The sequence below is a fragment of the Perca flavescens genome, chromosome 7 (genome assembly GCF_004354835.1).
Source record: "Perca flavescens isolate YP-PL-M2 chromosome 7, PFLA_1.0, whole genome shotgun sequence".
Lineage (NCBI taxonomy): Eukaryota > Metazoa > Chordata > Actinopteri > Perciformes > Percidae > Perca > Perca flavescens.
The window spans coordinates 21,003,017-21,143,922 of NC_041337.1; the positions used below are offsets into that span (position 1 = coordinate 21,003,017).

Consider the following 140,906-nt stretch of genomic DNA (forward strand, 5'->3'; position numbering starts at 1 on the left):
GAGTAATAACATACTAATAATGATAAAGTCCTGCACTGTTAATTTTAACAAGTTGACTTTACTTAAAAAATGTATGGAAACTCACTGCCTTGAAAAAAGTAAGTTCAATGAACTTAGTAATAGTAAATTAGTGCAACTTTATTGTTCTGCGTAAACAATACTTAATAAACTTATATTTTCTAAGTGAACACAGCTTGTTTATTCTGAGTAAGTAACACTCAATAAGCTTAAACTTATTAAGTGAAGACAACTTGTTTATTTTAAGTAAATGACGCTTAATTAGCTCATGGTTTTTAAGTTAATCAAGCTTGCTTTTTTTAAGTAAATACTTAATTAGCTCACATTTTTTAAGTGAGCACTACTTAATGTTACTGACTTGTTTTCTGGTTCAGTTTACCAGAAAACAAGTCAGTAGTATTAAGTAGTGCTCACTTAAAAAATGTGAGCTAATTAATTATTTACTCAGAAAAAGCAAGCTGCATTAACGTAAAAACTATGAGCTAATTAAGTGTAATTTACTTAAAATAAACAAGTTGTCTTCACTTAACAAGTATAAGCTTATTGAGTGTTACTTACTCAGAAAAAGCAAGCTTGATTAACTTAAAAACCATGAGCTAATTAAGTGTCATTTACTTAAAATAAACAAGTTGTCTTCACTTAATGAGTTTAAGCTTATTGATTGTTACTTACTCAGAATAAACAAGCTGTGTTCACTTAGAAAATATAAGTTTATTAAGTATTGTTTACTCAGAACAATAAAGTTGCACTAATTTACTATTACTAAGTTCATTGAACTTACTTTTTTCAAGGCAATGAGTTTCCATAAATTCTTTAAGTAAAGTCAACTTGTTAAAATTAACAGTGCAGGACTTTATCATTATTAGTATGTGATTACTCAATTATATTAAGTTGTCTTAAGTTATGTTTTTAAGTTAATGAAGAACATGTTACACCAACTTGAAAAAATTAAGTTAGTAGAAATTTTTCTAAAACTTTGAGTATACACTACTAATCTATTTAAGTACTTTGAACGTTCGGATTTACAGTGTGTAAACTGAACCAGAAAACAAGTCAGTAACATTAAGTAGTGCTCACTTAAAAAATGTGAGCTAATTAAGTATTTACTTCAAAATAGCAAGCTTGATTAACTTAAAAACCATGAGCTAATTAAGTGTCATTTACTTAAAATAAACAAGTTGTCTTCACTTAACAAGTATAAGCTTATTGAGTGTTACTTACTCAGAATAAACAAGCTGTGTTCACTTAGAAAATATAAGTTTATTAAGTATTGTTTACTCAGAACAATAAAGTTGCAATAATTTACTATTACTAAGTTCATTGAACTTACTTTTTTCAAGGCAGTGAGTTTCCATACATTTTTTAAGTAAAGTCAACTTGTTAAAATCAACAGTGCAGGACTTTATCATTATTAGTATGTTATTACTCAATTCTATTAAGTTGTACTTAAGTTATGTTTTTAAGTTAAGGAAGAACACGTTACACCAACTAGAAAAAATTAAGTTAGTAGAAATTTTTCTAAAACTTTGAGTATACACTACTTAATCTATTTAAGTACTTTGAACGTTCGGATTTACAGTGTATTTTCATATAGTTTCAGTTGTTATTTCACCAGAAAAATCCAAACAAAGATTCCACCATCCACCCTGCAGCTCATACTCTATTTTCTTATTATCCTAATCTTCTAAACCTCTCCTGTGATGTTCCCCATCGGACAGAGTGACTCATAGCTTTCATGTTGAGCCATGAAGGGCAGCTCCCGCAGCGCAGAGAAACAGTTCAAACAGCCTGACCTTTGTGATGGGATTCGACACGCCCAGTGAGAGTGCTCAAGGACAGATGCCACCATCATGTCACTCTGGGGGGCCACTGGGTGCAGAGCATAGTCATTCAGTGCATAGGCGTAATTTACAATTCACTAAATATTGCATTAAAACACATGTGATGATTTGAATCTGCAGAAAGTTTTGAACAACACAGGAGAATGTTTCCCTTTACATAATTAAAGGCACACTATGCAAGATTTGTACTTTAATATAACAGCTTTGAATTAATTTCGATGGTAAACAAACTCGTAGTAGGGCGAATCATCCCGATAGCAAAGCAGGGGAGGTACTTTGCTGAGAAAACCAGCAATGCAAGTTTAGGAGGTGGCGCCCCGCTAAATCTCGCGAGAATCACAAATTGCTTTACTACTGTCGGTTCTGCGAACATCCGCTACACAATGTGCACTATAACCTGATGCAGAAAAGGAACAAATTGTTGCAGAAAGATTCACCACAATGCAGGAAAATAAGTGCTCAAAATTTCCTGGGGGGGTAGGACCCCAAGAACCCCCGTTAAGAATTTGTTCAATGATGAAGCAAATGGCCTCGCAAGAAGTGGACCCAAAGTTACTCCCTTGATTCAGTGGATGAGTTGGGTGTGTTTCTAAAAAAACGCCTAAAAATAGAGCTGGGATCATCTAAGCGGCCACAAATGGGTTTTAAGCTCCCAGACCAAGACTATCTGTGAGTAATGAGTATAGAGGCAATGAAAGGTCTCCCTCACAAGATCAGAGAACTCAATCACATTAATTTCACTTACTTTTAAAATCCTGATTTCTCTGAAATCAGCTGTTGCCTCTGTAACCTGCTAATGACAGCGCTGATGGGTTTGTTTGGCAGGAGGAGCAGGAGACTGGAGAAAAAGGAGCAAAGATAGAAATCATTGTTACAGACATAAAGTAATAAATAAAGACATAGGGCTACTATATAGTGGTTCAAAAAGTGAGGTGTGGGGACCTTTGATTTGTCTATTAATTAATGAGCTGTTCACTATTAGCAAGTGCAAATTCAATTTTGAAATGACTTTACTGGTCTTGGAATTAAATTTCTAAATCTACATAATAACTTCTTTACTTATCTACATTTAAAGTGCACCTTATTAGGAAGTGGTACTAGTATGATTCACAGCTGCATTATCAACCAGAAAGCTGTAGGCCTATCAACTGTACAAAGAAGACTATTATGTCAACATGACTGACAGGTGTAGAAGGTGGATAAAACATATTGTGAAAAGGATGACATTAAAGCCAATGTGGAGAGAAAAAACAGAATTACCTGTTATGAAAGGTTTCTTGTCATAGTAACATGATGCCAAATAAAACGTGCGCTATCCATTTGTTCACAGTCGGACATAAATACTGGTGAGGTTCATTCAGAGTAGGCTACTCATAGTGTGCGATGATGTCACATGAAATCCAATTAGCTGGTCTTCTGTTCATATCTACATGTTTGATGGACTCAAAGTTGCCACTAGATCCAATAGAACTTCTATAGTAAGGTGACCAGGGACAAAAAAAAAACTTTAAAATTAAGACAAAAGATTGAAACTGAACCTGACATTTTGTACCGAAGAAGTACTTCGTTTGTTGTCATTAGCAATGAAGGGCAGATTGGATAGAGCTATAAAATATACACCTGCAGGTCAGCTATAGATCCACTGGAGGCGCTCTAACTCCACATAAAGCTCCTGCTGCACTCTGCTGACTGTAAATGAATGTAAACTGCAGAGAAAACCTGCACGTGTGTGTTCAGCTTGTTTGAAACTACACGACATCATAGTTCCCGAAGGCTTGTAAGGAACATATTGATTTGTGTCCGAGTCTTAGCAATATGTAAGCTACATAGGCAGAATGAGCATATCTAGTAGTTTAGAGGCGACTACATTTCCCATCAGCCTCGGGGGCCGCATCAATTTTCCTTTTTCAGTGCCGTTTTCTTGGTTTGCAGCTGGATCAGCTGGATGAACGCGCGACTGCGCAGCAGCAATAGTCTTGAGGGAAAAAATCTGCAGATTTTTATTGAGAGTTTTTCTTTAAAAAGACAACATCATACATAGAAGTACAAATTTCTACTTAGTAATTAAATAAGTAATTAGATTTTTTGTATGTTCTTCTGTGAGTCTAAACTTCGGACGATTTGGATAAAAATATTTTAAAGCATCTGTTCGGGGAGTATTTTCGCTTAACACCCCGTATTTGATCACCTGTAGCCTACAGGCAGCAGTGTGTGGACTGAATCAGTGTCAGCATCAGACTTCAGTTGGACAGACGAGCCTCCCGTGCCAACGCCTTTTCTGCCTCTCTCTCGGCTGGGAAACTTCACACCGACCCAAGGGCTCGTTTTGACGGCGTTTCCCTTCGACCCATGAGCTGCTGAAACTATAATCCGACACTAAAGAAGTAGTTTGAGAGTGAAAATGGGCTGCACGATCAGCGCCGAGGACAAAGCTGCGGTGGAGAGGAGTAAAATGATTGATAAAAACCTACGGGAAGACAGAGAGAAATCCTCCAGAGAAGTGAAACTGCTTCTGCTCGGTATGAACTATGTTACTGTCTCTCTTTTATTTTATTTGTATGCATGCAATCAGTTTAATCACCATGAATGTTTGGCTACTTTTCACTATTACACTACAGTCTTTAGTTTATGACTCTATACACTCCTCCTCCTTCTGTTGGTTTAATGCAGCTGTGGCTCATCATGTCTCCACTGACAGAACTTGTAGAAGTAAACCGGATGCTGGTGGTGAGAGGGAAACTACTGTACTTTTAGCTTTTCTAGAGTTGTTGAAAAGTGCTCAGAGGATACTACGGTATGTGTGACTTGTCACAAAGCACGTTGTATGGAGGCCTGTTTTACTTCATTGCCTACAAACAAAACGTTACAGCTGCAGGGAATGCTGAAAATGCTCATAGTTTAAGGAGCTAAGCACTAAGAAATTAGAATGCTTAACTATTGGAGCTGGACATTCTAGTAGTTTTAATTTCTTTAGTTGTTCCACATCATTTTGATGTCTAAGATAATTAAACAAAACAATTTCTGAGTCAGATTTGTCCCATAATGACTTCTGTAATAGTTTTGCGCTTTACATTATCACAAGTTCAATGTGATAATTAGCAATAACCTAACTTGTGCTTTTTTCTTGCTGTATCTCTACACACTGTACATTTCGTATAGAGATTAGATAGATTATTAGATATAGATTTTGTATTAACCTTACAATAACTTGAATAGCCTATTAAACATTTGGTCCATAAAAGATTGCTTAATTTGTCCAACAACCGTTCAAAACTTCAAAAAATATTCAGTTTACCATACCATCACATAAGAAAAGCATCAAATCCTCACAATAAAGAAGCTGGAAGTGGCTAATGTTTTTGCTAGAAAAATCACTCACATGATGAATTGATATATCAAAATCATTGCCAATTAATTTTCTATTGATCAACTAATGGATTTATCAACTCAGCTCTATCTGTAGTAATTTAACTTTTTTAGAAATAGTTAGACATTAGATAAAATATTGGGCTGTTACAGTTAACTTCAGGTCGTCTCAATGGAGCAAAACTTCAGCTGCGTGATATTGGTGAATTACAGGTTCAGTGTCATGACTTTTTCAACACTGTGTACGGATCACACTGTGTATGGATTTACGTCACAATATCACACCTGGTCAGAGGAACTGCTGTTTGACAGACAGCTGTGTATTCTTTGTTCGTAAGGCGACTATTCATTTACACTATTTATGCCATCACAGCAGCGTAATTTAAAAAAGAGTCATAAAATAATGACAAATTGTCCCTATTTTGCTTTAAAACAATCAGTGAAAGGCCCCATTTGTAGGATTTAAAATTGTGGCATGCTGACACACTGACACCACAGCTATGTACACGATAAATTGTTACCAACGAAGGATAGGCTACAGTGACAAAAGTCTGATACGCGTCCTGTAGTGTTGAGAGGCCACTATCTTCAGTCAGTGACATTATGCTGGTCGACAAAAAAGTCGACATTCCATGAGATTATACTTCCTTTCCAGCCTTTTTTTGTTGTAGGGAACGTGTTAGCGAACCCTATTTTCACATTCAGCAGATCTTTGCAGTTGTGTTTATGGCTAACTGTTGTTAGTCCAATATTCACTCTCTTGTAGCTCTGTTTTGTTCTCCAACATCTCCAGGTAGAGGTAATTGGCTCTTAAGGTGCTAAATGCTCCCCTAAGTTCACCAGCTAGTCGCTAACTTTGTCTGCTGGTGTACAGTGGTTGTTGTTTTTTTTAGCTGGAAAAGATGCTGATGTGGCCGGGTTGGTTCAGTGGTAGAGCAGGCGTACAAATTACTGCAAGGTTTATGCCTCAACGCAGAGGTCCAGGGTTCAAATCCGACCTGTGACAATTTCCTATGTCTTCCCCCTCTCTCTCCCCTTTCTCACCTAGATGTCCAATCAAAATAAAGGCAGAAAAAGCCCCCCAAAAAAGAAAAGAAAAGATGCTGATAAGAGCGGTGAGAGGTGACCAAACAGTACATTTGTGGGCTGTAAAACCAAAACAAAGCTGAAATACACTAAAATGCTCAGTAGAGCTTAGGGGAAATGCAGAGTTTGGTGATACTTCTCTGTGGGTCCATCACATCACTTCAAGTGAGCCCTTTCATATACACATAGTCATTTTATTCATTGTTTATATACAGATATTGATTAGATCAGCTTTAACCAAAGCTACTCTCTGAGCACCTTTGTGGAATGTTTTGATGTCAAATTAAAAAACAAATGGTAAATTCTTACCCACTCGTCAAATGAAACTACACTGAAGTACAAAAAGTATAAAAAGGTTGAACATACAGCATCAGCCAGGTGTTGCCTCCAAAATGTTTTGCACTGTAAATAAGTGTGCACTACACAAGCTGATTGCACTGATGCAATTCTTGTGCAACACTCTTAACCTTGTTTGTGAGACTTTTTTATACCTCATGAAATGTTGTGCAAGACATGGAACAATTTGTGTCAAATGAATGATATGATGTGAAAAAATCTGTGCTGTTGAAACGCTGTAGTTTGGTGACGAGATGGGTGACTGACCAGAGTCCTCACTTGTTACCAGAATAAATGTAGAAAGTATTTAATGAAATGGATGATTCATTGTTCAAAAAGATGAGTGCAGATGCAGTTATTAAATTAGTCATTGAAATTAAATAATCACTACATTAATGTATGCAGCAGGACTTCCTGAAGACATACATAATGCACTGATTACACATGATGCCCACGGAGTGCTGTGTCTCAACAAGATATGTCATTTTATTGACTGTGAAAAATCTCCTGATGACAAATCTGAATGGCTTGTTGAATCCCATGTTTCCTGATCTAGGCAGCCCACAAACAAATTACTTGGTTGTCTTATTTCTCAGTTTGTGGGTTGCTAGGCACTCCAGATACCGAAATGTATGTACACAAGCTCTGAAAAGTAAGTGTTTCATGATATATCACCTTCAAACATTGTAAGGATAGTATCTGTGATTTGTTCTGGAGGGCCAAGAACTAAGTGTTAGGTAAGTCCCTGAACTTTTTTAGATCAGACTAGGGGCAGTGGTGGCAGTGGTGGCCAAGGTGCTAAGCTTGGGACTGGGAGGTTGCCGGTTCAATCCCCTGGATAAAATCTGGGTGGGGAAAGTGAAAGAGCAGTGCTTGTCATTACAACCACTGAGGTGCCCCCTGAGCAAGCTCAGGCATATCAGACTGTGGTTGTACTGGGCATGCTTCCAGGTTTGAATGTTTAACTGTGTGAATGTGACAGGTCATTGTTGCAAATGAGAATTTGTTCTCAATTGTCTTAAGCTTATTGAGAGAGGGACCCCTATTAACTGTTAATCGGCAAAAAGCATTCTCTCCATCACTCGCTACGGTACATTCAAGAACAGATGAAGACAGAGAGACTGGAGAAAAGTCACATTTCACACTCACATTTCAAGCATCAGCGATGTATCTTTCAGAATTAACACTTTTGTTACTGGAAACAGCCTGTTCCTAAATTGCTAGCTGTTAGCAAATGACACGTATACTTTAGCATTGCTAGTGAACTATGTCATGGCAGATGTGTATTGCACAGGACCCAAGGAAGCGCATTGTCAAGTTTGAAGTTGTTTGGATGAGTGGTTCTCAAGAAAGCTGCAAGCAACAATACCAGAGGCCAAGCAATTGGACCGTTCCAATCGTTTTGAATGGGCACTGCACTAGTTTTTACTAAGAAAGGCAGTTGTCCTTTTATGTTTGTAGTGAATTTTCTTGCACCTTGATCTAAAAGATATGGCAGAACAAAACCATACTGGTAAATCTGCTTCCTACCATTTCAGAGTAACTTATACCCACAACTGTGAGGCGATTTTTATCAAACTGTTTCCACTGTTTTGTTGATAGATTACAGCCTGATTGCGTCGTTTTGTTGCATGGAAGACAAGCTATTTTAGGTAGTCGAGCCCTGAGTGGTAATGACTAGTTTAATGTTGGATCACTTTGTCGAGGATACAGACGAATCCCACCAGCCAGCAGCTAACTGAGCTGTGAGGATTAACTTCAAACCAATATGTGTGGTGTTGCCAATGCAGGCTAAAATCTTATTGTATGGACACATTCATTTTAAAGTTCTGACCACGGAGTTGAGGGGAAGCGATTTTTCCAGGCAGTGCCCTCCACTCCCTGTCTGTGCTGGAACAAGAGAGTTATAGGGGAAAAACAAAGATGAGTTTGGCTGCTGCTCTTTGTACAAAACCACAAAGCTGGAGAGCCAACTCAGCCGTCCAATGAGAATGGTCTCCTGTTTGACCACGAACAGTAATTCATATAACAATCTGCATTTCAGATTCTTGTTAAATGAGGCTTGGTTTGGAGCCTGACTCCTGCATGGGTTTGGACGACTCAGTGATCTGTGAAAAGTTGGTTTGTGAACTGGCTGGAAGCCATGGCTGATGATCAGCCAAAAAATGCCATGAATAGGAGAATCGGTGACGGAGGGAAGGGATCAACACAAATTGTCCTCCCTGTCTGTGTGAGCGGGAGTAAATCTTTTTTGCTGGTGACAGCTTTACTAAAGAATTTGTGGATTTAATTCTTGTTGGAAGGCCATCTGAACATGAATCTACTAGAAGACAGACAAAATTAATCTGCTAAGGATTCCTAACTAGCAGTAGGTGTTTCGCCACCTTATAGGGAAAAAAACAATATTAAGACAATGTAAATCCTTATTTAAAAAAAATCACAGGTTCAGACTTGTTCCTGGCTGCTTTAAAAAAGAAGCAGGTATCCATATTTCAAATTCCAGTGCCAGAAAACTCCTTCATCCTGCAGTTGCTGATAATTATTGTGGTTATATTAAGCAAAAGGGGCTTCACTACCAGTGTAAACTCACCCCAGATGTTTATGGAAATAAATTCTCACTGGTTGTGTGAGTTTGACATCTAATGTTTCATGTGCACACATGTTTTCATGCCTCTTTCATTAAATTCAGCTATGAAAATTGCTGATTCTACTGTAGAGTTAGCCAATGTATGGCACAGATCCTAGCAGTGACTTGGTCGTGTAATATAACCATCGATCTGTTAGGGGGGCTATATTTGGCACAGCCAATGAATTATGCTGCCAATTTGCCCCAGAGGCCATCTTTGGTACTGCAGCAGTATACATGAAACAAATCAGAAGATGGTTAGCTTAGCTTAGCATAAAGACTGAAAACATGGTGAAACTGCTAGCCTGGCTCTGTCCAAAGTTAACTGGTGTGCCTGCCTGTCCCAGCGGAAGTCTAACTGCACCGCGACTGCTTTTGGCTCGCCATTAATATTATATTGCAGTGAATGCTGTCTGCGTGGAGTTTTGAAAAGTTTAACGACACTTGCAACTGCTTAACCAGCATTGCCGTGACTTACTGTGACGTTATCAAACTGCAGAGTCAATGTAGTTTTGATCCGTCTGCACCGCAGCTCTGCGTGTGTCGGAGCCCTGCTCTCTGTCAACATGCAGAGAGGACAGATAAGCTCGCCCCTACAGGCTCTCAGGTCCCAAAATTTTGCACCATTTGATATTTCTTGAATCGGTAGTACTGACTACGGTCGGTACCCAAAAAAGTATCAATTTTGGTACCCAACCCTACCGGTTAGACTATATGCTCGGCTATTTCTTGGTCAAACTTCCTGGTGGCTTTTATGTGCTTTTCTATTTTTTAGGGTTTTGGACTGCTGGGCTGAAAAAAAAAAAATGTCATCACCTTTAGCTTTAGGAAATACAGACATTTTTCACATTTGATGAACCAGGATTAATTGAGAAAATAATATCAGATTGTTGATAATGAAAATAATTGTTAGTTGCAGCCATAGGCGGACTGGCAATCTGGCAGTTCTGGCAAATGCCAGAAGGCCGATGCATTCTTGGGCCGATTTGGGCCGCTGGAAAAAAGAAGAAAAAATGCGGCAACACAGGTGTTTCACACAAGTTTGACAAAAATATGCAAGACGGCTGCAGCCTGGAGCCTCCCGTCTGGTCGTCGGGTTTCTACTTTTTAAAATAAAAGCTTGCGTCTGGTCCACTATGTCTTCGTACTCTGGTGTTTTGGGTGTTTAAGTATGTAATAATATGTTTTAAATATGCAAGCATTTCCATTCTATTCTAAGATGGTGGCATGGTAGTTTATTTGAAGGTTTTATGAATTGCTCCAGTGTGTGGGTTGCTTTGCTTCTGGTAAAGGGGAATACGAGATCATGAAAATAATTTTCCTATTCAATAAAGAAACCTTCTGTGCTGGTTGACAACACTGCATGTTGTGATGATGCTGTTATGCAAATATACTGCACAGTGGGTCAGAGAACAAGTTGCTGTTTGTTTTGTTTATATTGCAGACAGACTTTTTAATCATATGTGATGTTTTTATGGCCCCTCTGTTCTCTAATGCCCAGATAAGCATAATATCTGGGATTGTCTTTCCAGTGGAAAAACACTGGCTCAGCCAGGAGTGTGACAACTGTTTCCTGTTTGGCTGATTGTTGTAGAAATACTGTAAAGGTTCCTCATGTGTACATTATTGTCCCAGTCATCATTATCACAATGGCCTTTATTGCAATTGAGGCTTTGATATCAAGCTAGTCATCAGTTCAACATTTGTCACAGATGGACAATATTGTGAAAGCTCTCACTTCCTTATGAGGCGCCCCAGCTCATCACACTATTCATTATTTCCCATGATGCTCTCTGTGTTTCTACACCTCTTCAGCGCCAGCCTGTGGTATACACATTTCATGATAAGCAGATAGCATCTGATTCCTCGATGTGACACTGGCATCTGTGTCTTTCTATGGCTGATGACAAATAGCAAAGCAGAATTAATGCACCCACACACCAAAACCGCTGACTGGTGCATCAGATCACTGCAGCATGCAAAGGAGAACTTCATGATCGTATACATTCCCTCAGACCCCAGTTATTAAAATTGATCTCAAGCGTGCTTTTTCTTTTTTTTTTTTTTTTACACAAACATACTGTACACTGCATTATTAAATGAGATCAGATTAAGTTCATCCGCTATGAAAAGCTGGTTGGATCCATTGTCTATATGAGAGGTGTTTTTGTTGCTGCTCTCGTATAACTACTGTCCCTTTTTTTCAGGTGCTGGGGAATCTGGGAAAAGCACAATAGTAAAGCAGATGAAGTAAGTTACAGCTTGTAACACAGTCCTGATAACCCTGCACATGATATTATATCAAACTCCTACATCCTGTTAGAAACCTTGATGCTATTTTTGTATTACGTTGACAAAAGACAGTCCCTCACTCCCACTTTTAGCTGCAGCCTTGTTGTCAGAGGTTAATAAGGTGGGGAGAGCTGTGGCTAGAAACAGGGTTAATCTTTGTGGAAATACTGTGGAGGCAAAGTGGGACCCTCATTTCACTCTGCTTAGGCAGTGTAGGAAGCTTCCTTTTGCATAACATGTTAAACAATGGCCACAGAGGCCAGCCGTAGCCTGGCAGGACCTGAATAGGCTCCCCCAGTTCCCACATTAGGCATGCTGCATGCTCACCAAAGCTCAAATTCCAGCACTAATGACAGTGTTGCATGAAATGTTTGAAATCTGTAATATGTTAACATTTGTTAAAGCCATTGTTCACACTGTCAAATATTTATATGGACTCTAAGAAATTCTAACAGTTTGGATTTTGTTTCTTTGTCAGAATTATTCATGAAGATGGCTACTCAGAAGAGGAGTGCAAGCAGTACAAAGTGGTGGTGTACAGCAACACCATCCAGTCCATCATGGCCATCATCAGGGCGATGGGCCGGTTAAAGATAGATTTTGGGGAACCTGCACGGGCAGTAAGTTAACTACATTCAATAAACATGACTTTTAAAGAGCCATATCCTCATTTGTGATATAATACTTAAATTACAAAATTAAAAATAAAGTTTACAATGAAATTATTGTCTTCATTGCCAGGACGATGCCCGCCAGCTGTTTGTACTGGCGAGCTCGGCGGAGGAAGGGGTAATGTCGGCAGAGCTGACCAGCGTGATTCAGAGACTGTGGAGGGATGGTGGAGTTCAGACCTGCTTTGATCGATCACGAGAGTATCAGCTCAACGACTCTGCTGCATAGTGAGGACTCTGTTCACTTCTCTACATACAGACTCACCAAGGGCCAGCTACAAGCGTATTACATATGTCAAATTACAGATGCCTGCACTGTGGTTCAGGGAAAATAATCTGCCAAACAAATGGTTTCTCAAATAATTTAGTCTTGCAGTCAGTCTTTATAGAAGAATAGAATAAAATTCCTATTGTCATTGCACACACATAAAGACAGCACATCGTATCACGCTCTGAAAGCCACGCCCACCGGAGGGGAAAACAATCGGCGCCACAATGTGCAACTAAGGGCTGAAATGCTGAAACAAAGTGCCTGTAGCTAGCTAAAAACATCAGATTTAAGCATTTCAAAGGATTTTTTTTTTTAGCAACATACAGTATGTCTACCTGAGAGGACAAGTTAGCTGTTAATAAGCTAATGTTAGCTATGTACTAGCAAGCTAATGCTAAATAGTTTTCTGATTTATCCACATACCACTATAACAAGAGCTGCATACTGTCAAAATGCTTTAGCTTAACCTACAGTATTATATATATATATATATATATATATATATATATATATATATATATATATATATATATATATATATATATATAATATATTTTAACTGACTTGGATATTTGATTTTAACTGACTTGGATATTTGACTTAGTAACAAAATCCTTCCTACACATGTAACGTTGGGAATAATGTTAGGTTAGTGTCAGGATCCCACAGTCTGCAGCAGCTTATAAAAACTTAGTTATGGGTTCTTTACCATGTTTGTGCATCCCACCACACGGCAGCTTTTTGTTGTTTGCTGGCAGATGGAATTGACGAGGAGGCAACTTTGGAGAATTGTTTTCCCCTCCGGTGGGGTCGGGACTTACATGCACTCTGTCTCTATAGCAATCCTGATGGTGCTTTCACACACATCAAACATTAATAACAAATAGAGAAAAATACAAATATATATTATAGAAAAAAATATGAATTTGCTGTGACTTCTTAAAAACAGTAAAATAGCTGAGATATTGCACATTTGCCTTACAAGTAATATGGTTGGGAATAAATAGGTACAAAGAAATATACAAAGGTGCAGTTGGAATGTAAACATCTGTGCAGTGTTCTATACAATGCAGCTGTAACTGTAAGTATAGTATTGCTGATGGTCAATGTAGACAGTCGGTGTCAGTGTTTGTCAGTGTTCAGTTCTTTATGGCTGTGGGAAAAAAGCTGTTTTTAGTCTGTCTGTGATTTAATGGACCTGAAGCGTCTAACAGAAGGCAGGAGGTCAAACAGATGGTGTCCATAGTGGGATGGGTCTTTTAGTATGTTGGTAGTCTATATCAACGGCGTTTCATGTACGAGGTAGTTCCGGTTTTGCTGGATGTCCCTCATTTTCGGCCGGATGTCTCTCACCTTCCGCTTTCTATGTGTTGGAATTCTAAACTCTGGTGGATTTATGAGGACTATGGTTAACTGCTCCTCAGATCTCTGCAGGATAAATCCAGACAGCTAGCTAGACTATCTGTCCAATCTGAGTCTTCTGTTGCACGACTAAAACAACTTTTGAACGAGCACATGTTCCACCAAAACAAGTTCCTTCCCAAGGCTATTTTGCTACGTCTGCCCAAGACGATTGTGATTGGTTTAAAGAAATGCCAGTAAACCAGAGCACGTTTTTCTTTTATCCAGTAATGTGTGGAGCGACCAGACCTTCCTCAGCGCTGTGGTGGAAGGTCTGGCAATGCAAGACTATTATGTTGGCTGTTCTACTGAGGCAGTTAAGGCTGAAAACTTGACTTAATCCTACAGCAGAAAGGATTAGTTGATTAATCAATCAGTCAATCGGCAGAAATATAATCAACATCTTCTCTGTTGTGATGATTGGCTCTTTTCTTTAATTTATGTGATAATAAACTGAATATATTTAGGTTTGCGACTTCGGACAAAACAAGAAATTTGATGACATCACATCGGCCTTAGGAAATTATAGTTTTTTTTCACATCATCTTACATTTTATAGACCAAACAATGAATCTAATAGTTGAGGAAAATAAATTAAAAAAATAATCTTCAATTTGCAGCCTTACCTGATTCCAAATCAATTTCCAATGAAACAAGTGTAATTTTCTTGATATTACTCAACTTATTGACACTTTACGAAAATTCCAGATGGAAGTGAAACTGCTTCAACAATTTATAGGGAAGTTAGAAATTGGTTCATCCCTCTCCTACTCTTAAACTGGCGAAGACATTTCTCGTAATCTTGTTTCTCTCTTCATAAGAAGGTGGACAAGTTTGACTCCGTAGTTTTCCTTCCTCATGTCTGTAACATTTCCACTGGAACAAAAAGGAAGGCAAGATGTGTCTTGTTCTCCATGGTCTTGTGTCAGCTTGTCGTACAGCTGATTGCATTCCTGAAAAAGGAGAAACTTGAAGGACAATATGATGGGAAAATGTTTCTGTCAACTTGCAGCTGTTATATATATATTACTTCACTTGACAAAATAGTTTCAGATTATGATAGTCAGCCACTGGATACAACTATCTGATGAAGAAAATAAAGTATGAGCTAAATATAGTCCAGTCTTGTATTATCTTGACATGGATAAAGGCCAATGTTTCCTGTTGCTGTAGCGTTTATATCACACTCTCCTTGAAAGAAAGTTGCTCAAGGACACTTTGTTTATTTTGAAAACAGCCTGTCATGGTGCACTTTGTCCACACTGCGAGTCAAGAGGAACCAGGGTAGTTAGTCTGTTTTTACTCAACCCACAAGGAGCCAGTGTTTATCAAGCACCAAAATATGAGCCCATATTTAGTATGGAGTCCTCAGACATCTGTCTGCAGAGCAAACCCTCCACTTCACCAGACATAAGTGTCCAAAAAACATTTTGTCACTTTGCATTGTGTCTTTTTTTGATAAAAAAAAAGCCCTGGATAAACTAATATTCCTATGTGGTGTCCGTTTTTATGAAGCACATATTGGGAGATGCCTGTACTGCAGATACCGCTACAGTAAATTTGTACTGTGATGTGTGTATTGTCTCAGGGATCATCTTCATATACCAGTGAAAAAATGTAATGTCTGCGACACTGCTTTAAACCCCATATTTAATGCAAAGGCAACGTTTCGACCCTGCTGGGTCGTCTTCAGGCAAAAACACCCAGCAGGGTCGAAACGTTGCCTTTGCATTAAATATGGGAGTTTAAAACATTACATTTTTTCACTGGAGTAGGTTTAATTTGTCCTGCACCTGCCAGAAGGTGGGATGTGCACACAACTACTTTTTTGAGAATCATCTTCATATACCCATGTCTTCTGTCTCTCAGCTACCTGAATGACCTGGACAGGATCTGTCAGCCAGACTACATCCCGTCTCAGCAGGATGTGCTACGCACACGTGTAAAGACCACTGGCATCGTTGAAACTCACTTCACCTTCAAAGATCTCTACTTCAAGTTAGTGTTGCTGTAATTTATGTGCTCATGATGGGCACTGGCCTCAGGTGGGCTGCTTGTGCCATAAAAATAACTTATTACGCTTAACAAGCAGTCAGGGCCTGAGCTGGTTTCAGTCATTAACTGTTCTTATTAACTAAACACAGGGATTCCCAACCTGGGGGCCTGGACCCTCCTAGACAGATTATTACCGGGGCAGGAAACATTGAATAGAACGATTTTTTGGACTGCAGTCTTTAAAATAATCTCTGAAATACTGAATAGTTTTACCTCTTCATATGCAAATTGTGATGATGGGTCACAAGAAAAAAAAGGCTGGGAGTCATTTTATTTTATGAGTGTGATGTTGTTTTTCTTTCTTTCCATTACCTAACAGCGGATGATCATCGCTGTCAGAAAAAATTAAAACACTTGCACATGCATTACATTTTGCAGTATCTCAACGTTATTTATACTTCATACTAGATCTATATACATGCTAGTTATACTCTAGCTGTCTGTGTTTATCATGTTGTCATAATGCTCCCTCATCATATTGATTCATTTTGTAGTTATTTTATGAGTGATGCATCCAGTCACAGATGATTTTTCTTTTTTAGAAACGGCATATTGAAGTGCCGATTTTCGAGCCTCTTTTATAACTCACAAATGCTGCTGACTGGCATTCAGCCTAATACGACCCACCTTTGTAGAAGTAAATGTGATTACATCTCTTCAGTCCTTTTACATTATTTCCTTATCTAGCTCATGTACTTATACATATTGGTGAAACATTTACTGTAATAGCCTCTCTGGCCTGCCTTTGTAACCCCATAAAAAACGCTCATGATCTGGAAATGTGCAATCACTGAAATGGTGTTGAAGCACACAGCGGTATTTCATTTCTGTGTCAGTTAAACAGCACTGTGCAGATTCAGTTTGCCTCTGAGGGCCTCAGGTGGAGGCAGCAGACACAGGCACGTGTGTGTATGTTTGCTCTTGCCCTGGATTTACGAGGACACTCATCTTCATAAAACACTGGAATTAAAATGGCATTACAATTCAAATAAGCACATATTCAATGTGTGTGTGTGTATGTATGTGTGTGTGTGTGTGTGTGTGTGTGTGTGTGTGTGTGTGTGTGTGTGTGTGTGTGTGTGTGTGTGTGTGTGTGTGTGCAGGATGTTTGATGTTGGGGGTCAGCGCTCGGAGAGGAAGAAGTGGATCCATTGTTTTGAAGGAGTCACATCTATCATTTTCTGCGTAGCACTCAGTGACTACGACCTCGTCTTGGCTGAGGATGAGGAGATGGTAAGTAATGGGTGCAAAATGATGTTCTATTAAAATTTCCTATTAAGTAATGACAGTGTGACAAGCCGGGTTTTATAGCTTGTAAGTGCTGGCAAAGACACAACAGTACTTCTTCCATTTAGATTCAGCCACTAAAAGTCATGTAAAATTTGTTTTTATTAGTCTGTATCTTTTACGATGCTTTTGGTACACATGCTATTTCATTTATGTGCCACACATAGCCTTTGGTTCAGGTCGGAGTAGACATCATAACCGGCACTGTAACAGTTGAAACCAAAATGGTCATCATTAATTTTTATTATTCACACCTGTGTTAAAATGTCTTCTGTGAAAACGGCCTATTATGGTATGGCTCTTTCCGCAGAACCGGATGCATGAGAGCATGAAGCTTTTCGACTCCATCTGCAACAACAAGTGGTTCACGCTCACCTCCATCATCCTCTTCCTCAACAAGAAGGACTTGTTTGAAGAGAAGATCAATAGGAGTCCGCTCACTATCTGCTACCCCGATTACCCTGGTGAGACAAACCTGTGTATTAGCAACTTATTGAAGTTTTAACGTGAAATTGTTATAGGGTGTGTCATCGCTCTTGTGTTTCTAGTGTGTGTCTAGTGTTTTGATGAATGGAAATCTTTATTTATCTATCTTATGTATCTGAGTATTAACTATCTGGAAATGCGTGATTGTGCTCTGGATTAATTTGACCTTACTAAGAGAATAAAGCACACTGGATCTCATACTGATTCTGCAGCAAAAGCCAGTTTTGAGGTTGCAGTGTGTGTTAAATAAGCTTTGAATATAAAAGATGTGCATGTTTGATCTAGTGACATTTTTACCAATCAGACAAAGGCTCTGTGTTTTACTGTTAAGCTGTTTTATCGCACGTGAACGTCCTCACTATACCAGCATATTAAGTTTAACTAAATCGTTCACTGTAGCCCATTTTACTTGTCAGTTTTGTTCACCCAGGTCATTCTAATGTCAATGATGGATTTTGACAGTTATATCTATTTATAGTTCTCGTAACACAAGAGTTTGTGTCACGGTTCATCATTTTTAACTTCTTAATTGTGAGCATCACTAAAGGCGTTTTCTACAGAGCAGTCACACAATTTAACAGCCGCTTGCAGAATAAATTTCCTGAATAATTATAAGGGCCCTTGTTTGCATTTCAAATGTTTAGCTGGTAATTTTTTTTCCACTTTTAAACAAAAAACAAGCTCAAAGCACCATGTAAAAGGTGACAACTGACAAGCAGCTCACTGGCAGTAAACCACAGCTGGTCACAGATTAATGGCATCTTTGTTTCGATTTGGTGTGTTTAACCCATATTGTTGAAAATAAGATGAGCTGTTTTCCAGAGATCATACAGGATTGTTCCATGTAAATTATAACCAACTTCTTTTTTATAAACAACTTTTTTATTGCAGGTGGGAACTCATACGACGAGACTGCAGCTTATATCCAGGGCCAGTTTGAAGACTTAAACAAACGAAAGGACACCAAGGAGATCTACACCCACTTCACCTGTGCCACAGACACCAAGAATGTGCAGTTTGTGTTTGACGCTGTCACCGACATCATCATCAAGATCAACCTGACGGAGATTGGGCTCTACTAAAGTTCAGGCCCTGTAGGTCAGCACAATGACTTTAACCTGCACTACTGATTATGCAGGAATGATGCAGACATGATGTTGTTGTCAAAGCCAACAGTTTTTAGATTCATAACTATAACTATAGTCACACTATACAGAATTGCAATGAAATTTGGCATCCATCTTAATTACTTTGGTCATCACCTGAGTTTTTATATAGTGCCGCTAACATGTATCAAATTCACAGAATATGTCAGCCTCAGCCTTCATACTGAATAAACTGGGCCCATAAAAAAAGTCAGACAAATACAACATGAACAGTAATGTGAACAAGGCTGGCCAAACTGTTGAAACACATGTGGGTCAGACTCCATCCAAAACATAAAGTATATGGACATCAAAGATCAGCATTGTTTTAACATTTTTAAACTCTACACATTACTAAATTAGGCTAAATAATAACTAAGGTTAAAGTTAAATATAACAAACGGTTTGGCATTTTACTGGTGAACATGACCTTAGTCAAATGAAGTTTGAGAAGGGTTAAGTTAAGAAAGAGATGTATGTGAATGTAAAAATGCTAACATGCTTAACACAATGCTAACAGAGCTAACAGAAAATTGATTTGAATTGTAAAATTGCAGTTATAAAGTATACATTATTATTATAAATAAGGCAGAGATATGTGTTTTATGTGTGGATGTAAAAATGCTGACAATGCTAAACGTTATGCTAACAAGCTAACATGCTAATCTTTAAAACACCAAACATGCATTGCTAAATGTAACCGTCAGAACATTGCCATGTTTCTCATCTGTTACCATGCTAACTTTGTGCATTTTAGCATAATAACATTAGCACTCAACTCAAAGTAGAGAGGCTGAAAAGTATAGCTTACACTGAAGTTGTTTTTTTTCTACCTATATTTGTATATATAGCTAGTATATTTTTTTCTGGTGTGTAAAGAGCCAAAAAACATCAAAAAATTAAATGTATTATTACCAAGCAGTTTATGAGTGAAGATGTAAATGACATGTTTAGGGGCATTATATTCATATTCAATATTAATTCATTAATGTTTTTTTCATTTACTTTGCAGGTGTCTTGAGCAGAATCAGGACTTCTGGGCAGGTATGTCTTGTCTACAGAGGGTGAATTGGAACGTAGGTGTTACTAAGGACTGAGCTGGTGGCCACACAGCATGTCGGACCTAAATTCCACAATTTGGGGACTTGATACTACAATTGCTTTTGTCTTAATATATGTTATGATGCAGAGCATACTGGGAGGAAGTGATAAGCGTGGGAGGCTTGTGAAATGATCACTGTGAGATCTGTGGAGTCCTGTCATATTTAAGACCTTTGCATCATTCGGGGGCTGGCAAGAAAAGCCCCTCTGATGTCTCTGACACATTTATACTTTGTCTGTAATATGTACAAGGACCAAAACAAATCCATCACTGCATTTCACAGATTCACATCTGATATGTAAATTCTGTTCACTTTTTTCTGTTGCATCTTCTCTTAGCCTCTCTTAGTCTGTATCACATCACTTTTATTGGAATAATTGTATTCTATTATAACTATTTTTTAGTTGCAATGGTATAGTATTTCCACTTCTGGATGTGTGAATGCAATAACTTATGTATGGAGAGAAGGGTTTTTTGTGAGCAGTTTTGATGTATATAACGTAACCTTTTGGGTCGGGGATTAGTTAGCAAGAGTGTACTCAGTAGCAACACGGCTGTCTACATAGTTAATTATTAACTAGACAACATTGTATTGAACAATATTTTTATACATGAGACACATCACTGCAAATCAATTTGTAAAGGGAGATCTTGATTTGCCTGTGGATCTTTTAATAGTTTTAGAGTTTGAATATGACTAATATTATTCAATCAGTGGAGGTCAATATAGAATATCCTTTTTTTTTCAAGGTACATTTTTTAATCCTATGGATATCAGTGAAGATATATAAACACATTAAACATAAAGTGGGATAGTTTGAAATAGTTTTTTTCTTTGGCTGAAGCCATCACATAATACTACTACTACGACTGCTAACAATAATAATAATAATAATAATAATAATAGGAAGTATGTTACTGATATACAGAGTACTGTAGTGGAGCACAGTTTGGGTTGCATCAGTTACTTCCTGCACAGAGAAAACATCCCTGAAGGTTCAAGTCTAGCTTTCTGTACATTGCTGAAGTTGTATTGTTTTTTTAACATTAAATGATGGCACAAAGTTGTCTTCCCTTCCTTACACCATAATCTTACCACAGGCAACACCAATTAGATGTTATCCACTCTGAAGATTTGTAGTCTTACTTAAACCATGCAGGGAAGGAGGTCATGCAAATTGGAAACACTATTTTGAGACTTTGACATATCTGTATCCTTAAGTTTGTTCCAACTGCTGCACAAACCACAACTCACCAATATGTCCTCATTGTCCTACCTTGTATGTTGTCTTTGTAGTATAACACTCAGGATATAGGAAATATATTAATGATGTGAGTTATTATCAGAACATAGATTCAAACTGTTATCAATCAAGTCAACATGAGAGCATGAATGGACAGATCCAGCACATTCATATTTTTAAGACAATAATCCCCAATTTGTGCATGTTCAGTTTAAAAGATGAGGCTAATGATATTCCATATTTCTCTTTTTCTCAACAAATCCCATTAAAAAAGACCAACCTCAGTGTGGTAGTCCTTCTCTCAAAACTTTCTGACTTTCTTTTCTGCCGCACTCGGCCCCCAATTCCATTTCAATCAGAAGAGACTTCATAATATGTTGATATGTTTGAGTATTGGGCGATTAGACTCCAGGGTAGAGAGGCTGTGGATATATAGGAATGTCCCCCCGATGGAGTCTAGACACTGGTGAGGGTGATGAAGGGATAAAGGAAGCCTGAATATCTGGATGGATGTGATGTGAAGCGATGTTTCTGATGGAGAAACCCTGGGCGCTGGGAATGATGAGAACTGGAGGTGAATGGGCTGGAGGAGGGTTGAAATGTGAAGTATAGTAGTCTTCCTGATTGAACTTCGATAGTTCCTATTAAAGACATAAATCTTCAAAACAAGTCACAAATGTATAGTAAAAATTTTTTTAAAGCCTGAGAAATTTACTAAACCAGTTAGGTACTTCTGAGCAAATGTTAACCAGAGACTATTTTCAGCTGTGGATTAGTACATGTTTGGTGTGCTAGTGAATGTTTACATCTGCAGGACAAATAATGTGAAATCAAAATCAAAAACTACAATAGCAATTGATGTGTATTTAATAGTTTTTAAACAATAATGGAGGTTTATGGCTCAGAGGAATAATCGTTGGATAAATTATTTATTGGTTTTGGTCTTTTCATGGGATTGTTAATAACATCAGACTCATCCTTTAGGGTCTGACATGTTTCTCCATCTGTTTTAGTAGACTCTGTGCTTGAGAGTTTCAAAATGTAATTTCTGGCTAAAATGCCTCAGCAGGGGCGGCCTCTAGCTCACCCAGTAAGAGCGTTGGCCCCATGTAGGCTGAGTCCTGCAGCGGCGCAGGTTTTGAATCTGACCTGCTGCGTATCATCCCCCATCCCCCTCCCCCTTTCATATCTATCCACTTTCAAAAAATAAAGGGAAAAGCCCCCAAAAAATTATCTTAAAAAATAAAATGCCTTAGCAGTACATGTCTTCCTGTCAGGGAAGTCTCGCTTTGCCAGACCTTCCTCCACAGACTTAGTCCACACAGCACTCTGGGATAGGAGAAACACACACCATCTGAAATTCAACCTTGACAAGACTGAGCTCCTTTTCCTTCTAGGGAAGGGCTCTCCTACCCAAGACCTGACTATAACAATTGACAACTCTGTGGTAGTCCCCACCCAGACTGCTAGAAACCTGGGTGTGACACTTAACAACCAACTCTCCTTCACTGCCAACATTGCTGCAACTACCCGATCATGTAGATACATGCTGCATAACATCAGAAGGATATATCATCTTCTAACGCAGAAGGCGGCTCAGGTTCTGGTTCAGGCTCTAGTCATCTCACGTCTTGACTACCGCAACTCCCTCCTGGCTGGCCTGCCTGCATGATCTGAGGAGCAGTTAACCATAGTCCTTATAAATCCACCGTAGCTTAGAACGTCAACACAAAGAAAGCGGAAGGTAATGGACCGGAGAAATCCCCTAAATGAATCGTCGTCGATATGGACTATAGTCAGGGTTATACTGCATCTTTTTTCGCAGTTAAAATTTTGATGCACAGATGGAAATACTAATGAACCACACTGGGAAGAAGCTTGACTTGAATTCTGCACTACTGGAGTTTGACTGCAAAACAAAGTACCAAATCTAAGAACATGCAACATTAAATATGGGACCAAAATAAGCTCTATTGTTCATTCAAATCTAGCGATGATAGATCCTCTTACCATCTCCAAACACTCATTACACTGTTTTGTTCTTTCTTGCTGTCAAACTTTATGAATCTGTCACTGCACAATCTTGTCACAGTGAATCTCAATGTGCAGATTAATTACCACTTTAATTTGTTTTGCTCTCTCAATAGGTTTTTTGTTAATGAACTTCCATATGCTGCCATCTCCACTCTGACTAGAACATGGTATAATAGCGGCATTGTCCCCCAAAAGTAACAGCCTGTTCCTTCAGTGTCGACAGCCCTGTTGTTCCTCTTAATTCGATATACATTATTCAGTGATTGACAGTGTGATTCTGCAGCAAAGAAACAGAGACACAGGTGAAGTTAATTCATCTTTATTTCATGCCTCTACATTTCATAAGAAAGGACAAACTCAGTAGATTTCATTCTCTTTTCATAATAAAGCATCATCTCTCTAGTATTTCACTCTCTCTCTCGTATAGATTTATCTTTCAAAATATAGTGAATTACTTACTCTTATGTACAAAGTTTCTCTACTGTGTTTGAACTGAAATTGATTTATTCAAGTGAATTGAATACAATAACACTATTTAAATTAGATACATGTACAATTTGGTTTGTAATCTGGATAAACTGCGAGCACTGGGAATATCTGAGATATTTGCTCAGCAACTTTTTACAGTTTAAATATCAAGACCACAGAGTCTACTGTACTCAAAAACAAAAACAAGGTTTCAATGTTGCTATTCAAAATATTTATATTTTCCCCGATTTTATTGTTTTATTTATTTTTACAGAGCTTGAATTTTTATAGTAAATATAACTCACAACACAGTAGTCAAAAGGAAGCAACGAGGATCGAATGAGCAACTATTTCATCTTCATACCTTCAAACCAGCAGCTTCTGGTGTGAGACAAATACTGTACTTTAGAAAACCTTGTAGAAAGCCGTATGTCAACAACAACAATATGGTGACTCGTTGGTTGTTTCAACCCAGCTGGGCGTGCATTGTGTTGCAGGGATGTACTGTTGGAGATGCTGATGTGCTAGGAGCAGTCAGAGACTGGGACTTGGCATGGAAGCAATGTCATGAACACAACAAACTTGAGGATCTTCTGTGCTCCAACAGTACACTTCTCAGTTAATGCCAATATGTGAGGGGTTAAGGTAGGAAAGGAAGTTCTGCAAAGAAGAGAAAAATTTAAAAAATCAATCTCAAACATGTTGAAATCACCGTAAATCATATGTAAGTATAAATAATATATTTTGCTACTGTCTTTTAAAGGTAAACATGTTGCCACATTTATAGCTACATAATCTTCAGGTTGCAAGGTTCAATATGTTTCTAAAATGAAAAGTTAACTTCCTCTGCAGCTTTTGGAGGAACTGGTTTTAATCACAAATCACTACAGGGATTGCTTTGTGCTTCTCATTATCTTGCTCATCCTCAGCGGTCCGAAAGGGTCTAAATTGTCTGTGTGGTTGGAGTTTGTGTTGGCTCATGTGATGGTCAGAAGTTGTTGCTTGGCAACACAGGACTGCCAGATACGATTTGCTGTATGAGGATTAAATTGAATTGCCAGGGGTCTGCCTCATCTGGACCCTATTACTCTGTATCAACAAAGTCCCCGGGAGTGATGTGGTCACCGCGCACCTCTTTTCATTCTGGAGCTGCTTAGAAAAGACCGCAATCTTTAAGGTTTTCTTTGATGATGATGTCTGTCACAGCGTTGAACACAATCTCGACGTTCCTTGTGTCTGTGGCACAGGTCAGGTGGGAGTAGATTTCTTTCACACCCTTCTTCATGTTCAGGTCCAAGAACTGCTGCTTGATGTAGTCGCTGGCGTCTTCGTACGTGTTGGAGCCTAAAAGAAATGAAGGTTGTGAAGACAGGAGCGGATTTATGAGAAGGTTCATGAGTTTTGTTGTAAAAGTACCCTAATCCTTCATCATACATTAATCCCTCTGCATCACGATGTCAGTCAGCTGACATGACGTAAGTTTAAAACATATTTTATTTGAGAGAGCAACGCTGAGAATCCTTACTTAATCAATTTAGTTTTCCTTATTTTTTTTTATCTGAGCAGTTTGCGTCACAAGTGAATCTTAATGTGTTGTGTTTGTCTGCATTCTAGTGCAATTTACCAATTGGTTTGCTCTTTATACATTCTCCTGGTATAGTCTCATATTAATCAAAGCTGAAACATGACTTGTTGGCAGCTGACAGTGATCCACTTTCACGGCATGCCTGACAGTTGTAATCTCACCATGTCCCTGTCCATCTAGCCTGATATTCCCACTGCTACAGCAAACTTAGTCCTGTCATTTAACTCACAAACCGTTAATGCAGCATCAGTCAGTCTTACCATCATAGTCTGGAAAGCAGATACTCAGATGGACTTTCTTGATCTTTTCTTCAAACAGATCCTTCTTGTTGAGGAAAAGCACGATGGAGGTCAGTGCAAAGAATCTGTGGTTGCAGATACTGTTGAATAGATGCAGGGACTCATGCATGCGGTTCTGAAAAGGTCAGAGAGAGATTGGTTGAGTTTACTAGCCGACATGTCATCTCATGTTTTACGATCAGGTAGTGGAGTGTCAACTCACCACTTCGTCATCCTCTACCAGCACCATGTCGTATGCACTGAGAGCTCCGCAAAAGATGATGCAGGTCACACCCTCAAAACAATGGATCCACTTCTTCCTCTCTGATCTCTGGCCACCCACATCGAACATCCTGTTCACCACACAGAAAGTCACAACAAAGTCAGTCCTTGACATCACTGGTGTGAGGTTTATTCAGTTTTGCTGGTGTCAGACTTTTGTTTAGGGCCCCCTTGGGAATTACCTGAAGTGCAACTCTTTGCAGGAGAACTGCTCTTCAATAATACCAGTTGTTTTGACTCGAGATCGCAGCACGTCCTGCTCAGTGGGGAGGTAGTCTGGCTTGGCAATTCTGTCCATTTCGTTTAGGTAGCTGAGAACAAACGGCACAGGAATCAGGCCTCAGATATGAAATCATCTTTATCAATAAACACTAAGCCAGCAGCCTCTTAGTTTTACATGTAACCCCTCTACTGCCCCAATCTCAGTAGTAGACATGGACTCACTAGCCAGCAGAGTCGTTCAGTTGGTACTCAGCAGCTCTATCAAAGCCGGCCTGCACACCAGAATCTTTCCACAGCTTTATGATGACATCAGACAGTTCAGAAGGCATTGTGCCTTCTTCAATGGAGTCTGACAAGTTCTGCAGCTTCTGTGCAAGCTCCTGTGGTATTAATGCACACAGAACAAAGATCCATCAACCCCGGCACAGTACTTCTATTTATAGTATAATGTTAGTCTGTGAAAATGAGCTACAATGAATAACAAGTTAATCATGTCTGGTGTACATCTTTGAAGTGTCATATGGGACCTGTGAGGTGGACGAGCCAAAATCAATGGCCAGCATCTCCATGCCTCTGATGATAGCCAAAGCAGACTGCAGGATGTTGCCATAGATGATCGCTCTGAACTCCAATTGTTCCTCTTTTGTGTAACCACCTTGATGCAGAATCCTGTGCAAAGGTAAAAGTGTTTTAGTTCAGGGAAAGGTTTTGCTACAATAATCCTCTGCTGAGCTGGTTGGAAATTGATATATCCCTAATATATAGAAAATTGTTATAAATAAGTATAACAAGTAATTTGTGGAAATAAGAAATACTAGGATCTTGAAAGATACTCAGTTTGGATGTAAAAAGTCAAGTTCATACGATAGAGAAACAACCTACAGCGCCACCCTGTGGTGTGTTTCTGACTACACTCAGCTCTTAATGGCCAGGGTGTAATTAACTGCACAAAACAAGTGCTGACAAATCAGAGTAAGCGGATGTTTGCCCTGTTGACCTCTTGTCAAAAGGCTTGACTGCAAGTGAAACAGACAGAGATGAGGGAGCTTTGGCCTGCTGGTTGTATGCCTGACCGATAAAAAAAGCGTTCATTGCTTCCCACTGACATGGTGTGGATGACACAAAAAAAACAAATATTATCACTTATTTTAATACTTACTTCATTTGTTTTACGATGGTGCTTTTCCCTGACTCACCAGCACCTGGAAGAGAATAAAAGGTTAGCAACAACACACATAACTGCTATGTCTCTCTTTGACATGCCACTAGAGTAGAAACACACTGTAAAGCCATGAACAGCCAAACAATGTGCTTGGATGATGCAATTCAATTTAAAGGAGCAGTCTGGCCAAAATAAAGTGCGGTCTACCTGTTACCTGTAGATAGTTTCGGGATGAGTTTTTTAAGTTTGCAGTTGTCTATCTTTATCACATCATTATCTAGAGTTATGCTAGAGTAACTTATAAGTAACATCTCTATGGAAATCATGATAATGCTATTCAAAAAAGTCCACTAATCACTGTTTTTGTATTCAAGTTTCCCTGTCTATCTCCATGCAAATAGATGTGTTAAAAACTCATTTTTCATATATTGTCCTAAAGCCAAATGTAAACAATATATGAAATATTAATGAATATAAAATTAATGTACAGAGGCACAGAAAAGATACTCTATAGCGGAGTAAGCAGAGCAAACTATATAAGTGACACATGTAACAAATCAGCTACAGGCAATAAGCAGCAGACTTTTGTACATTGAGCACCTTATCCTTTAACAAATGCCACTGAACTCCAGTGTGTTGGCAAACATCTCCCATCTTTAGCAAATCAAACTGAATAAGGCAATCCAGACAGGACGAGAAACACGTTTCATTGTTAGGGAACGCTTTCACTGAATGAAATGTACCTTGTGCATACATTGTACATTAATGCATCATGTGGAATGCTGTTATATGCAATTCAAATCATAGTTGGATGAGCTGGCTAAAGAAAAGCTTGCAGGCAGATCAGGCTCACTGCAGCACTGTAAGCTAACTCAGACCAGAAGGAATTTATCACAGCAACCAAAGCCGGCTGTCCTGGAGCCACATTAGCTCCATCCTCAGACTTTAATGCTTGAGCATTTAAAGACACTCGTGTGGCCTCATCCAACCCTCTCTGGGAGAAACTATTGGGTTTTCCTCCGCTAGCATGTCATTAGCAAGTCTTTGAGATGAGGTAGTAAAGGTGGCACTGTGACAGTATCCAGACTGGTTTTCATCAGCTGTGAATATTTAATGAAGACTGCCTTTATCTTCTCTGTGAGTCATTCTTTCACCTCATGCTCATTAGCAAATGTGACTTTAGGCTTTGCAGTGACATTAAATCTGGGCTTTAAAGGGGAGCTCTGTGTCCATTTTTATCCTGCTGAAGATACCATATATTTTATATATATATATATATATATATATATATATATATATGTTTTTACTTTTGCTAAATTAAATGGTGCATATATAACTGTAGGAAATTTCTCAGATTCCATAAAGACTTGTAGCTTAATAGTTTTGGAAGTTCCCAGTAACTAACTACATTTAGGTTTCTTTGGTATATCCTTTTGGTGGAAGTCTTTGCAAAAGCTATTTTTGCGTATCCTAAATATTCAAGGAGTTCTAAAGTTTATTAAGACATGTAAAATTTCACCAATGTTTATTACTGTTTCGCACACCTGCACACAAGGAGCTAACCACAAATATGTTTAGTTCAAATAAAAATGTCACCAAAGCCCACAAGATGGCACTCTTCTTATCTTTACCCACTTATTTCTGATCTCTGATACTATACTAAGAAGCTCCCCTGTGAATCTAATGGAAGTAGATATTAAGTCTTTGAATAGTCTTTAAGACACATAGATTACACTCTGAAAGAATAATGCAATGTTGTTAGACATAATATTTATGGTTTTAGTAAAATAATTTCTCAATTAAATACTTGATTTTAAACATCCATCACCGTCAATGCTCTGCAAAGATTGATTATTTAAAATAAAAAAAAATTTCACCTGACTTCTATTTGATAACATTATTGTATGCATTATTGCATGTGTTATGTCACAAAAAACAACTCTTTCATAGAATCAGCAATAATCTAAATTTTTTTTTTTACATTGTCTTCTAGATTTTCATCAAAATGTTTGCTGGTAATTTGACACCATGAATGTTGATGCTATAACGTTGGTGGGAATAAATACACATTTTATACTTTCTGTGCGAGTTGAGGGATCAACAAAGACCTCACCAAGTGGATCTGCACTAAACCAGTTAGCTAATCGGATTGACATATCACAGCATTTAGACCAAAGGCTATGATTGTTTTAAGCGCCAATGTCATGAAAAGTCATTTATTTTAAGACAGACCGAAGACAATCTAAGTACATTTTGCCACTACTTTTTAAAATTGAATGTCTTTGTCAATATATATATATATATATATATATATATATATATATATATATATATATATATATATATATATATATATATATATATATATATATATATTTCTGATGCTTTCATGGCTAAAGCCTTTGAGCCTCTGAGACATTTTAAGTTATGCAACTTCTTTAAAACAACTCACCATAATGGTAAAACCACAACTTTAAAACAGCTGCACAAACTCAAGTCTCTACAGTATTGTATGTGTAAGTATAAGAAGTTAATGTGAAAGGTTTATACTTATATTTTGTTTTTAGTATACTTTCAAATCTGTTCTCTAAATTCTTTAAAAATATTCTTTTTTGAACTTCTTCTCAGATCCTTGTGTTAGCTGTTCATGCTGCAAACTTATCTCACTTATCTCCCTCTACTTTACTCCCACTAATGCCCTCTCAGTTTGCACAAGCTAAAACAGTCCTCCCCTCTTTCTAATAAAACTAATGTAGGGCTTTATCCAGAAACAATTCATCTGCACAGCCTGTAAATCCTCTGAGCATACCATATCTTACATCTAACTAAGCAGAGAACAGCTGTGTTGGAGCAGTTTGATGGCTCAAGGTGGCTCATATCCAAGATTTGAAGACTATGCAAAAAAATGAGTTAATAAACTCAAAGTGAAGCATCCATTGTTAACTTATGAATACATTATTATGAAATAAATAACCATCTGCTACATAAACAAACTCTCATCCTAAAATTTAGAACCATTTGTGAACCTCTCAGGGTTCAATGTAAGCTGACTAAAATATTTTCAGCTACAATAACAGAATTATTTATCAGTTACACCTGTTGAGTGTTGGCTGACTGCATGACTCCTGTTCTTCTCTGCAGACCTGAATCTCCACTGAAAAGTAGTTCAATCAGAGATGGAAAGTTAAACGTCAGTTTGTCAAGTACTGAATCTTTTGACGTGAAAATCCCTCAGTCTGAGCACTTTGCATCACCTGCAATCTGGGAGGAAAAAGAAAACTTGTTGCAAAAAAACTATTCATTAGTTCACTTACCAAGCAGTAACAGCTTGACTGTTTTAGCATCCTTATCAGCATCTTGTTGGAGTTGTTTTTCCAACTCCTTGGACTTTTTGTCCTCGGCGCTTGCTCCCGCACCCATGCTTTCTTCCTCCGCAAACTCAAGATCCTCAAGATAAGAAATTTTGACGGTTCTCTGTGAGCTGAAGAGCAGAGAATCTGGATGCAACACTAATCGTGCTGAAAGGCGATTTCCGAGCGGAAGGGGATTGGAAGGGAGGTGCTTGAGATTGGCTCCTTTGGCCCTTTTCGATTAGGTGATCAGGAGAGACCCGAACCTCTCAAGGATGAAATCACTTTAGCAGCTCTGACCAGCAGAGATCCACCCTTTAATTCCTTTTGCCTAAACCCCTGACTTAGGAGGTGCCTCTTCCTGATTGGCCAGCCAATCCAATTAGTGTAATAAGGGCAGTAGTGAATGATGTAAAGCAAAGGAGAAAATAAACTCTCACATAGGCTACCTGGGCTCAGTGAGAGTCATTGATCTCATTGATTTGATTTGTCCATACAAACAAAATGTGTGTAACTATTATTGTGTGTGTGTGTGTGTGTGTGTGTGTGTGTGTGTGTGTGTGTGTGTGTGTGTGTGTGTGTGTGTGTGTGTGTGTGTGTGTGTGTGTGCGTGTATACGTGTGTACCGAGGAAATACACTATGAATTACTCTGTTTCTACAGCTACGTTAACAATACAAACTCTATGTATTTATACATATACACTTAATTAGGTACACTTGTACAATCTAATGTAACAATGTACAATCTAACCGCTCTGCAACAACACTGTCAGAAAGGTCATAATTCTACTTAGTTTATTATTGAGGTTATAGTGGGTGGTGGTGTTGTACTAGAGTGCATTATATTGAAAGGTGTTTCTAATATTCTGCCCCTCTCATGTATGTAAATAGAGTGGACAAAATGTTTATCTCTAATGTAGTCCAGTTCAATGTCACTGCAAACTACAACCTCATTGGTAAACATGTAGTTAAACGAACAACTCTCTGACAGTGGCAATCAAAATGAACATTATTACCTTTATAAAGGCAGAATTTATGGCAGAGCTGGGTGTATTGGACCACATTAGATTATACAAGTGGCCAGTGAGTGTATAGATAAAAATGTGGTGACTGTTTTTAAATATTTAGAAAGAAATCACTGGGATCAATACGTCCATTTAATTAAATGTCTTGTAAATGTGTTGCTCTTCTGATGCTCATGCTGTATTTCCTGCCTGTTAGACTTTTGACTTCAATGTCAGTCACATGGATGAAGCAGAGAGGCATTAACGTCTCATTAACTACTTATAGTTAAGACGTTTAAATCCCAGGTGGTGTGGTGCATGCTAAATAAAGTAACTGTCACAGCACTGTGCTGTTCAGTGGGGTCTAAGCGATAACGTGACCTAATTGTGTTTCCCAAGTTACATCCAACATAATTTAAACTTATCTCAAAAATATTAATGTTTTCTTTTAGCCAGAGGTTGTTGCAGGATTGGAGCAGTTGATCTGGGAGCAGGTCAGCCCTGTGGGATTGATGGGTGGAGGTCAGTGGGACTGGTCTTAAGGGCTGTGACAGCCCTGTGTGTTGTAAGAGGACTTACACTGAGGTTATAAATTCAGTCAGAAGTCGGGTTGCTTATATGTTTCCCAACAAAGCGCGTCAGAAACAAAGTATTTACAACGTGTTGTTTAGTTTTCTAACTTTAGAGTCCCAAGGTCTTTAGTTAAGCTTTTGAATGTATCTTTTACTTTACATACTTTAAAAGCCTTGTATTCGACACAAGAGCATCATATTTTACAGTCGACTATCAATTACTGATGTAATGACTGACACTGCTATGGAAACATTTGTTGTATGTATAAGGATAGGTTTACATTGTTCAAAACAATGCTCACATGCCCATATTACATTGAAAGTATTATTGGTAGCTGAAATCATCCCTTCCTGAAGTGCTTCCAATGTAGGCTAAGTGATTAAGAACAAATGTGTTTTAAAGTTCAGCTGAATGTGAATTTAAAAAAAATATAAATGAATGAATGTGAATATTAAGTTCAACTGAACTTTAGAAATGCTTTTCTGTGGTGACATCTGCACTAGATTCTTGTCAGTGTGTCGATCTTCTGCAACACACTGCTGCAAAAACTGGCATATCAATCAAGAACATGTGATTTTAATTTATGGCTTTAACATAAGGAGATATTTAATACAGTGTGTGTTGTGTGACTACAAGCATGTTGAGACAGAAATATCTGCTTATCATTCATTAGTTTAATTCTTGTATGTTTTTGTGTTTAATGTGTTAATTACCTATGGCTAAATATGGCTAAATCTAGGCAGATGTGTTTGTTGTGTTTAACTTCAGCAATACATCAGCAGTAGGACAGTGTCTTTTAATCAGGCTTCAGTTTTGGAGACGCACCCAGTAGCTGTTTAACTGCACAGTCATCTACATCACCCCATAAAGCTTTTTTTATTTTTTTTTTTTATTAAGTAGAATCTAATAAAAGCAGGCAGCAACGGCTCAACCTGAACACCATGGGAAATATTGTATTTTAAAAAGTCCTTTTGTAAAATTTGCTTGTATTGTTCGGCTGTGTTTCTGCAAGTTTATTGTAGGAGGAGCAGGTTTAAGAGAACTTGGGTCAGACAGTCCCAGGGCCAGCTCAGTGACGATCAAATAGGCTCAGCGGGAAGCTAAAGGATTGACAGACTGGGCTCTCTGAATAAGAAAAAGTGTGATACATGAACGGTGAAAGGTGAAAACTGTGCAAAAAAATGATTTCACAGTGTCCCAGTGCCTTTAAAAAATCTTTGTTTCCTGTTTTTTAAAGGTGAAAATATATATATATTATATTATATATACTTATATATATAAGTTCAACCTTACAGGCAATAAATACACTTGTATATCATTTCATTCCCGAGTCTTTTGTAAAACTTCAATAGCCCAACAAACATTAAAAAGGCGTACAATGAATGCATCAAAAAAACAATAACCCCACTTTCCCTTTCATACTGCTTCATTTGCACCATGTCAGAGTCCAGTTCTGTGCTGAAATACTGAACATTACACTCATGTCATCCTGCCTAAGCATGTAGTGCTAATTGCCTGGGGCAGGGTGTTTCAGGTCTAAATCCTCAAACGCTGTCAAGCAGGGTAATCGCAGTAGCACATCTAGTGATGGCGGCCAATCCCATTAGGAGGTGGATGGCGTAGCCCCGCTTTGTGCTCAGTCCCTGCGTCTCTGATCTGTTGACAAGATTACCCATTGAGCCTCAGATCAACCCAAGAGGTAGGGGATTAACACATTGTCTTTTTGGGGAGTGGGTGCAGGGAAACTGAACATGTAGGACTTGTTTTTAGCAACATACACATCACGGTGCAGAAAGGATGAGGTTGTACTGTAGAGCCTCTTTGAACAAACATCTGAGTAGGGAGATAAGCAGATAGATAATAATCCAACATCTCTGTTTAATCAATGATGTTCTTATATCCTATATCATGTCAGGATCAAACTGACATAAGTGTATCTTGTGCTTGATAGACACAGATGAATTGTGTGTGACTAGTGTGCCGTATGGTGATGTTACTTTGTAAAACCTCTGCAGACTCCATTAGGATGTCCCCACCCACTGATGAACTAGTGGGTGGGGACTAGTTTACTCGACAAGCTATTCTACAAAAAAATATAAATAAGTGAACTTCCTCAGATGATGCTTAGGGGAAGCTTGGTGACGCCCTAGTGTCTGCGTACTGTAGCAAGATGTTGTGATACTCGCCGTTAATCCTCTTACACAAAACATCTTGTAACTCCATCATATAGCTGCCATTAAAGCTTTAGTGCGTACATTTTTCATATTAATGAGCGTCCGTTACATTCAAGCCATTTCCAGATGAGTTGCTACAAAGCTAATTAAGACTATTAGCTCCACACAACTCTCTATATTTCTCAGTATGGCTATGTTCAGAAGAGAGCGCAGAAACTCGAGTGAAAATAATGACCACTTCTGAAGAGTCCATCATGTTTTTTAAAATCCTTTGTGTCCTTCTTGGCTACTAGCAAGGGGGGGGTGGGGGTGCATGCGCGACTAAGGTACTTAAAGTATAAAATTATTTTAATTATGCATCATACACATTTTTTATTTTTGTTATTTGTAGATTTTCTTTGAGTGAATGTTCTCAGTATTTCTGAGTGAAATTCAAAATATAACAACAACAATGGGGATGAGACAAATTACAAATATGAAAAAACCTGAAATTTGGGAATAAAAGCTTCAGAAACCAAAGATTTCCGTAAAAGTAATTTGATTGTAGCGTAGAATTAAAATGTCTGTCACTTGTGCAAAATGCAGAAATTCAGATAAATTGATCAAAACTGTGGAGCAGAAACAGAGTTCTGTGGCGCTGTTCACAGCGTCTGAAACTCCAACCCTTTGGTTCAACTTTCTTTCTTCTTTCTGTTTTCATCCACCTTTGTTCCTCCAGGTTCCTCCCACAGCCAAAAAATGTCTCAGTCAAATGTTTCTGTGTTTATGTCCTGTAACTGATTGGCCACACACTGTATGTGTTTTCCTGCTGTCTGCACAGTGCATGCTGGGATTATCGGTTAAAAGCACCTTAAACCAAATTATCTTCTAATAGACCTTTTTCACTGCAGCCATTTTGACATAGTAGGAAAAGCCCAGGTGTATTTAATAACATGAAAGATAGCTGCATTCCAATGAGGGGGGAGCCCATAATGTGCTTGCTGACTCACTGGAATAGTTTACTGGGACACTTAATGGAACTAAACCATCATTAATCTCATCTATTTCACCAGTGTTTTCCTGCTATGACAAGTCAGAATGTCGGCTGTGAAAAAGGTCTATTCTCTCGTCAATGGCTGCATGTATGTATGTGTCTTTGCCATTGGAGACAGCTGTGTGTCCAAGGTCAATGTATGTTTTCCTGCAGCTGAAGAGGGATTAACCACAGACAGATTAACTGTAGAGGCAACGAGTGAAAACTAGAAAATGCATTTCCTGCAGAAAATGCGTGGGAATGCTGAATAGCTGAATTGCTAAAGCTAAACTGGTTGAATAGCTTAAATCCGTAAGAAGAAGTTGAAGTAGTGAAAATAGTTGAAAAAGCGGAAATTGTTTTAATAAGTATGAATTTCATTAAAAAGTTAAAGGTTTATGCTAAACTGAACAGTTTGCTTTAAAGGTTGAATAATGACAAAATATGTAGAACACTGTGAGGTCTGAGTAGATTTTCTAACTGATAATGACTCACATATGCAGAAATATGAAACAAATTAATACTGTAATACTGTTAAAGATGAAAGTTGAAAAGGCTGAAAGAAGAAATATTTTCATTATACACTGCATAGAACGAAAAAGCATCAATCTGGCTGAGATGAGATGTGAAATATATTGCGTGAAAAGAATGGGGCCGAAATAAGTGGAAATAGAGGAAAGTGAGAAAGAGAGAAGGGAGAAGAGAGGATAAAAGGACAGAAGAGGAGAGAAGATGACAAATACTGTGAGAAACAGATAAAAATGCAGAGAGCTGTATAGACTTTTTCACGGCAGAGATGTTAACATGTCATAGCAGGAAAAGCACATGTATTCAAAACCATTACTGATGGCTGCATTCCACTTAAGAGAGACCCTGGTATTAAACCATTACTGATGGCTGCATTCCACTTAGGAGAGGTCCTGGTATTAAACCATTAATGATGGATGCATTCCACTTAGGAGAGGTCCTGGTATTGTGCATGCTGACTCACTGAAATATCTTACTGGAACACTTGATGGAACTGAGCCATCGTTAAGGTTATCATTGTCAGCTGTGCTTTTCCTACTATGACAAGTCAACATGTCTGCTGTGATAAAGGTCCATTCAAGTGGACTGTCTGTGAAAGGGTTTGTTTATAAACTTGCTTTGATGTCTGTGATGAGATCTCTTTGAAGTGTCATCAGTGTGTGTGTGTGTCTGTGTGTGTGTGTGTTTCCGTGTGTGTGTGTCTGTGTCTGTGTTTGAGTGTGAGTCTGTGTGTGTGTGTGTGTGTGTGTGTGTGTGTGTGTGTGTGTGTGTGTGTGTGTGTGTGTGTGTGTATATGTGTGGCTATGTGTGTGTGTGTGTGTGTGTGTGTGTGTGTGTGTCTGTGTGGATGTGTGTGTGTTTGTGTGTGTATGTGTGTGTGTGTGTGTCTGTGTCTGTGTGTGTGTGTGGGTCTGTGTGTCTGTCTGTGTGTGTGTCTGTGTTTGAGTGTGAGTCTGTGTGTGTTTGTGTGTGTGTGTTTGTGTGTATGTGTGTGAGTGTGTGTCTGTGTCTTTGTGTGTGTGTGTGACTTTGTCTGTCTTTTTGGGTCTGGGTGTGTGTGTGTGTGTGTGTGTGTGTGTGATTGTGTTTGCAAAATAAAACATGAATAGCTAAAGCTGAACTGGATGAATAGCTTAAATCCATAAGAATAAGTTGAAGAAGTCAATTGCCATCCTGGCCAAGGACACATTGGTTAATGTGCCACAGTGGGATTTGAACCCAGTCTGTCCACACCACAGCCACACACCATGACCACTGTACTATAGTCAGGACAAGTAAGCAATGTTCCTTGAGTACTTATAAAGCCTCCCTTTGATGTCTGTGTGTGTTTGCGTGTGTGCTTGCGTGTGTGCATGTGTGTGTTTGCAAAATAAAACATGAATAGCTGAATTGCTAAAGCTAAACTGGATGAATAGCTTAAAACCGTAAAAATAAGTTGAAGTAGTGAGAGTATAAGTTGAAGTAGTGAGAGTAGTTGAAAAAGTCAAATAACACCTTTGCCAGGAACATGATTGATGTGCCACAGTGGGATTTGAACATGGGCCCCCCACACCCTTGCCATGTGCCATAACCACTGCGCTATCTTCAGAACAGACAAACAATGTTCCTTCAGCACTTATAAAGCCTCTCTTTGATCATTAATCCCGACACCTGATTAGTGAGAGACAGTGTGGGAGAACTCTTCAAAGAAGACTTAATAAATCCACAACAGTACATGCTATTGAAACAGCAACTTGACCGTTAGAGACACACGGCCTTTGTGAACATATCGGTATAAAATTTATATGGATAAACATAAAAATGTGGGCATATCAGTGATTTAAAAAAGTGGTTTGTTCTGCTCTTTGCTGGAAAAGATGGACCTCTTTTATCATTGGAGCGGATGGAGGCAAATTTGTTATTCTCATCATTTGGAAGCTCGCTGAGCCAAAAATATGAAACGTATCACATAACTGAGCATATTTTTCGAAACTAGACAAAAATACCTACGTTTTGATGTATAAATTGTGTATGACAAGTAGATATTGTGGGCGTGAGAGCAGTTTTTGGAGAAGAGACAAAGATTATTTTTTTGAAGCTTCACCCTCTGAGCGATGACATCACCACTCTAAGCAGCGCAATACACACTCTGTTTAATCGATAAAATTTCCTGAAATAATCACTAAACTTAAACAGCTTTTTCACAAAAACTGTAAAAGATATCAACCTGAAAGGTAGACCCCGGATAGCTGAACATTTTGTGAACAGTTTAAAGTTTGAATCACGTCTGTAGGTGGAAGAATGTAGGAGGAGATACATGTTGAAGCAGAAGAGGATTTGAAGGCTTTGAAGCCTGCTCTCATTCACTTCAATGTTAAAAAAAAGTGTTAAAACGCTTAAAATTTTAAAAAGTATAAATAGTAGAAAAAAAGTTGAAGAAGTCCCATCATTAGCTGAAAGAGCTGAACATTTGAAACGTTGAATGGTTTAAATAGGTGAAAGTATGCAGAAGTTACGCAGAGCCAAAAAACGTACGGAATAAGAAAAATAAAGAACAGGATAACAATAGTTGGAATGCTGTTCAACAGCATTCCCACTAATAAGTCAGAGTGCACAAGGAGTGGAGTTAAGGTGATTTTGTTCATGGATACATTACAACAGACTATTTGTACTCATTCAGCTGTTTACTTACTGTCTGATACAGCAACACTTTGTCTTAAGCTATCTGCAACTCTCCATCACTGACAGGCACTGCATGAAACCACAGTTTCACAGCACCTGTTCTGTTCATCCATACATCAATGACACATCCGTCCATCCTCACCTGGTCTGAAAATGTTGTCAGGGCAGAAGATGTTGTCACATTACAAATAACCCATCATCTTATCAGCTTCATCTCTCCTGCAAAACACCACACTATTTGGATTCCTCAACACCCTTTACTACAAGTGTTTTTACTTTGGACCCATTCACTCTCACTGACCATGATCTTCATTTTTACAAACATTAGACGGCAGCTTGTCAATATTTGATTCTCCGAAAGATAAAAACCTGACAATCTCTGAAAAACCCAGAAGGTTGTTTAAAAACACTAAACACTGTTGTGAAGGTATTGCCAAAATCTTTAAAGACTATTTTAACCATCTGGATAAAAAAAGCATGCTGTCAGCTGCACAATAAAAAGCCTGCGTCCTAAATTGCAACTCTGTTTTCTAATCCAAACAAATGTGTGTGTGTGTGTCCTTGATCAATTTGTATAATTTCAACCAAGCAGGAATGTAACTTTCCCTATTCTTTCTTTCTTTCTCAGACTTACAGACTGCAGTATGATGTTGTGTTGCAGTCAGTTTCACTAATTTCCCATAAATACCACAAGAGGGCGATGGCTCCACAGTACACTCTCTGCTCCAGTGCTCTTCCTTCCTTCCTTTCTGTTTTTTACTTCATCATTATTTATCAGTTAGTTTCCAGTTTCTCATTTCACATTTTTAAAAGTGGAGGATTGTATATAGTATTTGTTTGGTATACATGTAGTTTAGTTTCTCAAATTCCCTGTAATGTAATCCTAACCCTAACCCTATCCTAACCTTAACCACTCAAGGTCAAATGCCTCACCCCAACCAATCGAGCTACTTCGTAGAACGGGTCTTGGCGTGGCCATAGTGGCATTTGGGACACTAAACTGCACTTGTGCCATTTGTTTTACACATATATTTCTATGGTTTTTAGCCAAGAGATGACTCTAACCTCTTAATGTTTCAAGTGATTATATCAGGACTGAATAGACACAGGGTTTCGGTCAGGGTGGCATTGGATAATCTGTTTTTCTGTCTGTATTCAGTTGTGCTCTCATCTGCATTTCTGCAACAATTAATGAATTTCTGCACATCCTGCATTGACGTCAAGATAATTACTCTTGACAATACTTGAATACTTTAATTGCAGCAAATGTTACTCGTTTTACCTAAAGATTTGTTTTGGAAGTACATCTGATCTACTGTGGTGTTTGGTTCATTAAATGTGTTCTTTGATTTGATTATAATGATTTAAAGTCCAGCCATTCTCTCTCTTTTTCTTTATTCTTCTTTCCCCCTCTGAGATTTTTCAAACCAGCAAGTTGATTTCCCAGAACACTTTGCACCGCAGGCTGCTCTGTCACTACTGTCCTCTCTTATCACACTGTCTCCACTCACCGGCTTGTGAGAAGTCACAATAATCAAATAATAAGAATGAATGTAATGTTTAACAGACACATTCAGGATGAGCCCCACAGAAAGGGTGGAACAACACAGTGGTTTTTGAGTGTATGTGATTATAAATTGAAAATAATGAAAGCGGATATGATTAGTTGATTAATCAATTACTTGACTTGGTTGGTTTATGACTGTTGGACGGACAAAAAAAAGCAATTTGAAGATGTTTAAAGCCCAAAAGAAGATTTGGTTTTACATTTTACAGACAGACAATTAAACAATAATAAAAATAACTGTCAGTTGTAGCCCAAAAAATAATATATACAAGACAAATTAAACAAAAATGAGTGTGTCATGCTACTTTTCATCCAATCACCTTTGAATTAATAGTCACTTGACAGTTTTTAGTTCCATGTAAAAATTGCTAACGGTTTCATGAATTCAGCTTTTGTCTGTTAATAATTCTCCACTTCCACGTGATAGAAAAATAAGATAGATAAGATAACTGAAATGATTTAGTCATTTGCTACATTGCTGTCAGATCCAACAACAACGTGTGCTAATTAGCACTAAACAAGTACAGCTGAGGCTAATGGGAATGTCATTAGTTTAGCATTTTTGTTTTGGTCATAAATCAAAGTATTAAACACATTTTGACCTCATGATGCAGCTAGATGAAAAGTCAGAGGATCACTAAGTCAGTAGGATTCATCCTCTGGGCACAATGAATGTCTACATAACATTTAATGGCAATCCATCCAATAGTTGTTGAGAGACCTACAAATGATACGTTTCTGTAATTTTAAGTTTTTTTACTCACCACAGACTGTGTATTATTATCATTATTATTATTGTTTATTATCAATATTTTTATTGATGTAGAGTTGTAGAATGTACAACTTTTCTCCCCACTGGTTTGCACACACATAGATTTGTGGTTGTCATGGAAACAGCAGAACTGCAGGCTGCTGTGGGTGTTTTGTACCCTTCATGTGTGCATGTGTGTGTATGCATGGCTGGGGGGAAACCGAGCCCCTCCATCCCGCACCCCTCTAGCCCCTAGCCCCCCCCTGCACCCCCTCCCCCAGCCTCCATCAGCGCTGCAGCTCAGGCACGAGTGCCTTTCGGAGTGGGTGGGGTTTGTTTCACTGCAGAGGGATGCTCCACAGCCCCACGCTGGACCAACCAGTCTGGAAATTCCTGCTCACAGGCACGTAGCGCACACACACACACACACACACACACACACACACACACACACACACACACACACACACACACACACACACTGACTGCAATCAATCCCCCTCGAGCTCCCAGCATCTGTGCTACATCTCTTCCCTCTCCTCTCTTATCTTCTCCTCCTCTCTCACTCTGTAGCTCTTCGACACTCCGTCCTCAGCAGCTCTGACTCACTCAGCTCTTCTTTCCCAACCGTGCCAAGCTGAATCCTACAAACTGGGATAATGTCCTCCAACCTGCCCCCAGGGACCACTGCCGTGGCCAAAAACAAGCCCATCTCACCCTTCAGGAAGCGAGGCAGCCTGCAGTATGCAGCCAGCACAGGTGAGTGGAGGGCGCATGGTGATGAAGAGGGTGAAGGTTTGAGTGTGTTGTCTCACATAATCTCACATAAAATGAGCCTCAGGTATTGTGGCTCTGGACTGTGCAATGTGAATTTAGTATTACATTTAAATTTCTGATTGTTTCTCAATGAAAAATAAAGCACTCATCAGAAGAAGACGCACGGTGCAATACTTTTTCTCTGCGAGTAGTTTGGGGGAAATGCAAACCTGTTGATTTGGGAAGGTGTAGCAGAGCAGAGGATGCTCTTTGTGGAGGATTTCAGCATTCATACTCTGCAGTTGTATGTCAGTATGCTGGCTTCTAGCTTTTTCCCTCATCCCTTATTTCCAGGCTTGTTTTTATATGTAAATGACACAACATGCATACATTCTGTAGCATCAGCCAGAAGGTAATTTGCAGTAGGACCAACCAGTGCTGTTTGAAAACATTGTGACGTTGCTGAAATGTTGCATAACTCATTGTTTTCAGATGAAAACTCCTTTTGTCAGTTTTCGTGTTTTAACATAAAGAATTATCTGCTGCTTTATGTGTCAGTGACCCTTTGGTTTGTGAAAAAATGCACCTAAAAATACTTTATGTGTTGCTTAGACAAATGTGATGACGGTGTATTTCATTTAGCCTGATGGCAGTATGTGGCCTGGAGAGAATATATAGGTTGGTACCTCAGGACTTGATCCCCCTCTGAATGAAAGGATTAACCTCCACTCTGATGTATGCATACGCTGGTCAGCCTTTCATCCAAACTACAAAGAGTGTAGAATGACCCTATGACGAAATGTCAGCCATTTAAATACCCCTACCTCTGCTCAGTCAGTGTCATCTCTTAATCTAAACACATTTTCTCTGAAACATAAAAGAGGTTCATTCAGTATTAATATCATGCATTTAATGAGAAAAAAATTGTTTACTTGTGTCAAGGAAAATGAGTTCTTGATATCTTGAAATGTGTTTATTTGTATTGGAAGCAGATGGTATAATCTCCCTCTACTGGAAGATGTTTTTAAAACATATTAGAATTATATAACACACACAAACATTGCCTTAAAAATATGCTGTATCTTTAAGAATCACCCATGTCATGTTACCACTGGGGGCACATACGACCGACAGAGACATGCTGTGACATTACGGTGACTGTCAAGGTGGTTAGCGATTAATTTGTAGTCCTGACAACAAACAGCTGGAGGTCCATGTGATTCACCAGCCCCTCCTCCAATCAGGATGCTCTCTCTGTGATCTTCCTCATTTATTGCTTAAAGTTGACAGTAGCTGTTAGAAATTGCTCTGGAGGGGTAAATCGTCGCTGGAATGATGAGAGACAATCTTGGCTTTTATATTCAACAGAGACAGATTTGTTTTTCTGGTATTTAGACGTATAGAGAACTGTGCACATATTCTGCCTCTGTGGTTTGATTTAGAAAGTCTCTGCAGAAGCACATTATGTAAATAGTGATACGTGCAGTTAAAACAAACTACAGATACACAATCGTTTAACTGTATTAGATGGACTAATAAATGGCAGTGTTATGTCTTTAAATGCTTAATGAATATTTAATAAAGTGATTGCTATAATTAAATCTGCTGCAGTCGCTCATAACAAGATCATAAATTATTTATCGTCTGACACTTTTATTTCACTCGTCTGCCTATCTTTTGTCTAAATCAATACTTGGCATGCTGCATGAGCTTTGTTTTATTAGATTGTTTCAATAAGAATTCTGAACTTCCAATCTAATGGGTCAATCAATCAGCACAGCAGAGTGGAATAGACGTGGGAGGCTGCAGCACATCTAATTGGCATTAAATGAGTTTGAATCACTCACATCTTAGCTTTCTGTAAAGGTCATGGACCCCCTGTTCACATTATATAGTGCTTCATGTCTGTCAGACAGCCTTTGCTCTCTTATGCAGTTATTACGTGAAGAGCTGAAGCAGAGTGGTGTCCATATTTAGCACACTATTGCACATTTGTGGAGTGAACTCTGCAGAGAACGGCAGTGTGTGAATCACTTCTCTGGCTGTGAAAAAGGTAGTTCTGATATTAGAGAGCCACCCACTCACCAGTTCGCCTGTTCTGTGCCTCGTGCTGTTTTACACTTGTTGAACCACTCAAATAAGAGAAGAGCGTTATGTACCAGCATATTTGCTGCTTACTGATGAAAGCTTTGTACAAAAAGTACAGTGCAGTAAGTGACATAAACAGCCATTATTATATCATTTAAGACCAAAAACCCACAATGTCTTGGAAAATATTATAAACTTATAGCACTATATTACTTTTCAGGTATAAAAATATAAAGACAATGAGATAATAGAACAAATCATAAGAGCACATTATATACATGATAAATACATATTTTAAACATATTGTTTCTCTGATACTACCACTTTATAAAAATAAAATACTGAAAGTATCAAAAGTACTCATTATGCAACAAAAGGGCTCCTGCCAAGATTATATTATCATATATTCTTTTATAAGATTATTATTACTGATGCATTAAGTGTAAGCAGCATTTGATGTTTGAGCTTTATATACCATTTGATCCTATACCAATCATATTTTATAAACTGATCACATGCTTTGTAGGTAAAATTGTAATCTGTATTTATGGCTGTCAGATGAATGTAGTGTAAAAAGTATGTTAAATAAGTATATCATTACTTTCCACCTCTGCAGGAAAGCAATACTACAATAACATAAAACATGAAATAACTACAATACAATCAGAGTATCATTCAGAATGATTATTTATACAGTACAGGAGGTGGATAATGGACCTTGTACTTTGCCCATATCTTGTTCACGCCTCCTTTAATTGTGTCACGTCTTGTCATCGTTACGTGGCCACACATGTCGGGGTCTGTGCCATAAACAAATAATTTCAGGAGAGAGACCCTGTAGGTTAAATGTTAAGCCCCATCACTCCCCAGTAGCGCAATCAATACAAATAATGATTGACCGAGCCCTGGGAATCCCACCCCAACACACCTTCATCCGATAACCTTTAGTGAGTCATTCCTCGTGTGCATCCACACTGCATACTGTTGTTTAGTTGCCTGTCTCTGCTGCTCATATGAACCAACATCCAGCCTGTTAGAGGTCTCATGGACTTGTGCCCTGTGGGTGGGACTAATGGTGTGCTGATGCAGTAGATATAGAGTTACCTGTTGCCAGCTGCTGTTTGCAACACATCGACCTGTGGACCTGTGTCTTGTTTGAAAGGTACAGTGCATGCTGCTGTAGACGTAATCTGAAATTAAAGCAAAAATATCTAGTGGCTGAAATATTGTAGTGTTTTGTCTATTGGCTCCTTTTATTCAGTATAATGGAAAGTAACTAAGTACATCTAAGTACTGTTCTAAAGTACAATGTTGAGCAGGGCTGGACTGGCCATCTGGCATACCGGGCATTTTCCCGGTGGGCCGACGCACTTTAGGGCCGAATCGCCGATATAAATAGGCCTTTTTTAATTTTTTTGGCCGGGCCGGCCCCTAAAGAATTCACAGCGGCCCATTGGTTAATTTTCTTTATTGGCACGGGCCAATTGAAAATACTAGCCTGTAGTTTAGCTGAAAAGTCTGTGATCTATAAAATCAGTGTTGATACAAGCATCAGTGTTCCTTGAATGGCTTAATTAGCTTCTCTTGTATTGGTGCTCCTTTCCAGGGCATATACTACTCTCAGCTTTATTCTAGCTTTTGGGAAGGGTTATGGTTATGGTTATTGTATTTAGCAGACACTTTTGTCCAAAGCGACAAAATATGAATCTTATAATAGTTAAAATTAAATTTAAAGTTGCTAAGCCAATATTAAGCAAAATAGTAATAATAACAATAATGACAATACAATATCAAATATCAATAATAAAAATATATATAAAAATACCATAAATATACAAATCATAACTCTAAGAATGAATGAATTATTTAAGTGTAAGATCAACAGATAAATCTTGACACCCCTCCTGAAGGATCCAAAACTATCACATGAACGCTGAACACTAGGCAACTCATATCATAGAATGCACGCATATTTTAAGAGGACTGTCTGCAGGGAATGTGTCTGACCAATCATGGTGGGTGTGGGCCGCCTGGGCCAAAAATGCCCAATATTAATGAATTTAGTTTGCCAGCCTCGGGCTTTAATCTTCTTCTTTGACTGAATGCCTTACACCAGTGGGTCTCAAACTTTGTTCACTGATGTACCCCCTTTGAAATATTGTTTTAGTCAAGTACCCTCTGACCAGAGCAAAAACGTTTTTGGTAGGAAAAAAGCATATATAAAGAGGCACATTAAAGCGCTGCGCCATCAGTATCTGATTTGACATTATAACTGAAAAACTCTTAAATACTATTTCAAATATTTACAATCACCAAATTCATTCATTATTATAGTATAATTATTTTAGGAATCATGCATGACTGATATTGTTTTTATACATTTAAAAACAAAATCTCACATACCCTCTGCAGTACTCCAAAGTACCCCTAGTGGTACATGTACCGCTATGATGTACCCCCATGTACTGTAAGAAACACTGCCTTAAACCATTACAAGCTGGTGCCGATTTGTGTGTGATGCAGCATTCGGCCATCAGAGGGAGTGTGGTGCGAGTAAATGCAGCTGCACTGATTAATCAATTTACAGCAATCTTGTTTGTTGTTCTCCTCTTAGGGCCACATCAATTTGATTAGTCCTCTTGAAAGCTAATCTTGCTATAAAGTGCCTTAAAAACAAACACAATAATTTAACCTTGGGAGGCAGAGCGGTCATTTGTTTGTAGTCAGATTGCATTTGACTCTCTGTAGTGCTCAGGGTTTTTTCTGTCCAGTTTGCTAGCAGTGATTTTCAAACATGATTGCTGTTTAAGAGCAGCTCTCTCCAAAAGGATTTGCAGTAAATATATGATGTTCAGACTGAAAATAGAATAAAGCGCATTATTTTTGCTTTTATGACAGATGGTGAAAAACAGCTTCAGAAATGATTAAAGGCTGGCGAAAGTCTGTATTTTTTCTTATTGTTAAAAACCTCTTAGAAAAACAAACCCAACAATTAATATATGTAATATTGTCTGTGTAGCCAAAGCCTGATATAGCTCTCATATTGTTGTCCAAAAACTACATAAACACATCAAAGAGCCACACTGTTGCACTGTGTGTCTTCATAAAAATGAACATGGGAACTGTAGTTTATTTTGACTCAATCCCACACCACAGTTGTACTGCTGTAAAAACTCACTAGCGTACTAAAAAATAGTCCCCACTAAATTCACTATTTACTTCTGTTTTAGTAACATTTGCTAGAAACTACAGTGCCTAAAATTATTTACGTTTTTTAAATAAACAAATGGTATATATATATATATATATATATATAAAACATATAGGCTACCACTGAGTGGGTAGGTACAACAATAACAAAAAATGTATAATATGAATGTTGTCTGCCTTATCTTTTGTAAAAATAAAAATAAATGCTTAAATAAGATTCTGCGTTAGGGTCAAAAGACAACTTGAGTTAAACTCTACACAGTATTGAGCAAGAGAAGATAAGATAGGCAACGCAAACACTTGTAATGTAATGGAATTCTTAACTTACAATAGATTCAATATCATTTGTATGTAAGGCATGAAACAGTTTCTAAAAAGCTCAATTAGGCACTCAGGGATGGATTTTCTCAAAACTTTCTTGACTTAATTAAATGTCAGGAGCATTGGATAAATGTCTCATTGTTTCGATCTGCCATGACTGGATTTTTTTCATTTTTCATAACATTTCTTTTGCAATACAAGCTTTGGCTGTTATCCAGAGCAAATTTGCACTTGGTGCAGAAGTATAATTGGGAGAGATATGACTGCAGAGAAACTTGCACACAATGACAGATTTCACAAACATTCACCATTCTGTCTCGGAATGAATCAATTGCATCAGTTTACCTAATTATTAATATGTTATTTCATCCGTTTTAGTATACACACAGTTCTGTCTTTCTAGCATGGGAAAGCATGTTCCAGAAATTACTGCTGCAACCATAATTGGGACAACGTGCTGGCCCTTTAATTTCATTCATGTGAGAGGACATGGAGGGATGCAAGGTCTCATTTATTAAACAGTCATCTCCTTCAGCAAAAAAAAGACCATGACGTGTCAGACCTTACAGCTGAGCCAGCACCATTTTATTTACACACACAGACGACACAAACATCCTGAACACATGGCCCCCTCAGCAAAACACAGCACAGAGGATAATGTAGAGGACAGGGGGGTGCTGTTAGAGAAACTCACAGCAGGAGAACCCACATCCGTTGGTTATGTACGCCCCCCAAACCCGCCTCCTCTCCCTCCTGTGGTACGTTCCAGATAGATGTCAGAGGCATTTAAATGAGGAGGATCAGCTCCAGAGGCTGCTAGTGCAGCGACAGCTGGCCTGAACAAGGAGGCAGACAGAGCAGAGGGGGGTCACACACTGGGATGTGAGGGGGAGTTAATGGATCTGCTGGACCAGCTCTTTGTACGTATCACATGGACAGATTAAGGGAATACAGGATGTGACTCTTGGACTCTGTGAGTGCGCTGACGTGAGAGCATTTGTATGTTTTATCATTTGACTGAGTGTTTCAAGTGTTTCTTTCTTGCTTCTCCATCCCTCCTTCGCATCATGTTTAACCCATCTTAAAAGGAAAGCAGACCCCATCCTGGGCCATTTGCTGTTTGGCATGCTCCATCTCCCTACCAGGACAGCATATCTCTCCCTCTCTCTGTCTCTCTCTCCTCTCCCAGCCCTGCTAGCTGCTGGTTAACGCAGGCTCTGAGGAGACAGGTACGCTCTCCCCTCATCCTGTGCAAAAGCACAAATAATGCTGTCCTCTCTCCCCCTCTAACCCTCCCCCTTTTTTCCTTTCCCTCTTTAACACTCACATTGCCACTCTCCCCTGCCTGTCCTTTAATGGCTTTTTGTAATAGCCCTAAGCAGTGCTGTCTTTGGTGTGCTGAGGATAATGTATGCCGATTGATTGTCCCACGAACTAGCTTTCTCATGTTTTTTGGAGATGGTATAAAGGTGCAATTGTGCTCAAATAAGCGGAGCAGATCGATACACCTGCAACTGTAGGATCTGATTGAGAGGGTTGTTTTCAAGGCTAGTGGGCATCCTGCCTTTATATTTTTAGCATTCCTTTTCTTTATGGTTCAAGTGAGAAGGCTGAGAGCAGTAAAGGAACACAGGAAAGAAGTTTCTACCAAATTCGAGCTGCAGACATGCAGTCAAACCAAAGAATTTCATTACACATCTTGAGAGATGTCAGCTGTTTGATGCAGAGCTATGAGAGAGGCTGGAGGAGTAAGCATCCTTTAGAGGAGCAGAGGAGCGTTGTTAAATCCAGCTGCATGCTCCCTGCCATGCATATGTATTTGTCCTTTAGACACAACACTTGATAGTGAGCAGCCACACTTAATTTGTTGTTATGCTGAATTGTGTGTGAATTGTGTGCCATATTTTGTGTGTAAGATAAGTGACATTTTCTTTCTGATTTTATAGATGTGTTAGTTGTTGAAGCCAAACAGCTTTGATTTGATATTCTGAGACCAAAACTGGGGCTGAACTTTGATTGTTTTTTTTGTCTACAAAGCACAAAGTATCAAAAAATCTCAAATGCAAGCTGGCTTCAAATGGCTTGTAAGATTTGTGATTTTGTTTTTATAGTTCCTGAATTTAATCTAAATGTAGCCAGTTTTAGAATATTTTGTTTTATGTAGGAAAAAAACGTTTTTGTTTTTAATTGAGACTCTAAATGAACATAGGGGTTATTGCAGAAAAACATATTCAAAGGTACTAAAAGGGTTGTTTGTTATCTGTGCTGAAACTGAGTGAGATCTCCAGTGCTGCTTTGTTTATATTGGTATTCCCGCTTTCTCAGCAGCACTGACACATGTGAGCTGTGAGTAAGTATTGGTTATCACTGTGAGACATTTGCCACATAGGTTGTGAGTCACTGGCATTTCTTGTGGGCTGAATACCAAATCTGCATAGTCAATGGAAGCAGGTAGACAGGGGTTGATGATGCATGGTCTGCCTGATGGTAGAAAACACAGAGAAGAGAGAGGATGAAGTGAAATAAAGGGAATCTCTTGATATTAAGTATAATCATTCAGAATTATGTAATTATGTTGAAATGTTATTCCATTCAGACAGGGATCCTTGTTGGCCTCTAAGAAATGATGATGTTTCCTGACAAAGGCGACGGGGGATAAAACAGTACCGTAGATGAAGTTTTCACACGATATCTCTTGACATTATGACCTCTGGGCTGTAGGCTTCGGAAAAACCTTCCTCTTGTCATCTCATCCCCGAGGATCTGTTACACCGCACCATCCAATTTGACTTAGACTGGAGTCATGGTTAAGACACTATGACCTTATTTTGAGGCTGTGGAAGATGAGCAGATGTGTAGCATTGTCTTTGGTTCAACATGTTGTTGTATTAGATACCTCCAGTCTGTTTTACTTATGTTGCATTGAGCCCCCGTGCTGCTGCTTTCCTCCAGCTCTTATAGATCAATGAAAACTTCAGCAAACTCGATTAGGTGGTATATGTTCAAGTGAAATGTGGCTGACTTCAATTTCTGAGTGGTTTGCTCTCCAACTGCAGGGGGATGAGTTGTTATGTAACCATAGATGCTACTGATCCAAATATAGCCGCCATTAGGGGATTAGCTCCGGGCCCCGGCAGGCTTGGCTAGGCTCGGCTTTGCTGTGGCCCAGAATGGATGTCTTTGCCGCTGGTCGCCTCCTGCCCTCCACACCAGTGTCCACTGTTATCACAACAAATTGATGTGCACCCAGACCAACAGCAGAGATAACATCTTTGTCGGCCATTACATCACACAGACATGCTCCCTCCTATCACAGGAGGGCAACTATCTGTGGCTTGACTTTGTGTCCCTTGTGACTGAGAGATTGAGGACAGTTTGGCATCACAGCATGTGTTCTCATTTTTGTTTATTCAAGCTGGCTTTGGATAGACAGATGTTACTTACAATGGTATTATTTCTTATTTATATTTATAATTATTTAACGAATGTGTCCAGTAGAGGTTTTTCCATAATGTTTGCATATAATGCAACATTTGTTCTTTTGCTTTTAAATAGTGCTGCAACTAACGACTATTTTACATTATCTATTAGTCTGCTTATTATTTGTTTGCAAAATGTCCATTATACAGTATTTCTTAACTCACTAGATGAAGTCTTCAAATGTTTTGTTTTGTCTCACCAGAAGTTCAAAACCCTACAATAATGAATCTACAATCATAAAATGCAGAAAAAGGCAGCAAATCCTCACAACTAAGTAGCTGGAACCAGGAAATGTTTGGTGTCTTTACTTGAAAAATAATGCTTATTCAAAAGTAGTTCATATATCATTGTTATTTATTTTTGTTTGATTTGAATTTACTCAGAGTTAAAGCTCAGTGTTGGATCTCCACTATTCAGCCTTTGAAAGGTGGAAGCACTTGAATATTTATGCACTGAAGAAGTTTGTTTCCCTCTGTTTTTGCTGAAGTATTTTAGTCTGAGATACTTCTGTGTTTTGATATTGCTGTCTTGCTGTGCATGCAAACTTGTTCAGCGTGTTGAGTGGGATGTGTTGATTGGACAATGTTATAAAGCACAAGGTGATAAATAACGTAGTGAATTGTGGTCTGGCCAATGATTGCACCATCACCTCTTTTTTCTTTATGGCCACCATTCCGCATGCCTACTCAAGTGTTTTTGCACCTTTAAAGGTGCAGTAGGTAAGACTAATAAAACTAACTTTCTGTCATATTTGCTGAAACTATGTTCGAGTAGAACTACATGAAGCAAGTCATTTAAAAAAAATCTGGCTCCTATGGCACCACCTACAGCCTGTAGTGCAATTTGTAAAAATCCACAGCTCCCTGTTCAGATAAACCAATCATGGCCAGGGGGGGTGTCTAACTGTGTATCAATAACTGCTCATGCACACGCATTCATTTTCCCTTGTGGGGGGAGGGGCTTAGGGGAATGTTTTGGGCTTTAGCAGAAAGAGGGATGGACTGAGAAGTTGTTGATGTTCACATTTTTTGGCTAAGTCCTGGATCTTCCCAATCCTACCTACAGCACCTTTAATGAAGTTTTTCGTCGAGTTCTAATTGCATCTCTTGTCTCCTTTACTGTCCCCATAGAGCAGATAGACTCAGACATGCTGGGTTGAATAAATCTGACTCTTAATTTAGATAGGGCACAATAGTACAAAGACATTTCAGACTGCAGGTATAACACAGTATACCCTCTTTGACCTTCTTGTGTGTATGGACTATAAATACTGACAGACCACAGGCCCAATGACACTCTAGCACACACAGGATGAAATATTTAAGAGAATGATGAATATTTCAGTGGCAGGTGAGACGTTTCGAGGGAAAGATTAATATCATTGCAGACAGGCTAAATATACACCTGGGGGGAAACACAGCAGTGAAGGCATTGTCTGTTTCTCACAGACGAATGCCTAACATCTCTGTTTTTCTCATCGCTGGTGACAACTTCCTCGCCGTCCTTGTCCTAAGTCTTTTTTCAGTGACCATCCCCCTTTGTTTTTTCCTTTCCATGACAACTGGGTTTGTATAAAACTTCTTATCTGGCAATGGCAACAATGGAGGGCATTAGAAGGTGTATGTGCTGATGGGCTCCCCACCTGAATGGTCCATTGTGTCTTGAGGAATAAACAGCCGCTGAGCTCAGACCTCCACTGTTGTGGAAAGACCCACTGATGGAGGAACAACAAGCTTCTGCAGACTGATTTGGTCACTGTGAATTAATTACATTTTGAAGGAATTATAAAAGAAAAAGTCATAAACTTTTACTTAATTTTACTCTCATAAAATTGATTTAGCTTATTCATAGTCATGTCTATCACACTTTTTCAATGCTGGGTAAAATGAGAGGATGTTTGCTTTTTTTTATCAAGATTGATAATCTCATTGACAGTAATTAGGGTACAGCTGTTGCAAGCTAAACTGATTTATGATCTTACTGAACCGAAATTAGGTGTTACTTGTCTGACTACAGTAAGATGATACTGAGGTCCTAATGTGCTGTTCTTTATTTCTGGACATTCTTCAGTTCTTCAAGATATGCATAGTTTTCTCACTCATTTTATGATTTCTTTCCCCTCCTCTTTATCTCCAGCTGATCTCCGTGGTGCCCGCCACCTCCTCATTTCCCAGAATTCCTTGCCTGGGATCCCTGTGGCCTTGAAACAATCCATTGACCTGCGTACATCCATGGACGGGAAGTACAAAGATATAGCTGAGGTTAGTACTCAGTGATTGTGCTCATGAAAATGTATTTTGAACTGACTCGTGAAAGATGTGTAGACTAATATAATGTTGTTTACTGTATGTGTGAAGGAGCTGTTCTCCCGCACACTGGCAGAAAGTGAGATGCGCAGTGCACCCTATGAATTCCCCGAGGACAGCCCTATTGAACAGCTGGAGGAGAGACGTCATCGCCTTGAGCGACAGATAAGCCAGGATGTCAAGTAAGTGCAGCGAAAGGAAGGAGGTTGTTAGTTAATATACAAACATGTGACAATATTTGCAGCCAGACTCTGCTCTGATGATCCTGAAGCTAACAATGATGAGCCTCTTTTTTTTCAGGTTTGAACCCGACATCCTCCTGCGAGCTAAACAGGAGTTCATGAAGACTGACAGTGCCACAGATCTCGAGTGAGTGTTTTCACTAGCTATAACAGTGGTGTCATTATCCATCGAATGTATAACTTAAGTACCAGAATAGAAAATAATTTAAGTCATTTGTTTGTTCTATATATTATTAGATACATGAAGGAGAAGAGCCAATTTCCTGACCTGCAGGACCTGGTTCCAGAGAAAGAGTACCAGCGAGTGGCTATTTCTGGAGATGAGAAATGTGGGGTAAGTCAGAATCCCAGTTATGCAGGGAAAATGAGAAAACTTTTTCTTAGTAGAAGCACTTTGCCCAGAATTCCTTTTGTGGCATTTCTTACAATTAAATAACACCTCTCTGAAAAAGACACCTTTTTTTCTTTTCTTCTCTTTAGTCCTTTTAATTGTTTCATTTATCTTCCATCAAGGTTCCCTTCACAGATCTGTTGGATGCAGCCAAATGTGTGGTGAAGGCTCTGTTCATCAGACAGAAGTATATGGGTCTGTCGCTGCAGAGTTTCTGCAGGACCACCGCTCGTTACCTGCAGGAACTGAGGGAGAGACCTCTGGACTTAGATAACTATGAGGAGGAGATCTCAGAGACCGCAGTCACTGCAGGTATATATATATATATATATATATATATATATATATATATATATATATATATATATATTTAATTGAATAGCACAAAAAAGTAAGAAAATTCTGGAAGTAAGACAGACATCGCAGACAGACATTGCATCAGTAGGAAAAAAAACAATAAAATCGATAAATCAAAGTAACAATCAATATACATACATAAAAAATAAAAATCGTTGTTATTCACAGCTTTATTCCTGATCACTCCAGAAATGTGATTGATGATGATGTTAGATTAGTAATCTGATGTTAATATGGGAATATAAATCATGTCCATTGTCATGTGCCGTACTCTCACATTATGACATAAACGGGCACGCCCACAGATTTCACAATCCATCTGTCACACACCCCTGACCAGGCTGTCACAGTGTGCAGGCTGTTCAAATGAGACCTTAGTTGCATGTGCGTTGCCACCTTGTTCAGAGCCGTGACACAGTGCCACATTCTGTCTCCTCTCAGATGCCACAATGCACCCACCTGTCTCTAAAACGCACCCCTATGAGAACCAGGACCCTGCCAGCATGCCCAATGATTTGGGTTACAGCTGCAAGATGGTGGATGGTGTCATGCATGTGTACACAACGAGGAACGTTATGGAAAAGTGAGATATTTATGATGAATCACTCGCATGCTTGTACCTCGATGTGGTTGGATGCTTGTCTGTTTTTAGACTCAGCTCACATATTTTGTTGGCAGCAAAGAGGTTCCTGCTTAAGTTTTGGTGTCGCCAACAGGAGCACAGAGCTGGACCTGCCGTATCCAGACCTGCAGGAGTACATCGCTGATATGAACGTCATGATGGCCCTCATTATCAACGGACCAGTGTACGTTTTCCTTATTTAGATTTTCTTTTGAAATGATACCGTTCAAGTTGTTCATCACAAGACGTTCTTGTCTCTTTCCTTTTCTCATCTCAACCACGTTGTCAGAAAGTAACCGTAACTTGTTTGTGTTTCTCTTTGCCACAGAAAGTCCTTCTGCTACCGTCGTCTGCAGTACCTTAGCTCCAAGTTCCAGATGCACATTCTGCTGAATGAGATGAAGGAGCTGGCAGCACAGAAGAAAGTCCCACATCGAGACTTTTACAATATCCGTAAGGTGAACTTGGGAGCTGTTTTCTACTGAGCCTAATCAAACTTATTTATTGTAATCCAGAACTGGAGTCCAATAGGCTATATACGTTTTTGTCTGTTTTACAGGTTGACACACACATCCACGCTTCGTCCTGCATGAACCAGAAGCACCTTCTGCGTTTTATTAAAAGGGCCATGAAGAAGTATCCTAAGGAGATAGTGCGTGTGGAAAATGGCAAGGGTCAGACGCTCATGGAAGTGTTTGAGACCATGAACCTGACAGCCTTTGACCTGAGCGTGGACACCCTGGACATGCACGCAGTGAGTAACGCCCATGATGGATAGATCAAAACTGTTTTGAAACGACGAATTGGGACCAGACAACAGCTGAAGTTAACGAGAGACTGTTTGAATCACTTTCTTACTTACAGGACCGAAACACTTTTCATCGCTTTGACAAGTTCAATGCCAAATACAACCCCATCGGCGAGTCCATTCTGAGAGAGATCTTCATCAAAACAGACAACTACATTGAGGGGAAATACTTTGGCCACATTATTAAGGTGCTTACTGAATCCATTAACAATCACTTTACCACTGATACTTGCAGAGTGAGTGTATGAGATGGACACTGGCCCCCTCTGCTGATTGTTTGTGTCACTGCTTCTCAGGAGGTGATGGCAGACCTGGAGGAGAGCAAATACCAGAACGTGGAGCTCAGGCTGTCCATCTACGGACGCTCCAGAGATGAGTGGGACAAGCTGGCCCAGTGGGCTGTCAAACATCGGGTCTACTCCACCAATGTGCGCTGGCTTGTGCAAGTGCCACGACTCTTGTGAGTAACCCCAGTGGTGGGAAGTATGATACTACATTTACTCAAGTAGTATACTTAAATATTGAGACATTTCAACCTCATGCCACTTTGTACTTCTATGCCACTACCAAAATATTTTAGTTAATGTACACATTTCAATTCTACATATAAAACAAAGAATCAATGTATGATATATAATTTGTTATAGATTAAACCACCCAACAGAATATAAAGTAGTAAAAATGCCTATATAGGAATTAGAGGGTCTGTAACCTTTGTAAAGACAACCATCTGAAAGGCGACTATCACATTTTATACACATTAATACTTGTGTACTTGTTTGATTTTGAATTATTTTTGACAGCGACAGACTTTTACTTAACTAAAATACCTGACTACTCTTACATCACTGACTAGCCTTTATTGAGGTTTACAAACAGCCACATCAGTCGCTAAGGATCTTTAAAATATATCTACATGAGTAAAAAGAGCACAAGAAAGGTAACAACTGACTTCTTTATTTATATTTGTCTCTCAAAGTGACGTCTACCACACGAAGAAACAGCTGTGCAACTTCCAAGAGATGCTGGAGAATATCTTCGTGCCTCTGTTTGAGGTTACAGTCAACCCCGGCAGCCATCCAGAGCTGCACCTCTTCCTTCAGCACGTACGAAGTCTTTGCTGTGCAATCAGGAGTTTATATTATTCATATGTAGCCACACCTCAGATGGTTTCATGGATCTCTCGTTGCTCCCTCACACAGGTTGTGGGTTTTGACAGTGTGGATGATGAGTCCAAACCAGAGCAACATATCTTCAACCTGGACAGTCCGCTGCCAGTCAACTGGACAGAGGAGGACAACCCGCCCTACTCCTACTACCTCTACTACATGTACGCAAACATGACTGTGCTGAATCACCTGCGCAGGTACGTACCTACACCTCAGTCCAAGTGGCTGCTTTTTTTACTTGTATATTTCTCAGATTCAACGTATGGACTAATTTTAAGATTTTTAAAAAGTATGACGTATTGGGTAGAAATATGAATCTCTTATGCTTTTCACAATTATGCAAAAGAAAATGTATATATATAGTAGGACAGTTATTTTTTGCCTAAACCCGGGGGATTTCATTGTTACAAAATATGTTTATTTTTTTTTTTTATTTGCACATACATAAGACTGCATAAAATTCAAATAATGACAAAATAAAAAATGCATAAGGAGAGGTCAAGAAGCCACAGGTGTATACCTTGTTGGCTTTATTTTTTATTATTACTTAATTTATCTTAATGTAACACAAAAAATGTAAATACTACATTTTAGTTGGTTTATCCTTGAGACACAAAACCAGTTTAAAATATATAAAATATCCAAGACAAATTGCAGTTTATTTGCAAATAATAATGGAATAACAAACATTTCTTCCCAAAGGTTTACATTTTTTGTCTCTTATATTTTATCATATTTTCTGAATCTCATACAGTAGAATTTGATTACAGTTTAACATGTCAGCCTTTCTTTCTTTTCCTTCACATTTTTCCTGCTACAATTCATAATATGTTTAAAATTTTTTTTTAAGTAATACAATTATTAGAGAATGAGAGAATGTTTGGCATATAAATAGTTTGAAATGGAATAGATTGAATAACTGTTAAATTAACAGAGCAATTCTCTGGACTCAACCTCTTTTAAAATGTTATAACTGTAGTAATAGGGTAACAAACCACAAAATACATTCTTATCCTTTTGGATTTGTCTGTAGCCCTTTAGGATTAGTTAAAACTTGATAAATCAGAAATTGTTTCTAGGTGAGGAAGACTGTAAATCAGGAGTCTAAAACTACCAGTCTGATGGCCAGATTTGTCCTTTTTATGTTTGCTACGAACTATTTGCAGCTGCAGGTCAATCGTGGTCATTTCATGGGATTTGTGGACAATAAGAAAAATATAGGTCATCACCAGATTAAAGTATTTGTTCCTTCTTGTATATGTCTCACTTGTCTCTGTGTTAAATGTCAGCTGTGACATACAAATCTCTGGTAAATGAAAGTAAAAATCTGTTTTATATTTCAGTCACTGGAGAGCAGCAATGAATGTTCATTTATACAGACATACTTTGCCTGATTGTTTAGAAGACAAACACAGCTGAAATCTGTTACAACCCTTTAATCCATTGAAGTCACCCTCTTAGTATCGGTGTCATTTTTGTTCAGGCAGCGGGGGTTTCACGCACTCGTCCTACGTCCTCATTGTGGGGAGGCAGGGCCAATCCATCACCTGGTGTCTGGTTTCATGCTGTCAGAGAACATCTCCCACGGGCTGCTGCTCAGGAAGGTGTGACCTCCATATCACAACAGCTGATTTATTAGTCTAAGAGATTGTGAGGAAATAATGATTTAATAAAACAATTGTGCCAGGCCTCAATTCAGCTAGATCATGTTTATTATGTTTGTTAATGAGTTATACTTTAGTCATAATCTCACTTCTTTACATGCTCATGGAATGTACTCCTAGCGCATTGATTGTTTATTACAGCACACAACATTATGGCTTGTGTTGCTCCAGGCTCCTGTGCTGCAGTATCTGTACTACTTGGCCCAGATCGGTATCGCCATGTCTCCTCTCAGCAATAACAGCCTGTTCCTCAGCTACCATCGTAACCCTCTGCCAGAGTACCTGTCCAGAGGCCTCATGGTCTCTCTGTCCACAGACGACCCTCTGCAGTTTCACTTCACCAAGGTCAGTGTACACAGCCAGTCAAACATTTGTAACATCCTACATTTAAGATTTTCATTTAGAATTTAAAATGTATTCATTTAAAATGTGGAAATAAGAAACATGGTATAAGCAAATTGCTATAATAATTGCACTAAGGGATAGTTATATATATGAAGTGAAGAGTAAGTTTTTAATAAGGCACCTGTATTGTATGTATGTAGTATGGTGGCTTAATTGGCTGACTTCTCCTGCACACTTAAATAAATTCATACAACATGAATTAGACACTTAGTCTAAGACTGAAAAATTTAAAAAAATATATTACAGATGTTATTAGACAAAAGGTGTATCTATTTAAGCAATTTTAATTAAAGTTATAATCCTCAGTATTTTATTTATATCAACACCCATCTTTAAAACATTTATGGTTCTGGCAGTAGAGTCCACATTGTAGACTTTTCAGGTGCAAGACAAATAGTATATTGTAATTAACTTTCAAACCTTCACCATTCCTATGAATACTAATTTTAGGGTATTTGCAGATTTAACAAAAAATGCTACATTGTATTAAAAATCCTTCAACAAGCAGGGCATGCTTAACTGTGATATTATCATGTGCTATGTGTAGGAGCCCTTGATGGAAGAGTACAGTATTGCTGCTCAGGTGTGGAAGCTGAGCTCCTGCGACATGTGTGAGCTGGCCAGAAACAGCGTGCTCATGAGCGGATTCTCTGATAGGGTATCAATTATCTTTATCTTTTTCTCATTATCCAGTGTTATAACGTGGTCTGGGTGAATACCCAATTCTGATTGGCTGCAGGGTGTCCATAAAAAAAGTGATATAGGACACCTACTAAGTAGTTCCGGTGAAACTTTACCGTTCTAAATGACACATTCATTTAGAACGTTTTACATTAAATGAAAAAGAAAATCTGAATATGTTATTTCCAACACTGAGTGTAGTCTTTCAGTGCCTCGTCCACACCACAGCATAGCGCTAACACACAAGCTGCAATATGTAAGTTGCACTGCCCCTTGGATCTTGGAGCCGCTCAGACCGCAATCAGAAGCATGAATCATGTTTTACTTACTGTGTAAACTTAACTATAGCCCTCCCTCCTCGGTCTTTTGTTCTGCAGACAGTTTAATTTCACTCTTCTTCTGGATCAGGTGAAGTGCTCCTGGCTCGGACCGAAACACATCAAGGAGGGGCAGGAGAGTAATGACATCAGGCGCACCAACGTTCCTGACATCCGTGTGGCGTACCGGTATGAGACTATGTGCGAGGAGTTGAATTTAATCACACAGGCCATCCGCACAGATGAGCTGGAGACCATCGAGGAGGAGGGGAGTCTGTATATGGGAGCTGTGCAGGGAGAGAAGTGAACATGCAGCACAACACAAACACAATTCTCACTCACTACATTCAGTTTTCACATCAGGACTTTGTACAGATTTGCATATCAACATACCACACCTGTGAAAAGAGAAACGCTTTGTTACAAGAAGATTATGAAAGTTGCTACAGTGGCAGTGTGAGAGAGGACCTAAAATCTGTGTATCCAAGGTGTCTACTTCCTTTAGTTTCCTTTGTCATTCTTTGTTTACTCTGTCATAAGGATTTCACGATGATTCTCAATGTATTTATTTAAAACTTTTAGATTTCCATGGTTTGTGACTACATTTTGTCAATGTTTCTGCAGTTTTTCTACATATAGGGCTGTAGCTACCATGACACTGAGGTCATGTTCTTTTGGTATCTTTTCTGGCAATTCTGGGGGTTTTAGTGACTTTGAGGGGAGTTTACTTTCTGCAGTTAAAAACTTACACATGGTGAGTATTTCCTTAGGCAGTATTTATATTTATTTTCTTTCTTTTTGAAAGGTATTTATAAACTCCAAATATTTAATTTGGTCTACCTTTAGCCCCACAAGAGACAAAGTTCTTCTATTTTAGTTAGTTGTGATTTCCAAGAGCTGGTTGCAACAGCTGTTAATTTAAAACTTAGCGTAGCTATAAGTGCTTTCTATATTGAGATTTATGCATCATCAAAATAAAACATGTTCCACCACACAATGCTCTTACCAAGAGATTATTTGTTACTAAATATTTATGCCAAGTAACTGCTATCTAACGAACTGAACTAACTGGCAAAGATAACATGAGCTTGCTGATAACGCTGGTGAGGTCCGAGCAATCATATATTTTCCATTCATTCAAAACTATTCATAGTTCAATATAAGATTGGTGGACCTCCAAAAACTTATTTTGGAAGTTATATTAGCTTGTGATGCACTTCATGTTTATTATGTTATTATGTTGATTGCTTTTGATTGGACAGCGCTACAAATGTCTCCCTGCAACCGATTTACACATTACTTAAGTTTTTACTAGTTAGCTGAAACATTTCTTAAGTTGCATTAGTGCAACCTGACTTAGTAATATCCCAAGTTTGAACTGAAGTTAGCTACTTGAAATTGTTACTAAGAATGTAGAAACAACTTTAAACACACAATTAGTAATGGATTGATTAACAGCTGGTGCAACCTAATCCAGAGGAATTTCCTTGAAAGCCCTACCCCATTTAAATAAAACTTGTAAATATAAATGAATAGCTAACTGAATGAATAAAAAATGAAAAATCCAAATAAAATAACTCAATTTGGTTTTGAGGTAAGTGATGGGTGATGGGCGAATTACAACTGATGACCTTAGTATTTCTAAAACCCTGGCTACAGCCCTGACTACTTACCAAATCATAAATCTTTGCAGCAAAATTTGTTTAAGGTGTGATGCAAAAACCTTTCAAGAATATTCATAAAGTCAAATTAGAAACACTGCATGAATCTTTGTCTGCTTGGTTGACATATTCTAGTGTAATTATCCACAAGACAATACCTCATGCTGTATAACTAGCAGAAAAATCTCCATCCTCCGTATTCCGGTTACTGGTAGTTTTATTTTTTACAGTCTTTACAGTTATTCAGCAGAGTTGCATGATGTCACGTCAATATCTGTTTCTGGTGTGCGGTAATGCTACTCAGTTGTAGTATCTTATGATACTAACTCTTATTTTGTGACGTGTATGTGTTACAGTCTGATCAGTAACTCTGATCTGATACATCTTTCCTTGCACACATACATTAAAACACATACATTTGAGTCATAGTACAGTGAAGGAGGCATGATCTGTTACTTCAGTTTTCAATCCTTGCATGAGTCCAACTAGTGCCAAATTCATGAATAAACACATTTTTTCATTTTTAAACTCCTGCCTTCAGTATAGGTCCTGGTGTTATCTGTCGGGCTACTTGTTGCTATTCAAAGGCACTACATGTCCCTCCCAGAGAAGTATATGTGCTGTTTGTGTTTGTATTATTTGTGTTTAAAAAAAAAAAAAAATGTTCACATGAGTGCTTGACTTGCTGCAGTTTTTACATCCAAAATAGTAAATAAATGTCTTCTGAAACTTAGTTACAAAAATAATTTAGACAAATAAGGTCTGTCAGTTTGATCTTTAGCAGTTGATAGTTAGGATTTCTGTGGTCATTTGTGTTAGTGGGTAAAAAATAGTGAAACAAAGGGTGCATTGTGTGGTGTGTCCATAATATGCAGCTCATTATACTCCAATGTGGGTCAAAGTGAGCAGAAAGTTCAAAACAAAATGCAGACCAATTAAAAGCCTCCATCCTTCAAAATTAGAGAATTGAGGTCTTGTTGCAAAAAATGATTTCCTAGCTAGCTTTATATAAAAGCTTCATTGACGCAGGGCAAAAAATATTCTTAAATCTATTTAATCTACATTGAGGGACTCTGAACCTCCTTCTGGAGCACAGTAGCTCATACTCAGCATGTAGAACATGGGATAGTCATCAACTATCCTGTTTACTATCCAGCGCACCACCGTGGCACGTGCGCGTATGTGTGCACTGTTGTACCAGCGCATAGAGGTCTTCTAAAAGAGCCAGATCTGCCATTACTGATAAGTGATCAACTGATTGATTCTCAACTTGCTCGCTAGCCAGCTAGCTTAGCTCTGTTCCACAACACATGTAACATTATCTCACCTGATGTGTTTTATCCAGTGAAGTGTTTTCAGCAGATAAGCAAAAGAACAAGCAAGATCTTCTGCTCATTAGAGTAACGTTACATCCCCGGTACGATACACACAAACATCGTAGCTTCAGCGAGACGTCATCCATGCAATATTGAAGTGTGTAGTCTTTCTAATTACGTATTTTCACAGTCTTATACTGCAACAGTTTAACAATAAACTGAGTCTTTCTTCGGTTGAAAAATAATGTTTTAAATTGACAAACAACATATCTGTAATCCATGGCTCAATTCAAACAGGATCAAATAATTATTATTATCTCTCCATTGACTCTCGTTCATATTTTTACCAAATAGACCTTTTTCACAGCAGACATTTTTGACTTGTCATAGTAGGAAAAGCACCTGAAATTGATAACCTTAACGATGGCTAAATTCCATCAAGTGTCCCAGTAAGCTATTCCAGTGAGTCAGCACGTACAATACCAGGGCCTCTCCTAAGTGGAATGCAGCCATCATTAATGGTTTGGAATACACATGTGCTTTTCCTGCTATGACATGTCAACATGTCTGCCGTGAAAAAGGTTGATTAAGGTCCCATGGACCGGAAGTAGAAGGGTGTGACTTCTGGCAACTTTTCTACAGAAAGTAGGGTGGTTAGTGGGGGTTAGTGACTGTTAGTCAGTTAGTCATGACAGTTATGGAAACATGGGGGGAGGGGCGAGCTTGCTCTGTTTTGAATTTACTTGGAAAGGCAACAGAAGTGACCATGCAGGAACTCATAGTGCACCTTTAACTATTAGTTACTTTTTGTGTGGTAGCAAATTATTGCACCAAATAAACTATTTTGTATGCAAGTTACTGTTAAGAATATCTAAAAGACGTGTTTGTTCTGATTTCTGGAGGAAGGTGGAGAGGCTGGGGTCGAATTGAAAGTTAAGCAAGAGGTTTAATAAAACAACATGAAAACGACAGTCAAAACACAATCAAACATAAAACATAAAACACTGCCAGCAGCAGACTGCAAAACATGCTTCCCCTGTCGGGTCACAGTTAGCAGCCATGCGACATGACAAAACAAATACACTGTAAACAGCGGACTGCAGCAGTTTCCCCTTGCGGGGTCACAGGCTGTAGTCCCGAATCTTACTCAGGATCAGAATTATATCCCTTGGAATTGTGGGTGTTTCCCTGAATGGAAACTGTCCCAGGTTAAAGACACACCTCTGATTTCAGGTTTACCCCAGGTCACAGACAAAGGTTGTTTCACATGGTAGTGCCGATTCTGTTCAAGTTTACAGAGTTTGCATTTCCTTTGTTCTAATCACGTCTGGCTCCCCAAAAGCAGATACAATAGTTACCTTTCCTGTGGGGACAATGAGTCTTCTTCATATGCTAAATGTCAGACATGACCTGATTAATTCTTTAGAAGCTAGGTTTTGTGTGAGGCAGTCAAATGCTGATTAGTGTAGTTACTTGATTAAATTTAGCTGCAGGCCCCATTAAACATTGTTTTCCAAACAGGCTTTAACTTTTTTAAACCTAACATTACTCCGTAGTTTTACATAGAAGGCTTTATACAGTAGCCTAATCCCTGCATACTGTTGAAGTTAAAAAGTTAAAACCTGGCTATTGTTTTGAAAACAATGTACTTGCTAGATCTAATTAAATACACTAATCAGCATTTGACTGCCTCACCCAAACTCTAGCTTCTAAAGAATTAATTAGGTCATGGCTGTTATTTAGCATACTGTAGGAGACTCATTGTCCCCACAGAAAAGGTAACTGTTGTCTCTTTTTGGGGGAGCCATCCCCTGTTGAGCCAGACGTAATTAAGACAAAGAACGAGTATTGCTGTAGTTTGGAAACAATTGACACCGTCTCGGTAAGATCCTGTGACCGGGTGTAGCCTCAAGACACTGATTGGGAACATACACCTTTTCTTTTGAGAGACATCTGACCAATAGGGGAAGATTTCATTTGAGGAACCACTCAGATGTAGGGGAATAAATGTATGATCCGGGGAATGTCTCAGGACTGCAAGCACTGTTTACAGTGTATTTGTATGTCATGTCACAGGACTGTTCTTCTGTGACTCCGCAAGGAGAGCATGAGATCAGTCCGCTGTCAGCTGCAGTGTAACAATTGTGTTTTGACTGTCTTTTTCATGTTGTTTTATTAAACCTTTTTGCTTAACTTTCAATTCGACCCAAGCCTCTCCTTTCTCCTCCAGAAATCGAAGAACGCGTCTTTTAGAGATTTCTTAACTATACATTCTTGCAGTAGCCTACCTGTACCTTTTATTGTGGTTTCTCTAGTCACGTAATGGGAAAAGTGTGGACTTGCAGCCTCAGCATGACTCTGCATCTGTTTGTAAAAACAGGATTTCCATACACAATAGCTGGTGTCAATAATGTAAGTTACATTTGTTATATCAGATGGATGTATGAAGCAATGCTGTCGATCGTATTCATATTCACACACCCTGAAATGTATTTGTGCAAACAAAAGAACCGGTTTACTTCTATGTGTGTAACCGCCCGCTTTACCCCGCCCACCTAGGCTCGCGGTATCTTACAGGCTGCAGAAAGAAACCACCTCACCATCTCAGAGCAGCGCTGTTAAAGTCGCCGGCAGCCGCAGTTTTCTCTCACAGTTTTTGATCCAAAATGACCATGAAACTGGCTTACTGGGATATTCGTGGGGTGAGTTCAGCCGTCTTCCTTGTTATTAAAGTAACGTTAGCTTCTGTTGTTTGCAGCGCTGTTGATGTTAACGTTAACGGCTGTCGTTGGAAAACCTCCAGACCAGACCCCGGTTTAAAACACACGCCGCGTTCCTGACTTTCAAACTGTTTGTAACTTACTTAATAGTAGTCTACTGACATTTACATTTTACTAACGCTACATAAGAACTCTAACCAGAGTCTCGCTCCGCGAAATGTCATGTGATGTGACGTTAACTACGATACACCTGGGACTCCGTGTGCACCATTGTTCTAGCTGACGCTTTTCCATTAAATGGTACCTACTCGCCTCGACTCGCCTGTTTTGGTTTTCCATTACGAAAACCTGCTAACCGGTACTCAGTCGAGGTTCCAAGCGAGCTGAGGCGAGACGAGAAGGTGACGTGAAACCTGCTGATTGGTCGGAAAGAAGCGTCACTGATCACTGCATTAGAGACTGCATTTTTAAATAGTTTGGCCAGCGGTGTTTTTTTGCTGCCGGAGGCTCATGTCAATGGAGGCTCCACGCAGAGCTTTCTCCGTAGCATACAAGTGGCCTGATGGTTATGCTGGTGTGTGCATGTGTGATGTGTGTGTGTCGAGTCGCCGTATGTGTGTGTGGGGGGAGCTAGTGAGCGAGGGAGAAGTGAGAAAGAGACGATTATCTCCGCAGCTAGTAGCGACTCTAGATTCATATATATATGTGAGAGAAACAAAGCGAGTAGCGACTCTAGAGTCCTATATATGTGACCACGGTGGGAAATCTGGAGCAGTAAACGTTAACTATCTCTTTGATATCATGTTGTTTACGGAGACGGTGAACCAGGAAATGAGTCGGGGATATGCATTGACATATATATAATGGACCAACAGAGCCCGTTGCTCTGGACGGAGACCAGTGAAGGCTATTAGAAGCACTTTTCCGGTGATGGCCAGCTTTACTGCGCAGCCTCCAACTGAGAGAGACAGCGTAAATGTGACGTCAGCAACCTGTCTGAAAGTGTGAAGTCTTCTGGTAGCTGTGACGAGAGAAATCTCAATCATTCCCAATCTTACAGAGACGGAGAGTGTAGGTATATGTAAGGAGATAACATAGACACAGGTTAATTACTGATCACTAACATGCTAGTTAACATTAGTAATTAAACCTAAACAGCTAATGGAAGTCCAAACTGCCTGCGAGCTTCTCCTGTACTATACGGTAATTCCTCTACTATGCGACAGTAAGTCACTTGGTTATGACACAATCGTTAGCCTATTTTTATAAAAACGTCTGCTACGGAGCCATAACGTGAGGTACAAGGTAATGAAGCCTTTTATACATTGTTGTGTTTCTTTAGAACTAAACAACGGACAAATATAGTCTTTAAACGCTTCGGATGTAAAGTTATTCGTCTGTCAAGTGACTTAAAAAAATAATGGCGGTCAGCGGAATGCTAACAGGAGGTGATGGCCAGTTAGCAACAAAATGGCACCATGATGGCTCGAGTTCTGAAGCGAAGCTTACCCCCTTGGGATATGTCAATGGGAAAGCAAGCTAATAAGCCACGCCCACGACAGTCGCTATGACGACCAGCCACGCTGAGGCGATACTAAAATCTGCAATGGAAAACCTGTGGAAAACGGCCGCACAGCGAGTCGAGGCGAGTCTATGTCTATATATATATATATATATATATATATATATATATATATATATATATATATATATATATATATATATATATATATATATATATATCTCAACTGTAACTGTTGCTTACGTTACTGTCTGTTGCTACTAACGTTAAGTTGCCAACGTTAGCTAACCTGTCCGATTTGCTAGCTACTTGCAAGGGGCAAAAAAACTGTATTTCTAACAGAGCAGCTAAAATTGTCAGAACATCGGGACCGACATGCTTTAGTGTGCAGGCACTTGCACACCCAATTCAAGTAACGTTAGTGAAGTCTCTAATGGTTAACGTTAACTGCCATCCTTCTGATGGGGCTGAACAAACCACTACTGTCTCATATTTTCATTAATTTTCTATTAATCGGCCTTAATATGACATTAATTGTATGTGACCAAAACTAAAAAATCAGTAGGCACAGCCTTGCCTTCTTTTTTTTCTTTTGTTTTTTGCAGGTGCTGGATAATCGGTATAAGCTGTACACCTTGTGGAGTTGTCAGACTTAAAAACCTCACACTTCACATTTGAGAATCTGCAGCAAATGTTTTGTATTTTAACCTGATAAATCACTTATATTTGTGATTGTTGATGACACAAATACTTTTTTTGGTCCCCTCATGAAATTGTTCAGTTACAGTTGCTCCCAGTCATATTTAAGGCATAAATAAGAATACAAAAAAATGCATATAATTAGTACAGCAGTTGGTTAAGGTCAGTAGAGGTAATTCAAGACTTGGGAAGGGCTCTCCTACCCAGGACTTGACCATAACTATTGACAACTCTGTGGTAGTCCCCACCCAGACTGCTAGAAACCTGGGTGTGACACTTAACAACCAACTCTCCTTCACTGCCAAGATTTCGGCAACTACCCGATCGTGTTGATACATGCTGCATAATATCAGAAGGATATGTCCCCTTCTAAACCCTATACCCCAACCTGCCCACTCTGCTTTGCATCAGCCAACCTGCTTGCTGCCCCCTTATTTATTTATTTATTTATTTATTTATATTTATTTTTATATATATATATATATATATATTTATATATATATATATATATATATATATATTTATATATATATACATACATATATACATTTTAATTGGAAGTCACTTTGGATAAAAGCATCAGCTAAATGACATGTGGTGTAATGTGAAGACTTGTAGCCCTTAAATAATTAACATACTCTGATTTTTGGATAAGCTTGCCCAGCCTGCCCGTCTGCTGCTGGAGTACACTGGCACCAAGTATGAGGACAAGTTTTACATCTGTGGTGAAGGTAACTCACCAATTCAATCAACAGATACACAGCGGTCATATTTTTAACCAAAGAAGTGACCTAATTGTCCATACAACATACCTACTTATTCATCTAACCCACATTTATCTCGCACAGCTCCCAACTATGATAAGAGCTGCTGGTTTGATGAAAAACCAGACACTTGGAATGGACTTCCCCAATGTAAGTGAGTTTAACTTGTGAGTATTAATTGAAGTGTAAAGCTGGTTTAAAATGTCCGCTAATAATGGTATCGTGTAACATCTCAACGTAGCTGCCCTACTTGGAGGATGGAGACAGGAAGATAGTGCAGAGCAATGCTATCATGAGATACATTGCTCGTAAGCACAACTTGTGTAAGTATTGTGTGTTTATTCCCCATATAAATAATTTGTTCAAAAGAGACAAAATACTTATACTTAATACTTATGGTCTCTTTTCTTAAAAGAAGGAACCGCACAATTATACACAGGTTTCAGGTGCAGTATCTCAGTCTTTAGTCAGTGTCTCACTAAATCGGATCTGATCCCAGGCGGAGAGACAGAAGATGAGAAGGTCCGTGTGGACGTCTTGGAGAACCAGGCGATGGACTTCAGAAACGGCTTTGTGATGATGTGCTACACTGACTTTGTGAGTCCTACACTAAAAGTTTAATAACATTGAATGTGTCCTGTTATGCCTGCATCTTCACTAAGGCCAACATCATCTCTCTTACATCAGGACAAGATGAAGCCAGGGTACCTTAAGATGCTGCCAGATGTACTCAAGCAGTTCTCAGGTTTCTTGGGAGACAGGAAGTGGTTCGCTGGTGACAAGGTATGTCAGCCCTTAAATGTGGGAATCTTCATATGTTGAGCACAGTCATTTTTAAATTTGCATTAATCTGTTGTTTTTTTTACACCACAACCAGTGTTGGGGAGTAACTAGTTCCAAAATAAAGGGAATTGTTACTGGGAAAAAATGTCATTAAATTACAGTTATCTATAGTCATGTTTCCATCTAATTGTCAAGCAAATTTTAAGCAAACTTTTAAAATGCCGAAAAAAAAAAAAAAAAAAAAGAGAAGGCGAATTAGAAGTGTTTAAAGCGAGTAAACTAGACTTCGCAAAGCGCACTCCAACTCCACTACGCGCCTCGTGCCACAAGTGTACGGCGCACTGGATGGGACTCATATCCCGATCCTTCCCCCATCCAATGGATACTGAGACTATTGTCATGTGAGTTACATGTTTGCTACGTCACAACTTATTCGGCAAAGCTGTTTCCATCTCCCATTTTGCGCAAGTTTGCGGAAGTTTTTTTTCCGAATTTTGCCGTTTTGGTCAACATTTTCTAATGAAATACTTAAAAATACGTTGATGGAAACATGACATATGAAAATGTTCATGATTACATTGGGGGTAAATTTGTGGGTAGAAAAACCAAACCGATAAGCTTAAAAAGATTATGAAGCTTTATAGCGCTAAGGGAGAACTGCAGTGTTGGGTGATGCATGTCATGTCAAATGGGTCACTAATAGTGACAAACGCCCAAGCCGTTTGACTGATTGGTCTAAAAACAACTGTTGATTAGTGCTACTTTGAAGGTTAGTTTAGGCTGTTTCTTGCTTTCAACATTTTTTATTTTTTTTTAATATAACGTTTCTTTACAACAGATCACTTTTGTGGACTTCATCATGTACGAGCTGTTGGATCAACACAGGATGTTTCATCCTACGTGCCTGGATGACTACAAGAACCTCAAAGATCTTTTGGACCGTTTCGAGGTGAGAACACTCAACTGTTGTCAGATACAAACTAGGGCTGAAACGATTGCTCGAATAATTCGATTTACTAAAAATCCTTGATGCAAAATGATTTGCCTCAAGGTTCGTTTAATCAATACCAATGTTGTATCGCTCAATGTGTTTCGTCACGGAGGATAATTACTGTCGCACACCGGGCTGATGCTACTGGCGACACATGCCATGAAGACAGAGATTTTGATAACAAAATGAAGAAAGAGCGTAAGGGGCTAAGAGAAGAGACGGGCTGGAGAAGACGACAGAAAGTGTCCTAAGTTTGGAATCAGTTCAAATGTAATTAAAACGAAAACTCTGTACAGTGTACTGCAAAATCAAACTAGTTTACCACAATAATAGCACAACGTCAATGCTTCAGCATCTCAACAGAAAACATTGAGTCTGACTTAATCATCCATTCCACGAAGCGGACCCGACAAAAGTCAATCAGAGTCGTATGGACGATGAAACTACACCAAACACAACAACTACCAAAAACAAAGGCAAGAAAATGCGTAGTGGTGACCACGATCTGATCTAAAGAGCCGACTTGTTGACTATCCCTTCGGAAGAACAGCTGATTGTTGCACACCATTTTCTCTCACTCTCTCTCTCTTTACAGAGAAACCGCTGATCAATGACCTACTAGCATAAGTGTAACAGAGCTGTGTAGCATTGTAATCAAATATATTAATGAAAATAGGTTGAGTATAACTAATATATACTTATAGGCCTATATACAGATCAGTCTCAGAATGAAACTTGTAGTTCTGGAAGTTAAGTGTCACAACTTAAGGTAATGTTTATATATATTTAATGTACTGTATGCCTTAGTTTGAGTTTATTGCATTTCAGAAAATGTTTTCTTTAAAAACGATGTATGGGACTTAAATGCACTTAATACGTTTGGGTTTTTTTTGAGAGATGATATTGTAAGCAATGTAGGCAATAAAAATGTTGCTTATTCTGAAAATTAAACCAAACTATTGTATATTATTTCTCTTCAATAAAACAAAAGTATTTCTTATGCGATTTACTTAATTAATTGATGGAATAATCGGTAGAATACTTGATTACTAAAATAATCAATAGCTGCAGCCCTAATACAAACAGCACATCTTGCGATAGTCGGGGTGATTTCTATAGGTAAATGTTTATGTGGAGTTGCTCCTATGCTGGTCTTGCAAAATAATTTTTGAATGGCTTGTTATATCATAGGCTCTGGAGAAGATTGCTGCCTACATGAAGTCAGACAGATTCATGAAGACTCCTGTCAACAACAAGATGGCCAAGTGGGGAAACAAAAAAGAGAAATAAGGCCTAGAACAAAAGTTCCCAAGTGCCACTAACTCAACAACTTGTGAATCCAGGACTAGAAATAAGATTGTCTTTAGTATGTCTTTTTATAAGCAGTTTACTAGCTGGTTCTGTAGATTTCATGCCCTTTAATCACGTTCTACAGTTTTCCAAATATGTATGTGCCAGTTCTAAAATCAGTTTTTCAGAATTGTGTGAAAAAAGATCCAGGTTTGGATTGATATTATAAAGATAATTAGAAACTTTAATTTGAATTAAAGCACTTAATTTACTTGTCACATTTGAAAGATTTGTTTTGGACAAATTAAAGTAAATCTTGTACTGACTTATTTTCTTTGAGTTTGTGAATCAATTTCCACATCACTTTCTGTACAATACATGACATGTATGCATCAATTAAATATAAAATAGAGGGTATAAGTTAATGCAGCAGAATATAATATACTGTATTTTTTCAGTATATATGTAATAAACAACTTGGTTAATGCTAGTTATTAAGATAATGGTGTTGGATTGAACAAATGTCTACATACTTTTTGGGATAATCAGTTAGATTTAAGTTATACATTATAAATACATAATTTACTTGAAATAATGAAGTACATTATAAGTGAAATAAATTAAGTAAATTATTTTAATAACTCACAATTGTTGCCGCTGGTGATACATTACACAAGATGTAAGCTCACCTAAAGGATTATTAGGAACACCTGTTAAATTTATCTTTAATGAAATTATGTAATCAACCAATCACATGGCAGCTGCTTCAATGCATTTAGGGGTGTGATCCTGGTCAAGACAATTTCCTGAACACCAAACTGAATGTCATAATTGGGAAAGAAAGGTGATCTAAGCAACTTTGAGCGTGGCATGGTTGTTGGTTGCCAGACGGGCTTGTCTGAGTATTTCACAATCTGCTCAGTTACTGGTTGTTGAATCAATGCCACAAAGAATGAAGGCAGTTCTGAAGGCGAAAGGGGGTCAAACACAGTATTAGTATGGTGTTACTAATAATCCTTTCGGTGAGTGTATATTATGTCAAGTTTCATTCAGTAAAAGTGCTTTCCTTTAAACAACAAATGCTGAAAGCAACACATTTATGACAAGAGGATGAATTAGACAATAATTCCAGATGATCTGTAGATGAAGTCAGGAGAAAACAAACCGAAGTGAAGCAGGACATTAGTAGCGGCCGTTGTACAGGCTCGATGGTTCACTGGCGAGCTGTCGGGAACAGTATGAAACATTACTAATGCGCTGCAGTTGGATGTTGGGCAGAAACACGTTCCATGCAAGGACTAAACATGCGCTCTTGGACCCTGTTTACACGTACATGGTTATTTTTACAAACTCAGACATTTCCCTTCGTTTGTACCCTTCGTTTACATGCAAACGGAGAATTCGCCTCTGAAACCGAGTCTTTCTAAAAACTCTGGCCAGAGTGGAGATTTTGGAAATCTTCGTTTGCATGTAAACTGAGACAAACGGAGTTTAAGCAGCCGAGAGAGAGAAAGAGGAAGTGATTCGTTGCTGTTGTTGCTATTTTCGGGATTCTGATTGGCTAACGTGGGCTTGAGCTTCTCATTACACTGCTACCTACAGGTTTGGCACGCTCTTGGCTGCATTGACGGCATATATACACGGATACGTGTAAACGAACACTTTTCTGAAAACTGACCGCTGTGCACGATGTTACTTTTGAAAACGGAGAGGTTGAAATGTCCGTTTATGAAAATAGCCGGCCACGTGTAAACGTAGCATTGGAGGCAAACGTCAGTCCTCGAGGGGGGCAACATACATAGAGCTTATCAGAGCGTTTCCATGACCACAGTGGTAAACAAACTGCTGTGCTTACTGCACAGAAGGAAGAAGAAAAGAAAACAATTGGATGTGCATAATATGCCGATGCAGCCAGCCGTGGTTATTTTGAGCGGAAGTTAACCCAAACAGAAGGGGTCAGCTTTCTCGTTTCATGCATATAGTTTTTAAGCGTTTATGTACTTGGTGGACCCTGATTCCGCCCTTAGTGTGCGCATATCACATGGCATTACTTACTGCAATGGCTGATTTAATGGCCTGAAGCTGGAAGAAGACCTTGCCTCCTTCCTCAGGACACACAGTCCTAATCTCATCCTTGGTCATCCCCAGAAGCAGTTTACCAGTCAGCACCCCAAGGCTGGTCGCAGTGCTGTACACGACAAGGCATGAAACGCACAATATCTGACTTCATCATGCAATACAAGTCTTATTTAGAGTACAAGCATCGTACATTATAGCTCCCAGTCCCTCTGTACATTATTTCACTCACATTTTGGAGAAACCTTTGTACTCCAGCCAGGCTTTGACCTCTGCAGGTGGGGAGGACATGTCCAGAGTGGCAGGACCACGAGTGTCCCGCTGTGAGGGAGAGTGAAGAGAATAAAATATCTCATGTGAAATGTTGTTAAGTGGTTATTCAGTGGAGCTACGTGTCGCTTACCGGTAGATCTTCCATGGGCCCGTCGCTCTCCATCTGCTCCAGAACATTCTGAGGAACGTTGCCTTCCTCGTTGCGAGCGTTACGAACAAGCCACCATTGCTTGGATTTCTGAACCACCTGTAAAAAGCCCAAAGAACAAACACCTCAAGCCCCTGAATGTTGATAATGGCAGGAATGATTGTGACTGCGGTGTATATATACAAATAGCTCTATGAAGAATTAAATAGAAACAAGGCTGTATCCACAATAATGTAGTGAAGAAGTATAACGTGAAGTTTTAAACAGATTTCTTAAGCCTGGGTGTTGGCTCTCTGCTGCTGTTCCAAAGTCCGTTGGAAGCGTTAAAGAAACAGCACCAGCCCTAATTCACCAGCCTGTCACTGAACTGCAACTCTTATCAACTGGAAACTTAAATTATAGACAATTAATTGCACTGTTAATAACAGCCAGTGGTTAGTTTTATAGTTATAATAATGTCAAGAAATTATTTATTTATTATTCATTAAGGTCTATGGCCTGCATTTGTACATCCAGTGTACATACAGTATGGACACATTGGCTAGACTGGCTGGAAAGATATGAGCTGTTTGTGGTGGGGGTAACTATTACATTTCCTGTCCAGTGAAAACTAAAAAATTAATTTGAATTTGTTTGATAAACTGAAGGTTTGTGTTCCTTTATTGGTTGAGAAGATTATCCTACGTCTTAAGATAAATAAACTATTTACCAACCCCTCCTGGCTCAGCTGGAAATCGTCACATCGCTGTTTTTCAGGACAGCGATGCTACAAACATGATGATCTTATAGAATATGATGCAGTGCTGTAGATTAAACTACCCAACAGTATATAAGCCTTGAACATCTATAGATACACATTAATGCAGAACTAATATTAATCCAGAAACATCATATATAATAGTTAAACACTTGTACTCTTCATACTTTAAGTACATTTTGCTTTTTTGAACAGGTCATGAATGTGGGACTTTTACTTGTAGTGGAGTATTTGCACAGTGTGGTAGTAGTACTCGTTTCATCTGATCTGAGGCCGTATGTGGTAGTAGTCACCATCTGGTGGTGAGTTGGGTCAGGGGTGGGGAAGACTCTGGACAGAGTTGTAGTGCGGGTAAATAGATATGAATACAGACTTTCAACTCACACCTCCAACACTGGTGGAGGCTGGGGGCATTGAACCCATCTGTTGTTCCAGTTTTTTCGGCGAGGAGCTGTGGTCTTAGGATCTTAGGTGCCTCAGGGGCGGTAACCCACGAACACCGTGGTGGACACCAGTGGTCAGGAAGCCGTCCGACTGAAAAATTCTTCCGGGATATGTTATCTTTTGTAATTTGTTAATTAAAGTTTGGAGAAGACATGGAGAAGGACTGCCCAAAGAAAAAAGCCAAACCATCCAAGCTGTGTACAGTAAGGATGGGACTTTGAACAACAGTCTTTGAGGAAAATGGACTTTAGGACAATGGTTTGGTAACTATCCCAGGCGGAACACATGATGCTACACAGTGGCAAAGCCCCGGGTTTTGATCAGTCAAAAACAAGGCTCTGGGTGTGGAGGGGTTGTCCAACTTCAACCACTGGGACGGTGCCAAAGGAGTGGCAGACTGGGGTGGTTTTCATCTCAATTATGAACAACAGCCTCCCTGGTAAAGTCTACTCCAAGGTGCTGGAAAGGAGGGTTCGGCCGCTCAGTCGAACCTCGGGTTGAGGAGGAACGGTTGTCCTTCCTGGAACAACGGACCAACTCTCGCAAGGATCCTAAGCCTGATGCCCAACCGGTCTACATGTGTTTTGTGGATTTGGGGTGCCGGGTCCCCCGGGAGATACTGTGGGAGGTGCTGGGTATGGGGTGAGGGGTCTCTACTCAGGGCCATCCAATCTCTGTATGACCAAAGTGAGAGCTGTGTCGGGTTCTCATAAGTGGACCGTTTCAGGTGAGGGTTTAGGGTCACCAATCCTGTTTGGGACAGGATATGTGGGTGGGGAGGGGGCAGTTTGGTGGGCTGGGGATCCATCGCTGCTCCAGATGATGTGGTCCTGATGGCATCATCGGCCTCGACCTTCAGCACTCACTGGATCGGGGATGTAAAGCGGTTGGGATGAGGGCACCTCTAAATCGGAGGCCATGGTTCTCAGCAGGAAACCGATGGAATGCCTTCTCCAGGTAGGGAATGATCTGAAGGAGGACCTTGGGGTTTTGTTATGAGGTGAGGGGACAAGGAATTGGGCGGAGAAACATTCAATCTATCGCCGAAAAAGAGCTGAGCCAGAAGGCAAAGCTCTCGAAGTATCTAATATGGTCATGAAGGCTGGGTCATGACCGAAAGAGCGAGATCAGGTACAATTAGGAGGGTGGCTGTCTCCCTTAGAAATGAGAAGCTCAGTCATTGAGGAGCTCGATTAAGCCAATCGGGCATAATAAAGGGAGGTGTTATATAATAATATATTATATACCTCTCTTTCTGGTTAAGTCGGGAAAAAAGTTTTCCCCTCCCTGTTGAGTTACAATAACGAAGATGGATGGATGGATGGATGGTTAGTTTTTAAAGTAAAATTGAATACTGCTTCCAACACTGGTGACTACATCTGTTGTCCATTTTTCTTTCTTTTGGAGCCGAAAAAAATTCTTCTGCATTTTTGTAATTTGTTAATTAAAGTTTACACTGCCCAAGAAAAAGCAAACCAGGGATTTGAACAACAGTCAAATGGACTTTAGGACAATGGTTTGGTAACTATCCCATGACACAGATGCTGTCAGTTTTGTCAGTCAAAAACAAAGGAGTCATATCCAACTCCACTGACCATGTTTTTCATCTCACCTGAACAACATCTCCCTTCATAATGCTCAGCTCTCGGTTGTTCCTGGCCACAAAGTCGTAAATGACCCGCATGTACTGGGGTGCCTTATGGGAGCTGGGTGGTAAACGCTCGCTCCTCCTCATTGGACCACTCTGATTAGGGAGTGGGGAAGGCATGTGTGAGGGGGCAGGCGGCTGCCAGCCATCGTAGAACTCGGGGATGTAAAGTGGGACATCGTCGTCCGGCCATCTGGACCTATGAGGTGACAGGAAGGCAGGAAACTTAAGCCAAGTTAAAAGTAAAAGTATCTAATACTGAAGTGTACAATTAACTGTCTCAGAAATAATTGCGATTAACAATATAATAAATATATAATAATATAATATATCTCTTTCAGTCAAAATTTTTCAGTTACAATTTACTTTTTTTTTTAAACAAATTAAAGATTTGAATGAATTCCAGGATACATCTTTTGGTTATATTACAGTTATGTGACCCAGATAATGTCATAACACAGGCCCACTGCCTATGAAGTAAACAACACCTCTTTATTATCATAAAACTACTTTCTAACTATCCCCCGTTGTCATTTTTGTTGCTATGAACGTGTATAGGATCAAGTGCCAACAATCACTGACAACACTTGAAATAATAAAAATACAGTCTGACCAACACTTATATAATTACAATTTGGCATATGTAAACAGTCATACGCCTTAAGACCTTAGCTAATGTTAGCAATTCATTGTGGTTAAACAAAGACACCATAATTATGTAAACAAATTGACAATTAGACAATTATGTAATAACTGTTTCAGGCCTACTGAAGTGACATCTTAACTTGATTTCACGAACATTGTTTCTACAGTAATGAGCTTTTTCAGACACATCTGTGAGTCATGGATTTGAGATCATTCAAGTATGACAAATGTACACAACAACAACAAAAACACAGTAAGAAGGCAGGTCCTGGCATGTCATTAGGAGTTATAGATGTTTTATTCACAAAATGTTTTAGTACCACTTTCTAATGAGGCCCCCTTCATAAAGTAATAGTTTGACGTTTTAGGGAATCTGCTTATTTGCTTTCTTGCAGAGAGTCGATACCACGTAAATATGAAGCTTGAGCCAGCAGATTGTTAGCTTAGCATAAAGACTGGAAACGGAGAAAACAGCTGGGCACAAAGGTGAAAAGAAATTACATTTATATGTTTATCCTCTATAATGCAGCTATAAAAAGTAAGTGTGGGAAGTTAAACACTAGTTGGTCTAAATGGTTCATAACTGATCAATAAAGCATTAGTAAACTAATAAATACAATTATGTCAATGTATTTCCTTGTTGTCCATTACCAAAATTAACGTCTCAAGCAGAAAGTACAATCTTAAACTGAAATTAGCGGTAGTTTAAAATTAAAACACTCCTATCATATTTTCCAAAGAACATTAATGCAGCATTAACTCTGACATATCATAACTATCTACATATCAGCAAATGCACACACTACGCCCCAGGTTAAGGCGTGTCTGGGCGCTTAAAGGTGCACTTACAATCAGAGGGCTATATATGAGAAGGTGACAAGTTTAGTGTATGAGGGTTATAAAGGCCACCCTACCTGGGGAAGTTCCAGTAGTCTCCGAGAGACTTCCACAGCTCGTCTTCCTCCGGGTTGACCACCCGACTGAGCAGCCGCAGGGCCGCCTCTGTCAGCAGGGGGGAGAGCACAGTGGGAGGCAGGTCTGCAGGATACTGAGGCAGTATCTGTGGAAAAATGAAGGAAGTATAGATGTTGGTATCGCCTCCAATACTCCCTAAAACGCTGGTATCGGGAGGTACTGGAGTTTATGCACCGATCAGATACCACGTAATAAAGCCCTAAAGAAAATCTACGTTCAAGTAGTTTATGTTCTTTTTCCGTTATAACTGGATAATAAAAGAAAGTTCTGTGGCATTCATTGTCTGTGATTGTTCATGTTTCACAAAGAGTTTAACCTGAGCCAGACCGACAACAAAGATAGAAATGATATCACATCCATACAGGGATAGTAATATACAGTTGTTAAAACATAATAAAATATATGACACACTGGTATCGGATCAGTACTCGTTATCGGCCGATACGCAATTTCAGGTATCAGAATCGGTATCGGGAAGCAAAAAATGATATCGGCCCATCTCTAGAAGGAAGTATCAACTTTTAAGGTCAAAGAAAATATGAACACACTTAGTGGAGTGACAATCGCTGTAAATAATTGGTGCCTTGAAAGTAGATTCACCCAGACAAAAAAATAAGTTTAAAAGAGCTCACCATGTCTAAACTAGTGAAGAAGATGTGAACAAAGTCAGCAGCTGTGGGGCTGGTTAGTGTCCCGTCTAGCTGGCCCTGTAATACCAAGAGCTTTTCAGTCACACTGCAGCCATCGTACATTTCAGTCAACACATTAGAGCATTCACCCAAAATCTTTCCAAACCACACTGGTCAATTTATAATCTGCGGAGCCATTTAAAGTATTTACCAGCAGATTGAATCCATACTTGATTTTTTGAAGACAGGAGACATATTCCTCCCAGGGTGGCAGACTGACAGCTGCTGCTGGTGCTGCAGGAGAAAAAAAAAATTAACTTATCAGACGTGCTATCAGCATGTCAGCACCTATAAGGAGGTCACTTCTCCAATTATTCCCTCCTTAAAAGGTTCAGTAAGTAACTTTTATAAAAAAATATTTTTTTGTCATATGTGCTGTAAGGGTCACTATATGAGACTGATAATCATGTTCCTCTGCCTCCTCTCAGTGATCTTTATGGCATTTGCAAGTTTCCACCGCGTTCAAAGATAAACAACCAATTATTTGTTACTGCATTACCTATTTCTTGCCTCAAATGTTTTAAGAAACATATTATAGTGAACTGTTTAGCAGTACAATGAGAACATTTGTGACCAAGTCGAGCCAAAAGCAAGCTTTGCCCACCAGACAGAGCAAACTTTCTCATTTTACAGCTATTAAAATATGTTTCTGAAAACATTTGAGGCGACAAATAGGCCCACTGGGTTAGAGACTCCTTGACTACAATTGGTTGTTTTCCTTATGCCATTAGCAGCACCAGGAGGAGGCAATAGGAAAGTGATGATTTTCAGAGATGAAGTGATTCATGTAATAGTTTGAGCAAATATGACAAAAAGTTATTTTTAATTAAATTTATCAACTGTAGCTTTAATTATATGTGCCCTTGGAAAGATAAACTGGTAAAAGGATATTACCATTTTTCTTTGATTTCTTCTTCCCAAACGCATGTTTTTTCTTGCTCTTGTCTTTTTGTGGTAGAGAAGATGCATTTGCTGCAGCAGACACTTTGGCCATGAAGATCTCCAAATCATTTATAACGTGGTTTAAAATGTCCTGTGAAAAGGAGCACATGCATCAAACTGATATAATCCACTACCTATGACTTTTAATTTGTGGAAACGGTTCAATTGGCAGTACTGACTGTGTTCCTCTTCGTGTTCATTTGCTCAGCGACCTCTGGGCTACTCTGTAATTTATGAAGATCAGGATGGTGCATCGTTGCCTCTTGTGGGGGGAAGAAGGGTGGAGATGGCATATTTTCTACAAAGAACAAAAATGTATTGTTTGGAGACAAATATCAATGTTGACACAGTAGGTACAAAACGTACTGGATAGTTTATTGCTGAGCCCATTTTATTTGCACAGAACACATCCATAAACTTTTGTGATATTTGAGGAACTTAAAGGAGTTTCTGCTCCATGATGAAAGATTTTTTTCATATGCTTTCAGTGGATGCGATCAAGTCGTACCTGGTTCTCTGCTCCTCCACTGTGGGGGCGGGTGGTCCGGTGGTGGTGGGGTCCTCTCTTGCTGCACAGGACGAGGCCCAGCCTGACGGAAACTTCCTGGAACATGTTGCCCGATGATGTTCTCAAGATTACTCCTGACATCCACGACAAACAGTTAATGCATTTTACGGTTCATTTTCTTTTCAATTAATGTGATTTTATCTACCTTTAAACTGTATTCATGTGATGTGACATAGTACCTGATGTCAGACTGGTCTCTGCGTGGCTCCACAACATCACCTCCTTTTTGCGCTGCCTTATCCAGATCACTCTTGACGACCTCTGCCTGGTAAAACAGACCTGCTTTAAATCAAACTCCTACGTGACACCAGCACAAACCGCTTGTTATGAAATAACGGTTTCAGGGAATGGCCTTGATTTCAGAGATTTTACAATTCAGAATGACTATCACATCCTCCCTTCTCTGGAGCCTTTCAGGAGGTCAAAGATACAGTGAAGAGGTCAGTGAGGGTTCTGGTGAAATGTGACTCACCCCAGTTTCCTCACACTGGAACATGAAGACCTGAGGGATGCGTTTATTGCGTTGCTGCACAGTTACTGTCAGCAGAGAGTTGTAGGCACAGCTATCCAGCACAGCGTTGGTTTGCAGGATGCAGCTCAAAGGCAGAGACTCCAGCTCTGCCTGCAGAATCAGGATTGAACAGAACAAGCGCAATGACGACTGGTTTATGAAATACAGTTAATAATATTGAAAGTATTTACACGCAGACAAAAGTGGAGCTATGACCCTCTGAAAATGGTCACAATTCCTTTTCTAGTTCTAGTTTTTATTTTGTAATAAATTTAAACATTAGACGCTGAATGCCTTTCTCAGTCTTCATTCACAGACTGACTAAAAAAACACGAGGGCCAATGATGGAAATAAGTCCAGGGCTTTGTCGTTCTATCCCTGACAAAGTCTTATATGTTGTAATTTTTCTCCGCCAGGGAGAATCACAGGGCAGATAAACACATTATTTTTCACAGGCTGCTACCCGGGATGCTACAGACAGACACTTACCATCTCTTAAATACAAACATAGCAGAACACTTGGAATGAGATGTTCAACAATTAAGGTGGAATGTTATGATGGCCACAGATTTTTGACCATGTGCCGTACTTGTTTAAATGATCTGAATTGTGTAGCTACTAACCTTAGTCTCGATATCACTGAGCAGTAGATATCCACCCTGAACCTCCATGATCATCTCCTGAGGCCACAGACTACTTTTGGCATCCAGCCTCTTGAGCTTGGCCAAGCAGTCCTCTATAGTCTTCAGCTCCCGGCCGTCCAGTTCACAGGTGAACAAGTGCTGCGGAGTCCATGTGGAGAAGTCACGGATGAAGAGAGCTAAAAGGTTGTACTACGTGTCCATGCTGGTGCAGATTTCACAATCACTTACCTCCACTCTGACGTGAATGTTGTCAGGATGTTTGTTCAGCGCTTCGGAGTACTCCTTTCTCTGCACTGATGTGAAGAAATGTGTATTAAAAAAAAAAAAAGGTGTGACATTTTGTAATCACAAAAACAAAATAATTAGATGAGGTTTGTTTATGTCTGGGCATACTGTATATTGATTTCCCACTGGGTCTGGACATGTTGTTTCTCTGCAGTGGAGCACCCTTGAGGTCATCTTGTTGGAAAGCTCTCCTCTGCTGAGGGAGGTCCTCCTGTGAGAAACCCCTGAGGTATAATAAAAGCACAGTGATCGGAAGATAAACCACCAGCTGCACTGTAACCACAACACAGTATATAGTTATACAGTTATAGTGTTGTAAAGAATCTGATTGGTACTCAAAGGCTTCAACAAATGAATTATAGTGACTTGTTAACCTGAAAGTGAAATTAAATTTACTGACCTCGGGGAATATGAGAAAGGTCCGTTGTTTCCAAACATTCTTAAACTAAAGTCTGTCTTTTTTGGAAGTTTGTGTGTTGAAGAGTTAAAGCTTCAGATAGGCAAGAATTCCTTAAGAGCCACTCCAACCTGGAAGAAAAGAGGTTTCTCATGCTGGTAATCTGACACGGTATGAGTTGCAAAAATTACACCCCGTTTCATGTGAAACCAGGACAGATGGTTGCATAGACACACTCAAATGGATTTGTTAACCCAGTTGGAATATTTCCAGATTTTGACATCTTAAAAGTAAAACTAACTTCTCAAGGCCAAAATATCATTCTTCCTTTTACAACTTAAAGGTTGAATTCACAAGCAATAAAAGACTAGACCTAAAATAGAACATTTTCTCAGTTCAGCACTCACAGCACACCGCTACCGTCCCTCCTGGTCTGGTATGACCCGTATTTGATGGTGGCGGTTGCAGCTAGTGTTAGAACATTTTAGATAGATTGTGGTAACACTACATTTAACCATTTACCAGTATCTTGTGATTGTCACATGGCTACAAAAGGTGCATAGTTTTGCTTTAATACTAACTAAAATGCAAGCAGAAGCAAATATAAAGCACAAAGAATGCAACTTCAGCAATGATTAATCCGTCCTGGAGAGTTCACCAGAACAAATTATAGATCAATGAAGTGTATTTTGAAGCAGACACAAATTTGACAAACACCTGCTCCAATTCATCAACAAGATGTAATCCCAAGTACACACATTATAGTTGAAATCCATGTCACATACCTCCCCGTTGAATGTAGGGTTCCTGTCAACAACCCACTTTCTGCAAGACAAACATTTCCATTTCTGAAGAAGATGTAATGCCACCGTTAGTCAACATTTATTCACCTCCTTCATTAGAACTTCTAATCAAATCACCTTTACATAATGTATTCATTACCTGTTAATGCCAGCTCTGCTCCGGTGTCATCCTTCCCCTTTTATTATTTTTTAAATAAATAGCAGAAAGCATCTGCTCCTCACACAGACTACCGAGAAAATTTCCTTGACTTCCTGCTTGTAGGGACCGGGATCAAAGTGCAGTCTGACGGGAGTGACGGATCAAGAGGCTTGGCCCGATTTGTCATTTGAGGTATGGTGAAAGGCAATGTATCTGTGGCTCGTTATGAGTCCAAAGGTTTTGAATGCTTCACAGTATCTCCTCCAGAGTGAGCAAAGGTCTTAAGAGCTCTAGAAAATGCTTTTTTTTTTTTTTTTACAATTATCTAGCTCAAGCGTAATCTATTATGGCTATAAAAATGGCGGGGACGGTAAATATGTTCCGCATTCACACCCAACATCACTGACAAAATACATAAGCATATGCTTGAAGTGGAAAAACACAAACTAGCCAGTTGAAGATGGATAAGAGAACCATTTATTTCACTATCAGCTGACGTGTAAATACTGTACACACCCATGACATATTGACAGAGACAAGCTTTAAAGAAGAAATAGTTTATTCTGTAAATAAAAGTGAATGTCTCTTCTTGGGACCATGAGTTGGGGATTAGAGAAGTCTTCTCTGAAGACTTGACAATTTAGGCTGTAGCTCTGGCCTGAGTGGCCTTGGCCAGAACCTTCAGGTCTGTGATGCACTTGGCGATGCTCTCTTTCTCCTAAAAAGAGAAACAAAACACACAGATGTGAAGCCCTGAAGTGTCACTTGTTTTTGGAGGGAGGGAGGGAGGGAGGGGGGAGGGAGGGGGGAGAGAGAGAGAGAGAGAGAGAGAGAGAGAGAGAGAGAGAGAGAGAGAGATATTTGTACAACACAGTAAGAACAGGGGATACAATTCATTTAGAAAACCCTAATAACATATTCACAATAAAAATAATGTTATCATTGTAATTCTTCTTCTTTAAGAACCCTGTCACCTCATGGATTAAATATAGATTATTTAGAGTTTTCTGTAAGGTACTTCTACTTATGTTGTTAATTATGTTCTTCTAGAGCTAATTAACATTTGCAATACATCTATAATTTTCAATATCTATGTATTTTTTAACATTTACATTTTTTAGAACATTAACATCTCCATATATGGTATGAAACAGTGGCTCTTGTCATTTTATTTGAAGTAATGTGATTGGCTGCAGCTCTTGTTTGATGTAGTAATTTGCTGAAGGCTTCTTGATTTTTCTCACCCTAAAAAGGTGGAACATGATCTAACCACAATCTGATGTGTGACTAGGGTGTGGCTTAAAGAACATTAATATCAGTGCATGTGTCTGACTTAGATTGTAGATTTTGGAGAAGGCCTGAGGGCCAGAATGTCCGCTGAATAAAAACAAAAAGAGAAATGCATATGGAGCCAGAGTGTGTCACCCTTTTCACTACTTTCAAGTCTACTTCCAGTGATCAGCACCTCAATACAACCCTTGGTGTGCGTTACTTTTCTATGTTATCATTCTGATTTTTATCATTTTGTCAGAAAACTATTTTTTGTTTTGTTAGCCCAGTTTATCCTACAGGAGTTTACAAAAAAGTATTGAGGTTTGATATCCAGGTCTTAAAAGAATGAGGTGCCCACACTCTACTAATTCTCCCATACGTTTATTGTGCTGCAACGTTTCGACCCTGCTGGGTCTGAGGAAGACCCAGCAGTTGCAGCACAATGGGAGAATTAGAGTGCGGGCACCCCATTCTTTTAAGTTGTATCCAGCCCCTTTTTCCCTGCACCTCACCAGTGGGGATGTGCACACTACCACTACTGCTCTACTTGATATCCAGGCATGACAATGAAATTGTCGAGCATGAAAACAACATGGCACTTATCTAAATTGTTTATTAAATTAAGCAGAGGATGTAAAATTGCTAACTTAATTTCCCTAAAAACTAATGCAGCAGTATACACTCTTTTCACATACAATAACATCCAAACTAAGAAACATCATCTAGCTTGAGGCATCAGACAGTTTTGACACAAAAAGACCGACCTGCTGAGGAGTGATGCTGCCGATGACACTCTTCTCCACCCAGTTGACCATGTGCTCCTGCTCCATCCGGATGTGGAGATTCTGCAGGGCCACCTGGTAGTCCAAGCGCCTCTTCACCTCATTGGTCACCATGTGTAGCCTCTCTCTGTAGTTGGTCTCCAACAGCATGGCCACATTGTTCTGAGAGGAAAAGAAGAGTCCATGCAGTCCTTGTTAACCACATTCAAAATATTTAGTCTACACTTGTGTTGCTAAAACTGTTGGCATTTAATGTATCTTCCATATTATTTTAGGAAAATAAATAAATTTCTTCACAATGAAGTTCCATATTTTTAATTAGTTGTATATTTTTAAAAAGACTGAAACTATATAAAGAGAAGCAAATGTATCACTGTAATTCATTGAGACAGCTGGCTGGTGTGTCATCACTGTTGACTGTAATGACCTTTATTTATGACTAGGGATGGGCATCATTTAGATTTTAACGATTCTGATTCCAATTCCGATTCTTCCTTTCGATTCCGGTTCTTATCGATTCTCGATTCCGATTCTCTGAGGGGTGGAGTTGAAACGGGTCACATGCTTATTTCACAAATAAGAAGAAAGTTTTATTTTGATTCATAAGTGGGTTGCAGTTTTACAGCTTTTACAATGCAAAATACAGCCACACTAGAGCTCCGCTTACTGTGCTCCATGGCTGCAACACAACAAGTGCCTGGCTGCTACGGAAACCAAAACTTGCGCATAATAAATTTGGAACCCATGATCAGATTTGAAACCAAATCCTCCAAACGATTCCAAACAATTCCAATAAAGAAACAATTCTGATGGAATCGTAATTTTTTAAACGATTCCGATTAGGAATCGGTTCTCGATGCCCAACCCTATTTATGACTCTTATTTTATTTATGGACTCTTATTTTGGAAGATAGTAATTTATTTTTCTCCTAGTATTGCAGCTCCACACATTCATTCAGTAGCCGTTGCAGGTTTCTTTGGCCAATCTATGATGTTGTTGCAATTTCTACTTGTTGCCAGCAGAGGTCGATAAATGTCAGAGATCACATAATGATGCTGGGCAGCTTCCAGCAATCAATATGGATTGTTGTGTAAATATGAAGCACTACATTATGAACAATTAATATATTGGAAAGTCAGTTTTTGCTGCTTACCCTCTTAGCATCGAAGAGCATTGATCTTCCCTCTGCTCTCCACTGTTCCTTCTTCTCATCCTCAATAGCCTGAGCCAGGCTGGCCATGGCGAGGTCCTTCACCTCCTGAGCCTTGGCCACTTTCTCCTACAAACAGACAGAACAGGATCACAGGGGTGCTTGCAACAGTTGTGCACAAAAGAGAGGACCAATGATTTTTGAACAGTGCTTTAACAACAAACACTTTAATCTGAAATCTTAAAGTATCCATTTATTAACCAGAAAAAGAAAAGATGAAAATGCAAATCTGTATGGTTGCCAGCCTACCTCATTCAGTTTGTCAGCAAAAGCTGCAACACTTGGACCAAATTTCTTGACACCATAGATGATGACGGCGCCGATTGAGGCGGCAGCAAAGGTCTCATGGTTGATGACATAGATTTCCTTGGAAAGCATGTAGAGGAGGAGGCCAGTGCCCAGCATGTAGGGTCCTAGTGAGGAAGAGGAAAAGAAAAATGTAGATTTCTTTAATTGTAAATGAAATGGTGTTCATGCAGCAGCTTTTTTTTTATGACAATTTAAAATTCAATGATACAAAGCATTATAGCATTTAAAAACACCAAAAATAACCCATACATATATTCATATGCATTGCACAGTAGGAGTGCACACACAATGTGTTACTGTCAGATTTTATCAAATTATATGTGGGACTAAGTATTCGTATCTTGCATATACTATGACTATTTAAAGTCCCACTGCAATACATCAACCAATGTGTCCCTAAGCAAGATACTTAACCCCTAGTTGCTCCAAAGGCGTGCGACCTCTGACATATGTAGCAATTGTAAGTCGCTTTGGATAAACACGTCAGCTAAATGACATGTAATGTAATGAAAGATTTGAGAGGACTCATTAAATTATCAACGGAATAACTGGTAGAATACTCAACTACTAAAAAAAAAATCGATAACTGCAGCCCTACCCCGAAAGTTGAATCTTGCTTCTGGCTACTGACCTGTCACTCCAGTTTTGGGGTACAGGAGCTGGAAAATCTCCTCTGGGAAGATGCCATGACGGACTTTGCCTCCCTTCTCTGGCAGAGGTGGCACTGGGGCCAGACTCTGGGACGATGTGTGCAGGGAGCGAGACGCCTGGACCAGACTGTGGGAGACAACATTATTAATAACTTATATTTAGGATATAGGCTTTATATTACTTGTTGCTAAAATGTATCATCATGTTAGAAACAAATATAGTAAATAAAACAATTTCTAAAGACGCATACCCAGCTCCAAGGGGACCGCTGCTTTTCAGGCCACTGGCTGCAAATAGAGGAGAATAGATGTAAATTCAGGGCTGCACCTACCTAATGCTTGTGTGTATGAAGGATTTCATTTATGTTTAATCTGTTGATTATAAACCTGTCTTAATTAAAAGTTTACCAATATAACCTTCATGAAGGTTGGATTTATTGCAGGACTGATGTATTAGCGAAGTGGAACTAATAAATTGGCAACGAAGTGTTTATGACAAAAGTCAGTACAATAACAAAAGTCAACAGAAACCCTGTTAATCGTTAGAGGATGAGGCCATTTCAATACCTTATGATAGCATAATAATATTTAATATAAATGCCTGGCAGCAATTACGCTGGCTTCAAATGAACAACTTGAGAAAGCATTAAAATAAAAACCAAACACTTTTGGTTTTGCAATGTGAAGCCAGTGGAGTTTATCCTTACTACAAACGTAAATAGCACAAAACCGACCAATACTTGCTGTCAAAAGGTGACATTTACAGGAGTGTAGAGCTAACGCTAGCTAAAGTAGTTTTGGTTTGCTACCGAAAGCTATCGTCCTCTAACTTAGACGTAATTATGTCTTCTAGAAAAACATGAAATGCAACACTCAACGGTGTCACCAAAAAATGTTGCCATAAAATATATACGCAATAGACTAGCTACAGTTTCGGAGCGTATACCTTGCTTGTAGCTATGCTTGCTACTTAAAGCTAGCATTAGCATGTCTCTCATTCATGTGCGGCCTTCACTTTACCCTTCAGCTTCAAATTAACTTTTATTTCTCCTGCTTGACAGTTTGGTTATGCCAGAGCTGGGTGAGTTTTATTAATTATTAAAAGCGAAATGAATGCATACCTGACACAATAACGAGCCTGGACAACATGTTTGAAGGATGAAGTGTCGAGTTCTTGCTACACAGGGCACCCTTGTCTCGGCCTCTTCGTGCCCTTCTGCAAAGAGCCACAAGGCTGGCGGAAACACGAGATATCCTCCTGAAACATCGCGAGAGTAGAGTAGTTCTAGTTTTGGAAGCAACCACTAGATGGCGCTTTACGCAAAGATATAATTTGTCACTGTCCTGACGTTGAATTGGGATTAATTGAGGTAATGAAGAAGATACTAATGGAGAGCTTTTAAGGTTAAACATGATGCTAAGATCCAGTGTTTTGGGTTAATTAATCTTGAAAATACTCAAGACTTTAATCAAAACTTACACCAAGTAAAATATAGGCTAACATATAGTAATATAGTCAGTTTAATGCAAATAACATATACGGGTACACAGGCATAAACACCACCAGCAAATGATGAAGCTGATGTCATTTACTGCTTCATCAGATCAGAGTATTTAACCCATTTTAATGAAAAATGAAAATTTCCAAGAGGCAACCACACACTCTGCACAGCTCTCTCCCATGTGGTGTGTTTTATCCCAGCCTGTCTGGGTCTGTGTGTAATCTTGGGGCCCACCCGTGTATGGCATCAGTTTGATGCGAGTGGCTGGTGAGATAGAGGAACATATGACGCTGTGGTTCACTTCACTTCCTGTAAAAAATATGCTCAACAGAAACAGCTACATGTGAAAGACAAAAACCCCGCACACTATTGAGAAGAGTGAGAAAATGGATGACTTCACCTCATGAAGACTTTTTCCTACTGAACGAGATGGCGTTGTAGGTAAGATCTATCATGGATTTCTGCTTATTAAGCAACATTTTGTCTTTGCATTATCTTCCCTCCACAGCCTCAATCAACACTTGCCAGGGCCTATAGTCTGTCTTTGACAACTCTGATACTCAGTGTTAAAGGAGCTTTCTGACAAAATGCAACAAAAATACAACCACTGCAACTTCTACATTGCATGTACAATTACTACTACTAAAAGTACTACTATATAAGCTGCTACTACTACTGCTGATTCTATTACAACTGATCCACATGGTTCACAAAGAAAATGCATTTCTGTGCGATCACAGAGCATCCTAAATTTAAAATATACTGTTAAGGCTTTGCATTTTGCTTTATTTTATTATACATTATTTTCCTTTGTTTAGGTAAAAGTCTCTAGACATTAAACTATCAGGAGAAGTGTTTGAGAAATACAAATTTATACCACCCATGTTTTAGGGCATATTTCAAACATAGTGTTTTCTATGAAAATGAAAAAATAAAACTGAACTGTTATATACAGATATATGTTTTAAATATACAGTCTATATCTGCACCTGCTTCACTTCATATTTTTCAGCTAACTATAACATTTCATACACATCAATAAATTGTGTTTATTTTCCAAATCAATTGATTACATACTATATATTTCATCATTAGAAATAGTTATAATCAATCTCCTGATACATTTTCGCTGTAGGCTCGAGGCACGGTAACAGCCAGAGGAGCTGCCATGGACACCCTGGCAATCACTGGAATACAGCGCTCCCCAGTGAAACACTTTGACCAATTAGTGGACATCAGAGCAGAAAAACATGAACACCTGCGAGGACGTAACAACGTGACATCATGTCGCAGCCCTACGAGAGAGTTTGACACAAGACTGATAAAAAATGAACTGAAGGAAAAGAGGCATCTTGAGTTTCTGAGGAGGAGATCAGTGAGCCCAGAGCCGTGTGGTTGTAATACTACAAACTATTCTTCCAGGAGAAAACCTTCACCAAAGACATTTTCAATGAAACATCACAGTTCAATCAGCAAGTCAGAGGCATTGCATACAAATATTCAAAATACTCCCACAGCTAACGGGAGGCATCCAATGATGATTTTAACACCAAATAGCAGCATAAGTGAAGGTCCAAGCACCAGCAACTGGGTAAATATACTTTGGCGTTAGTATTATTGTATTTTTCATCTTTCCAGGTCCACAGGGAATAACAACTGCATCTTCTTCTCGCTCCTCATTTCCTCAGGCTTCATTATGGTCAGAACAGGCAACACTGATGAGACAAGAGAAAGGCCATGCAAGAAAGCAAGCATCTACCTCCACACACGCGATGAAGGAATCAAACCAGCACAGGATGAAAAGCTCAGATAAAAGAGAGAATAGTATGAATGGTAAATAACTTGCCTAGTTGCATAACATTTTGACCAGAGACTGTCAAATTATTTTTCATACTTATAATGCTGTTTTTTGTTTTTGTTTTTTTACTTTTTTCTCAAAGCTCAAAAGTCAAGCATCAAAACATTCATCCAAAAAGAAAAGATTCACCAGAAACTCTCCATTCAAACTGAAAATATTCTACAAAAAAAGATACTGCAAGAGACCAGTGTGCAAACAGAGTGAGCTAAATTTAAATCTCAGATTTGATGTCAGATGCAGCTGTGATCAGTGTTTTATATTTCTATAATGAGATATTTTCTTCTGTGCAGGTCTGGTCTTGTCACTGTCAAGGAGTCAGTAAGTTTCAAACTGTTGCTTTATTCACTGGGGTTTTAAATCTAAATTGCATATTAGAAAAAAATATAAGATTTAATGAAATGTAACTGTTTTTAATGTACATTTTCTCTCACATAATAGGATCTTCAGAAGTTAACTGACTACTTGCAGGTAAACTATTATTTCCTTAAGTAATCCTGCTGTTGGTGTGTTCTTTAAGTCACTTTGACAGATTAAATAACATTCTTCTTATAATAAATGAGAACTTAAATTCATCTATATAACTTACCCTTTCTCTGTTAAACACACTGATACAGCCTCATTTGTTCTGGTATGACCTGTAGCTTTTGCTGACTTATGGTGGCTAATGTTAGCGAACTGACATTACTGAAATAAGTTTGTGACTTTTCCTTTCTTGTGCTTCTGTAACACTACATTTTATCATTTACTATCATCCAATACTTGTCACTTGTGGCTACAGTGGCTGTTAATAAGCAACAGATAGTTTGTTTGAAGCTACTATATGGCCTGGAAGGTTAGCTAATGGTGGCTAATGCTAGCTTGATTTAACTTACAGTAACTGAAATAGGTTTGACTGAATGACTCTTCTGTAGTTTGTTTATATCTCCTGTAGCTACAGTAAACACCATACTGTGTGACATTAATTGCCTGCCTTTCAATGTTTTAGGACAAAAATAGAAAAATATTAGTTTTATTTTTACGGACTAGCCTACATGAGATAACTGATGTGGTGACCATAATTTAAATATAAGGTTAAAACCTGAAGAGAAGATGCTGGCTTAGTATTTGCATGTTGTTGTAGCTCTCTCTCATCTGCTGTGTTTTCTGCCAGGAGGCCCTGTGGAGAGAGGAGGCCGTGAAGAAGAAGCTGGCAGCTCTCCAGGAGAGCACGTCAAACCTCATGAACTCCTCCAACAAAATATGGATGGTAAGACTCTCCATCAGTATGCACACAGGCTATCATTGAGCACACCGCCAGTGTTTCACAGTTACAGTCTCCAAATACCAAACACATATCTCTTGTTTATAAGGGCATGTTATTTCTTTGGTTCCCTGGTTGATATTACACTGAAAATGTCTTTGTCACAGTTGTGTGCACAGCAGTGTATTGGCAGCTGCTACCTCAGGAAGGCCTGTGCTGTCTGTGGTTTGGAGCTTCCTGCTTCCGCTCTAGCCTATACTGCATAGGACGAGTGCAAGCTGTCATACTTCTACAGGAAGGGCGTAACAGTCAGCAGATATTATAGGTTCTATGCATCCTCATTAGCTCTCTTTTGGCTACTCTGGCTGTAATGAATGGAGGGGAAATATTGGTGTTTCCCTTTTTGTTTTGTTGATTTTTTTAAATTTAAATAGTTTAAATAATTTATGCTTTTTCTTTCTCACTCAGGTATGTCATTCTCAGGCAACTTGTTATCTTATATATTTTTTCACACTACATAGCAGTGTGGTGCTGCAGAACGCGCAGACATTGTGATCTTTCTTCAGGCTCACTTATGCTGCAAGTTTCCATTGTGCACCAGTGAGCACAGACAGTGAAAGAACATGCTGTCACAGATTCTGGTAGATGAACCATTCATTTTCCATCTGCAGGTTACAGCATGACAGCCAGTCATTTCCTTTCTAACCCACACAGGCTCGTTGCAGTGAAGACCTGCTGAGAAACAAGATCAAGGCTCTGGAGGCGCAGCTGCAAGTCTGCCTGCAGGTAAGAAAAGCAGCTGGTGGTAAAGTGTTTTTAATGTTTTTCTTTTAAATATTATTTCTATGAAACAACCCGGACATTTTGTCAAACAGCCAACTTGCTTTACATTTTCACTCTGTCATGCAGCGATGGTGCAGTGTGTCTCCTTTGTGGTTTTGATTTGCTTCCCACCCGGTAGGTGTCTGTAGGTTTAACTCAGCAGTGTTGTGTCCTTATAGAAGTTTCCCAAGGATGGAGTGAAGAAGCTTGTGATACAGATGGAGAAGCAGAAACTGGTGTATGAGGAGAGGGTCCTGGCCGCCCTGCAGAAGGTCACACAGGAGAAAACTGAAGCGCTCAGCAAAGCTGCGACAATGCAGGTCAAATATAGCTTTTAACTAACTTTTGACTATGCTGAAAGACACATTGATGTCACTAACTTATTTCAGTTTTCTGGTGATAAATGTGTTCTGTTGACATATTGCAGCTGGATTTCTAAGGTACTTTATATTTTTTTTGCCAGCAGGAAGCGCTAATTACAGCAAAGGCAGAGGCACAGAGGTGGCAGAGCCTTTGTGAGCAGATGAAGCTGAGCTCTGGACAGCTTAGGGAGAACCAACACCTCAGTAATGACCAGCTGCAACAGCTGCACAGCCACGTGGAGGTACAGTATAGACAGTTGGACCACGTGGATGGCCAGAAGATTCAATGTAAATGGTTGTGAAAAACATTTGTGTCCTGTGCAGCTGTCCAGAGGCAGAGAGGCCGAGCTGAGGGAGGAGGTGGTTTCATTGAGGCAAGAGAAGAAGGAGCTACAGTACAACATTTGTGTTCTGGAAGAGGACAACCAGAGTTTAAGAGAGGAAATCCAGAATCTCAGAGGCAAGACACTTAGACCTCAGAGTCATGTTGTTATTATCTTTGTAACATTTCAAATACAACATGGATCCTTTATTTAAACTGCTTTCTGTTTCCTAGATTGCAGCAATGAGAGCCAGGACTTAATGATGCAGGGGCGTCTGACATCAGAGGAAGCAGAGCCGCAACTGACGGCAAGAAGGGACTCTCAGGTGGAGGAGCAGCTCCGTCACACTCAGGAGAAACTCCAACTCAAAGAGAGAGAGGTAAAGTAGAAATATCACAGTGTACTGCAGCACATTCACAAGCTTTGTGTTTTGTTTGCTTTCAAACTGCAACACTGGTGACAATTACAGTTAAGTCTTTCACATAAAGCTAAGCTTCACTAATGTGTTAAAACTATTAAAAATGATTTATGGTTTTCAGCTTACACACTCATGCTGCTAAATAGAGACTATTGGTAGACTAGGTCACATTCAAGTCACAGGTTAAAGCCCAACATGTTAATTTTATAAACACTTGTAGGCCAGGCCGTAGGTTAACTCTGGGTCTTCAGAGTTGAAGGAGACTGAGCAGCTGTATGATACGTAACAAAATGCTTGGGCCAGTGTGTCTGTCTCCCAAGGTCCCCGGAATTAGATAATGCCACACACACACACACACACACACACACACACACACACACACACACACACACACACACACACACACACACACACACACACACACACACACACACACACATACATCTTGGGTTCATGATTTAGGTAAGCATATGTGTTTACAGCACCAGTAATATCTTTGTTTGCACCGAAGGTTAGAGGAAGCTTGTATTTGTTAAACAGCTAAAATGAACACCTCCAGCATGAGATACACATTGAAAGGGCAGAAATCCTCAGAGTTGGGATGGCACTCCATGACGCTACCCTGTGGTTAAATTGTACTGCTTAATCCTACTTCTCTTCAATCGAGATACATTAAATGCTTCTACATAAATCATTAAAGTCTCCAGAAACTTCTTCAAGTCAAGAATTTTAGCTCTTGGGTACCTGGGTAGCTCACCTGGTAGAGCAGGTGCCCATATATAGAGGTTTACTCCTTGACTGCTGTCATTCCTCCCTCTCTCCCTTTTCATGTCTTCAGAAGTCCTATACAAATAAAGGCCTAAAATACCCCAAAAATAATAATAAAAAAAACATTTCATATTATATATATTCCCTATTTCATGGAAAACATTTTAGAGATAAAGGTACATTTTGCCATCTCTGGCTTTACACACATATCTAAAAATCACCTGCATTGTGTGTGTGTGTGTGTGTGTGTGTGTGTGTGTGTGTGTGTGTGTGTGTGTGTGTGTGTGTGTGTGTGTGTGCGTGCGTGCGTGCGTGCGTGCGTGCGTGCGCGCACACAGTGCAAGGAGCTGCAGACGGAGCTGCATGCCATGGAGCAGGAGTGTCAGTCCAGCCAGGCCCGGCTGTCGCAGTGCAGGGACGAGCTCCGGCAACTCAGCCACCGCCGCAAGAGACCGGTGAGCTGTGTGTGTGTGTGTGTGTGTGTGTGTGTGTCCTTGCTAAACACAATGCTCTGATTTGCCCTTACATTGTCATTGTCACATTTTCTATACCAATTTATTTTGCTTCAGTTTTGCTGCAGTGACCAAATCAGCTACGACACAACATCAGCAACAATGACTATGATTACCTGCTTATATGTACAGTACTATATATAACTTTGACATTTCCTCCCTCTTTATTTAGACGCAGTGTGGCTCCTGGTGGAAGATGTGTGTGTTCTTCCTTCTTCTCCTTGCTGTGGCAGGGGTTGCCATGTTGTGGCTGTGGCATCCTCCTTTCAGGGAGCAAGTTGAAGACCTGTACTCAGACATAGAAACACGCATTGAAGACTATCTCATGGACATGGCCTCTCCTCAACACTCAGGCTGTTTTAGACCGATATGATAATGTCACTGCTCAGGAACATAATTTTTGTTGTTTTGTAGCTTTTCTAGGATGTAGTTTGTTGATATTTTTGTATTTCATTCAGTTTTAGACTTGGAACTCAAAGTGTGTGTGAAAATGTTGTGTTGACATGTGTAGGATGTTTGCAGAAAGTTCAAATACAAGTGAACACTTCCAGAAACAATCATGTTTTACATGATAAGATATAAAGAAATAGTGATTATAAAAAAATGGTACTGTTTGTGTAGTTTCCTTGAAAAAGATTTCTAATGTTGGTGAGTTGAAATCAAATAAAGTGTCATTAGTTAGAGTCTGGAGTTAATGGTGCATTAAGTTTAATGGAAGATACGTGAGATCTCCATAGTGAAGACATTGTAAAGAAGGGACTTCACTTAAGTTGGTCAGAGTGGAGAGCTTCTTTGTTTTATCCTTGTGCATCTTAAACAAATCATCATCCACCGACCAACATTTACTCCCCTCTGGATAAGATCTCATCCTACTTGTACCACTGGACTCAGCCATACTTACCTAAAGTCTGTATGACTCCTACACTGTCTTAAAAATTCCTAACTTTTCCATATCAATATATTGTAATTTATAAAAGTAAAAAGGTGTTCAAGAGAAACTAACTGCCTGAGCCACAGACTGTTGTTTTTAGGAGACCTGCTTCAACTACTTTCTATACTGTAAGTAAACAAGCAATAATTGACATTTGTGTAGTCACAAGTATTGGAAGACGAATTTAGATCCTTTACTTGAGTAAAAGTAGCAATACTACTACTACACTGACAATACACAATTAAAAGTAAAGATTCTGCATTTCAAAACGTACCTAAGTAACAAGTATTATCAGTAAAGTTACAAATACTATATATATACTACTACTATATAAAAATATAAAATTGTACATAAATACAGTATTTGAATAAATGTATTTCATCACATTTCACCAGTGCATAAAATGTTTGTTATTGCATATAAACAAGATAAGCTTTTGTCAAGTGTATCAATACTGACTTATAGTTTAATCATTTGCAATATATTTCATGAGCAGAGCTACTATAGAAGATTTAAGGACCCCCTTGAAAATGAGATGATTCATCTTAAGGGGTTATCCTACTAATAAATACTACATTTGTCTTTATTTCATCTGTTTTTATTGAATTTTAAATTATAACAGCAACAATACCAAAAATAAGACAGATATACAATTAAATTAAAATGAAATTATTTAAGCCTTTTTTTATATGGCATATCTTTTATTTTGCTTTCACTTGGCCATATTACTCCTACACTAGATCATGAAGTACATGATAGGAAGAAACATTTTTTTTTGTCTACAAACAAAATACAGAGCAAAAATGGTTTAGTAGTCTAGGTATAAATACAAATGATTGTCATTGCAAATATCAGAGGGAGAACCATCCCCATCATAGTTAAGACTGTGCCAGTGTTCAGCATTAATTGTGTCAGTGATGTGATGGCACTGTATGGTAACTACCAGCTGCTCATGTCAATGCTAAAATGACAGAATAATAAGTTTCTACACAAATGTTCATGAACTGACAGACGACACCGTCTATTGTCCGATTACACTCAAACTCAAAGACAAAACACACCATTGTTCATTGTATTCAGTGGTTTTAACTGTTCCAGATAAAGCTCCATTCTCAACAGCCACTGACGCAGCACATCTACCACACAGATCTCTCGCCCACGTTTACCTGCATGTTCCCCCAAATACACCACAGGTCATTGAAGAGATGGATCTTTGCTGGACTGAGGTCAATCTCCTGGTGAAACTGCCACTGAAGGTAAGAGGCTGCAAAGTGTGTGCAGATGAGCGAAGAGAGTTTTTGCAAAATATTTCACAATATGACTAAGAGGATCTTGCCAAACAGAGTTTGTTTTACATACAGAGTGACAACCCTCTGCAAGATGAGGACTGCAGTTCTGCTGTTTGTTGTGGGGTTGTGTGTGTTGAACGTCACATCTTCCCTGAAAATCTGCGCTTTCAATGTCCAGAGCTTTGGTGAATCAAAGGCAAACAACAAGAAGGTCATGGGAATTCTCCTGAAGGTATTTTGCTGTGCCGTGCATAACAATTAAAGCAACATCCACACAAAACTAGACAACTGATTGATCTTTTCTTTTTCCTTTCTTTTGCTTCCAAGATTCTTTCTCGGTGTGACTTGTGTCTCATTCAGGAGGTCCGAGACTCCAAAGGAGCAGCAATACAAGCTTTGGTTAAGGATCTTAATGGGTACAAGCTTTATTTGGTTCAAAAAACTGCTAATTTAATAAAAAATCAGGTAAGGCCTCTGTAACACCTTCAACTTTAAACTTACCTCATTGATGTTGTTGTCAGCAGATTTGACAAATCCAACTCATACTCCTATGTGGAGAGTGAAAGGCTGGGGAGGAAGACCTACAAGGAGCAGTACGTCTACATTTACAGGTAACCCCTATGAAACACAAACCGATGCTGTTGATGGTCAGTTTAACGTGACATCCTTAATGTTGTCTTTTTCCTCTCTCATCTTCTCCAGGAACAATGTGCTGACAGTCAAAGAGCATTATCAGTATCCTAAACTAGAAGGAGAAGGGACAAATGAAACAGATGTTTTCTCCAGAGAGCCTTTCATTGTTCGCTTTCACTCCCCTACGACACGTACGATAAAAACAAAGGCATCTTAAGAATGATACAGGAAAAGAAATTGCACATTAGTACACACCAGTTTCACAAAGATAGACTTTCTTTTCCTGGTTTCCGGGTTTTTAATCATTCTCTGTCACTACTGATTATCCGAGGAAAAAGCTAGATCACGCAGAATGACAAATGCAACAGAGTGCAGGCAGCCAGAAAACAAGCTGGGTTCTTGGGTGATTGAGGTAACAATAACAGTTGAAATAACTGATTTACTGGATTTGGAGGAACAAAAGAGAGGCCTGCACTTGCGCAGACATTGGAAACCTGGATAATATCATAATTGTGTACAGGGATATTAATAATCAGGTTTCTCTGTGTTCCATGTGAACACAGTATCCCGAATAAGATCAAAACCAGGAAAAGACTGAAGTCTGCGTGTGAACACTTATTGAAAATGTGTAATAATGTTTTTTTGTTTTTTTGCAGTGGTGAAGGATATTGTCCTGATTGGGCAGCACACTTGTCCCAGAAATGCGATGAAGGAGATTAACGAACTGTATTCTGTCTTCAAAGGAATTTACAAGAAGTGGAAGACTGATGTAGGTTAAACCGCATCATCATCATCCTCATTTTTAAACTTGTTTTGGTCATTTTTGTATCTATGTATATCTTGGTCAGAGTTCCTCAGCTATTGGTTTCTCTCTTTCACGTAGCCTATGATGAGATTCATGAGTATAACTTCAATCTGTTGAACTTTCCTTTTTGCTTCCTTTCATTCATCCAGAATGTAATAATTTTAGGGGACCTCAACGCCGGCTGCAGCTATGTCACCATCAAGGGCTGGAGAGCTGTGCGCTTGAGGAGCGACCCCAAATTTCGCTGGCTAATTGGAGATGAGCAAGACACTACTGTCCGTGAGAAGACGCACTGTGCCTATGACAGGTCTGTGACTGCTAAATACTTAGAAGTCATAGAAGTAGTACTCAACAATTACTTTGCATGTATACTCTCTATAATTATATGATTATTATAAAGGCGTTCTGCTGCAGGGTAATGCCTTACAATATGTTTTTTTTTTTTACATTTTCAAACAGGATCATTGTCCATGGACGTGAGATTATTTCCAGTATAGTGCCGGGTTCAGCTCAACCGTTCAACTTTAAAGAGAATTTTCATTTAACAGAGGAGGAGGTAAACATGTTAAAACTATACCTTTTTTTAGTTCAGTTTTATATATATTTATAATTAACATTAATCCTGTTCTTCTTCATTTTTAGGCTCTTGAGGTGAGTGATCATTTTCCTGTTGAAGTTGACCTAAAGCCCAATCACCGCTACCTCCTACGCAGCGAGCTGTAGGACAACCATCAACAATCCCGGATGTCTTGATTTTAACTGTACTTTTACTGGATTTTAGTTGTCAAAATAAAATCAAAATTCCCAACAGAATATTCACTGATAACAATTGTTCTTTTATAATGCATCTAACTCATCAAAGTGGCACTGCACTCATCTCAGTTATATAAGACACCAACAAACATGAGCTGTTTCAGCATGAAGGAACTGCATGTTCGGCTGCTGGAGTTTATATTGTGCATCGGAAAACCAAAACCACATCAAAGCTGACATCATTTCATGAAATCATGAAGGTGAGTTCCTGCAGCAACAGAAAACACAAAACATTACTTTTGGGATTTCACTTTTCAGAGAGACTTTTTTTTTTTTTTTTTACACGTTATTATCTTCAGTTTTATGGTAAGACTTACATAATGTTGACATTTGTAGTTATATATTTAACCAAATATATTAGTTTTGATGTGTAATTTATGCACCGTCTGTTTGACAGGAAGCCACTTGCAGCAACAACAGATGAGAGTTACTTTGCGCTCTCTTCCTTTCTGAGAAGAGATTATCTGTGGCAATGCAGCAATGTTTGTCTTGATATAACTTCTGGTATATAAACTACTGTTTTCCCTCTTTGTAAAGATGGAACAAAGTTTTGCAGATCTACTCAGTGATGCTTTTTCAGGTAAGAAATATGTCTTGTTGTATTTATTACTTTTTTCTTTCTTTTACTATTTACTAGTAGTATTTAATTTTCAACTGATGGTGTTGTTACAGAAACACCTGTTCTATCATTCCCTGATGGAGATTTGGACTTTGAGAATTTAAATTTTGATGAAAAATGTGAGGAAGACAAAACAGACATCTCTCACGAAAACTTACTTACAAAGGAAGACGAAGCTCTGCAACAGGAAGCAACTGGTCCAACTGCAGTTTTGTCTGGCATGAAAACTAACGATATAAACATGGCTGAAAATGTTGATGAAAAGCAATGTGATGATAAAAGCGACGAGGAGAATTTTGAAGGTGCAGGGTTGATGAGCATGGCCAAAACACCAGTGGAGGATTACACAAGCTCAGAGTCTGAACAGGAAGGCTCTGTCTCTGGAGAAGATGAAGAGGATGAGGAAGAGGATATGGGAACAGGAGAAAAACCAGGGGATTTGCTGAGGTTGGGTCACTGCAGTGACGAGTTTTGCAAGGGTAATAAAGAGGACAGGGTCTTTGCTGAGGGACCACCTCTGGCCCCGCAGGGTGCTGAAAACCCTCAAGTTAGAAATGAGGAGCAAGGTGAGGGTGAGAGTGATGAGGAGGAGTCCTATTTTGAGAGAGTCCCTAAATGTGGCAGTGAGATGACGATAATAGGTGACGGGATTGAAGAGGATAAGCAAGAGAGGGAAGAAGAAAATAAGGAAGAGGACGAGTGTGAGGGCATGAAAATCGAACACGAAGAAAATGTTCTCGCTCTGTGCTTTGAGCAGAAGCTTGAAAGTCCTTGCAGAGATGGCCCGGGGAAAGCCAGTTTGGAGTTTCCAGAAATATCAGTGCAAAATCTGCAGGATCATATTGCTGAAGTTGATAGTGAGGATTATGGAGAGAGAATGAAGGATTTCTCAGGGGACGAGCACCAAGACGCAGGTGAGAGCTTTGCAGATTATCCCTCAGACTTGTCTTCTTTTGAATATGTAGAAGATGGAGCAAAAAATCAAGAGAGCAATCACCAGTTGAATGCCTTTGGCCTTGCATTCGAAAGCGGTTCAATTGCAAAGCAGAACACCTGCCTGGAAAGAGCTGTGACACATGCAACAGGGATGGGAAAAGCTGAGGACACTGATGAGGAGGGAGACGGGTATCTGTACAGCAGAGATTTAGAGGGGGATGCTGATGAGTTCAGGAGCTTGGATGTGGCAGCTGGAGAAAAAGAGATTGTGGAGAACGTATCGAGCGATGCAGCTGCAACAGGGGTTGATGATGGAGGTGAGACAGGTGAGAGTGATTCCTACATCTCCAGTGATGATGAGGACCAAGAAAAGAGGAGCAATGAGGAAATCATTGATAGTATACAAGATCTTGAAAGCAACAAGCAACGGGTGGAAACTCGCGGCGGGAGCAGTGCAGCGTTTCCTGACGAGGATGACGACAACAGAGTGAATCCAGCCGATTTCAACATAAATTGGAATCTAGACGTGTTGACAACTGATACCCTTTGGTCTGAAGACCTGTTAACCACAGAGGACACAGACAAAGCGGAAACATCGCCTTCAGATGTGACTCAGCGTCCTCCAGAAGACGTCAACAGCTACACAACAACAACAAGCCCCTCTAACCAGGGATCCCTGGATGATAGTTTCTTCTTCAACAATGAACCCGAAGCCTCTAGGCTCTACGAACTGGGACAGTTGGGAGACGACGAGTATGAAGAGGAGAGAAACTGGGAACAAGAGCAAGAGAGAATCAAGGCTTTCTATGAGTTTTATGATGACAGCGACGGAGAGAATGAAAAAGAAGGTAAGTGAAGATGATGAATGGCATAATCTTTGTATGGAATAACATTTTCAAACAACTCGTCAGTTTCCATTTGTGCATTTTGATAGGGAGGCAGATAAAAGTTCAGTTTTGTGCAGATCCATTGTCTCAAGTCATTCACTACGAAACTGACAGGTGAGCAGACTTTCTAGTATGTATTCAACTTTTTTTTCCCTCTTCAACTACAAATTTAGACAGATTTAAACGACAGATAACAGACAACTGCATCTGCTTCCTCGTTTCTCAGCAGTGACAGAGACTCAGTCAGCAGCTCAACAGAAGGGGAGGAGGACCCGAGCTCTGCAGAAACATCTGAGGTTTGCATGTGGACACATATGAGCACACATGAAAACACATACCCTAGGTTTTTTTAACTGCAATGTCTTTCTCCAGAAATGGAGGGAGCCTGACAACACCACGCAACTGACACTGGCTTGTGATCCCCCGAACACTCAGCTACCAGAGAACGTGCCTGATATCAGCAACACACACATTTGTACCAAGGAACACAAAGTGCTTTACTCACTAGCATTTACTGAACATTCACTTTGTTCATTTGTTACTGAATTGTTTGGTTACTTTTATCTCTCTGTCCTGTCCTTTGTTCCCACAGTGTTTCAACATGCTGAAGCTGACACTGAAGATGGGTCTAGTGATACTGATGGGACTGCTGATGTTCTGGTTTGCCACAGACCAAGCGGGCTGGCTCAGCCATGTGTCGTTCTTTTAGGTCAAAACCTAATTTTGGTCCTTAAAACTTGTTCACATGCTTACGGGTGATAAAAGAAAAATCCAAAATGACATTATTGTCTTGTAAAAATGCGATGTAAAGTGCTAAACATTCATACTTGTGTTCTGTTGTCTGTAACATGCAATGTTGTGCTTAATAAAGAGGGTAAAAATCTGGCTTGTTTGTATTTCTTAAAATCAATCACAACCAGCTGTTGAGCCATGATACTTTGCAGATAAAAGTTTTTACAAACACAATCAAACCCTTTAAAATATACAATACATTGTTACAGATTAAACTATGCAACAGTATGTAAAGTGGTTGAAGTTAGTTGTTGTTTGCGTTATGTTAATGCCATAGACAGTATATAAGGTTAATGCTTCAGTAGTAATAATCCAAACAATACAGTAGAGGCCAAAAGTTTGAACACACCTTCTCATTCAATGCGTTTCGTTATTTTCATGACTATTTACATTGTAGATTCTCACTGAAGGCATCAAAACTATGAATGAACACATATGGAATTATGTACTTAACAAAAAAGTGTGAAATAACTGAAAACATGTCTTATATTTTAGATTCTTCAAAGTAGCCACCCTTTGCTTTTTTTGATAACTCTGCAAACCCTTAGTGTTCTCTCAATGAGCTTCATGAGGTAGTCACCTGAAATGGTTTTCACTTCACAGGTGTGCCTTGTCAGGGTTAATTAGTGGAATTTTTTCCCTTATTAATAAAAAAGCAAAGGGTGGCTACTTTGAAGAATCTGAAATATAAGACATGTTTTCAGTTATTTCACACTTTTTTGTTAAGTACATAATTCCATATGTGTTCATTCATAGTGTTGATGCCTTCAGTGAGAATCTACAATGTAAATAGTCATGAAAATAAAAAACGCATTGAATGAGAAAGTGTGTCCAAACTTTTGGCCTGTACTGTATATGACACAGACACTGAAAAGGGCCATTCGGCTTAATGAGTTTTTTTTATTTTTGATATGTTATGAAGGGTTACATTTACATTTTGGTGTCACTACTTTTACTTAAGTAGGCTAAAGGGTCAGAATACTTCTTCCGCCACTGAGTAATATGACAAATAGATAACAGTCTGAGTGTTACATTAATATGAGTATTAGCTTTACTATCAAGGGGGTAAGCTTCGCTTCAGAACTCGAGCCATCATGGCGCCATTTTGTTGCTAACTGGCCATCACCTCCTGTTAGCATTCCGCTGACCGCCATTTTTTTTTTACGTCACTTGACTGCAAATAACTTTACATCTGAAGCGTTTAAAGACTCTATTTGTCCGTTGTTTAGTTCCAAAGAAACACGACAATGTATAAAAGGCTCCATTACCTTGTACCTCACGTTATGGCTCCGTAGCAGACGTTTTTGTAAAAATAGGCTAACGATTGTGTCATAACCAAGTGACTTACTGTCGCATAGTAGAGGAATTACCGTATAATACAGGAGAAGCTTGCAGGCAGTTTCGACTTACATTAGCTGTTTAGGTTTAATTACTAATGTTAACTAGCATGTTAGTGATCAATAATTAGCCTGTGCCCATGTTATCTCCTAACATACACCTACACTCTCCGTATCTGTAAGATTGGGAATGATTGAGATTTCTCTTGGCACAGCTACCAGAAGACTTACAACTTTCAGACACGTTGCTCACGTCACATTCTCTCAGTTGGAGGTTGCGCAGTAAAGCTGGCCATCACCGGAAAAGTGCTTCTAATAGCCTTCACTGGTCTCCGTCCAGAGCAACGGGGTCTATTGGTCCATTATATACTGTCTATGTTTACTATTACCATTAGCATTAGAAAACATAATATTAATATCAGTAGCCAGCTGGTGGCGCTGCTTCCTTTCTGGGGGGAAAAACAGAATAGTAATAAGAAACCATTGAAGAAGAAAAACGGAAATTATGTACCATTGACGGAAGGCGCAAATGTTTTCTACACTCGGGTCAACAAAGGAGGGCGGGGTTTACTCTCTCTCCCGTTCGACTCGACTTCACAGAGGACCGTCCCTACCGCCCGCGCGACGAAACGAGCTCCCACTTTTTATCGATGGGAGGAGTTGTTGTTGCTCTGTTTTTGGCCACCGAAACTAGCAGCTCAACTGAAACAAGAACACACACAAAAAAAAAACACGTAATCCAAACGAATAAATCAAGTCACAAACATGTCTTCGCTACGAAGTAAATCCGCGCAGGACATTAGCGACTTGCTGGATGAATACGGGATAAAGCACGGGCCTGTGGTCGGTGAGTGGCTCTGATTCAATGTTTACTTTGCGCCCGTTTTTGAATCAACGTTAACGCCAGCTAATAAACTTCACAGGCCTCCCCCTACCTGTGTAAAGTTACTAACTACTCCAGTAGTAGTTGTTGAATTTCCGTGTACACTTGATCATTATGTCTCAACTATACGTTGTGTGTGACTTTCACTGTACCCAGACTCCACCAGAAGTCTGTATGAGAAGAAGCTAAAAGAGGCCATGGCCAAAGGGAAGAAAGGGAAACCATCACCTGACAAAACCTACTACAGAGAAGAGGGTAACTGTTGTATATTCATTTAACATCTACACTCTGAACAGCATCAAGCTTTACTTTGATAAATACATGTACAGTTAGTCCACAGGTGTGCCAGAACTTACAGTATGTCATTTTACATGCCTCAGAGTTTACAGGTACAAGTGGTTTACATTTTCACCAGATGATTAAATGGGAAGCAAAATTGAGAATAAACCAAGATATTCTGACTTTTAGTTCCTTCTAACCTTAATGGGACATACCTGGTTAAATAATTAAATAAAACATTGGATACTACACTCCCCATAATGCAGCTACCACAGGCTCAAGCCAGAAACAAGATCATCAGTTTTGATTAGGGGTGTGACAGACAAGACACCCAGCTCACGAGACGAGACACGAGATTGGGTTCACGAGAACGAGACGAGATTTTAACACTATTTTACAGAAAACTTCAATGAAGAAATAAGAAAAAGATAATAAAAGTAAAAAATAGTCCTTTATTCAATCGATAAGTCATAAAATGAAAACCGAGCACTGAAAGGTTTTGCCATAAACTCAAATGACTGGCTTCTCTCCTATATAACTACAGTTACACTGTTACTTCTACCATATGTATGGTGGAGAGAGTCTCTTCACTCAGAGAACCAAGGTTACAACATAAGACCGTTGAGACTAAATGTGTTGTATTTGAATTTGTCATTGTACAGTAGACTGAGATAAATAAAGCTTATTTTACTATTGTTTCAAATTGATTACGTTCTAAAGCACAAATAAATTACCATCAAACACTCAACAGATGATTTTTGTGAAGACAGATGCTATTTTCTCCTCCTCTGCATTTTATTAATTGCAGCACTAAACAAGGGAGTAGACTACTCTGGTATCGATTTATGACCATTATAGAACGAAGGGAGAACATTTGTCTTTGTTTAATATCATTAAAAGTAAAGTTAGGTTTTGCTGTCCGCTTCCCAACTCATTTTAACAGAGGAAGAGAGTTGTCTGCGCGAGACAGCGCCACAGTAAACTGCACGCCGCGGTCTCGGTCTCGGTCGAGAGAGAACGTTCTAACAGTAACAATGGGTTTTACATGTAGCTTTTTTCTTCCGCCATCGCTCTGCAAAAGTAAACTCAGAGTAGAGCTGGGCGATTTGTTTCCCTAAAAGAAATCTGTGATTTTTTTATAAAAAACTCGATTTCCGATTCGATTTCCCCCCCCCTTCCATTTAAAACAAAATAACTGCGAACTGTAAATATATTTTAAAAATATATATTTATTGTATTTAATTAAAGTGCATCAACATAAACAAAATTGCAAAGGCAAACCCTTTCTCTAAGTGAAAAGTCACTGTGCAGTGTGCAACAAAGATTGTTAAACATCCAAATTATTTATACTGTATTTGGATTTTAAAAAAAATCGATTTTTTAAAAATATGAATCGATTTGACCTACCAACTCGATTTTTAAATCAAATAGATATTTTTTCCAGCCCTAACTCAGAGTAAACTTTGGAGAACGGCCGGGGGATTTTCTGTGCTAATTTCAAGGCTGCTCCTCTACACCTGTGTACTGATATCGCAAGACACTTTTTACCTTTTCACGTTTAATCTCGTCACACCTCTAGTTTTGATATTAACGTTATGCTCCTTATGATGAGTAAATGTATCTTTATGTGTAAGGCAGGAAAAATGTGGCAAGTCTACATTTATAACTGTAATATTTAGCCATTATAACTGTATTGTTACAATCAAATTTTAAAGTTGTATATGTTATATGATAAAATAAAATGCTTAAAGCCAAGCAAAAATGGAAACATATGTACTGTTATTATGTTTAAACTAACAAGAGAGCATGTGGATCAAGCGGTTTACCACTAACTGGTCGCTTGGGAAAACCCAGACAAACTTCCGGCAAATTTGAGATTTGCTCTGCAAGTCAGTCTGGCCAAGAGCCCATTCAAGCCCATTTCCAATTTTTCCAAATCGAGGCGGACTTTACACGATGACGATAGCGCCATAGGATAGCTCAGGACAGTAAGCTGCTTTTTGTTTACATTCAACATGACGCCCACCGAAGCGCAGCAACCCGTTGATGCCACTGTCACTGCTAGGTCACCTGGATCGTTGGTCTGATTGGTTGAAGGACCAATTGCGCCCAGAGGCATTTGACCTTTGGAAATGGGCTGTGAATGAACGTTCGCCAGACCCACTCTCAGTTACATGGTTACAACTGAGAAGGGTCTGGTGTCAATCAGGCTAGCTAACTGGATGAGTAAAGGGCAGCAAAATATACTTGGACAGCAATTATTGTCCTTGTGTGGGCTACTTAAGTATTGCAAATGTGCGGGTAATAGTGTAATTAAAATGTACACTGGCAGTGACACTTCATGATGTTTGTGTTTGAATTTTAGAGGAGGAAGTCACCTATGAATACAGGACACCTGTAAGTATCTCTGTCCATGCTGTTTTTGTGTGTGTTTTTTCCATTATTCTCCTAATAAATAAATAAATAAAGATAAATATTTGACGAATGTTGGTAAAAATTGTCTTTTGTGTGTCAACTACAATTTGTTTACAAAATTGTATCACAGTGGGAAAATCAATAACTCAATCTCAAAACCTGTCATTATTGGCCCTGAAATTAGTAATCATAGTCATATGTCATTTAGATCTACTGTTGCTGTGAGCTCCTAACCTTGTAGTTGAGTGGCCAGTGTGTGAGACATATTTGTCGCCTGATTTTAACAAAAATAATGAAGTCAATTCTATTTATATTGCCCAAAATCACATAATGTGTATGAAATAGCACTTAATACTCATTTGTTTTCTTAAGCAGGGGCGTCCCATGGAAGGGCCAGAGATACAAATATAAATTAAACATAACTAACGTTAATTAAATGCAGTTGGGCATATAGGTATGCATTGTTTATACCAACACTGATGTAAAACATCACTGCTTCCAATTTTGCAGGTCAGGAGTGACGGTGCAGGAGACAGGTCAGTTCTCTTACAAATCATCTGTTATTAGCGCCAAACATGCATTTCCTTTCTTCTATTTAAGTAAATCAAATTAGCAAATACAAATGAGTCTATAATTTAGTATTTACTTTTTTCTTGTCTGTCTAGTGGGTCTTACATGAGGTCAAGACCAGAGTGGAGTGAGAGAGAATTTGAACACGAGTAAGTTATAATTATATAAATCCTATGCAATAGTTGTCTCAGTTGGTGATGAGACTGTATGTACTGTTTTATGTCACTCTCTACAGGACATCCTACTCCAGCTACTTAAGGTCAAAGCCTGAATACAGAGGAAAGGATTTCGTTGATGAGTAAGTGTATAGAAAGTCAAATATCGTCATTAGATGTTATCAGCCTACAATCTATTTAGGTTCAAATTTGCTCAATTATTTGTCACTTTGTTTTTTAACTTTACTTCAGTAATTGTACCTAGGGCTGGGCAATATATTGATATAAATTGATATCGTGAAATGAGACTAGATATCGTCTTAGATGTTTGATATCGTAATATCGTAAAATGACGCATTGTCTTTTCCTGGTTTTACAGGCTCTATTACAGTAAAGGGATGTCATTTTCTAAACTTTCCAAACTGTTCTATTATTTGCCTTTAACCACTTTACTATATCCACATCACTGATGAGTATTTATCACAAATCTCATTGTGTTAATATTTTGTGAAAGCACCAATTGTCGTCGCAATATCATTATCGAGGTATTTGGTCAAAAATGTCATGATATTTGATTTTCTCCATATCGCCCAGCCCTACTTGTACCTTACTTACTATTTCCATTTCATGCTACTTCATGTTTCTACTCCATTACAGTTCAGAGGCACTGCACTGCATTTGTTAGAAAGCTATGGTTACTGGTTACTTCAAAGATTACAATTTTACATACAAAATTTGAGCTTATAAAATATGATTGTTTTATATTTATAAAATAGTTATATCTAGGGCTGTCCTCGACTAAAGAAATTATTAGTCGACTAACACTTATACGATTTTGTCAACTAATCGATTAGTTGATTTAATTGACAGAGCTGTGCGCTTTGAGAGGTGGTTAAGACTAGAAAAGGTTAGTTAAGGTAACAATAAGTCTTGTCACCTCATTGTTGCAACATTAGTTGTTTGAACCAACAATAACACCAGACTTACAGGTCTAAACAAGGTCCCATTTAGTGCTACTTGATGATGGAGAATTTCAGTTATGTACTGAAGCATACTTCACTTAATTCCCTTTCAGGCCCGCCATGTACGACACGCCATCCACTTACAGAAACTCCTATTTAAACTCGACGCCCATGAAATCTCAAGATGCTCCAAAGGCACCAAAGTCGTCTCGCCTCATCCCACTGTGGGTTCAGTTTGCGTTCTTCCTGGCTGTGGCAGTCTTCCTCTACTTAGTTTTTTCCAGTATGGAGACAAATGAATCCCTCAAAGGAATAGAATGATTTTCTATGATTTTAATTCATGCTCAGTTTTAAAAGGATATTATACTTTATTGTGCATTTTCATTGAATGAATGTGTTTTGGTTAACGCCTTTATTTTAGACATTGCTGATTTGGGCTTTATGCAATATTTCTTTGCTTTATAATTGCAGTTTATTTGCTTGCTTTTGTTTATAGGTTAAACTGTCACCCCGCTTCACTACAGAATCCACTGCTAGAATAGATGCCATTTTAAAGGGTTATATCACTCAAAATTACACAGAATCCTTCTTCCTGTTACCTGGACAGTTTCATTGTGATCTGTTGAAAGTTTTGGAGATCATCATCAACAGCTCCTCCACAGCACAGTGCACCCACCGGTGTTTGGCTTGCAGTACTGAATGTGTCTAGAAATTACATTTAAAAGTCACTCCAAATATTATACAGATCTTGAGGTCAACAAATTAAGGTCAGTAGATTATCACAAGATGTCTCATATTAAGAAAGAGACATTTTGATGTTGACCGAGTTTTGTTTGGCACATGAAGCATCACAAACCGCAAACAAGATGCCAGTCACCTCAGTTGTACTGTGGTGAGCCTGAGCCAATCCGATCTACTGTAAGCCTCAGCGATTCACAGTGAATCAATCTGAATGGGAAGATAACACTTCATCAAAATCACATCAAAATGGGACAGCTAATCTCTCATTAAACGCCATAGACCATTGTATAAATTTGAGATTCCATCAAGAAATCTTGTAAAATTTCACCAGATCTTGAGCAACACCCGGACTCCCAGTGTATTAATCAATCTGCAGTTCAGTATCCAAGGTATTGCACCAGATCTGTTTAGCATCCCAAAATGCTTTTTTTTCCTCAGTATTACAGTAAGGGGGAGTCTGATTCTGTGTATATTGTTAATATGAAGATTGACCAAAAGAATCTTACAACCTACAAAGTTTACATTATCTTGGGGTACAACAATGGTACAACTTCCTTTTGTTAGTTATTAGAAATAACTATAATACAGTACAGCTGGGACAGTTTTCAGACTAGCTGTAATGCAAGTGCCTCAGTGGTTTTGTAAAATTATTGGGATGTAATTATTGATGTTTTCATTGTTAAGTAGTTGGGAAAATGTTTGGTTACACTTTACTGGAAGGTATCTACATAAGAGTGACATGACACTGTCATGAACGTGTCACAAACAAACAAGTCAAACGTTTATGACATAGCGCTTCTTTTACTAAGTGTCATTCAGTTTTTTGTCATGACAACTTATGGTTAGAGTTAGAGTTCATGACAAGTGTTATGTCACTCTTACATAGATACCTTCAAGTAAAGGGTTACCAAAAGTTCATGTAAAAGTATGAAATTGAACAGTTTATATGAGCTGTAATGCTGTTTGTTCTTTTTTCAGTAGAGATATCACACATTTGTACTACATAATCCAACCTTTACATCCTGTAAAAGTTTGATGTGATGTGTTTTGTATTGCCGTTATATTACTCAAAAATATTAAAGAGTTGGTATATGTAAACATTTTAAGCGCCACATAATTAACTCAAGAGCAACAATACATTTTAAACATTTAAATAATTGGTTATTAAAATAAATGAATTATTATATGCATTATGTTAAAAGCTTTTTCCTTTTATGTAGTTTGATCTGACGCTATAAATCCAACTACAGTACATGCAGAAATATTTATACATTACCAAACAAAACACACTGAACCCAGAAGCTCCAACAACAGCTGTATTTTATTAAACTACAACTTCTATTTACCAACTTTTAGTGCAGTAATATACATATTGTAAATTACAAAAGATGCATAGTAAGGTTAGATTTAAAATACAAAAACATTCTAATCCTTAAGGATCATTGATCTATAGAAGCAAGTACATAAGCTAGTAGAGCCTATCATTAGAGTTACCTGGTAATAAATACAAGACAATGTTTTTAAACTGCATTTACACCGACCTGAGGGACCCACATCACAGTTTCCCCAGTTTTTCGTTTAGTTGCCGTTTTCCACTCCAAACATCTGGTGCCATGGCAGTAGCAGAGTCCGAGTGAATCTGAGGTCTAGCTGGGACCACTACAGACTTTGAAATGGATATAGTTTTTACTGTCAGTCTTCTGTGGCCTGTGGCTCACATCTCACCATAATACAAGACTTAAAAGCCATTGTATCCCAGCAGTAACACTAGCCAGAAGTTTGGTATGATGTAGGTAGAGTCCAGTAAAAACTGCCTCATCCAAACTGTACTCAACTTCTCCGAAGGTGTGCTGGATGACGGACCAAGCTGTTTGGTTCTGCGTTCTGTCTCCTGAATCCACGGTGGATGCTGTGTGAGCCCTCTGACTGTCCACTCACTCGTGATTCTGCTTGAAAGATCAAACAAAATGCTTCACTGTAATTCACTAGTGTAGCACAATTAAAAATATGGACACAGATGAAAAATTAAATATCACAGTACTTCTAAAAAAGTATTTGCCCTTCCTATGAAGTTTTAATGTTTTATTCTTTCACAATATTAAATCAAATTTATAATATATATAATAATAGATTTAATGTGGATTTCTTTTTGACACTGGTAAAACAATCCTTCAATATAAAAGTGATCTAAATTAAATACCAAAACAAAATACGTTTCAAGTATTCACTCCTTTCAATAGGAGACACCTGAATTATCACTGGTGCCAACTGGTTTTAGAAGACACATACTTAGTTAAATAAAGATCACCTATGTGTGGTAAAGGGTGTACAAATACTGTTTTGTAGGCCCTGTATGTGCAAGAATTGTAACCTTCAATACCTTTAGTGATCTGTTGCCTGCATACTCCATCATAGCTTGTTAATTGATAAGGCAACATAAGTGTTGTCCACACCTGTAGACAGAAGAACATCTATTAATCTGGGTACACAAACAGGATGTTTTGTAAAAAAAAAAAAAAAAAAAAAAAAAAAAAAAAGCTTAAAGGCCTCTGATGGAAAAAGGAACTTGCAGGTTCTGGTCTCTCGCTCCAGTTCAGTGGGCTTCTTCTCCTTGTTACACAGCACCTTGGCCACAATGATTAAAACGACGACAGCTACAACAAATGTCAGGCCTGACACAAGCCAGCTGATCCCCATTGGACTCAGTACTGGATCTGGGTCTGAGGGTGAGAGGAGTTATCTGTAAGTTACATACAGGATGGGTTTTCATAGATGCGATTATATCTACTGATACAAGTACAGTTGCAAAAGAGGAACACAAAAGCTGTACAAGTCAGGAATATTGACATAGAATACCAGTGATTGTTATTATCAGTGTCACCTCTGATGGCTATTGGCAGGGGTTGGCTTTCTCTGGAGACAAAGGTGCGCCCACCCAGCTGGACCCGATACAAGCAGTAGTAGTAGCCCTCGTTGGAGCTCTGGGCGTTGGGAAAGGTGAAAGTGACGGACGGTGTGAGGGCAGGCAGGGACTGGCGCACTGTGCCGTTGGAGCGGATCAGACGCAGCTGGAAGGAACCGCCAGGGTACTGCTGCGGGGTGGAGCAGGTGATGTTAAAATTATGGCCTTTAATGACGGAACCAGCCGGGGCCTCAGTGGACGTGTTGTACCAGTGTTGTGGAGTCAGGAGTTCCACTGTGATCAGTCAAAAAGGAATTAAATAAGTTATTCTGGGGAATACAAAGGTTTGATCAGGGCTAAAAAAAAAAGAAAAAATGCCATTAAATGCTTAATGTAAATTATTATTATTATTATTTCATGACAATTATATGAAAAACAGCTGAAATGAAACAAAGAATGATAATACAGAGTAGCAGTGAAAATAAAAATGTGTAACAAAATAACCTAAACCCATAAAAACGTTCTCAAAGACTTAACTCGCTTTTTGGGGCTTTCAACTGCATCTCACAAATCTTCCTCAGCAAATGGAGCTGTTAAAGGTAAACTGCCTTTTGGGCTTAGATTATTATTTATGTTTGTCTTGTATAATACACATCTTATGTGCTGTAAGTTAGGAGTAAACAAATGTGGGGGAAAAAAAAAAATTCACCTTGAACCCTAATTCAAGGCAAGGGACTTAAGAGAAATTTAAATTGGTCACACCCATAAGGTTTACTTGGGCAGAAAATATAACGTCTTTATATAGATAGCACAACAAAACTACGTGCTATGGTAATGGCCATTGGTGCAACAGACTTATATTGATTAGACAGTGCGATTATATGACGTACCAACAGTGATGTTGATGGAGTTGCTAGGTGGAGAGCTGAGCAGCTGAGAAGGAAAGCCGCTCTTGATCCTGTACTGACAACTGTAGCTGCCCTGGTGGAAAGTCTCTATGTCGGACAGTGTCAGCTCTGCTTTTTTCTGGGTCTGGTCCGCCCTCTGTGTAACCAGTGGTGTAGACACTCCATGCTTGTACAGGTGAAAGTCACTGAGGTGACCCTGTAGAATACTGCAGCTGAAGCGAACAGCCTCGCCAGGAGAGAACACAGTGTGAGGTGACAGCAGGGTGAGGGTTGGCATTAAAAGGGTACCTGTGAGTAAAGACAGGTTAATCACAAAATGTAAATGATATCATGAATTCATAAAATGTGAATAAAGCAGTGACAGTAATCCGCAAATGCTATGCCTTCTGGTAAACTAAATGGATAGATTACAAACTGGCACGCCTCAGTGTCCCAGGTAATGTGTCTAGATTATCATATTTAGGATATAAATGTCCAGGTTACTCTACACATGATTTAGTGTTTACATGTACCAACTCAAATATGAAATACTTGAATCCTGGAAATTGTATGCAGTGAGTATTTGAATTTGTCCAATATATGTCCATCTGGCACTGCTCCTTGGTAGATGAAATGCCTAAACAGAGTGGACCCTCACCTGAGCATTTCACCACTGCATCATTCTCATGGGTGCAGTAGACGTTATTGTGGAGGGCAACAGCACAGCGGGTCAAACTGGACTCATGTCCGAGGCACTGGACATGCCGCAGCCAGATCGGGCCACTGCCTTCACCATATACTGCACCAGGAGGGGTAAATTCAGCTAAGCCACAGCCCAGCTCCAGGCACACCACATTAGCATCCCGGGGGTCCCAGCCATGGTTGCAAACAGTCCCCCACTGGTTGTGAAGGAGTACCTCAACTCTGCCAGAACACTTGCTCTCCCCATCAACTAGTCTCACCCCACCTGGGGATCAGAGAAACAATACTTAAGAGACAGAAAGTGTGGGTACAGCTATGGATGCAGCAGGTTGATATCAATCCCAGGCTTACCAAAAGCTGTAACTCCATCCCACAGAACACCTAACAGGCCTGTAAGGAAATTACAAACATGGAATTATTATCAGGTGAATACAGAATCAAATATATTGAAAATGCCAACAATAGCAGCTATTCACACTTTTTTTAATTATTATTATTATTATTATTATTATTATTATTATTATTATTATTATTATTAGGCACACCTAGCCAAACTATGGTCTAATACAACATCCCTGCAATTAATTATTAAGTTGTTCAGTTTCGGATGAAACTGTTTTGAGAGGTGTTTATTCAACTTTATTGTCATTCTGGAGGCTGTAGTTTGAGATGTTAATACCTTGCTCACCCCAGTTAGCAACATTAGCATTTGGTGAACTAGCGATAAATAGTATAACATCCCTCAGGAACACAATACAATTCAACAGCACCACAAACGTTACAGCCTTCAAAATAACCACATAGTTAAACCTCTCTAAAACGAACACTGAACATTTTAACCAGCATGAGGGAAACATTGAATAACGGGCTATTGTGTTAGACTGCTTTATTTTGAACTAGGTAGCTAGCTAGTTAGACCCATTGACATACTTAGCTAGCTAACGTTAACCAATGCAATGTGCTAGCGATAGCTAACTAAAGTTAATTGCCAGTCATTATCCCGTTGCATAATCACACAAATCAAGCTAACGTTACCTAAGTTAGCTGGTCCTGCTTAAGTGTTAGCTGGCAAACAAGCTTAGCTAACCATTATTAGCTGCTCACCTGTTAAAAGGATATGGAGGAATTTCAGCATCGTTCCCCTTACCCTTCCATCAGACGAGCGGTGGGAAGGAGGCCCATTGTCGTAGTGATGATGCTTACAGCCGTTGAAAGCTAGCTAGTGACCGCACAAGACATCAGCTAAGGCTATAAGCAACTTAAACGTTAACCAACTGACACTTACGGTGCGGGTGTAACGTGAAAGACATGATCGAGAGCTGACCGATGCTAACTCTTTGACAAACAATACATTCTTGTCTCGAGAACAGATAAAGTGAAGATGTTGAGGAGTCCGGGTGGCTGTCACCAAAATAGGATTTTTTTTTCTCCATGAGACTGTCAGGATAACGTTAGGAAAACGACATACCGTCAGGCCGCCATACTCACGTTAACGATCAGGGAGATTAGCTAGCTAGCTAGCTAGCTACACGTCAACCCAGTGCTGAACGGTGCTGAACCGTTTTCCGTGCGGCAGATAGAGGTCACCACAAGCCGCAGCGCTGCATTCAAACCTATGATTTAAAATCCGTTAGCTTTCTCCTTTTTGAGGGTCACTACTCGGGACGATAGATACAGTCTATGCTCGGGACAGAGCCAGAAATACAAAGTCGTCGTTTTTACTGTGTCTGTAGTGTATTTGGCCTCAACACCCGGAAGGTCAGAAGACTAGCTAGCTGAAACGTGTCAGCCATGTAATATTCAAGAAATAAAAGAAAAATCCAAAGTTTTGTGCAAAAGGTATAAACACAGAACGCTAAGCGGAGCTGAATCTAATTAGCTAGCTAGCTAGCACTATAGGGTTCTCCAAAATAACCAATTCTTCTGTTAATAGCCTAGAGTGACAAGCATGAACAACACAAGAAACCTGAAATCAAAGCATCTCTAAAAGGAATTCAGTCATCATTAGTTTAATTATTTACCCCTGTGTTGTTCACCCACTGTGACAAGTCAAAATGTCTTCTGGGAAAATGTCCCATTGTTGTAATGTCATTCATACATTAACTTATGAGGATGAGAAATGACTGCAGAAGGGTTTTTTCACAACATAGCAGCCTAAAAAGTTGTAGAGGACAATGTGGATCAATCAACCAAAAACCACTCCAAGGAAGGTATGATGTCTTAGTTGAGGAAAGATTTCACACTGGTGACTAAAACAATAAATGCCCTGAGGCATTTTTTGCTGGATCACATTCTTCCTGTCAGAGATGACTAGGCTTTCCTGTTTTTTTTTTTTTTGTATTGTAAACAAATGTTTTTGCATTTTAAGTACCTAATTTGTGTCCATGATGGTCCACAAGTCATCCAGAACAGAGACACTTCCTCTGAGGCAGGCCCTGGCCTGGGGAGCTTGTGAAGGCAGTGGGTAAAATAAGAACAACCCCAGGTTTCTTTTCAGCACTGTAGCCAGGCTGACAGAGTCACAGCTTTATTAAGCCATGTATTCCTATAGTTCTTAGTAGTGATGACTTAATGAACTTCTTTAATGATAACATTTGAACTATTAGAGATACAATTCAAAATGTCTTGCCCTCAACCGTTACTGATTTATCTTCAAATGCAGGACAGCTTAAGTAGCTGTAATAAAACTTCTTAAAAATCCCACTCTTGATCCAGGAGTCTCTTAGCCAACTATAGACCTATATTGACTCGTTCTCTCTAAGATCATTGAGAAGGTAGTTGCTAAACAGTTGTGTGACTTCCTACATAACAATTTTAAGGGAGGATTAAGTGTGGATCCTAATTCTCTGATTTGATATCTCCTCGCTTCTCGCTGGAATCAGAAGTTGCTGTGGTCCGTATTCTTGAAGGCACGGGTGAAAATTACAAATGGCCTTTTAATTGCTTCAGACAAAAAAATTGTCTCTTTACTTGTCTTGTTGGATCTTAGTGCTGCATTCAACGCTATTGACCATCACATCCTATTACAGAGACTGGAACATTTAATTGGCATTAATGGAACCACACTAAGCTGGTTTACTCTAAGTCCTATTTATCAGATAGATCTCAGTTTGTTCATGTTAACGAGGAATCCTCCATGCACGCTTAAGTTAGTCATGGTGTTCCACAAGGGTCTTGGTGCTTGGACCAATTCTGTTCACTTTATATATGCCTCATCTATGCAATTTAATTAGGAAACACTCATAAAACCCATAAACTTTCACTTTTATGCAGCTACCCAATTATATCTATCGATCAAGCCAGAAGTCAGTCAGTTAGTTCAACTTCAAGCATGCATTAAGGACATAAAACACTGGGTTACCTACAATCTCCTACAATGTTAAGTCAGACAAAACTAAAGTTATTGTAATAGGCCCTAAACACCTCCGATGCTTATTATCTAAAGATATAACCACTCTGGATGGCGTTGCCCTGGCCTCCCCACAACCGTAAGGAATCTTGGAGTTATATTTTAAAAGGACACATCCTTTAACGCCCACATAAAACAAACTTCAAGGACTGTCTTTTTTCACCTGCGTAACCTTAAAAGTTAGGCACATCCTGTAATGCAAAGATGCAGAAAAACTAGTCTATGTATGCTTTTGTTACGTCGAGGCTGGACTATTATAATTCCTAATTATCAGGTTGCTCCAAAAAGCCCCTTAAGACTTAAGACAATTGATCCACAATGCTGGGGCACATGTACTTACAAGAACAAGGAAAAGAGATCATATTTCTCCTGTATTCTCTGCACTGGCTCCCTGTAAATCCAGAATTAAATTTAAAAACCTACACCTCAACTACAAAGCTCTTAATGGTCGGCACCATCATAGTACCCTATTACCCCACCAGAACACTGCACTCCCAGAATGCAGAGTTACTTGTGGTTCCAAGAGTCTCCAGAAGTGGAATGGGAGTCAGAGCCTTTAGCTACCAAGCTCCTCTCCTGTGGAACCAGCTCCGAGTATGCTGCTATAGGTTTAGGCTGCCGACTTCCTATGATACACGGAGCTTCTCTCTCTTCATGTGTCCCATTAATGGATGGTCCTAGCTTTTTCCCCGGAGTCCTTGTGCTTTCTCGCCTCGCAGATTTACACAACAATGTTAAGAGTTCTGTAAATCAGCTATTCTGAATCCAGACCTCAAATCAATCCAAAATTTGAGTAAAAATTGTTGACTTAAGATCCCCATGCATCTTGACACAATTTTTACAAGAACTCAATACTGATTTTAAGGAGATGATTACTTGCATCCAGTTTATATATTATATTTTTAGGTCAACGTGTACACTTTTTTTTTCACTATGGCATCAAATATATTTTTTATGTTCATAAAAGCTGAGCTATGAGCTCTACTTTGAATAAAACATGAAGAAGTTCAAGCGGGTGAATACTTTTTATAGGCATGATATGTGACTGTATGGGTAGCAGACATTACTGAAAAAAACAGTAATACATCCTTACAGGACAATGATGATACGGATTAGAAAACACATCTTGATGTTCACAGCAAAACAAACTACCTTATGTTTTGTTAAGTAGAGAGCACAGGAGAGCCTTTACTGTATATTAGACATTTAGAATAGTCTCAAAAGTAGGATAAACTTAAATTCCTTAAAGAGGACACTTTTTCTTATCAGCAGGTAAGAAATTCCTGATAAATTCAGCTGAATACGGGATATATTGATTTAATAACAGAACCAGCCAACTAGTCCCTCACATAACCCTAACCCTTGAGCTTTCATCACAGTGAAGATAGGTTTGTATTAATATCATTCCTTCAGTACTTAGGTCAACCAGCAACTGATGCAGTTTCTTGATGCATTTTATTGAGCCATTGGTCAAATAAGCATTCAAGTTCTCATTGTATTGTAAAATGTGATCTTTTTCCCCACAAAGAAAACATACAGATAAGCCTGTATCACGTGTGTGTGTGTATATGTATGTATGTATGTATGTATGTATGTATATATATATATATATATATATATATATATATATATATATATATATATATATATATATATATATATATATATATATATATATATATATATATATACATATACATATACACACACATACATATACACACACACAGTTTCACGTGTGTTGGTACATTTACCACTAAAATAAGGAAACAAACACAGTCATAAAATAAAAAATAAAATAAGTTAGTTAACTTAACACTAGTACTCTAAGTAGATGACCTTTATCACAGGTTTGGAGTTTTAACCAAGTTTTAAGTACCACGACTTTGGTTATTTAAAAAAAAGAAAACTCCAACCAACAAGCTTTCAATTAAATAATGTTTTTAGCTCTTTGGATAACAGTACAACCTGCTTTAGTTCCACCATAAAAGTCTCTGTAGCACCACATTAAAACAACGTATGTGCTGCATTCTCAAAAGTCTCTTGCTCAGCGTGTGTCTTGGGTTTTGTTAGGCATCCATTGTTTTGTCAGGAAGATCCAACTTCTGAGCCTTTTCTTCACTTGGACTCTCCCAGCAGATGGATAATGAGTTCATACGTGGAGAGGACGATGGCTGTGTTAGGGATTTGTCTAATTAGCTGTGGAATGAGTCCTCTATAAAAAGCTGCATAGCCTTCCTCCACCACTATTAACTTCCCCGTCTGGAAGAAATACTTGTACTTGCTGCCTTCCTCACGCAGCCTTGTCCGAATGACCTCTGTGGAGACAAAATGATAAGTCATTTGAATGAATACTTCTCTCCGACATTAAGTTGTTGTGTTGCAACAGACCAGCTGTGGATGTTGGCGTTTACCGTGTGGATAAGCAATGCAGGACGCACAACCCTTTGAAAAAGCAGCTGCCATCATCAGGCCCAGGAAGTCTGACGCTCCTTTCTCCTTTTCACCGTTCCGGGAGGTGAATTGGCTCTTGGCGAGGTGTTTCTTCAACGTCTCATAGATGACGAAGCAGATCATGGTCTCTGAGATGCCGGCATAAGATGCAGTTAGGCCTCGGTAGAAGCCCCGAATCCCTTCCGATTTGTAAACATAGCGGGCACACTGCAGTGCATTCATCTTCTTCTCTCCTTTGGCTCTAAAAGTCAAACAGGTCAAGCTCATTAGTGCCGAAAACATTTTTTTTTTTTTTTTTTTTTTTTTTTTTTACTGTTAATGATCATCTGATTTTTCTTTTCTTTTTTATTATATTGTCTCTCAAATTGCCAAAAATAATGAATGCCCATCACGTTACTATAGCCCAACAAATCCCACAAACAGTTCAAGTCATAATATAATTTTTTCACTATATCGTTAAAGAAAAGTTTTAAAGCCTGCATGGTTCTTTTGGTAAATGATTGTAAAGATTTACAAAGAATTTGTTTATGGCATTTACTATCAAAGTGGGGCGGTTTAGGGCCGATTGGAGGAGATTGCTGTTGACAAAGTACACACGGCGATATACTGGTAAGCGCAAATTACATTTAGCCATGTATCTAGTTAATTTAAGTTCACTTCATTTAATATTGTAGGTGTCCTTTTCTTTTGTAGGGTGCAAATATTCCACGAAAACAAGTTCCTTCCCGAGACCATTTTGCAGAGCTACCGTCGCTGCATCCGGAGCTTAGCGCTGCCCAAGACGATTGCGATTGTTTTAAAGCTATAGTTCGTAAACTTTTTTTATATTAATGAATGTCCGTTACATTGAAGCCATTGCCAAATGAGCGGATACAAAGCTAATTAATACTATCAGCTTCACAAAACTCTCTGTATTTCTCAGCATGGCTGTGTTCATAAATTGGTGTCGTCCGGCGACTTTCGTGCGCAGAAACTCGAGTGAAGATAATCACCTCTTCTGAAGAGTCCATCGTGTTTTTTTAATCCTCCGTGTTCTCCTTAGTTACGTAGCAACTGTGTGGAGGAGGGGTGGGAGTGGTGCGCGATCACAAAAGTCTTGGGTCATGTGGATGCACTGACAGAATTGTTGTCATTAGAATTCCTCATGGGGGAGACAGAAACTACGCACTATAGCTTTAAAGAAATGCAAACAACCCAAAGCCTTTTTTTCTTCCCTTTCCCAGAATGTATGTGTGGTGTAGCCAGACCTTACACCACAGTGCTGTGGAGATCTGCAATGCCAGACTACCTACAGAGACTTATTGGGTTGAATGAGTAACTAGTATAATTGAACTGAATTTTGTTAGAAGTTATTCAACAACCTCCCCCCCCCCAATCCCCATTCATATTATCACTATTTTGTGCTGCAGGACAGGTGTTCTTTAAAGACAGAGTCAACAGACTGGTTCTTGTATCCTCACATGGTACTACTGCCCTGTACTTGGTAATGTAAATATAGACTGCACGCAGAACAGTGCATCAGCACTGTCTATTTATGGAGCCGGGTCACACGCTCAGCCACCATTTTCACCTGGTATTAAAATCTGATCTGGGTGATCCCATCACAAGTTGACTGCTCTAAGCACAGGACCCAGGACACATTGAGCCCTAATCACTCAGACCACATTCGGAGGTGGTCTGAGCTGCATGTGTTCGCATTATTTTAGCAGTGTGTACGTGTCCTAGGACACATTAAAGACCACCTGCTCAACTGTGAGAGGAACTACGTACTTATTCAAAGTGTTTCATGTCACGAATAAAACGTCCCCGAATTCACCTATATGTAGGATATTACTACCGACTATCCTGCCCTACGTTGCAACATCTGCTGTTGCTATTTAGTAGTCGTGCATTGCCAGAGCTATCGCCACAGCGCTGTGTCAGCGCTGGAGTAAACCGGCGAGCCCAAGTGGTCAAAGCAGCAGCTGTAAAAAAAGATTATTTCCTATACAAATTTTCATAATGTAAATCCACCGTTTGTCATTTTAAAGCTTTTATTAAACACTGACAGAATCACGGAATTTGATGATAAAAATGTAACAAAAAACGTAGAATTTTCCAAAATGTGGATGCAATTTATAATCAAGATTTCCCCTAACATTATAAGTGTTTTTTGCACTGCGCCTACACTTGGTGAACACATATGTGTCATTTATGGGCACGCCATTTCTGTCCTCTGATCTGTGTTGATGTTTCACTGAGCATGGGGTTCCACACACACTCAGTACATTTACATGCACACCAATATTCCACCATTACTCCAAATATGACAATATTCCGAATTTGATACAGGTCACGTAAACAGCATATTCCGGTTGGACATTCCGAATGAGGCCTATTTCCGAATGTAGCATTTTCCAATTAAGACGTGGGATATTCTGGTATCATTCTGGTTTTAGAGGCATTGTTTGGACATGTATACAGTGCATTCGGAATATGCGTCTCAATCAGGGTTTTCACCGCAGGCTTGTGGTCAGCTCTGTGCGTTGCTATGGTTTCTGTACACAAACCAACCAGATAAGAAGGAGAAACGCAGCTACTTTTAAACATGATCACAGACTTGGATATCAACAGGTTTTTGGATTTGCGCAAACATCGCTACGTCGACCTTTTCGAGAAGCTGGTTGAAGGAGTGAAAGAGGGACGCTGTGTTCGCACGGTCCAACAAGTCCGCCGCCGCTGGTAAACTAAAAAAATCCTGTTTTGCACAGCTACACGTAAACGGGAATATTAGTGGAATGCTCACTTTCATTAGCCCAAAAAAAGAAAAAAACTACGTCCGTTTCTGGTCAAGCACTGTTAACAAGTAGGAGCGGTGCCCAGACGTCAGAGTAGCCTTCCATTAGAGCCACTCATTACATTTTGTATTTTTAGAATTGTTGAAATTGTATTCATCCCCCACATCCTTCTGATGACAAAATGTGCTTACATCTTGAAACACTGAAAAATGTAAATGGTAAACACGGAATTTGGTGAAATGTGAGTACACACAGGACAGGTGAAATTTTAAAGTGTACACACTTTTTCTCCAGCTGCATCCTGGTCTTGACCATCCAGATGGGGTTCATCAGAGAGTTAGTAACAAAAGCTGAGGACGGGGGACAAAAGAAGCAAATTCAGTTTTACACTGCAGTGTAACATAAGATCAATTTCATCCCCTCAATGTAACTCATAAGCGTTGTTGCATTCTAGTTCATTGAAGGGAATTACAGCAGAATCACAAAGAAACTGCAAAAGCATCTGCAAAAATAGTCAGATATTGACCTTTTTGAGGCCTACACTGTTCATTTGATAGATTTCAAAAAAGGTTCATGTTGGCATTGTGTAGACACAACATACAAACTTTACAAATATTTTTGCAGGTCACTGGATTGCATTACATTATACAGCTGTTTTACGTGTATGTAACATATGCTAACACGCAGACTGCTCACCTGCAGTACCAGCAGAGGACATGTGCACTACTCCACTGTTAGGGACAAACAGCCCATTGAACATCTCTTTAGATTTTGAGTATGCAGCAAAGTAAATGGCTCTGAAACACAGAGAACAAACTGGTAAGAACTCCGCACAGAAGCAGTTATAAAGATTAACACACAGTGATTAAATATGAGTGCATTTCCAATATGTTAATGTGGTTTTATAACTGCTGGGTAATTATGCAAATTACTGCATTTGGACTTGTGTTTGCCTTTGACACAGTCTGTCCAGAGCAGCCTGCTCTCTCTGTTTGGCTTCTGGAACCAACTGTAGCAGCACCAGAATGGGCTGAATAAGCACTGGGCACCACAGCTTCCCACAGATCTGCTCTGAATATGAACATGTCCAAGTTTGCCAGTGAAATGGAGGGACGGTGGAATTACCGGGCAAAGGATCGAGCTGCGGCTACTCATTAACTATGGGGAAAGTATTTGCAACCATGACCACGATCACCTTTTTCAGTTTAACAGTCTCAAAGTCTAAATCAACATTTTGTGGCAAATGTAGTAGAACTGTTCAATGTGCGGGTACATGGGACATAAAAACAGGGCAAATTCCTGACTAAAATGTAACTTTGCACGGTGTACCTACATAACACTGAACTTTTGTTTTGACTTAAGCCAGAGCAATTATCCAGCCATTGTCATCAACCAATCAATATTTGTCTGTTAAACCCTGTGACACTAAAACTACAACTACAGTTACTTATTTGGTCTTCATTTTATGTGCCTCGTGTCTAGTCAAATCAACTACAAGTAAAGAGACTGCTAGAGGGGGAACATGGAAGTTGTTGCGATAACAACTGCTTCCTGTTTATACGGCCAGCTAATGCTGTCAGCCATTAAAAGTTAAAAACAAACACAGCCTCCCCCTTTTTTTGTTTTCTTTGGTTAGCAGCTGTGGTATAATACACGTGAGCATAACGAAAGCTTTAACCTCTGCTTTGTTTTTGAATACACAAGGACACTTCATTGTGTCTTCTTCGCCAGCCTGTACACCAACGGGCAAGTATCAGTATACTCATAGTTTCAGGACATGGTTAAACAAACCTGCAATGGGTAGGGAGATAGAGTGTAGTGCAATGTAGACACTGATTTCACAGTACCTTGAGGGGGCCACACCAACAAGGTTCGGTCCTAGACCACGGAAAAGTGATCTTGGACCCTCTTTTTCTAGAATTGATCTGAAACAAAAACAAACAAAACGTCAAACACTAAAAACTTAAGAGTTGTATTCATATACAAGTTAAACTGTCTCTACATATCTTCAGAAGGTCTATCTGAGGTCAGAGTAGGACCCCCCCCCCATCTCTTGGGATGATTGCAGGAGCGTCATATTCTGACGCTCCTGCAATCATCCCAAGTGTTATGCAAGTCCTGTAACTTAAGCTGTTTTTGCGCAAGTTCATACATGAAACCCAGTGCCCTTTGCGGTGTTTGTCTAGTCACGTCAGCCAGATCCCAACAGGGTTTTGTTTTTTTTAACTCTTTGTAGGTTCTCCAGATGACAGTCTGGTCTGCCTGGGGCCACACAAAGGGGAGGGTACAACTGCAGTTTATGTTGGCGTCTGTTATGCTAACCTTTTCTCTCAAGCAATGTTCATGCATTCTACCTCTCTCACTGACACCCAATACCTCTTCTCAAACAACTGAGTTTAAAAACATAATGACTTCTTTTCAGGGCAAAGTAGTGTCCAATATTGAGGTTTTAATGACCAGAGGAGGGGATTATTGTTAGTTTTACATATATAGAACCCTTTAAATGCAAAGACAAATCTCTAACAAATCAATTTGCATCAGCTAAAGTAAGTTGAAAAACTAGTATAAGCTCTAAATTGACAAGAAAAATTTTGTTCAAGACAAAAAAAAATTGTCTTTAGGCATTATGTAACATAACAGCAACAGCCGAAAACCAGTCCAGACCGATTCAGTCTGTTGCCCCTGTCCTCTGAGTGTAAGATAACAATGACCCAGCACCCTGGTTAAAACCTTTCCTCCTCCGTCTTGGCCCACTGGGGATTGTGGTAATAATATATATATATATATATATATATATATATATATATATATATATATATATATATATATATATATAATATAATATAATATAAATAAATAAATAAATAAATATATATATATAACAATAGGGCTACGTTCACATACACCACAAAAAACATTGTTTTATGCATATCTTAAGAACTAGTGAAAAAGAAAGTTTTGTATCGCCCCAAACAGCCGATTAAAGACACAAAATATGGAATACCAGCCCCTACAGGTTAGTCCTAATAAACAGCAAAGTGCATCATCTGTAAGTAGGGAACACTTTGTTTGCAGGTAGAAAAATACAACTGCCTTAAGGGACAGCCCATAGCATGCTACAGCACGGTTGGCCTAACAACACCATAAACAAACATCTTACCGTAGGACCTGCAGCAGCCCCGGTGTAACAGTCCCTGGTCGGATAACCCCAGTGCCGTTTAGGGTGCCCAGCTGGACCTGGTAGATAGGTCGGAGAGCAAGACCAGAGGACTGCAACCGTGTCTTCAACACCTCCAGGGGGCAGGTCACTATGGCTCCCACCGTACCACTACATCTGCAAATTGATCACACAAATATAAGGATATGGGACTTGGAATTTGTTTAAAATCTTACAAAGAAAATAGGCAATATATTAATACAATAGATGTTTGTAACCTGTATGAAGTGGTTATATTATTTGCAAGGTTACTTGCAGTGTTTTTCCATCATAACACAGCTGAGGAGAGCAGGCCAAGTGCAATGAACAATTATGGTCAAAGAAGACTTTACTCTGGCTCCGCAGAGGAAATGCTCAAACGTTAACCCGACACATCTGGGTGCACAGGGTTTTACGACTCAGACGCTACACTTGGACAGCATTATTTGCCCAACAAAAGACTGTTTTAGATAATGTAATGATTTCAATAAATGTAGCTATTTACATTTTACATTGGTACATCCTTTAATAAAGTTAATATAGTTTTATGTCACCTTGTCAGTGACAAGCTTAGTCTGGAAAAAAAATAGGCTAAGCCTCTGTACTGTTTGTGTCTAAAAAGGCCAGAGTCAAACATCCTTCCAAAAGTAACACTTGATCTAATTATCCCTTTATTGATCACTAGTCTCCCCTATCTGAGTGTTTTAACATTTCATTAGAGAGAAAATAAATTATAATTCCTATGACATGTTCCACATTGCATAGCCTAATTTGACAAACAAACACATCATGTAACCATGTGTTGTGGAGTTAGCCATGACCTCTGACCACAAAGATAAGAAATCTAGGGGAACGGGTGCAAGAGTGCGGACCTGACAAGCCTGCTTGTAAAATTACATCGTGTGCATTAAGTAAGTAAGTATTGGTGTTGTTTGGAAATCGACCAAATGTTGTCATACTAGCTCGGCTGGTTTACTGAGTAATTGTTGAATAGAGTTAAAACATACATTTGTTGTCTGCATTCGACATACTGCATGTTTTGAGACCGTCTTTGATGTGATTCAGCCAAACAAATTGGTCAACATCCTTATACATCTGAGTAATTTTGCATTTTAAAATCATAGTTCTAGTTAAATAATAATGTAAAGGCCCTTCATAACGTTTCAAGGGTAAAATGGCGTCATTTTTAACAAGCCAATGTTGTTTACATATGACCTTAACAACAACTGGAAGACACCAAGCTCATCATTATATCACATGCTAAATGTCATTATTCGGAGTTTATAAAAAGCCATTTTCGGCGAGGTGGTGATAGCTAGCACGGAGCTGCTGTTGGTACAGTGTTACAGGTTCACGTTATGCAATACCAACGTTATGTAATACCAAAAGGGCATAGCTAAAGCTCTACTACTCTTGTGACTGCGCCACAACTGCGACGCGACACTTGGCTAACCGATAACTCGTCTTGAATTACAAACACGGTTAACGTTACACACTATAGCGTCCGTTTTAACAGAGTGCATTATCTAACAACTATTACTCGGAGAACGAATTCGACCTTCCAGACATACTAAACTATCAGCGAAATACTGCTATCTTACGGTAGCTAGCTAACGTTAGCCAACTTCCGCACGGATGTAGCTAGCTAACGCCGGCTGATAAAAATAAAAAAAATGTTGCCGGGTGGTTCATTGTCCACGACAACAACCTTAGTTAGATAATTAGCTTGATCTAGATATAAAAAGGTAACACAAACGTTAGTCGTTTCAAGTAGTCATTTTAACATAATAATTAAGTGAGCTAGCTAGTGAAGACACAGTTGTGATGTGACACAGAGAAACATGTTACATTCGGTGGATCGTGCTATGCTAAGACGAGCTAGCTTGCATTTATATACCACCGGTTAGCATGTTGGCTTACGGCTGCTGAAAATGCGTTATAATAACGAGTATATTCTACCTGGTTTTATACACAATTTTCAAAAGTACTTATGTAGCAAACAAGTGTAACCCAATGTCGCGTTACCCCTTCGTGTTGCATTAACCTTTGAGTTAGCTATTAATAACTTTCCTCCGGTAGAACCATTGGCATTAATGTGACTTAACTTACCCCCCGGCGAAGAGATTTAGCAGAGTGTCTTTCTGTGCCATCCTTCTCTTTTTCAAACAGCTACCATACTTGTGTTAGCTAAGTCAATTGTTGAATTCGCGTTTGTATCAAAGAGTAGGAATAGAGTGACCCCAGTATGTAGGGAGCGACGTGATTGCTCATGATTTACGTCAGTGGGCCGGACGGGGGTGTTGTCTGTGACGTAGGGACATGTGCTCGCCACCGCGCATACGGTGTGCCAAAGATGTCTTTCTCTATCACTCTGAGGTGTGCGATTGGTCTTTTTCAAGTTGTTGCATAATTATAACCAGCAACAAGGCTTAAAAAACACAGCAGAACGACACTTTGAACTTCCGAGTTCCTCCTGACCTTCAGTAGCCTATCAAATAAACAGTTTCTGCCTTCTGCATGATTTGCAACAATATTCTAAACCAAACACTATATTATTTATTCACACTTCACTTGTTAATTAGATATGACTAACATCAAAAAAGAATGTGCCATGATGATTACAATTGCCTTTTCAGGTTTCTCAATCAAGGTCTGGTTGGACAGGGGTGTAGGCACAAACATGTTTTGTGTAGGCACAAACATGTTTTTGATGTCTAGGCCTATTTGCTACGTTTTTTTTGGGGTCAAGTGACCAGGTCAGGCTTCTTCAGAAGTAGTGTGAACACTCAAATCTAGCCCAGATCTGATTTTTTCAGATCAGATTCAGGCCCAGATCTGATTTTTTTTAATGCGACCGCAGTGTGAACAGCCAAGGTGGATTTGATGTGACTTTTACCTCAAAAACCCTCGCTGCGCCCTCTCTCCCCGCGGGGAGGGGCGGGGCCCCCTGCTTCCAGTGCGGCTGTTAACCGGGGCGGACTGTCCTCATTGTTACCTAACCGCGCGTTGCATCGCCAGGGCGCGGATCGGCAACCCCACCGCCGCGGAGGTGGCGTGTGCGAGGGCGAAGCCAGAGTGGTGGAGGCCAGTAGCGGTCCTGACGTGCAAATTGGCCGTCCGGTCACACAGACCTCTTTAGTGAAGTTCCAGCCATAAACCCGCAAATTTGTCTCTCTTTCTCTTCAGTCTTCTCCTCCTCAGCACCTGCGCATTAATGTTATGGCTGCCATTACACAAACATTTTAATACAAAATAAAAGCGAAAATGTTGACTTCCTCCATAACCTCCCTAACTTTAGTGCAACAGCGTGCTGCGTCTGATATCATTGTTATTGTTCTTTTGCGCATGCAGGTCATTTCAAAACCGCAAACAGTTCACACTGGAATCTGATATAGGCCACATTTTAAAAGGTAATGTGAACAGCCAAACAAAAAATCGGATCTGAGCAAAAAATCAGAATCAGGCATTAAGACTTGCGGTGTGAACGTTGTCTCTCTTTGATTAGGCGGTTCCATAAGAAAGGGACAGAGGGAGATCCTGATATTCCAATAAACAACCATCTTTTCAGCAGAAAGATCACAGAAGAAGAAGAAGAACAACAACAACAACAACAACAAAGACCATGATTTTAACTGGACCAAATGACTCCATGCCTGTTAACTGTGACATAATGGACACGTGATGGTATGTGGTGTGTCCACTGTCCACCAATGAGCTGTGTGTAATAAAAACTGGTATGTAATTCCTACTCTTCCCTGATGATATGCTTTGGATCTACAGAAAGATAATCTACTTGTTTGTTTGGCTGTACAATACCATTGTGTCAAAACCAGCCACACTTGCTTTTTGTCCTAGATTTGAAATCTAGCAAGCTGTTTCCTGTGTTGACAGTCTACAGTCTAAATCTGTGATTAAAGAAAGTTAGGGTGAGCAATAAAGCTTATTAGGCCTATTTTCATTGCATAACAAGGTTTGAGTGTTGTTTGTATGAGTCTTGCCTACATGAACTCCTGTAATGAACTACCCACTGGCCAAATGTATTTCACTATTATCAGCAGTGTAACTAAGTACATTTACTCAAGTAACATACTTAAGTACAATTTTTTTGTATTTGTTTTTTTTATGCTTTTTCATACTTGTACTCCACTACATTTATTTCACAGCTCTGGTTACTGGTTCCTTTTCAGATTAAGATTGACACATTAAAACATATGGGTTTATAAAATATAATTTATTGTTAAAAACAACAAACCCGTGGTTCCCAACCTTTTGGATCGTGAGACATTATAAAAAAAGCTGTGTCTGGTTGGAGTTCCTTGTCACAATTCAGATATTAGCAATTCCCCTCCTCTCAGATGGTTTCATTTAAATATCCGTTTGAGGCCCAAAGGTAAAATGATAGCCTAGAAATCTAGACGCACCCTAGCGGCAGCAAATTTAATTTGCAGCCAGGGGGGTCTAGGAACTCTCCGTTGGCATGCCAGCTGGAAAAACCAAACTCTGGTCAGGCCAATCACATCGTGCATAGAGTCGGTGGGCGGGGCTTATGGCTGCTGCTGCTGGGAACAGCCTTTTATATATGTCAATGGGAACAGCGGTCTTCTGGAAGACTTGGAGTTAAACTTTTCTTTGAGAAAAGGACAAAGAACGGCACAGAAACCATTCTTAAAAAAGGAAAATGTGGACCGGATACGGCAAAAGTTTAATCTATCAACTAGCTTCCTACCTTCTTCGTTGGTCTGATGTGCAGAAGGAATTTGAAAGACAACCATTTATCCCGCCCCTCGGATTGAGCCCTGTCAATGGCGAGTTCCCAGACCCAACATCTTGATGTGGGTCTGGCTTGTCAGGCTAGTAAAATGATCCAGTATTTCACAAAATAATCAAAGATCCAGTCCAACTAAAAAGTGAATACAAAAGTGTATAGCAGGACTATGTTTATTTTTTTTTTTTCCATTAATCATCTCATGGCCTACTAACTAGATGGCCCGATACCATTTTTTTCTTCCCGATACCGATTCTGATACCTGAACTTGCGTTATCGGCCGATACCGAGTACTGATCCGATACCAGTGTGTCATATATTTTATTATGTTTTAACAGCTGTATACTACAATCCCTGTATGGATGTGATATGATTTCTATCTTTGTTGTCGGTCTGGCTCAGGTTAAACTCTTTGTGAAACATGAACAAACACAAACAATGAATGCCACAGAACTTTCTTTTATTATCCAGTTTGACAGTCAGAAAAAGAACATAAATAAACTACTTTAACATAGATTTTCTTTAGGGATTTATTATGTGGTATCGGATCGGTGCATAAACTCCAGTACTTCCCGATACCAGCGTTTTAGGCAGCATCGGAGCCGTCTCTACTACTAACTACCTCCACCAGCTACAACTGTGAAGTGCTAATTTTTAATAATATCAGTTACAAGGGCAACAAGTACTTTTACTCTGATACTTTAAGTACATTTTTAAGTCTAAGATAACAAACGATGGGAGGCAGCAACTGTAATGGAGTACTTCTACATTGTTGTATTGGTACTTTTTCTTAAAGTGATGGTTTGGAGTAATTTCACCCTAGGGTCCTTTGCACCATGACCTCGAGCCAAACACCCCCCAGAAGCTTTTTTCACCTGGGTCTAACATTGGGAGAGTTAGCGTAGAGTAGTGTTATCAGCTGAATAGCTTATTGCAGGGGCTAATGGACCCACGTTTGTATGAGTGCATAACCTATTTGTACTACTGTAGACGTTTGGTATCATTTCGGGCATTGTTAGTGGGGTCATTTACGAGATGCAAACGTGGGTCCATTAGCCCCTGCACTAAGCTATTCAGCTGATAACGCTACTCTACGCTAACTCTCCCAATGTTAGACCCAGGTGAAAAAAGCTTCTGGGGGGGTGTTTGGCTCGAGGTCATTGTGCAAAGGACCCTAGGGGGAAATTACTCCGAACCATCACTTTAAGTAAAGGATTCTTAATACTTGTTCTAACACTGATTGTCAGTCACACCCATGTTGTGCTCATAAATAAATGGTCTTCATGGTTATGTATAAAATGGAAATGCTGCCACCAAGGGGCCAAATATGAATCCTACAGGTAGAGAACAGGTTTATTTTTTTTATTTTTCTCTTTTTGTCTTATTTTTAATCATTATAGAAGTGATTTTGAACTACTGGCCTTGTCAGGTTGCAGCTGCTATTTAGATCCCACTGGGGTTGTTTATTTAAATCAGCTGCTGAACACAACTTTTGTGTGTGTGTGTGTATGTGTGTGTGTGTGTGTGTGTGTGTGTGTGTGTGTGTGTGTGTGTGTGTGTGTGTGTGTGTGTGTGTGTGTGTGTGTGTAAATTTAGCTGAACCTAATCCTGTGCCTCATATAAAAAGATAAATCATTGCAGGTATTAGTGTCTCAGTTTTTGTATCAGCAAAACTGTCAGTAATTGGAGACTGATGCAACAGGAAGAGGTTTAAATCTGCCCCCCCATGCCCCTTAAACCACTTCCTGCCCCTTCAATATTGGTTTCCCTCAGCCCTTGGCTCATGTACATTTAAATACATTTTATTTCAAAAGTATATAACTTGTTTGTCTTATCTTCAGTATTATTCCAGTGTAAACCTGCTTGTCACCCTAAATATTGATGTATTTTTGAATTAGCAACATTCACTGAAGTGAAATTCATGCATTCTCTATACAAAAATGAGGCAATCAAGCTTGAATGCTCTCGCTTATCTACCGTAACACTGACTCTTAAGGTAGCATTCTTTAGTTTCAAGTTTGAGTCAGTGTTTTCGTTTTCTTTCCTTGCAATTTAGTGTAACCCAATGCACCGTAATATCTCTGCAAGTTAGATACTGCCTTTTACATTTTCATCTCATTGAGATAACACACACTGTCACTCAGAACACACTCAGAGTAAAAACACTAGCATCAAACACCAATACAGAAATTACAAACTTTTCATCTTTACAGTTTGAGTGACTTCACACTACTGAATAGTTTCTTTAAAGATATATATTTTATAATATACCAATTTTACATAAGGTAAACAAGAAGGCATGAAAATCTGCAATTTGCTTCAATATAGTATTTTGTCGCTAGTAATTTATGGAAAAAAATACTAAAGGTACATAACCGTAACAAAGAATAGTGTGACTAATCCTGCCTCTCTCCAGCATCATGCGGAAGGTTTCTTCATCACATTGGATGTCTGCATCCTCTTTAAATACAAATGAATGTGGTGTTTCCATTGCTTTCACCTCCATTACTTTCTGAGAAACAGTAAGAATGCGGTTTTACTATCGTAAAGATATAGTGTTTTTCACATTTTATTATTATTTAGTATATAACCTCAGACATCTTACCTGGACATATTGGTAGCTTTGCTCTTTTACCTGTTTCTCTCAAACTGTACAGTGCATAATGGTGTCACTTATTTGGTGTTTGTATACAAAAAAAAGGCTTTCTGATCTTTCTCTGTATAAATACTGTATATGTTCACTAACTAGTCTAAAACAAGACACCTGGTTAAGCTTTCAGTTAAAATTGCAATCAGCAGTGTTTGAAATGCACCAGACTGAAATCTATTCTGTTTTGAATGTGTGGTTAACAGTTTTGACAGCAGTGTGTTAGCGTTTGAACAAAGTGTTGTAAATCCCCAGAGTTGTGCAGGTCATGGTTAAAGTCGTGGGATAAGTGTGTAGAGTTTTGAAAACTGTGTTCAAGCAATGAAAAAGAAACATTAAGTTTGTTCACATGAACTGCTGCTGTGCAGACTGGGGTTAGAGTTTTGCACGTTACTCCAGTTGTGCCCACTGTCGTTTAGCAATCACAAAAAACTAATAAGCTTAAAACATTCAGGTTTTGTTTACTATTATACTCACAACCTGTAGCTGGTTTGGCAACATTTTCCCACAGTATTTTCTGCCTTCTTGCACAAGACAAAACAAATAAATAGATTGAATATAATACATCATAAATCACTAAGGATTACAAATAATTTCTATAATTTAATAACTTAAATTGGTGTGACTAAAATAGGATTGCTTAGTTTCTGCTGTTTTTTTGTTCTCCTGCAACAACAGATTTTCTCTGCTGGGGGTTAATAAAGGTGCATCTTTTGTTAACATAATAGTGTAGTTCTGCTCAGAACTGGCTTTTACTACACATTTTTAAGAGTAGCTGAAGACTTTTTGCATGGTAAACACTACCATCATTTGCAGCATTTAATGATATTGCCTAAATACTACAACTAATATTTGTCCATCGCCTGTAGTTTGTTGACATTTAATAGCAGATTCAGGTACAATTCACTTTGAAATAAACTTTAATAGATACTTACAAACAAATCTACAACATGGAATACAAATAAAATGGAAGCTGCAAGCAAGGAAAATAAGGTGTGACAGTATGTCCACGTCCAGCTGACCACTGAATAAGGAGCACATCTGCACATTAAAAAAATACTAGTCAACAGGTCTATGATATGGCATTTAATATGTTGGCAATCCAATGTTCTATTACAATTTGTGCAGCACTTTGTGGATTGTCTTGTCGTTACGGTGCATTAAATCTAAAGTTTGCCGATTCAGGCACGCCGCCGTTCACCAACATAGTCCGTTTCCCCAACCCCTTTGTTTCCCCCTTAACATGTCATAACAAACACTACATCAATGGTGCTCAGCTATGTGCCAGTGAGACCCAAGAGTAGCAGCGGTTTTCATTACAAAGAACCTCTTAAGTGGATATGTCATTGGTTAGTTTCCATTATCTGGCTGAATATGTGCAAACCAGTGAAATCAGCTGATGGAGACTGGTTGAATAAAAAAAAAAAAAAAAAAAAAAATAAAAAAAGAAAAAAACACAGCACTCTTGGGCCCTGACAGCATGTGGTTGAAATCTACTGCACTACAAAAAGCAGGAGTGACAAATGTGTTTTTTCTTTTTATAAAAAAACAAAAAAAAGGACATGATTGTATTGAAAGATTTCCTGCAGATGCATGCTACAAATAATCACAGTGACATTATCCTAAAATTCCTGCTGATGTTGCTCCTGACGGATGCCTTGATGGTAAGCAATGGGGTAAACTTCCATATCGCAGAGAAACCTGATAATGCAGTGAGTGGTCGGAGCTGCTCTTCAGCCAGCTGCCAAACATTCCTCCACACTGCACTACAGACTCTCTATGGAGTGGTCAGCATCTCTTCTGTGTTGTGTGAACTGCAATTTTATTTAGTATCCATTTAATAAAAAAAAAAAAAATAATAATAATCTAAAAGCAACTAGGATTTCATGTTATAATTCTCAATTTGAGAGGATGTACAGGTTGATGTGTGTGTGCTGCCACCTTGTGGTCAGAGGCTAGCAGTGTATTTCTGCACCAACTCTCAAGTTTAAATTCCATCACACAATTTAGTTTTAGCACAACCAATAACGCATCAATTTAAAAGGCTACAAGATATAAATTCATTATCATAAAGTCTGCAGGTCACAGCAGAGAAACCGACCACATATGCCACATTAACCTACAAACTGGAGGAGGTACACCAACATGGTGACTGTCAGGGCATCGCCTGGATCAGCATGTGCATAGTGCTCAGTGATTCCTGATTTTATAAAGTTAGAGAATACAATTGCAAAGAGTCATAAAAACAGGATAAGAAACTCAAAAAGGTGTCCAGCTACTGACACAGAAGCATACTTGAAGGCTGAGTCAGTACTGGAGGCTAGAGCAATGTTGTCAAACGGGTTCATCCCCAAGAAGGATCCCAGAGAAACATGAGAAAGAGACGAAGGTGTGCCGAATGTGCGGTCACCGCTGTCATTGGTAGAGCAGGTAGTTCTTGAGAGAGGCCGGTAGTGGCAGTCTATGGATTTCACCCAGACGGTCTCTTCCTAATGCCACCCTCACCGAACGCCGACACAGATCCATCAGAGAGAGGGGTTCAGCTGGGGGGAGGAGACAAGAGAGGTGAGGTGTTGGGTGTTAGCAATGGCTGAATCTCATTTCAGGAGTGTGTAAATGTCAAGCGTTAAGTCAAATCTGCAAGGGGCTGTTTATAAAGTATACAAGTATATAAATTAAAGTGAACACAGAGGGGGAGTGAGTGACTATAAAAGTGGGAGTGGAACAGTATTATAACCTTTATCCTCTATTGCCATAGAGAACGCAATAAGAGTGTATGAGGGCATAAAGTCACTGTTGTGCAAGATAAACATGAGCCATGGCATGCAGCTCCCATTAGAGGAAGGATGTATAAGGATGAAGTTCACACTGATGTGGAATCCACTCTGAAGAAAAGAAATGGACCAACATTCCCAGCAGTGGTATTAAAACATCTGGGTGCTGCAGTAGAGTGTGTGTACTAGGGAGAACATCAAACTAACAAATAAAATTCAGCACATGTCTGTGTGTACTGTAGTTTACATAGATTACACAATAGGGTAACACTTCAGGCAGTTTGCTCTCTAATAGGGCCTACAATTTGTCCAAAAAGAATTACATTAATGGGTTTTTGGTAATTACTGATAATTTGTCAAAGATTTTTTTTTTGTACTGCTTGTCTGAATTTTTTTTTTTTTTTTTTTTTTTTAATGTGATTGACATTTAGGGTTGGGTATCTTGAAAAATGTAAATTGCCATGCCAATTTCATATCCAAGTTTCAGTATATATACACTTTTTGGAAACCTTACCTAGAGGAATATAAATAAATCAAATCTACAAACCCTTTTAACAAAATATGCCAAATAATCTTAAATACAGGTATTTCATTTTAAGCAGCAATATAACTTAAAATAACATAAAAATTAAATATGTGATTTAAATAAGAAAATATCTTATCAAAAAATAAACACATTCAGTGTAAAATTGTAATACGTGACTTCAAACTAATTTACTTGCAGCCTTATTCTTTAGCTGCAGTGCCAACACTGCATACTGGCTCCTAACAGCCACAGGATTACCAACATTTTGAGAGACAAAAACTACCTTTAACATCAATTGATAAGATTAAGGATTTCCCCTCTCTACATCCGACAGTAAGAGGAATGTCATAAAATTGAAGCTGGCTTTAATGCGTATCACTGCTGCATCTGTAGCGCTTCTTTTCCACAGGCCTAAACTAGGTCGAGGGATCTGAGCTGAACATAAAAATCTAATGAGCACACAGCACTTGGGACATGTGGGTAGTACAACATGTTTTGATGAGGACCGATATTTCCTCATTTAAAGCCTCTGAACACCCACACAGGTGTTTTCAGTTATTCTGGCTGATTACTCTTTTCAGGTTGAAGGTGGGCAAGAGCTTTGATGGGAACTTATAAAAAAGAAAAAAAAAATAAAGGTCACAAATTCTTTCTACTAATAAGGATGACAAAAGGTGTCATTTGTCCCACCATAACAGCACTAGTAGTGGACAAAGGAAGATGTCGAAACTCAGACTAATCACACCCACGCAGTCCTGGAAAAGGTCCAATCCGCCACATTAACTAGAAACACCTGTGTGGGTGTTCAGTGCCTTTAAAGCTCATGACCCTTTAACCATGGAATAATTCATCAAATCAAAATCATTAACCATTTGTGTGTGTGTGTGGGGGGGGGGGGGGGGGGGGGGAGGGCGCGACAAGCAGCTTGTTTTTTGTACTTAAAAAGGACCACTGGAAACGATAAACACCAGCATCTATAATAGAGGGGCTACAGCACAGTTTAAAAACAAAAGCAAAGTACAGTTATTGACAAGCGCTAGGGCAGGTTACAGTGAGATATGATTTCTGTCAACTCCTTACAAAGATTAGGACACAGTGACATCATTCTCATGAGAGAAGTTGATTAAGAGATGTAGTTAAACATTATTCATATGTAATCTGGACTACCAGGAAAGAACACAAATAATGTCATGCTATCACTGCTTTACATAACTGTTAGGGAGGCAAAGTTTCTGAAAAGTCAGCTCTACAGTAACCCTCTGCAATAATATGTCCCGCTTAGACAGTATGACTAACCCTTAACTGTCACACCTTTGTTTATTGCATTAATAAATGCAGCCACTGGTTGTGTAAGAGCTGGGCACAAGACATCATCACGGATGGCAAAATACCATCTCTCATGAGAGAAAGAAATAACAGAGTATTTCAAAAAAACATTTAAAGTTTGTACTTACGATCAAGTCCATTTATGTACCGGATTCTTATTTCACAGTGTCCCCACACGGCGCTCACCACTGGGTACAGCTTCCTGCCCTTAAGTCCTCTGAATGCCACCCCTAGATAATGTCCATCTACTATGTAACCCAGAGTTCCCTCATCCATGTCTAAGACTACTAAAAGGGAGTCTGGTATTATGAAGGTGTCGTCTGGCTCGAGGAAGGCCGGGTAGGTTTTTCCTGGGTGATTCTTGCCATCGTGGTAGAGTTTACTCCTGCACAGGTCCCAGCCCCAGGACTCAGCGTTGCTTCCTACCAAAGCTGTGTAGCCCACGGAGTGCAGCGGGGCGTCACTTGTCGCCACTCCGACCACAGCGTGTGTGCCCCTCTGACGCATAGCCCAGCTGATCTCCCACACATGCAGTCCCCTTGTATAGCCAACATGGCCCCGGATGGCGTCCGTGCTCTGCGCCACAGGGTGCCTGTGAAACACCAGCTTGTTGTCGTCCTTGACAAAGATGTTAAGGGAGCGGTCATCGTTGTTCCATGAGTTCTGGACCTGGACGTCCACACTGGCAGGTGGCATGTCCAGCAGCAGATCCAGTCGAGACGGCTTGGTGTGACTCAGGGCCTGTAGCTCCAGCTTCAGGGGGCTGAATGCCGGATCCCGCATATCAATGGTTTTAATACCACCTGGGACTTTTTGCCCCATGCTCTGGGTGGTTATAGCAGCTCCCTCTTGCTCCTCCTCTTCCTCCCCCCTCCTCAAAGACTAATGGGGGGAGTAATCAGCCTCAGACCCTCTCCTCCACCGTGCTCCTGCAACCCAAGAAGCAGGTTTGTTGCTCCCTCCTGTCACTAGCTGCAGACAGTGAAGCTCACACCAGGTGTGTTTTGAAGCCTTCCTGGAGATATTAGAAGAGATGCAAGCAGATAAGTAACAAGTTCATTATTACCTAATCTAATTAGCATTATTTTACTTTGGGCCAGGAAACATTAGCATCAGAGTGTACAAAACAGTTTGCTAAACATAAGGCACATTGTAAGTCCATCCTTATCATGCCCTTTGATGGCGACAAAAATGGTACATCTGCTGTAATTACATCATTCTGCATTTATTGAAAATGTTACAGTGTGCGTTTACATTTTTATGGTAAATATACTCAATGGTTTAACTTTATTAATTTGGTCATCAGTGGACAACAACGGATATTAATTGCTGGGCTGTTAAGCGGCCTCAAAAGTGGCTTTGTTCACATGTGAGATTTAGCATATAAACAAAGAAAGCAGTGTCCCATGACCTAAGATTTCTGAGATGTAAACCAAAAAAAGTGATCTACACAAACAGTATTATCATAAAGGCAACAGCAAGAAAACATGTATCTGCTGACCATGGCAAAGATGTACTATATATCAGTGTGACAAATTTTCTCACCCGTTTGTTTTCCCTCCCTACCAGTTCACTATAATGTCGAGCCAACCAAGAAAGACAAGACCAACAAGTTTTCTGCCATAAACTTATTTTCTATTGGTTGAAAAAAAAGATTATGTATAATGATTGCACTTTTTACAGAGAATACACTGGCCACAATGGACGAAAGGCTACAGTTCAGCTTGTAAGAACTGACAGGTTTTAGCTGCTGTGAACACAGTCTTTCTAAAACACATGACTGACTAGGGTTGTAGAAGAGTAGGCTATATATCATTAATCATCACCTTTAGAGATTTTGCTAACCGTTTATACCATGCATTGTGGAAACATTTTTGCAGCAACATGGTTAGGTACTTTTTCATGTTTTTAATCTGCTGGATAAGCCAAAAGCACACGTTCCTGTCTGGTCATTTGATCCGTTTCTCAAATTGATTTTCCGGAAAATAATGCAACATCAAATTACATACACCTTTGTAGAGGTATTTGATCAATTCATATGCCTAACAACATCAGCGAGCACAATTAAGGAGGTGCCTG

At 39.2% G+C, this 140,906-nt stretch overlaps 13 protein-coding genes across 22 annotated transcripts in view; 7 read left to right on the forward strand and 6 right to left on the reverse strand.

The window, feature by feature from the left end:
* Nucleotides 1-3,785: 3,785 nt before the first annotated feature.
* Nucleotides 3,786-21,512, forward strand: gnai3 (guanine nucleotide binding protein (G protein), alpha inhibiting activity polypeptide 3). Of its 2 annotated transcripts, none has more exons than XM_028582381.1 (9): nt 3,786-4,378; nt 11,481-11,523; nt 12,044-12,185; nt 12,307-12,464; nt 15,778-15,906; nt 17,067-17,196; nt 17,561-17,714; nt 18,628-18,834; nt 19,894-21,512. In XM_028582381.1, exons 1-8 carry the CDS (start codon nt 4,261-4,263, stop codon nt 18,816-18,818), a joined length of 1,065 nt encoding a protein of 354 aa, XP_028438182.1. In that variant the 5' UTR covers nt 3,786-4,260; the 3' UTR covers nt 18,819-18,834; nt 19,894-21,512. The 2 variants fall into 2 exon arrangements, with proteins under 2 accessions (XP_028438182.1, XP_028438183.1); XM_028582382.1 differs by having other exon boundaries at nt 18,628-18,830.
* Nucleotides 21,513-24,064: 2,552 nt separating this feature from the next.
* gnat2 (guanine nucleotide binding protein (G protein), alpha transducing activity polypeptide 2) lies at nt 24,065-30,696 on the reverse strand. Its single transcript, XM_028582195.1, has 9 exons — nt 30,573-30,696; nt 27,256-27,298; nt 26,624-26,765; nt 26,319-26,476; nt 26,057-26,185; nt 25,816-25,945; nt 25,575-25,728; nt 24,862-25,073; nt 24,065-24,389 (listed from the first exon to the last, which is right to left on the reverse strand). The coding sequence occupies exons 1-8, from the start codon at nt 30,676-30,678 to the stop codon at nt 24,883-24,885; spliced, it is 1,053 nt and encodes a 350-aa protein (XP_028437996.1). The 5' UTR covers nt 30,679-30,696; the 3' UTR covers nt 24,065-24,389; nt 24,862-24,882.
* Nucleotides 30,697-44,842: 14,146 nt separating this feature from the next.
* ampd2b (adenosine monophosphate deaminase 2b) lies at nt 44,843-62,090 on the forward strand. Of its 3 annotated transcripts, none has more exons than XM_028582467.1 (18): nt 44,843-44,885; nt 52,871-52,995; nt 53,092-53,222; nt 53,341-53,409; nt 53,520-53,616; nt 53,796-53,985; nt 54,472-54,613; nt 54,747-54,836; nt 54,981-55,110; nt 55,212-55,406; nt 55,517-55,648; nt 55,757-55,920; nt 56,440-56,566; nt 56,663-56,826; nt 58,113-58,233; nt 58,465-58,638; nt 59,246-59,356; nt 59,788-62,090. In XM_028582467.1, exons 2-18 carry the CDS (start codon nt 52,966-52,968, stop codon nt 60,001-60,003), a joined length of 2,283 nt encoding a protein of 760 aa, XP_028438268.1. In that variant the 5' UTR covers nt 44,843-44,885; nt 52,871-52,965; the 3' UTR covers nt 60,004-62,090. The 3 variants fall into 3 exon arrangements, with proteins under 3 accessions (XP_028438268.1, XP_028438265.1, XP_028438267.1); XM_028582464.1 differs by lacking the exon at nt 44,843-44,885 and adding an exon at nt 48,091-48,174; XM_028582466.1 differs by lacking the exon at nt 44,843-44,885 and adding an exon at nt 48,164-48,227.
* Nucleotides 62,091-65,207: 3,117 nt separating this feature from the next.
* Nucleotides 65,208-71,771, forward strand: LOC114558453 (glutathione S-transferase Mu 3-like). Its single transcript, XM_028582468.1, is given in 9 exon segments — nt 65,208-65,375; nt 68,270-68,345; nt 68,463-68,500; nt 68,502-68,528; nt 68,620-68,701; nt 68,878-68,975; nt 69,066-69,161; nt 70,000-70,110; nt 71,344-71,771. Coding segments are annotated over 9 exon segments (663 nt in total). The 5' UTR covers nt 65,208-65,339; the 3' UTR covers nt 71,443-71,771.
* Nucleotides 71,772-72,577: 806 nt separating this feature from the next.
* On the reverse strand, nt 72,578-82,186 carry eps8l3b (EPS8 signaling adaptor L3b). Its single transcript, XM_028582599.1, has 16 exons — nt 82,156-82,186; nt 81,991-82,055; nt 81,742-81,900; nt 81,080-81,229; nt 80,787-80,872; nt 80,548-80,681; nt 80,219-80,337; nt 79,992-80,130; nt 79,249-79,331; nt 79,041-79,115; nt 78,348-78,493; nt 76,753-76,987; nt 73,937-74,038; nt 73,751-73,851; nt 73,498-73,630; nt 72,578-72,666 (listed from the first exon to the last, which is right to left on the reverse strand). Exons 1-16 carry the CDS (start codon nt 82,184-82,186, stop codon nt 72,625-72,627), a joined length of 1,800 nt encoding a protein of 599 aa, XP_028438400.1. The 3' UTR covers nt 72,578-72,624.
* Nucleotides 82,187-83,840: 1,654 nt separating this feature from the next.
* atp5pb (ATP synthase peripheral stalk-membrane subunit b) lies at nt 83,841-92,245 on the reverse strand. The gene is made up of 8 exons (XM_028583412.1): nt 92,049-92,245; nt 88,732-88,868; nt 87,862-87,898; nt 87,592-87,737; nt 86,901-87,064; nt 86,595-86,720; nt 85,423-85,602; nt 83,841-84,104 (listed from the first exon to the last, which is right to left on the reverse strand). The coding sequence occupies exons 1-8, from the start codon at nt 92,228-92,230 to the stop codon at nt 84,027-84,029; spliced, it is 1,050 nt and encodes a 349-aa protein (XP_028439213.1). The 5' UTR covers nt 92,231-92,245; the 3' UTR covers nt 83,841-84,026.
* traf3ip3 (TRAF3 interacting protein 3) lies at nt 92,223-96,417 on the forward strand. Of its 2 annotated transcripts, XM_028583414.1 has the most exons (8): nt 92,223-92,678; nt 92,925-92,996; nt 93,212-93,352; nt 93,499-93,636; nt 93,719-93,854; nt 93,951-94,096; nt 95,242-95,358; nt 95,588-96,417. In XM_028583414.1, the coding sequence occupies exons 3-8, from the start codon at nt 93,251-93,253 to the stop codon at nt 95,786-95,788; spliced, it is 840 nt and encodes a 279-aa protein (XP_028439215.1). In that variant the 5' UTR covers nt 92,223-92,678; nt 92,925-92,996; nt 93,212-93,250; the 3' UTR covers nt 95,789-96,417. The 2 variants fall into 2 exon arrangements, with proteins under 2 accessions (XP_028439215.1, XP_028439214.1); XM_028583413.1 differs by lacking the exon at nt 92,223-92,678 and having other exon boundaries at nt 92,703-92,996.
* Nucleotides 96,418-97,726: 1,309 nt separating this feature from the next.
* On the forward strand, nt 97,727-99,796 carry dnase1l1l (deoxyribonuclease I-like 1-like). Its single transcript, XM_028584007.1, has 8 exons — nt 97,727-97,867; nt 97,963-98,051; nt 98,160-98,246; nt 98,338-98,459; nt 98,925-99,037; nt 99,223-99,380; nt 99,533-99,629; nt 99,716-99,796. Exons 1-8 carry the CDS (start codon nt 97,727-97,729, stop codon nt 99,794-99,796), a joined length of 888 nt encoding a protein of 295 aa, XP_028439808.1.
* Nucleotides 99,797-100,069: 273 nt separating this feature from the next.
* si:dkey-183p4.10 (neurofilament medium polypeptide) lies at nt 100,070-103,213 on the forward strand. Of its 4 annotated transcripts, XM_028584011.1 has the most exons (7): nt 100,070-100,192; nt 100,424-100,466; nt 100,559-102,289; nt 102,376-102,442; nt 102,555-102,624; nt 102,701-102,820; nt 102,921-103,213. In XM_028584011.1, the coding sequence occupies exons 1-7, from the start codon at nt 100,190-100,192 to the stop codon at nt 103,035-103,037; spliced, it is 2,151 nt and encodes a 716-aa protein (XP_028439812.1). In that variant the 5' UTR covers nt 100,070-100,189; the 3' UTR covers nt 103,038-103,213. The 4 variants fall into 4 exon arrangements, with proteins under 4 accessions (XP_028439812.1, XP_028439810.1, XP_028439809.1 ...); XM_028584009.1 differs by having other exon boundaries at nt 100,284-100,466; nt 102,701-103,213; XM_028584008.1 differs by having other exon boundaries at nt 102,701-103,213.
* Nucleotides 103,214-105,043: 1,830 nt separating this feature from the next.
* On the forward strand, nt 105,044-110,664 carry LOC114558831 (lamina-associated polypeptide 2, isoforms beta/gamma). Its single transcript, XM_028583087.1, has 7 exons — nt 105,044-105,304; nt 105,497-105,595; nt 107,985-108,016; nt 108,545-108,570; nt 108,700-108,753; nt 108,840-108,902; nt 109,835-110,664. Exons 1-7 carry the CDS (start codon nt 105,223-105,225, stop codon nt 110,040-110,042), a joined length of 564 nt encoding a protein of 187 aa, XP_028438888.1. The 5' UTR covers nt 105,044-105,222; the 3' UTR covers nt 110,043-110,664.
* A 1,101-nt stretch (nt 110,665-111,765) lies between these two features.
* si:ch211-150o23.3 (uncharacterized) lies at nt 111,766-116,950 on the reverse strand. Of its 2 annotated transcripts, none has more exons than XM_028582938.1 (8): nt 116,058-116,950; nt 115,305-115,343; nt 114,910-115,218; nt 114,255-114,560; nt 113,344-113,658; nt 113,033-113,182; nt 112,843-112,915; nt 111,766-112,408 (listed from the first exon to the last, which is right to left on the reverse strand). In XM_028582938.1, exons 1-7 carry the CDS (start codon nt 116,086-116,088, stop codon nt 112,872-112,874), a joined length of 1,194 nt encoding a protein of 397 aa, XP_028438739.1. In that variant the 5' UTR covers nt 116,089-116,950; the 3' UTR covers nt 111,766-112,408; nt 112,843-112,871. The 2 variants fall into 2 exon arrangements, with proteins under 2 accessions (XP_028438739.1, XP_028438738.1); XM_028582937.1 differs by having other exon boundaries at nt 111,766-112,411.
* Nucleotides 116,951-120,072: 3,122 nt separating this feature from the next.
* On the reverse strand, nt 120,073-129,075 carry slc25a33 (solute carrier family 25 member 33). Its single transcript, XM_028583596.1, has 7 exons — nt 128,899-129,075; nt 126,754-126,927; nt 125,441-125,518; nt 124,290-124,390; nt 123,877-123,943; nt 120,777-121,057; nt 120,073-120,680 (listed from the first exon to the last, which is right to left on the reverse strand). Exons 1-7 carry the CDS (start codon nt 128,937-128,939, stop codon nt 120,481-120,483), a joined length of 942 nt encoding a protein of 313 aa, XP_028439397.1. The 5' UTR covers nt 128,940-129,075; the 3' UTR covers nt 120,073-120,480.
* Nucleotides 129,076-135,103: 6,028 nt separating this feature from the next.
* Nucleotides 135,104-140,906, reverse strand: part of spsb1 (splA/ryanodine receptor domain and SOCS box containing 1) — a 9,987-nt gene continuing 4,184 nt past the window's right edge. For both annotated transcript variants that reach the window (XM_028584111.1, XM_028584112.1), the window contains exons 2-3: nt 138,956-139,842; nt 135,104-136,744 (exon numbers count right to left, since the gene is read on the reverse strand). In XM_028584111.1, the coding sequence (XP_028439912.1) occupies nt 136,617-136,744; nt 138,956-139,649 (822 nt within the window). In that variant the 5' untranslated portion in view covers nt 139,650-139,842 and the 3' untranslated portion in view covers nt 135,104-136,616. The remainder of the gene's footprint in view (nt 136,745-138,955; nt 139,843-140,906) is intronic.

Bases quoted from the DNA above. Each gene is read 5' to 3' on its own strand.
- gnai3 (XM_028582381.1), top strand. From the start codon at position 4,261: ATGGGCTGCACGATCAGCGCCGAGGACAAAGCTGCGGTGGAGAGGAGT. The intron at 12,465-15,777 runs GTGAGGACTCTG...TCTGTCTCTCAG, and splicing joins CTCAACGACTCTGCTGCATA to CTACCTGAATGACCTGGACA. The intron at 17,715-18,627 runs GTGAGACAAACC...TTTTTATTGCAG, and splicing joins CTGCTACCCCGATTACCCTG to GTGGGAACTCATACGACGAG.
- gnat2 (XM_028582195.1), bottom strand. From the start codon at position 30,678: ATGGGTGCGGGAGCAAGCGCCGAGGACAAAAAGTCCAAGGAGTTGGAA. The intron at 27,299-30,572 runs GTAAGTGAACTA...ATTCTCTTCCAG, and splicing joins AGTCAAGCTGTTACTGCTTG to GTGCTGGTGAGTCAGGGAAA. The intron at 26,766-27,255 runs GTAAGTATTAAA...ACCTTTGCACAG, and splicing joins ACCATCGTAAAACAAATGAA to GATTCTGCATCAAGGTGGTT.
- ampd2b (XM_028582467.1), top strand. From the start codon at position 52,966: ATGGACGGGAAGTACAAAGATATAGCTGAG. The intron at 53,410-53,519 runs GTGAGTGTTTTC...ATATATTATTAG, and splicing joins GACAGTGCCACAGATCTCGA to ATACATGAAGGAGAAGAGCC. The intron at 55,921-56,439 runs GTGAGTAACCCC...TGTCTCTCAAAG, and splicing joins GTGCAAGTGCCACGACTCTT to TGACGTCTACCACACGAAGA.
- eps8l3b (XM_028582599.1), bottom strand. From the start codon at position 82,186: ATGTCCAGACCCAGTGGGAAATCAATATACA. The intron at 82,056-82,155 runs GTATGCCCAGAC...TCTTCACATCAG, and splicing joins CAGTGGGAAATCAATATACA to TGCAGAGAAAGGAGTACTCC. The intron at 73,631-73,750 runs GTGAGTGAAATA...TGTCGTGTACAG, and splicing joins TACAAAGGTTTCTCCAAAAT to CACTGCGACCAGCCTTGGGG.
- atp5pb (XM_028583412.1), bottom strand. From the start codon at position 92,230: ATGGAGAGTCTTACCATCCATATTTTGTTGGAGGAGTTCATGAGGTTT. The intron at 88,869-92,048 runs GTTTTAACCTTA...GCGATGTTTCAG, and splicing joins AGCCAGCATCTTCTCTTCAG to GAGGATATCTCGTGTTTCCG. The intron at 87,738-87,861 runs GTATGCGTCTTT...TGTCTCCCACAG, and splicing joins AGCGGTCCCCTTGGAGCTGG to TCTGGTCCAGGCGTCTCGCT.
- traf3ip3 (XM_028583414.1), top strand. From the start codon at position 93,251: ATGGAGAAGCAGAAACTGGTGTATGAGGAGAGGGTCCTGGCCGCCCTG. The intron at 93,353-93,498 runs GTCAAATATAGC...TTTTGCCAGCAG, and splicing joins GCAAAGCTGCGACAATGCAG to GAAGCGCTAATTACAGCAAA. The intron at 93,637-93,718 runs GTACAGTATAGA...TGTCCTGTGCAG, and splicing joins AGCTGCACAGCCACGTGGAG to CTGTCCAGAGGCAGAGAGGC.
- dnase1l1l (XM_028584007.1), top strand. From the start codon at position 97,727: ATGAGGACTGCAGTTCTGCTGTTTGTTGTGGGGTTGTGTGTGTTGAAC. The intron at 97,868-97,962 runs GTATTTTGCTGT...TTTGCTTCCAAG, and splicing joins TCATGGGAATTCTCCTGAAG to ATTCTTTCTCGGTGTGACTT. The intron at 99,038-99,222 runs GTAGGTTAAACC...TCATTCATCCAG, and splicing joins ACAAGAAGTGGAAGACTGAT to AATGTAATAATTTTAGGGGA.
- si:dkey-183p4.10 (XM_028584008.1), top strand. The intron at 102,290-102,375 runs GTAAGTGAAGAT...GCATTTTGATAG, and splicing joins CGGAGAGAATGAAAAAGAAG to GGAGGCAGATAAAAGTTCAG. The intron at 102,443-102,554 runs GTGAGCAGACTT...CTCGTTTCTCAG, and splicing joins ATTCACTACGAAACTGACAG to CAGTGACAGAGACTCAGTCA.
- LOC114558831 (XM_028583087.1), top strand. From the start codon at position 105,223: ATGTCTTCGCTACGAAGTAAATCCGCGCAGGACATTAGCGACTTGCTG. The intron at 105,305-105,496 runs GTGAGTGGCTCT...CACTGTACCCAG, and splicing joins AAAGCACGGGCCTGTGGTCG to ACTCCACCAGAAGTCTGTAT. The intron at 105,596-107,984 runs GTAACTGTTGTA...TTTGAATTTTAG, and splicing joins AACCTACTACAGAGAAGAGG to AGGAGGAAGTCACCTATGAA.
- si:ch211-150o23.3 (XM_028582938.1), bottom strand. From the start codon at position 116,088: ATGCTGAAATTCCTCCATATCCTTTTAACAG. The intron at 115,219-115,304 runs GTAAGCCTGGGA...TCTGATCCCCAG, and splicing joins GGATGGAGTTACAGCTTTTG to GTGGGGTGAGACTAGTTGAT. The intron at 112,916-113,032 runs GCAAGTTCCTTT...TTCTGTCTACAG, and splicing joins GGAGCGAGAGACCAGAACCT to GTGTGGACAACACTTATGTT.
- slc25a33 (XM_028583596.1), bottom strand. From the start codon at position 128,939: ATGGCACAGAAAGACACTCTGCTAAATCTCTTCGCCGGGGG. The intron at 126,928-128,898 runs GTAAGTTAAGTC...ATCAATTTGCAG, and splicing joins CTAAATCTCTTCGCCGGGGG to ATGTAGTGGTACGGTGGGAG. The intron at 124,391-125,440 runs GTACTGTGAAAT...TCTGTGTTTCAG, and splicing joins GTTGGTGTGGCCCCCTCAAG to AGCCATTTACTTTGCTGCAT.